Source organism: Polyodon spathula, chromosome 16 (assembly GCF_017654505.1).
Source record: "Polyodon spathula isolate WHYD16114869_AA chromosome 16, ASM1765450v1, whole genome shotgun sequence".
Classification (NCBI taxonomy): Eukaryota; Metazoa; Chordata; class Actinopteri; order Acipenseriformes; family Polyodontidae; genus Polyodon; species Polyodon spathula.
In genome coordinates, this window is record NC_054549.1 from 15,640,654 (window position 1) to 15,784,832 (window position 144,179).

The 144,179-nt window shown below is 38.2% G+C and overlaps 1 protein-coding gene across 4 annotated transcripts; it reads right to left on the reverse strand.

The window, feature by feature from the left end:
* Positions 1–4,237: 4,237 nt before the first annotated feature.
* LOC121329232 (ephrin type-B receptor 2-like) lies at positions 4,238–116,752 on the reverse strand. 4 transcript variants are annotated; one of them, XM_041274712.1, is made up of 17 exons: positions 116,578–116,752; positions 65,245–65,309; positions 57,055–57,739; positions 29,376–29,531; positions 26,579–26,914; positions 16,737–16,775; positions 13,663–13,787; positions 13,320–13,482; positions 12,318–12,426; positions 11,740–11,804; positions 10,273–10,395; positions 9,686–9,933; positions 7,964–8,179; positions 7,485–7,634; positions 5,896–6,089; positions 4,924–5,079; positions 4,238–4,569 (listed from the first exon to the last, which is right to left on the reverse strand). In XM_041274712.1, exons 1-17 carry the CDS (start codon positions 116,675–116,677, stop codon positions 4,461–4,463), a joined length of 3,039 nt encoding a protein of 1,012 aa, XP_041130646.1. In that variant the 5' UTR covers positions 116,678–116,752; the 3' UTR covers positions 4,238–4,460. The 4 variants fall into 4 exon arrangements, with proteins under 4 accessions (XP_041130646.1, XP_041130645.1, XP_041130648.1 ...); XM_041274711.1 differs by having other exon boundaries at positions 11,740–11,807; XM_041274714.1 differs by lacking the exon at positions 16,737–16,775 and having other exon boundaries at positions 4,249–4,569.
* Between the last annotated feature and the right edge of the window lie 27,427 nt (positions 116,753–144,179).

A 144,179-nucleotide genomic window follows, 5' to 3' on the forward strand; every position in this document is an offset into this window, starting at 1 on the left:
CTCTGTTACTCCTAAAAATAAGGTAAAACTATAAGAGACTAATACCGCCTTCATCAGTTTAATTTAAAACCTTTAATGGTTTCTTTACACTAACAAATATGTACATCATAAACCCTGTTACAGTTATTTGAAGGAAATACTCAACAAAACTCACAACACATATGAAGGCATTCACTGAAATGTTTATCCACTTGAATTATTGTTTAACCTTGATTCTTCATAGACAGTGGCTGCAAAATTTGGATTTTTGCATATTTTCTTAACTATGGAAAAATCTACATTTTTATAATACCAAAATCACAAACACAGTTACAATTTGATGTATTTACAGAAATTCAAATAATAAAAATCTGTTTATTCTTACCATGTATATAACCAGCTTGGCTGGGTACAAAATTAAATAACAAAGCAACTGAAGTATAAAATGACACCCCTTCTTGGGGTTGAGAATTGGAACACAGGTTTTCTAGATTCTTACCAGATACCCAGTTGGTAAGTAAAACTTTTGCACAGGTTTGCAGTAATTGTATTCATTTAAGAGTGTAAAAAACACTTTTTAAAGGTAATTTAAAGTGTTCTATTCTTAACCAACTTGTGAACCAAGATTACAATCTGTTGAACCAGCATGACTGGTTGAAAACCAGCAAACTAACCAAATTACCAGCAATCCTGATCAGGATAAACCAGTAGCAGTCATGGTCAACAAGGAAGCAAACCCCATTCCCAACTGCACCATGAAACCAGCCTGTCAAACTCAATCTTAACTAATTCCAGTATCACACTGGGGCTGCCTGCTGCCAGTTCCCTCTGCATTATATAACCGAACATACACAAAGGTCAAAAATTGCTTTTATGTTTGTGTTTAATTCCTTTTGTTTTTGTTTTTTTTTAAGATTTCCATTCAATTGGAGGATTAAAAGCATCCTTAGTAGTGAACACTAATTAGGTTGCTGGGTTTACCTGAAGGTCAAGTTGTAGACACGAACTGGGACTGACAGAGTCCCATTTCAAACAGGTCCATTGCTGATGGAAATTAATGGGTCAGATTTCAAATCACTTTCAACTCCCAGTGGCAGAGGGAAAGGTGGCATAATAGGTTTCATGAGTTTAATATTTATTTCATGAGTAGAAAAATGACCGTTTTTTCTCTGGGTCTTTTTAGGCTGCGGTCTTGAGGCCAGCTCAGGTAGGTGTGATGGTGCTCAGTTTGATGAACAGCATTATACCTTATAGAGGCATTCTGTTGGAGTTGAATCATGAGGTTAGAACTGAGTAAGGGGTGGACTTTTTGGGGTTACAAGATCCTTTGATTTTCACTAAAAAGATTTAAGAATTTAATGATTTTGTTTTTACAGCACAAAAAATAACTAGGCTGCAAAACCCTAAGTGCAAACTAGCCCCATTCTCCCTTAGACCTAGAGAGCTGGACGGACAGGCGGACAGACAGGAATGGGGAAGTGCCGTTCATGGCTGTTTGATGACTTTTAAGCTGCCTATAAATAAACTGACAAGAGACCTTGATTTTAGAACAGGAAGCATAAGGGATAGATTTCCCAAAATCTAGGCTGGGCCTTGGAAGTGCAGACAGATCCCTACCACTGGAAGCACAAGTAGATCCCTTAAGACTTGATTTTGCTTCTGAATCCCTATGATCCAGCCCATTCACTCTTGCTTGCAACTACTGATGACCATGGGTCATGCTTTGTGATCTCCTTTAAACTGGTTATCATCCTTCTTCTTACATACAGATGATAGCTGCCCAACTCTAGGAAGTGCAAGGAAATAGGACTTCCAGATATGCCATACAAGTTTAGGTAAAACCATAAACTGGCTTGAGGCTGCAGCTGCTCCAGTCCCATCACTGCCAGCAGGGGGGCGCTATTGAGCAATTGGGTTTGAGAAAACCTTTGTGCAGAAGATCAAACTATTTAAACTAGTTATAATAACAGACCGCCCCCAGTTAAAGTCAAAACTACCATATTGGACCACATTGTCACATAATTTATAATATAAAACAAAAATCTTTCCATGTCATGCATGTGTACTTATTTTGTGTGTAATATTTCCATCTATTTAGTTACAGTAACATTTGCAACAATGTTGTCGTTCCCAGTCGGTCTGTGCAACCATGAAGCCAAGTGTCAGAATATGTGTCTCCATTTCACAAATTACCAGTACTGTGTTCCTATTACCTACGCCCACTGGAAAGCGTCTGCTTACGAACAGCCCATAGGAAAAATACACATGAACATACATAAGAGTTTATAAGAACATATGCATGTATCCTTCCATCTGTTTAATAAATTATATTCAACATTAATGATTGAATTTCTTTTTTAACTGCATCTCATTTTGGAATCTTGAATTCCTTCAAATCCAACAACAGAATGACACCACTGAGCAGATTCAGAGCTTGATCTAGGAATGTAAATGTCAGAATTACTTACAAAACTTACTTTCTTTTCACACTTGTCATATAAACATAATTATCATAAAAAATGATCATACATAAGTATTCCTAGGGTTTTTCTTTATTTTCCACATGAAAGAAATTGTATTATTTCCTCAATAAACCTATTTGAACATAACATGCATGGATAGTATGACTCCTATGAAATTATAAGAATTCACTTCAGCCCAGCACTGAGGGTCTGAGTTTATGAATTGACAGACACTATGATTATATATGTTCCTACATAATACCTTAAAGTTCTCATGTTTTTTTTTTCTATGGGACTGCATTCCGGTGCTAGAGATGACAAAAATCTCAAACCTCCCCCTGCATAGCTCTCTACATTGAAGCACCCCGACTATCTTAAATTAATACACCCCTCTACCCTCCTGTAAGGAAAGGTGCGTAAAACATCTGTGCTCCCTAGAACTTATTCTTATAATAATAATAATAATTACAGCATATAAAATGATTCTACCATCAATTCTGCAAAGTTTGCCCAACCTGAAAAAAAAATTATCTAGTCCAGTCAAAATTACATTACTGTCATTATAGGTGGTATTAAAAATCTTAAGTACTTCAATATAAAAACATCTATTTTTCAAAAAAACCCAAAAAACAGGTAAAGTTACCTCAAAAACAAATAATAATCAGAAAAAAACACATGAACACAGTGTTCTGTAAAGTGTCTTGAAGCTCCCAGTGAAATCACTCCTAACTCATGCTCACAACCTCTGGCTCCTTGGCTGAAGGGGCGGCCATTTTGTGTAGGTCAAGTTAGGCCAAGCACCAGAACAGCAAGGTACAAAATAAGGGAATCATTTCGATATAGATTGAAGACCAAAAATGTGCACTCGGGGTCCTTCTATGTAAACAATATAGCAAAAGCACACCCAAAACATTTTTTTATATAAGTTTTTGTGGAGAAAAAAAGGTCTGATGGAAGAAGTATTACTGAATCTGTATAATGTAAACTAACATTTGAAAAAAAAAATATCAACAATAATGAAGAGCAATCTACCCCTGCTTGCCCCCCTCCCTCAAAGAATAAGCAAACAAAACACTTTTATCTCTTTCAAATTAGTTCATCCATTTTAGAATCTGACAAAACTGGGGTCTGGCAATGTTGCCGGGACGCAAGCGATGGCACCACAGCATGCTGAGTGCATTTGATATGTACAGAAGGATGACATCATCGGAGGTGCATAGGGAAGTTCCATTTGGCAGGCTGGGATGTACTTAAGAAAAAAAAAAAAAAAACACAGTTCCAATTGAAAAAGATTAATGATGCAAACAGAAACAAAAAAAAAAGAAACATCACAGTATCCACACAGGCAGAGAGACTATTTTAATACGAGGAAAATAAAAAAAGTCCTCGTTTCTTTTTTTTTCTTTTTTTAAAAGTATTTCAACATTTTTTTGTGTTTCAGCTGGCAATTTCTTCCAACAAGAAATGCGAGAGATCCATTGGATTGAAGCCTCCACAGACCGTTTTCCATTGATACCAGGAATGCTCAAACACTTTAAAAAAAACAATTCCAAACTGGACAGCAGCGGGCTCAGTCTCCCTCAGTTGCCATTTGCAGAAGTAGGAAACGCTGTCTTCATCCTTTCAGAGCGTTGCTTTTAAGACTAAACAATGTTTGGGAAAAGAGGATGTGGGGGCACCTTAACTTTCCCGTTTTCATCTTCAAAGCCCTTTTAAAGGGAAGCATTTTCTTGTGTATATATATATATATATATATATATATATATTCTCATTATTATTTTTAATTGCTATTTTTTTTATTTAAAAATCCAAAACAACAACAACAACAAAAAAACTGCAGAAGTTCATAGTAAAAGACTCAGCTTTTGTCTTCCTGGAGCTCTGTGCTGGTATTCAAGGAAAATTGGGCTCTGGTGTGTCTCAGATGAGAGAGATGGGGGGGGGGTAGGGGAAGGAGAGAGAAAGAGAGACAGATCTCCTAGGAAGTCCGAGCTCGGGGTTCGGTTCTCCTTTCCAGCGTCAAACCTCAACCGACTGGATTTGGTTCATCTGGGCTCGCATCATCTGCACGCTGTTTAAAATCTTTTTCTGATGGCCCGCGAGCGTCACTCCCACTCGCATAATATCGCTGTGGAAAAACACAGATGAGTGACCTCTGAAGTTCGGTGTACTCCAAAAAGTCCTTTAAAACTAACTTAGGTATTTATAGAGGATATACCTTGAACGTACATAGAGCATTGGCCACAGGCTAACGACTACATTTCAGAAAGTCTAGTCATAGTGATGGATTTTAAGTTGCCAATTTGAATCGGCCATATTTTTTATTTGAAAAAGTAATTATGAAATGGAAACTACAAAGTCGTAAAATGTTTTTGTTTTGTTTAAATACCTTCAAACATTCAAACATTAAATTAATTTAAGTAGACAAATGGTTCAGCTAATGCCTACACTAGATACAGGTATTAAAAAGACTGGCTCTTACTCCATGGTCATCTGTGACACCACGTCGAAGCTGGTGAACTCAGCGCTGGCGAAGTTCTGTTTGTACTGGCCCATCTTGATGGCGTCCAGCCACTCATCCACGGTGTTGAAGCTGGAGAAGTCTGGGACGCTGCGGTCCAGCAGAGGGAGATGGACCCTGCACAGCAAACAACACAGATGTCAGCCCAGCGAGGCTCAGAACAATAACCATGCACATCCCTATGTGCCAAAGTGAACCAACCTCAGGGTTGCCAGCTGGCTCCAGAATTTACAGGCACTTTAAACCAGGTCAGGTTTTTTAACTCGCCACTAAACCACAAATGAATTGATGTTAAATGAAAATTAAGTGGATGGAAATTGCATACAAACTTTAAATTTGATGTACCATTAAAATAAACTAAAAAGACTCATACAGGCTGTTCTAGACCTTGGTTTTTATAAAGTCCACTTTTAGAAATGTCAGTGATGGTGGTACTGTACTAAGATCAGCATTCGTAAACCCCATCATCTGCTAATGAGGCAAGATTTTGGGAGGATTTTTTCTTGTTTCATATTCACCCTATTTCTAACATTTACTTGCAGAGCATAATGGTAAAATATACCTTCTTTTGGTGCTGTATAGCAAAGTACTTCCAACCTAATCAGTTTCTATATTGAATTAGTATTCTACTGTATTCTCTATAATTCTCTGTACTGAATTTTCTCAGGTCAGTTTCGAGTTCTCCGTACTGCACTGTACTGAATGTGCTGGCTCTCGATACACTACGTAATTGGCTGGCTCTCAGACCCCAGTAAAATACATAGTTATCTATACAGTCGTGTATAGAATAAGCTGGCTATCAGGTCCCCAGTACTAAGTTCACTGTACTGTACTCAATTTTCTGGCTTGCAGTTCTCCAATGTAGCACTTGGTTTCCTTTACAGTAGCGTATTAAATGTTCCGTCTCTGATCCGCAGTGTCCCACGCTCTTACCCTGAGGAGAGAGGGGTCATGACCTTCAGGCTGTTGGGGTTGCGGATCATCTTGTCCAGTGTGTTGACGATCTGGCCGAACTTGGGCCGGTTGTTTCGATCCTTCTGCCAGCAGTCCAGCATGAGCTGGTGCAGGGCGCTGGGACAGTCCATGGGCGGGGGCAGCCTGTAGTCCTGCTCTATTGCATTGATCACCTGCAGGGCAGACAGGGAGGCAGCGTTACTGCAACGCACGCTCTACACGCATGGTTACGAAATAACTGGTCATGACTTTTCAATATTGATACACTGAACTGAATTTAATATTGAGACTATTCCAAACAAAGACTGGTAATTCACCCATAACTCTTTCAGCACTAAGTACTACAGCAGAACATCAAAGGTCCACTTAGGAACTGTGTAACAACACACCACTATAAACCAGAAACAGGGCTTCTGGCTGCTGTAAAAGTCAGGCTGTGGATTTTACCAGTTAAAGCTTTAAAGGTATAGAGCTTTTACCAAGAGAGGACATATACTGTAAAAACCTTTGTGTAAGTCTATTTTCTAGGTATTTTTAAGGGGTCCTAAAAAGGGGGGAGCGACGTATACATCGGAGTGACCTATAGGCTTTTTCCTGAAATTTTCTCAAAAAAAAAAAAGGGGGGGGGGGGGGCGACTTAAACACCGGTGCGACTTATACACTGGTTTTTACAGTACATTAAATCATTGAAAAAAATACACATTTCAGAGTTCCAAGCATTATGAATATCCTCAATTTCCCATGTTTTTGTAACCCTGTGGTTCTGCTGTATAATGTATTAAATGGATACAGTGTATGGAAATAAGTAGACAACAAAATCTGCTGTGGTTTTTTTTTTTTTTGCACTAGCACTCTGCCATTCTGAGAGATTTTTCTTAGAACTGTTTAGAGGTCTTTAGTATTGAAACAGTTAAACACTCAATCAGAATACACACTTCTAAAAAAAAAAAAACACCTTGATAATAAGATACAATTAAGATCTGCTGTGGTGTCGAGAATAGCTCTCTGATCCTAAATAAAGAAAAATCTTATACTGACAGGTTATTCAATATTTATAGTGCCCCTTGCCTGATTTAAATGTTTCTTTTAATTGGATGGGAGGTACATGTTCGACAGGGTAATGCAAAGGTTAACTTTTAATTGAGAGTCCAGAGACTTTGAATACTTGGAGATGAGGCGTTTGAGAGCAGACCCCTTCTTCCAAACCCCCATGGAGATTGAGTCATAGTTAGCATGGCAAGACCCCTGGCTGCATATTCTTAACCTTTTCACTGTGCAGGTACCTTTATGAATAAAAAAAGGGGGTTTAAGACTCATTATAAGTGGATTCCAATGGTAAGGAAACTCAAATAAATTGGTTCTGATTTTTAAAATTCCAGTGCTTATATGTTCTTTGGACCTTAAAGGAGACTTAGTCAAGGCTTACAGAAAATGTGTTGCTTGTTCATTTAAATTCAATTCCAGATTTTGTATTCACTGATAATTCACTGATAATTCACACAAGTATACACACAGCGACGCACACAAACAAGCACACAGAGCCTATGCCTCCAGGCAGAAATACATACATCCTGATTGGTCATGTCCCAGTACGGCCTCTCTCCATAGGACATCACTTCCCACATGACAATGCCGTAGCTCCAGACGTCACTGGCTGAGGTGAACTTCCTGTACTGTATGGCTTCAGGGGCGGTCCATCGGATGGGGATCTTACCGCCCTACACGCAAGAGAGAAAGAGTGTTTCAAACATTCAGTCAAACTGCCTTCTGCTTTATAGTACAGAGCAGATGGGGCAAAGAGGGTTGAAAGGTCACAATGTCACATGATTTGTTTGGGTTGGGAAATCAAGGTGATTACGATAGGCTTAATCAGCAGGTGAGGATTGATCTAAAAGCAACAGAAAAATTATTTACAAGTCATATTCCACATCATATAGGACTCGTATTAAAGATATGCTTAGGATATTATTGATCAATCAACTGATTGTTGATTGTAAATATTTTTTTATATATATTTCAATGGAAGGTTTAGGGGTTAGGCTCTTACCAAAGCGCTAGTGTAGGTGGGGTCGGAGGTATCATCTTCCAGGAAACGTGACAGTCCGAAGTCGGACACCTTGCACACCAGGTTGCTGTTGACCAGGATGTTGCGGGCGGCCAGGTCACGGTGCACGTAGTTCATGTCCGAGAGGTACTTCATCCCAGCCGCGATGCCGCGCAGCATTCCCACCAGCTGAATCACTGTGAATTGACCGTCATTTTGCTGCAACACATCAAGAACAATCCTGGTGAGACTTAAGTCTGGATTGCACTGGAGCAAGCATTGATGCTGCAGTGTTGAACAATCTTTTTTAATTGTACAGTACAATAAAACCTCTTGGTGACAACTTATTAGGCAGTAATGCCTTCATCTGTGTTACAGAACACTTAATCAGTACATTACACAGGGGAAGCTGAAACACTGGTATTATCAACACTAATCAGCTATATGGTATATTTGGTGTTAATCAGCTAATTTCTGTTCATTAAGCTCCAAAGAAAAATTGTTGAGCTGTCCAAATATTTTCTTGACCAACTGTTCCTTTGAGAGTGTGGATATGCTGCGTGTTCACATCAGGCTCAGCTGGCAGTCTCAATGCAGCTGTGAGAGCGGCTGTATAAAACCAGGCCCTGCGTGCATTCGACAGAGCGGGCTATAAATAAAAAATACCTGGAGAAGAGGGGAGATTCATTTAACTTCAGCAGTCCAGAGGCAGAGTCACCTCTCTGAGTAACTCTTTCTTGGTGCGACCACAAAGGTGCCAAGTGTTTTGCATCCATGTTTACAACGTTTCTTTCACGTCATTCTTTGATCTGTTTGATTAATTTTCAAACTGAAATTTGTGGCTTAGTCAAGAAAATGGCAAAAGAAACCATAACAAAACTAATCCATAGCAGTCCATTTTCCAATCTTTAAGACAATTATTGCACAATAACAGGCATGTGAAATGTCACGGTACCAGGCACCCATGCTTTCTTACTCTTCTCTCCATTGTCCCCTCCCTGTTTTCTTGCTCACTCTTGTCTTTTTGTTCAGGTTTATACCAATCAATCTCCCTTTCACTGCATGTCTTCTTTCCTCAGCTTATGAGCACAGCAGGTTCTTGAATGGTTTTTGTTTTTGAAAATGAAACAACTTGCATGGAAAATTGCAATTGCTGGGAGCTGAGCTGCCTCCTGTCGTTTCTGTGGAAGACGGATCTCCTAAGGATTTTAGCCAATCTATATAGTGGCACAGTAGTTAAAAGGCAGGGGTTTGTGACAAACAGAGAGGTATAAACTGCCATAACAATCTGAAGACCAGTGTGTATTTGTGTGATGTGCACTGCATCCCATTCATAATAGAAACAGCATATCTAACTTCATGAGTTGTTGTTCATTAAGTCTCCAGCAAGTGGCACGGGTGTATATACCTTTTATGAGCATACTTTCATATGTACTTTAATTTGGTTTAGAAAAACAAGTTTGAGATTACAGCCCAATGTGAGTCCAAAATAAAATTAAAACAAGGTTACAGTAGGCCACTACAATCACTTTGTAGATATTTTTAAAAGGATTAGATGTAATCAACAAGACTTTAATGCAAATCTGAAATATAAGACAATAAGATGACATACTAAGGTAATATTAAGTCGTCCAAAATTAGTGCTAATCAGGGTCTGTGAAACCAGCTCTGTGTGTGTGGGAGGGGGGGGGGGGGGGGGTGATTGAGCAAGTGTCTCTCTCTTACCCTCAGAAATGAGTCCAGGGAGCCATTCTCCATGAACTCTGTGATAATCATGACTGGACTGCTCTTGGTGACCACCCCCTCCAGGTGGATGACGTTGGGATGATCAAACTGGCCCATGATGCTGGCCTCGCTCAGGAAGTCCCGCCTCTGTTTCTCTGTGTAGCCCGACTTGAGGGTCTTGATGGCTGCGAAGATCTCTCGCTTCCCTGGCAGCTTGAGGTGGCCACTGCATACCTCTCCAAACTCACCTGGAGGGGGATACGGACAGGTAAGTGCCTTAAAGGAGCTGCAAAATCCCTTTCCTTTTCTCTTATTAGCACCAGACCTTGAACAACTTTTGGTTCTTTCTTGTTTTTATAATAATTCGGTATATGCAGATGTTTCTATGCTGTGGGGTATTTGTTTATTTGGTAGGTGCCTTTATCCAAGGTGACAAAGTAGTAATCTTCATTAATCCTATTTATTTATTTAATGTTTTCATTTATCTGGTTTAGCACTATGCAAAAATAAATGCATAAAATACATGACTTGGAAAAAGGCATCAAGTATGTTAGTAGACATGGAAACAGCGTAGCGGCCGAAGTTACCTGCTCCGATGACCTGCTCGATCTTCACGCTGGAGATGTCGATTTCCTTGGCAAACTCCCTCACCGCTTCGTTGGGATCCTCATATGTAAATGGATCGATATAGATCTTCATTCCTGGAGTCACTTGGAAAGAAAGGAAAACATAAAGGGGTGTATTCAATTATTCTAAAACAGCACTGGGTCTAAATCCCGCCATTGTTTAATTTATTAAAATGCGAACTTCCCATACAACCTTCTGGTGCAATGTGGCCCAGTGGTTAGAGCTGATGGACTAGGAAGTGGGCTGGCATAGTGGATAGAGCTGAGGGACTAGGAAGAGGGCTGGCATAGTGGATAGTGCTGAGGGAAAAGGAAGAGGGCTGGCATTGTGGATAGAGCTGAGGGATTAGGAAGTGGGCTGGCATAGTGGATAGAGCTGAGGGACTAGGAAGAGGGCTGGCATAGTGGATAGTGCTGAGGGAAAAGGAAGAGGGCTGGCATAGTGGATAGAGCTGAGGGATTAGGAAGTGGGCTGGCATAGTGGTTACAGCTAAGGGACTAGGAAGAGGGCTGGCATAGTGGATATTGCTGAGGGACTAGGAAGTGGGCTGGCATAGTGGTTAGAGCTGAGAGATTGAAATACATTGTGACCCAGTGGGGTTTAAGAGTATCATAGTAATTGAAGTAAGACAGATTGAACTGACACTCAGCTAGCCAGGCATCTCTAAAGCTTACTCCTCAGTTCCAGAGCACTAACTCGTTTGCCTACAGGCTCACTCAGAATGTCTACCAGATAAGAGTGTGGGAGGCAACTGAGATTATATCAGTAGCTGTTAATGGCCACCGTCCAGCTGGGTTCACCTTCACTGCCCTCCCGCAGTTTCATAAACACAGCATTTGCAGCAACCTGATACTATTGATTAAGCCATGTCAAAACTGTCTAAATTGATAAGCCGAGGGAACAAAAATAAGTCTCTGTAGAAATGTGTCAAAGCATTCAATTTCTCCAGGCGAGAAGGAAGAAACGTGCTGTCTTCATGCTGAGTGAATTTAGGGTAAGGTTTAGCTTTAGATAGATTGCCAGACAGACAGACAGCCAGAGAAAGATGGAGACAGACAGGCAGACGTACAGACAGACAGATCTCTGCCCCTCTGCCAGAGACAGGCAGAGAGGCAGGTAGGCAAACAAAGGCAGATAGACAGTCACGTAGGCAGGCAGAATGAGATAGACAGGCAGACAGGGAAGCGGGCAGGCAGATAGAGTTAGACAGGTAAGTAGACAGGCAGACAGAGATAGACAGGCATACAGGCAAATGGACAGAAAGGCACACAGGCAAACAGAGACAGACATACAGGCACAGAGGCAAACAGAGACAGACAGACAGGCAGGCAAACAGACAGAATGACAAGCAGGCAGACAGATGCAAAGGCAAGCAGGCAGACTGGCAAATATGGAAACAGGCAGACAGAGAAATTTACGGTACTCACTGTGGCCGCTGGTATAGTGCTGCAGCTTGTCAGTGTACTCCGAGTCTGTTCTCTCAAAGCCCCTCCTCCTGGGCACAAACACAAAGAGCTATAAAACTCCTCCAGATTGCTAAACAAGCAAACCCTGACAGAGGAACACATTCCCACACACACTATCACAGTATATTACTAGCAACGTGCTACCATCTTAACAGGGGCTGGCACATGGAGACTGATTGCTACTCAGAAATGTGGCTTAACTGGTTGTGGAGGCCTAGCATACTAACACCAGGCCTGGGACCACAGTGCTCTTTCCCATCAATTATACTGAGCTAAAAACCAGGCAGGCTGGTCAAAAAACCTAAGGTAAAGGCTGTACTATGGCCAAAAAACTTCCTTTATTAGAAGATTTTTCTAAATATTTTCAATCAAATTGAATGTGATTTGTGTTTGCCTGAGCAAACCAATTATGGCTGACCCTCACGTTATTTGTCTAACCTATCGTCACTAAACGGTATGTATTAACAAGAACAGCCAGAGTTTTCACAGCTGGCTTGACACAGAGGGCTTGCTGTGGAGGGTGTTACAGAATGACTCACCGGTTGCAGACAATGACGATGACCACCACTGCGATGAGAAAGACGACGCCGGCAGCCGCAGAGCCGATGATGAGAGGAAGCTTCTCTTGCAGGCTGGTTTTATACTCCTCTGAAAATAAGCAGATAGCGCCACGTTATACCCAGGTCCATTGCAGCACCTCTCAACTCAATCAAAGTATGATTTCTGTAATTATTATTTATGTTTACCGGAGCATTTATACTTAAAATTGCAGAAAGATTGTGCTTCACTGATTAGTATTAAATTACACGAGTTGAAAACTTCAAGTTCAGGAGCAGTACAGAGCGCTCTGGGCAGAACTCTCCATAGGCAGAATGGCCAGATTTTCCCACCCCAGCGTAGGTCTGTTCATGTAAGTGCTAAGGAGGGCAGTGGTAGCAGCCTGTGATTATCAGGTCATTGATAATCAGGAGCAGGCAGGGATCTCTCAGGGCTGATGGAAGGTTCTGCCTGCCTTTTCAAGCCCGAAGACGCAGAGCATATGGGCCGCGCGTGAGCTTGCTCATTTTTGGCAGGCAGAAGGAAAAGATTTTTCTCCTTGCCTGGGCAGCAGGCAGTGGAACAGCGATACAGAGCAAGAAGCTATTGCCCTGGAGGACAAGGTTAGTGCTCACCATTTGAAGGATATATTTAATGCCTTTGAAGGCCACAGCTCCGGAGAGTACAGGCCAGATTTGTGAATGAGCCTTGGCCGACTTGGGTGTTTGATAGCTGAGCAACACAATACGAACAGATGCTGGATTTATGTAAGAAACTCAGTTACAGAGTGGGAGTATCCTCTGATCAGAGACCAAGTGGTATATTTAGAACATTTTAAATCAGTTCATCCTTGATATAAATTTTTCTACTTATCTCTTAGCTTGTTATAATCACTGAACAATCAATGATCAGGCAAGTTATGAACCTGAGCTGTATAGTGATCAGTTGTTTAGATCGTATTCTACTAATTGAATCCATCTCCAGCTGCCCCGGTCTCTCCTCACCTTCAGTCATGGTCTGAAAGTACATCTTCCCGCTGTAGCGCCCGAAACCTGCCACTGTGCGCGCTCGGACCTGGAACACATAGATAGTGCCGGGCTTGAGCCCTCGGATGACCACAGTGTTGGTCTGACTCTTGATCGCCGACGAGTTGTACTCACTCTGCTCCTGTAGGACACAGAGAGGACCGTTACTATAGGTGAAGAGACAGCCCAGAAAGAGAAGAACAAACTAAATATAAGCATACATAAATTCACCAGCAATTGAAGGTGCACAGTAACCATTATATTTCCTCATCGTAGCAATTCCCCACTACAGCTGAGCAGCACTGCAGGGCAATGGGCTTACCTTCTCATAGTACTGAAGCTCGTAATCCAGGATGACTCCATTTGGCTGGTCGGGCTGAGACCACGAGAGCGTGATGCTGTCCACTGAGCGACTGACCTGGTGCATGATGGACACTGCTGAGGGGGCTGGGGAGGGAAGGGGGTATAGAGACAGAAAGAGTTAAGGAAGGGGAAGGGGGAGATGATAGCATATACATGAAAGGGGGTGAAGAAAAATACAGTCATAGGAAATACAAGGAGTAGGGAGGAGGGTAGACGAAGAGGGGGAAGGATGGAAGACAGGTAGGAGGAGAGAGAGAAAGAGGAAAGTACACAAGCTAATTTGTAATTTATGTTCAAAACAGCAATGTTGTGGTAATTGGTTAATGAATCTTTCTGTACACATTGCAAACATCAAAAATGTTGGTTGCGCTTAAACCACCTTATTTTCAGCATCAACAGCAGTGTGACGACTATGAGAAGGCAACAGTTCTGGGCTATGGAGCAATGGTAGCACCTGGGTAGCTACTGTAGGATAGAATGCTGTTTCATATTTTGACATACCAACACTATCCATAAAGCCTGCTGGAAATCTGTTGATACCATGGTCCATCGGAGTACCAGACAGAAAGTGTGCTGCCATATCAGGAACACTAGAATAAGTGTTCCAGATCCATTGTGCTGTCATTGCTGGGCCAAGGTATAATTCCTGCTAGTTAGAGGAATATAATACAATGACCAGGCAAACGTGACTGGTTTGAAAACAAGAAACTGATTGGCAGTCAGTGTGACACCTCACGATTCCTGGTTATTTTTTAAGGCATTAAAGGCATACTGCATAAGTCTATTTTTAATGACTACAACAATTTAAAGAATTTAATTTAAATTCTGTTTTTATGAATAAAACACAGATTTATATTCATTAAACTGTTCTAGACTGGCGTTGGCATCTTCAACAAATGAACAGTGTCATGAATATTTTATTCACAAAACAGACTTTAAATCATCACAATAGTAAGTTTGCATAGATCCCTTCAGATTCCATTTGGTGCCTTTGCTTTCCAGAGAAACCGACAAGACTGCAGTAATAAACAGCCCTGAAGAAGCTGTTTTGCTTGTTATTAAGAAGTTTCAAGGGAGAGGACCATTCACAAACAGACTGCATTTGCCACTGACACTATACAGTATTGAGGAGAACAAAAACACAGGGAAAGTGACATGGAAGATAGCTAACACTGAATTGAGAGGCAGTGACGGTTCTGTGCTCATTTATTCTTCAGCATGCACAATGTGTGTGGGATTAAACTATAAGGAATGCTTTTTTACACATAATTTATTTTTATTAAACCCTTATTAACCATAGTACAGTTAAACCTGTTTGCTCTGCCACTGGAACCACATGGTCAATTGCTACTATCAGCCAGAAAACCCCATAACAGCGTCTTTCATCAATACCAGTGAGGTGCACTTTGAATATGCAGTCTTAAAGAACAATGTGTCTGGAATAGCTAATGTATTCTTGTGAAGATTCACTTTGTATAATTTTAATTTATCACACCCTTGTGACTTTTTTCAAGTATCCCCCCCATGTCTTCTCTCTCAGTTCAGGAGGTACATCAGATTGTAACCATTCATCTCCACCTCTCTTAGAAGACTTCTGAATTTTAAAGTAATTGTTGCTAACAAAACAGTCCCGTAACATTTCTCAACAAATCGATTTATTTTATACGTCTCAAATCTGCAGTTTTGAAAGAAGCCAACGCTGTAGCAAACATGTATTTTCAGACTGTCTTGTACTTCCTGGGACGCTCCTGGGTCAAGCTGACATGCTTTCAGCCAGGAACATGCTTTTACCCAAAAGAGGTGAAGTGACCTAGGAAACACAAGTACAGTACAAACAGATAATCCAAGAATAAGGCAAAGCATAGAAACAGTGAGCTTCCTTTAACCTAAAGTGGCACCAGAAATCAGATTTGAAAATTCAAATTTAAATACATGTGTAGTATAAATTTATTTTAAACTGCACATTTGAGACATCTGTAGCAGTGCAAAGGGACTAAGATTTACAGAATTATCTACAATTACTTTAACCACGCAGTGATGACTGCAAAAAAATGGATAAGCAAAGCGATTAAGGAGAAGAACATCTTAGTTAACTGAATTATTTCAGAGCTTACAAGCTTGCTCTTCAAACCGCCACCTGTTCAGTTTTTTGGTGTCTGTTTAGTTCAGGATTCACTGCACTATCCTTTTGGTGTAAAACTCACGCGATAATTTGTTAAGATTCCCCTCAGAGTATTTTTCCATGACTCTAACGCCAGTTGTCATGCCTGTAGAAATTCCAGAAATACTATTAATGACGTCACGACTTACAAACAGTTAGACCGGGAAGCAGGGGTGTGCTACATTCTAATTCCTATATTATAACATACGTGATATGTGCTTCAACAAGTTCCAATTCATTTCAGAGCTGCAAGTCAAGGGTTTAATAAAAATAGATCTGTCCGCTATACAGTATAATTATACACCACCCTCCAGATTCTTTAGAAAAGAGATTTCCTCTCTTCTAAAGACTTCCCACTAGTGCCAGGGCACCCAAAATTTATCTGTCTACCAATTGTTCTTCAAAAACATTTTTTTCTGCAATGGTGACTGCTGTACGACACCATTAACAAAAAAGAAAAGTATAACAAAGAGAAGGAAAGAGAGCAAGGAAAATAATCCTGATTGTTTTGATATTTGTGAAAAAAAGAATAATACACTGATATGTACAGCATAAGAGACAGGAACAGTATGCAATGCAACACTTACCCTTAACAAAAACAAATGGTTTTCAAACCAACAGACCGCCATAGAAAAAAATGAGTTAATTATAAAAATTGTGTTCTCCCATAACTTCACTCAATCATAAATTCTGAGGGTAATCTATATGTCAAGTAGACAAATGTTGCAGCTAATATGTTGTTCTGCATAACACCAATGAAGACATTACTCAAAACTTGAAAGGGAAGATGTAGGGATTAAGGCATATCAGCTCAGGATAAAATATCTACATCTATAGTTAGCCCCTAACCCCTATGCATGATTTTAACTGACCTCTTTCAGTCCGCATTTCATTGGAGTGTTCCTTGCGCTCTGATTGGATGATGGAGGCGAGAGGGGGAGGGATGGGTCACAGGAAGGACAAGCGGAGGAATTTGGTTGGTGACGACGAGAAAACAAGGCAACAAAACAAAAACAAAGAAAGAGAATGAACAGCAGCCACTAGGAATCAACATGAAAAAGCACAGGGGCACAAACATGACATGCCACAGGTCTGTGAACCAACATACAGAGAGACTCACTTTAACCATCAACAGTTTGGCGCCATTTTTGTTGAAGTAAAATAAAACTAGAAAATGTTACAAAACTAGTTCGTTCATTTACAGCTTTACTGTTAACCGTTTGACCTGAAGATTCAGAATTTGAATTTAGTGCTCACAAGGGGAAATGACATTGCTGTCAGGCCAGATCTCAATCAGGCCCGAACAGTCCCAGACTGCTGAGTCCTGAGCCGCCCTCCAGCAAAGACGAAAGCCAAATTGTGGTGGTATTGTGATGTGGAATAAACCCTAGACACCTGTTAAGGTGCTCCTTATTTTGTTAATAGTTCTGTAACATTACTGGTGTATTTCCATTAGCCAATAAATTGGTTATACATGTCAAAGAAGTGCTAAGTTGTCAATAAGCTATGGTTCCTGCTTCAACAGTAATCGGAAACTATGGCATTCATTATTGGAACTAGTTTCTTACGATAGAGGAAGAATACTGTGGGAAGCTGTGCTAAGTGGTTACGCGGCACAAGGAGGGAATATGTTTCTATGACAACACAAAGTAAAAAGGATTCATGTAGAGAATGTGCTGCGCAGCAGGGTGGCAGGTAAGGGGTTTGAGTAGCTCAGTGGTTAGTACTGGGCTGCAGCGTGGAAGGAAGTGGGTTTGAGCAGCTGAAGGAAAGCAGATACTTCAACCTTAAACACAGCAAATATGCAGACAATCTGCTGTATATAGGTTTCCAGCATGCAAAATGCTGGCAGGAGAAATATTATGAATAAAGGTTGAGGGTATGGGGCGTCAGGAACATTTCAAGAGCAACAAAACACAGAAACAAAACCAGTCTGAAAACAGATCGAACAATCTGAGCTAGCAGATTTATATCTCCATCCAAGCTCCTCTAGCCTGCTGTCGAGCTCAGCCCAGGAGTCTATTGATTTTTCCGGAGGATCTCTTGGGCACAATAGGCAACTTCATTAAACGAGCTTATCAAGTGAGACACAGCAGGTCTAAGCGCTGTAAGTGAAGAGACCTCTGAGTGCTAGGCACAAGCCTTGATCTGTGGGCTCAGCTTACCCACAGAGCCCAGGGAGAAGAAGGACGAGAGGGGGAAAGGACATGGTAAGGAAGGAAAGGATGAGAGGGAAAAATGGAAAGGGGGTGAAAGAAAGGGGGAGGGTAAAGGAAAATGGGTGAAAGGAAGAGATGGTGAAGGGTGAGAGGGAAAGGGGGTAAGGCATAGTGGTGGAAGGAGGGAGAGGAGGGGGGGAGAAGGCAGTGAGTGGAAAGAGAAGGGGTGTTAGGGTTATCAGGTTGATATCACATTATCCATGGTGGTATGTACGGTTAATGAGTAAAATTCACTATTGAAAGCAACAATTATTTTAGAAGTAATACAAAGTGAGAGGGAAATGTCCTTTCTGTTTAGACTGTTAACTGTGCAAAGCAGAATAATTAGCTGCTCTTTGCTGTTTACAGTCAAAGAATAAAAAACAACAGTTCTAGTCACTTCATAATCATAGATAATGTACAGACCAGAGTCTTCAATATTGTTATTCAATCATTTTGAAGCGGAAAGCTAGAAATACTCAAACAAACTTTTCAAAATTCAACTTTTTCAATGTGAAAGACTTCTAATCAAAATATTTGCTATTGAAATGTAAAAAGTTTATTTTTGGTATTTCTAAGTGTACCACTAGTGGGTGTTTTTATAGTTATGAGTGTTAACTGAAAGCACTGTTGAGCTGAGCAGTTACAGCATTACACAAACTGACGTCAGTTCCAGATTCACTGCTATTCTCAATATGCCCTGCAGTACATAGTTCCCCAGTTATGTTGCAGAATTCCTCCACATTGCGATTGGATATTGAAACTTGCCATGCTTTTCTTGTTTGGGAAGCTGCTGACCACTTTGTACAGCTGATGAGTCATATAAAAGTGTTTGGGACAATCCCCCTAAGCACCAAGCGACAAAATCTTCCATAACTCCTTTAAATCGGAACTGAAATGGAACGAAAACCAATGGGAGATTGTTTGCTTGGGTAAGATAACAGGAAAGAAGCTTGTCCTATCAGTAAGGCAGACTTTCATAAGGACAGATACTGAGTCTTTATTTGGCTTTACTCTCTGTAATTATTAGAGCTCTATAATCTGCTTTTCAGTTCAGCAGAATCAACAATTTTCAGCAAGTGGGGAGATAAAGATGTTGGGGGGGGGGGTTTTCAAACATTGGATTTTAATTTTTAGGCTGGAATCATAAAAACTATATGTGACAGAAAATGCATAGCTGTGCAATACCTTCATTGATGTGCTTTAAGAATACAAAACAACCAATGCAATAAGAATCAATTTCTTACAGATCAGCTCAATTAAGACCCTTACTGGTGTGCTGTCGTGCTTTTCTAGGATTTATTTTCACTATCAGGTGAAGCCCATTTGTCTTCCCACAAGACTATGGGCACTGAGACAAGTGCAATTATGCATAGAGTGGAATACAATTATGTTAAGGTAGAAAACAGAAAGAACAATCTGCATTGATTTTTCACACCGCTGTTATATGCTTCAGTAGTTTTATGCTGGTAAACAGTTGTACTCCTGTCTGAAAATTGTCCTTCCAAATAAAACCCTATATGTTCGATGGAGTTTGATTTCCTCAACCTATTCACTTCCTGTGTTACAGTTAACAGAGTCCCAGCTTTCATATGTGCAGCACAGAATGCTAACTTTGTGGGCCCTATTTTGAAGCACATTTTCTAACAGTAGAAAACTACAGTTCAAAATACACAAAAGCTCAGTTGTAGGAAGGGGCAGTTTAATGGTTTGGTACTAGTTATTGTTTTATCTTGTCTTCGGAGTGAAGTGATACCAGGTTAATGTGGTACCCTATCTTTTAATATGGCTCCACATGCTTCACTTGCTGTCTAATGGCAGCAGTACCATGTGTGTGTCACCGCAGACAGAAAACTCAAGAACCCTCCATTATTTATAAGAACTATTTCCGAAGGGTGTGACGAGGAGAAAGAGAGAAGCAGCTACCAAATTTACAGCAGTACCAAAAATTATTCAGACAATCACAGTAGATTTTTGGATCCCGATTTCCCACAAAGGTTTATGACATAGATTGCTGACTCTTCCCAAACAAGAAAAGCAATGCACTGGGCTTCTAATGGCCCTAGACATGGCACTGGTGGGCACTTCTATCAAAAACCTCTGTGCAGACTGCGTTACACTTACTGTGGAGAACAGGGTTCGGGGGCAACAAAACGTTATGTGGTGGCCTTACTACTGAAGGTACTGAGGGTCCCATTCTGAAGTGACTCCGTATTTAATGCCTCGCCAGAGATGGTACTTAATTATATATAAATCACCTTCCCACCAGCTCTGTCATAAAGCTGACCTGTTCTTAGCACCGCTAATAGTTTGAAACATATTTGTTCTCTCCCACCATCTGGAATGGCGCACTGTACATAGTCGAAACATTTGACTCATTTTACCAAGATATGATTTATTTTAGATCTCTGTAAACTGTTGTAATTTGCTGCTTTAGTCACAAATATTTTTTAAAGTCAAACGTGCTAATGAGTTGTATCACGTGTGTTTTATTTACAGAGGTTTCATAACTTTGTGACTGCTCATGGTAGTGGTAAAATAAATAAAATTGCTAACATTAATGAAAATGAATATAGGAATATTTTAATACAGTTTACTCATGGCTTAGAGAAACTTCAAATCATTTTGAATGAAAATTATGCTGCCATACCTAAGCAGTGTTCATTTGAATAACCTGTCTCTGTAACAATTTGCATACAGTTCTGATTTAAGGGATATTCTGAATTAAGGGATATTCCGAGATGCATGAGGTTCTAGTGTGCATAGGCAGTGACAGACTTGTATTAGTGTCTGTGGTGTCTGCACAGAGGATGGGATACAGGCGAAGCACTGTATAGAGGATGGACAATTAGAATCCAGCACAAACTGTGCAGTTGGATATTTGCATGTTATCATTCACCTGACACCTGCTTTGAATTAAAACGGCAAGTGAGGGGTGCTAGATTTAATTTCAATACAGATTTACAAATACTATATTAAAACAGCTTAGCTATCCGGCTTTGTTAGAATAGGTTCCTGACAAATGTTTAGTCAGTGCTCCAAAAGAGCTAGGTGTTTGTTTTGTTTTATTTATTTTGTATAATTTAAAGTGCGTGTCAACGGTTAAAATTCAAATTTTGTGTGTTGGGTCATGATTTGGAAGGGAAAAGAACCCGAGCGAGCCTGTGTGGCGAGTCTCGGGGTCACACTAGAATGATAAGTGTTTCCATAAAAAGTATAGGATTACAAATATACATTACACACTGACAGAGGAAATGTCTGAGTACAAGTAAACTATGAATACACCTCCCTGCCCTCCAACGCTCACTGAGACACTGCTGTAACATTGTGCTGTAGCAACTTATTAGAAAATTAAACCATAAATCACCCTCCAGCACCTGAAATGGAAGCATATGAGATAAAGCCATTCCTAAGAATTGGAATTCACTAGCAATGAGTAATTAATAACACTCACACACACAATCATGCAGAAACACTCCTGCAGTAACATCTCACTAGCACTCACTGTGATCTACACACTAGATCTCACTGTGATCTACACACAGATATTACCTATTAACTATTCTAAGATCCCTAAAACCTATCCAATACATTTCTTCTTGTCTGTTTAATACATTTTTACAGATTACGGACTGCAGGTGATATTTCAGCCAATCTGAGCGTCAGCGTCTACAGTAAATCACATCACAAAGAAACCATATAAAAAAAGCGTATTAAAAGTATTTTTATTACAAATCAAGGAAATAAGAAAACATCTGATTAAACAAAGACAATTCCCCTTTACCAAAGCATGTTTAAACACATGCGCTTTCCCTAATCAACTGGGAGCATGCATGCTTTGACTCACCTCTCCACCTTCCTGCAGGCGCGCAGTGTAATTAATCATCAAATCTAGCTCTCACACAAGCAGAGTAAATTAGGCTTTAGAGGATGCCTGGAAGCCTTATTAATAGAGCCTAAACGACTGTTTAGTTGGAATATCTAGGGACCAGAAAGGCTTTTGTTTAAAGGGGCACTATTACCCCTTTATAAGGTTAATATGGGCTACCCTCAGTCTACATGCAGCTTTTAAAAAATGTATTCAAGGGTTTATTCATAACTCAGGACACTTTATAAAAAAATTACAGTGCTGACAAACATTTTATTGCACTGGTGCATCCCCTAGTACAAGACTCAACTACAATAATTAATTTAAAAAATAATTCTATTTACAATGATTCCAAGGGATTCCTATTGCAATTATATATATATATATATATATATATATATATATATATATATATATATATATATATATATATATATATATATATATAACATCCAAAGTAGCACTTTAGCATTGAAAATGTTCAATACAAAAACATGCTTGAGTTATAAGCTAATTCTCGGCAGTACTTCTTGCCATATTTTCCCTCAGGCATTATCTGCTCATGAATATTAAAAAATGGAAATTGATTGTGAAAATTTTACTTTCACCTAAAAATTGTGAATCCGGTATATCTATCTATCTATCTATCTAACTATCTATAATTATTTTTGATAATTCGCGTCCAGTTCTACTTGTCTGTCATTTACATAGTAATTGCAATAAGGAACAATCAGAATGGTTCAAACACCCTGTCCTAATGCAGAAAAGATAGCAGTAATTTCCAGCCATTTATAAAACAACTGCCTGGTTATTTTACTCGCCATTAATGGGTTTAGATGTGATTTACTGCCACGGATTGTTACCAAGAGATTGTATCTAACCAACTGTTGGAGGTATGCAAATGAGTTGTGTTCTCTACTTAAGATACAATGGCATACACTGTCTGTTTACACTGTCACGTTGAAGGCAGATGTCCAAAATATCGAGATGTCAGGTTTTCAAAAAAAAAAAAAAAAAAGAATACATTGCACACACAGGTGCTTGACGCGAATGAGAGGTTAGGGGCAGTGTACACTTTGATTTAAAAAAATTCTGATATTTTTATATACCTTATATATGCGCATGCCTTCCTGAAAAAGAACTGTGACCACCAGAAAGGTAATTCTTTCAAGTTCATGATATTTTATTTTTGGTTGACAAAAAGAAAAGGATCCTCCAATGTTAGCATACGCTTCCTTTCCAGCGCGCAAGAACGTAGAAGGCACTGGAGAGTCATCAAGTAAACCCACATACGTGTTGCGGGACTTATAAAATATAATTTACTAAAAAATATGTAGAGTGCAGTACTAGCTTTCTGTGCACAGACAGTGATCCATATAGGCACAAAAAATAGTGTGTGTGGTTTTGTTTTTAATTCTTGTTCTCCCTAAAGGTGAGTAAATGTGCTCCTGCTAAATTGATTCCTGCTCACATCGTAGGAGTAATTCAGAGGGTCAAGTCGCAGCTCAAATCTACGGTGTCATTCTGGGAGGATTATCTTCCAATATATTTGATGTACAGCCCACACAAGCACACAGAAGCCTGACTTTTTCCCCACTTAGACAATGAATAGCCTACAAACCTGATTTGTGTTTTCCAACCGGTAATTAGCCTATTCTGTTCAGACGTGTTAACAATGCAATTTAATGTATGCGTTACAAATAACAAAATACTTAAATTACATAAATATTGGATTATTAAACAAAAGTTTTTTTTTTTTTTTTTTTTTTTTTCATTATTGCTATAAGCTTAAAGAAATTATGCTAAGAAATTATACCGTTAAGACGTATCTCATTCTCCGTCTGGTCTAAGGCACATTTAATTATGATGCCGGTAAGGGTCAATTAACAACGCAATACAGATTTATGAATCAGATTAATAATATGTTAATGAGAAAATTGGTCTCTAAGGGCATGTTATTTTGACGTGGCGATGAATGATGCTTTTTTATGGTAAATGGCGTTTATGCATAACCTGATGAAATGCTGGCATGTTAAACGCTATTACTGGCACGATAAAGAAGACGGTAAGTTTTATACATATGGGCCCATGAGTGATCAGCAGACCACTAAATTTGAATGTACTTGCTCTCTAATAAATATATCTTATTCATCACCAGAAGTGAATACAATCACATACAAAAGATTTTCACTGATCTAACCCACAGTAGTCTGAACTGACATATCATTTGAACCATGCTATCATAATGTGATTATATGTGCGATCATGCTATCATGCTATCATAATGTGATTATGTGTGCGATCATGCTATTGTCGCAGCTGTAGATACATAACTGTTTGTAAAATATACTTTATTACAATTTTATCAGCCAAATACGAAATTCTTTATGGGTTGTTTCACCTTTAGTTCAACTACCATTGGGTGTAATCAACTATTGCCAAATTCTTATTTCTTCCATGTGTATCATATCCTTTACACGCCCACATTTTAAGAACGTGGCAGTTAATTTCTGGTAATATACCCTATGGTAGTTCCATTACAGCTGAAACAACTTCTGTAAGCAAAATTCCATCTTATAGACCCTTGTCCATTTACCAATTTGAACTGTAAAAGTCCACTCTGGGATCTGTTTAATTCCATTGTAGCATATCTTAAAACAGGCATGGTTTTATTGCCAAAAATGGGAATAAATAGTGGGATATGCCAGTACAAATAAATATGCAAAAGGACTGCTCACTTGAGAACCTCTAGTGTGAGAGTCTTTTTTGCAGGAACAGAAGGAAAACAGCTGGCTGATAAATAAAGACACAATAAAAACAACAACAATGCAACAGTTTGGATTTGTTTTGTGGTATTTTTTCCGTTCTAATAGCACATTCCAATAAAGAATACAATGCAAATACATTTCTGAAAAAGAGTACCAACTAATTCAGTGTAACAGTGTGTTTATATAACCTTCCGCTTTCACACAAAACACAATGGGGCCTCCACCCCCTTTCCTTCTCCGCAGACCTTATTTACAGCCCTGTGTTTGGGGTCAAGCCCAGAGATGAAGGCAGGTGTGAGGGGAATACTGCCCTTTGAGTCCCCACTCTGGCAGTCTTGCACCAAGGGCTGTGATTCTGTAATCCAAACTGACAGGCAAATAGCTGAGGCAAAGCAGGGCCTTACATTTTCCCAAATCCCAGTCTTAGGCTGTTTGGTTCATTGTTTTGCTGCTGTTCCGGGGCTGACTGAGGGAACTGGGGCCTCAGTCTGGCTTAATAGGCCCAAATAAACAAAGTGGGAGCTATTTTAGGAACGGGGGATTGGGGGTAAGAGGGAGCAAGAAAGCAGGAAACTGTCAACGACCTGCTTGTGAGACAGCGCCCTTCAGCCCTGACCTGTACCCCCTGCCTGCCATTCAGTCCTGTGCATCTTACAAGAAGAGGCTGCCAATTCTACGAAACACATTTCACTTGTGACCCGAGCCGAAATGCGTAACCATCCCCCTGTGCAATACATCTTAAACACAGAGGTTTGTTATACGGTGTGGTACACTATGTACTGTATCTAGTATTTGAACTTCGTTAATCTGGATACTATATAAATACATTTAGAAAAACAGAAGCAGTTCTAAATCCTCAATTACTTGTCAAGTATTTTTTGTTTTTTTACTCTCCCCCTCCCCCTCCCCGGTATTCCCAGAGAATCCGATTTTCACAGCTGCCAGGGATAATGAGGAGAGGCAGGGACTACCGGGGAAGAGGGGGAGAGTGGAAGAAAAGAATGAAAGACTGTCCACACTGTAATCGGGCACCAATTAAGCAACCCCACCCCCCCTCCTGCGGTTCTTGTGAATGGACTCATCAGAAAGGGCTTTATGAGCCTTCAGTGCGTGCAGGGGCTGTTCAAAACTCGGGTGCACAAATGCAGAGGAAACATACACGTGAAAGAAAGACCATGCTGAAAGGACAAGGAGGTCTGCTGGTGCTGCCTCCCACAATAGAGGACAACATGCTCCTGATCCCCCTGCACACTGGCAGAGTGTTTGGATGGAGGGGACAAGCTCTCCCGTGCTTTATTCATCTAGTTCATCACCAACACGGGTACAAATGAAGTGAATCAAAATGCTTATCAAAATGAGCTGCACATCTCTTCTTTTGCATGACCCCTACTCTGGAACCTTGCTCTCCGTTTGTATTGTAAACCACAGCTATAAATTACACTTTAGAGTAGAAAGCTTGGATCCGTTTTGTATGTTGTGTTATAATTATGTCATGGTAAAGTTCAAATTTACATTTTAAAATTCTACAACATTGTCCCTTTTTTCTAACATTTCTGTTAGTACTAAATATTACAATGGACTTTAACATAACTGATTTTCTGACTGAAAACTTCAACCTAGAGTCAGAAAAGAAGTACTGGATCTAGTGAAAAAGCTACACAACTGTATTGGAAGGGCCTGTGTTAGTGCCAAGGCCCACATTAGGCTTTTACCATAGACTAAATATCTATATTTTGAAAATTCACACAAAAAGGTTGCAACCGAAAACACAGTTAATAGAAAAATTAAAAAGACCCTAATATATTTATTTACGGACACTCTGAAGACTGAGCACTCTTGTCCTTTGCTCCTGCCTAAGACCTGCCCTTTTGGTGACTCACCGGCCTGGTTGGTGGTGATGTTGACTGCGGAGAACTGCGGTGAGTAGGGGCTCTGGTCAGACACCCCGTTGACTGCCTGGATCTCAAAGGTGTACTGGGTATGGGACAGCAGGTCGCTGATGTAGACCCGAGGCTCTGTGAGGCCCAGTTGCCGAGGTACGAACTGCACGTTGTCCCCACAGCGAGTGCAGGATCCCCGGCCCGCCCCGCAGCTCTTACAGATGATGTTGAAGACCACGTCCTCGCGGCCTCCCGTCTCCCGAGGGGGGTTCCACTCCAGCATCAGGGAGGTCTCGTTCACGCTGGAGATGACATTCTGTGGAGCTGAAGGGATTGCTGTGAAATGTGAGGAGGAAACACACACACAGGGGCAAATTAGAACTGGACTGGCTCACTACATTGTTAACCTGTACAAAATGTAATGCAAAACACTTTGTATTGTGAAATATATTAGAATATGTTTCAAAATATATCTCCATATGTTTTTTTTTTAAATAGATTTGGAATATTTTAGAATAAGTGTCTGAATTATATTGAATATTCTTTGAATTATTTCAGTATATTTCTCTCAAGACATTTCTAAATATATTTTCCTAATATATATTCAGTATATATTTTTGATCTGTTTATTTTCCAAGTGGGTAACAGGGAGCCACAGTTGTGGTGCTGAAAGAGTATCAATTTATCAAACCAGCTGGATGTTGGACTGATTTCAAAAATCTTTTAATTCAGTGGCGGATGGAAGAAAAGCATTAGGCAGCAGTTTGCAACCTTAGAAAAAGTGAGTGTGTTATGCAATGTGGATTGTCTCTTTTCAACATCGCCTCACTCTGCTTGATGACAGGGTGCTTCAAAGATGCATTGCTCACAAGTTTAGCGTTCCCAATCCCTCTTTTTCTTCATGGATTTAGCTGATGGCAAATGAAGCACCAATTACTCTTCAAGTAAGCCGGAAATTTGTGTACATGCACCAGCGTTTACAGACGTGACGATTCCCTATAACCAGCTTGCCTGTTACCATGCTTCACATTACCAAAAAAATCTAACTTGTATGGTCTCCTATTATTATTATTTTAAATACAGTAGAACCCCAGAGTTACGAACACCAAACTTACGAACTGACCGGTCTACAGAACCCCCACTTTCAACCGGAAGTATGCAATCACTCACTGAATGCAACGAGATAGGTGCTCCTACATGAACGCCGAGCTGGTCATGGAGAAGGCAAAATTATTGTACCAACACATGTATTCAAAAAGGTGAGGCAGATTTTGAAGCAGGTATGGGCAGTTTTACTGGGAACACTGCAGTTTTAAACAAAGTGCAGGTTTTTGTTTTTTTTTTTTCACGCTAAAGCTGGCTGAATAACTGAGCATCACAACGTTAACCCAGGTTTTCCTGGACGTTTAAATCTGTGTTTTTGCTAGTTATGATTTCAATGGTAACTTCAATTAAGCCTTTTTCCATTTTATTATACTGTTTTAAAGACTTCTGAACCATGCCAATATGTGTATTGCATTACTGTGCTGTATCCTTCTACTGTTCTTCAGCTTGAAGGTGTAGATAGCAGGTGTCCACATTTATTAAAACCATTGAAAACTAATTTTCAGAGTTACGGGCATTTCAGACTTACAAACAACCTCCATTCCCAAGGTGTTTGTAGCTCTGAGGTTGTACTGTAAATGTATAATTTGTAATTGTAATCATTGACTATAACCCAAATATAATTAGATAACAAATGGTAACATACATTCTCTAGCTAAAATTACAGGGAAATTATATTTTGTCAAAATATTTTTCTAATTACAGTAGAACCTGTCATGTCTGATTTAATTGTTTCCAGGGGTTCATCAGATATGTAAAAATATCGTATCTCGTAGCTGATTTATTGACGTCGGGGCATCATAAATTAATAATGTCAGGTACATCTTTGTGTCTAAAACACCAAAACACGGTACTTCATGAATACCACAGAAAGAAAATGATAGCAATAATAGTATTTGGGAATTTACAAAATAGCTTTTCTCAGTCTATGCCAAAGTAATCTGCCAGACATAGGCTGAGACAGAAATAACAACAAGCAAACACGCACACAAATACAAACTGGCTTTGAAGAAAAAAATCCCTTTCTTTCTTGTTTTCTTTTTTTTTTTTTTTTATCATGGTTAAACTGGGCAGCTGCGCGAAGTGAAAAGTGAAATTTAATTCTCAAAACGCATGTTTTTATCTGCAACTGAATCCATTCTGCCCTGCTAAGAGCTGAATTTAAATGACACGTGCCAAAGGTCCACTGGTTGACGGCTTTGTATCTTTGCTCATTTTTCATCACACCCTCTAGGGACAGGTTCATTATTACACGCTGGTGTACATCTGGAGATTAGACATGATTCTGAGGGCTCTGCTGTGATCACAAGGGTGCTTTACATGGACGAAAGAGGCAAGATGACGTGTTGACTGAAAACGATACAAAGCAAATCTACACAACAAGAAAAATGCTTTGGTTAAGACGGCAGTGATATGTCACACCCACAAGGAGTTACTCTAAGTTATGATACATTCCACACGTATTTACATTAGGGGAAACAGAGCCATGCGTTCAAGTACATTACATCTTAAGTTAGTCTTGCAAGAATGTACTTAACGGCCAGCACAGAACAAACACAGCCATAAATTACATAAACATTCGCTAAGCTTCTACATTTCAAAACACCTCACTGTAGAGCTTTGTTAGCTGCAGTGGGACAGATAATAACTCGGGTGGTTGGTTGACTGTCCAGTTGGAACAAGGGATACGTACTGGTGCAGGGCATGTCCACGGGGTCCGAGTCTGTGCGGTAGTATCCGTTGCGGCAGACGCAGGTGGTCGCCCCCTCGGAGGTGGTGCGGCTGTTGATGGGGCAGTGCAGGCAGGAGTCATCCCCCTGGGTGGGCTTGAAGGACCCAGACGGACAGGCTAAATAAGAACACAAGCAGAGGAATTACGAATGACCAAAGAACGTCTGACTTAATGGCTTCTACAGTTGTTTTATTTACACGTTTTCTTTTATCAAGTTGTGCCAACAGTGTCAGTTGAAATGTTTGTGTGAAATGAAACTCAAATTGTTACTGGTACACCAGGAAAACAATGTATGCAATGATATGGTTAAATACAATTTTATGCAACTGAAGTATTTATGGATTATAAAGTTTTTCCACTAAAGCTTGCCTCATTGGATATCGTTTAAGTGTATTAAATTCCAAATTCCAAAACCATTACCAATGCTGCATCATTAAATTTACCCCTCTTTGAGTGTAATATTGTAAGTGTATATTCTGTTTTACTGTACAGTGGATACTTTTGGATACAGTGGATACGTACAGTTAGCTGAACATGTGCATTGTAAACTGATGCAAACAGGCACAGGCCCCGATGTCAGAAATGTGAACGCTTTCAATACATTCCTGCTTTAAAGAGGCTGTAAAAAAGGAAAGACTTTTCATTAAGAGACTGTGAAGGACTATGATGTGTTAAAATGAGCACAGTGTTTGTTAAAGGTATGTCTATAATGATTTCTGTTGAGTTTTCAGGTTGGGTAAAATGACATGCAGATGTGTGAAGAGATTGACTGAATACACTTAAGCAGGTTAGACTTAAATTCTCCAAAAAATAAAAACGTTTTTGATGGTAATACAGGGATATCAATTTTTTTCCAGGACACACCGTAATGTTATACAACTAACAAGAAGCAACTGATTTTAGGCTGAGTTCGGTGGTCTCAGTTTAACACCTAGTGGATATCAGTCCACATCACAAAACCAACTGTTGGTAGTTTCTACTTGAGTGAGCCGGAGCATTATTACTGTATTACTTCTTACCCCGTGGCTGGTCCTGTATTTTTCCACCTGAATCCCCTTCACTCTCCCCCCTCACTACCACACCTGAAAACTGACTTTCACAAACTGCATTCCTGAACTGCTCTACCCACAGCCTCGCCCCAGCTACACAAACAGAACCTGCCCCTTTCACATCCATACAACTACAATTGCACGCTTGCTGACAGCGCAGTTACAGATGAGTATGCAGCTTAGCCCACTGATTGGACACTAATGCTGGATCGGAGCTGGTGGGGGAATCTGTGGGACAAAAATGCGGCCAGCTTGCCAAGACCCTATATATATATATATATATATATATATATATATATATATATATATATATATTATGTGTGTGTATTCTGCAACCACTACCCACCCATATAAACACACACATTGTATGCCACTGCTGGAAAGGTATGCCAGTGTCCTAATATATAACAGAGACCTATGTGTCCAGGTTCGAGACCAACTGCTATAGACTCCCTTTGCGGAGCAGACAGATGCTTCTGGACTACAGTACTGAGACACTGCCTTGAAAGGGAATTAAAACTACTTCAGTCAAATCTGCATTAAAGACAGCCAGCGTGAAAGGGGCACTTGTATTTGAATCCCAGTTCAGGAGCCCTGCCAAGCGTAAGGCATTATGGGCAACCTTGAAAAGGTGTATGTTACACATTTCCCAGGTGAAACTTAGAGAGTGACAAACATTTCAAAACATGCCGTCATTGGTATACTGTATCTTCAGGATTTAAAAACCACCACAGACCACTTTAAGAAGCTTCCTTGAGTGACTGATTGTACAGCAACAAGCAACTCAGAGAAGGTTGATTTCAAGGACGCAAGAGTTGTTTACTACTAATTTTGCAACAGAAATTTACTTTCACAAAAATGTTACAAAAGTGATATGTTATCACACTCTGGGGTGTGGAGGAAGGGCTGTGAGACTAATTTTGTTTTAATTAAGTTTTCACTTCAAAGAGACAAGCCTAATGTAACTGAAAGGGCTAAAGAATCGCTAAGTGCGTTTACCAGACAAACACGCAACGCATTCCTCATTCAAGCCCAGTCTTAAACACAAAGGAAAAATGTTTGGAGTCAGGTAAGGATGGGCAAGCAAGTGTGTGTGTCTGTATCAGAGGCCAGGATCAAAGTTCATGTCAGAGAAGGTGGATTACTTAGTTGTCTAGTATTAACGGTTGCTTATGACCTTGTCTGTCTGGCAGGCCTCCTTATCTGAAACTTCCTGATCCTTTCCAGAAGGAAAATATACTGGTTAACCATTCCTGCATTCCTGAATTTAAATACATTATCTTTGTAAACGATTTTAATCACATTAATGTCACTTATACAAAATTAATTTAAAAACAAATACAAGATTGAAGTGATTAAAACACACACCACCTTAAACAGCATATAAAAATCCATCTTTTTCACATTTGCAAATCGAAATAAAATGAATTCCTTTCGAAATAGTCTTTTAGGACTTCAGTTCGTCTGGTCGTTTATTATAGCCACGTGATATTACTCTTGGTTTCAAAAAATAAAAATACTTTTAATTATAATTGCTTGTGCCTGCTTTTAGACAAATTTTTGTTCACACTTTTATGTGGTAGCAATGCAGAACACACAGCATTCCCACCCCCTCAGTTTTTTGAGACGCTACTGTATCTTCTGCTAGCCTGTTGCTAACTGGAGGCACAGGATATTTGCTTCATATCTGGATAATCCCCTTAACCCAAAGTGGGCAGCAGACACACCGCAGCAAAGCTCTTTCACTCACACCCTCGCACTCTTACACAGACCCCTCCGGGTTACACCAGCGCTGTCTTGTAAAGGATTGGGAACATCTCAAGCTGGCTTACAACACAATACAACAGAGGAAGAGCAGAACAGAAGCCCGGAGGAGGCAGCCTGAGCAGCATCGTGCAGGAGCCAGGCTGCGAAAAACAAGGAGATCTAGTCAACAGAGCCAAGGGAGAAGGATTTAGGAGGCAGCGGAGGTCACTGTCAGCGAAGGGTGAAGAATCACTGAAACAGACCTTTGCCTTCTGTACACCTTTACCAAAGAGAGACATTGCTGCCTACTTTAAAGTTCACCAAACTAATGAAATAATCCCATCAATCTAACCTGAAGAGCACTGCCATTTCCCATGTGGGAACTGTTGTTGTGCATGAGCGATATGTCCAGCTATGACCAAAAGTGTTGCATCACCCTATAGAATGAACTCATATTTCTTCATAAAGACAAATGCAACCTGCAGAATAATGTTGCATGAACATATTGAATTACATACTGTTTTGTAGTTTTCCATATACTTAGTGGAAAATTTGGCATCTAACATGAAATACTGTACTACTATTAAGGCTTCTACTAGATTCTGCAATATCAATTTTAGTTTATTTGATTACATGACGTTAAATAAAAAAATAATGTTAATATCATTTTTTTTTTTAAATGAATGTCTCTAAAAAACTTTTTTTAAAACGAATGGTCTCGAAATTCTAGGTGACCGGGAAAAACTTGTTGAAAGTCGCTGTAGTCTTCACAGCGGTTTACTGTTTCGTAACAATCTTTCAGCACAAAAACGGTCGCCAAAATGAAAAGCCAGGAAATGTAGTGTATTTATTTTAGGGCTTCGTGTATCCTCGAAATAGCGTTGGCGGCTCAAGCACATAGGTGGCGGAACCGCCAGGGCTGGGGGGGGGGGGGGAGCTAGCCCCCCTCAATGAAAACTTGGGGTGGGAGGGGGGAGTCAGGCAGGTGGGAATACCCCCCCCCCCCCCCTTAATTGACTCTCTTTAAAGAATTTCTTTGTATTTGTCAGATATTTTAAAACTGTTATGTCTTCTAATAAGAAACTTCTTTCAGATATTTAGAAATACAAGAAATTTAAAAATTTAAAATAAATTCAATGACAAGCATTTCGTCTGGAAGTCTTTCAGAAAAGGACTTCATGTTTAAATGTTTGCCATTGCAAGTTTTTTTTTTTCTAAAAAACATTTCTGTTCAAAACTTTTGTCATTGGATTTATGCATTTAAGTATTTAAAAATGTATCACCATACTTGAAAATTTTATAGTTATGGAAATCAAGTTTGGATGCAATATATATATATATATATATATATATATATATATATATATATATATATATATATATATATATATATATATATATATATATATATATATATATATATATATATATATATATATATATATATATATATATATATATATATATATATATATATATATATATATATATATATATATAGATATATATATATAAATATAAATAATATATAATATTTAAAAAAAGGTTTCAAGAGATTCTGTTATACATGTTTTTTCAAAGTGAGAGATATAGAAATATACACATTGTTTAATATCATTTTTATAGATATTATAATGTAGAATTACATACATATTCAGACATCAGTTGTTCACTCACATATATGTAATAAATGATATAGACTACATTAGATAGTTTCCAACTGAGAATGCTACCCTTTATTTAAATACCGGTATGTATTTAATATTTATTTATAATTTCATCTAAATACTAAAAAAAAAGTTCACCAGCATTTAAATCAATTGATAAGAAGTAAAAAATATGTTCCCTCCTTTTAATAGTATTTCTGACAGAAATTCTGCAAAAAAAAAAAAGGTACAACATTTTAACATTTTAATCAAACTAGCTGCACCAAATCTACTCGCCCCTGTAAATCACAAGGTTCCAGAATTCAATTCCCGTCCTCCTAAAAAAAAAAGTAATCCAACTAAAGCCAGGTCTATTGAATGAAATCCCTGACCTGTTTCCCACCCCCCCCCTCTTCCAACATCCCAATGCAACAAAAACGTTCTTTTGTCCACTAGCTCGAGCGACAACAACAGCAAAAGGGGGCCACCCCTAGCAGTTTGCCCATTCAGCACGACTAAATCCGGTCTGATTCTGCTGAATTTAATGAAAGCCAAATTTAAAAGAGTGAGAGAGAATAAGAGGAAGGGTAAGAGAGAAGAGCTGGAAAAAAAAAGATACAGAGATGCAAGTTATTGTGAGGGTTGCAAAAAAAGCTCTGAAAGCTGGAAAATGAGAACAATCGCAGGCATTCCTGTTTGTGTGTGTGTGTGTGTGTGTGTGTGTGTGTGTGTGTGTGTGCATGTGTGAGGTTCTTTGTAAAAGTAGTGTCGAATGAATGGTTTGTGGCCAAGGACAGCTTGTTTGTTATTGGCAGTACCAAGAAATACAAAGGATTTCTCCTCTGGTGTATTGTTTTACAAGTAAGGTTACCACAGTAATTCCTTATTATTTACTATAGTACTCATTTTGCAGTTGACCATACTTTACCTTGCTTTATATTATAAATGAGTTGTATTGGTAATATCAGAGTATTATCCTGAAGAAACTATGAACAGACCACATTACCAGAAATGCCAAACAGGGGTGTCATTTCCTATAGGGCAGGGTGGGCAATTGCCCCCCTCAGACCTTTTTTTATTTTTTTTCTAATTTAGTAGTCGCCAGTTTGTTTTTGTATTTTCTCCAAATTTCAAATATCCAACTCAGGAGTGGTGAACATGAACACACATTGTCCTCTGAAGCGTGTGTTCGTCAGTCGACCTCTTCTTTTCACACTGCAGACTCACCATGCAGCCACCTCAGAGTTACAGTGTCGGAGGACAACGCAGCTTTGGGCAGCTTACAGGCAAGCCTGCAGGCACCCGGTCAGACTACAGGGGTTGCTGGTGCCCAGCGAGCTGAGGACACCTTGGCCGACCTAAGCCCCCCTGAGTGGTGCTCAGCCAATTGTGTAGAATAAGAGTCAGTAGTAGAGAGATCATAGAGAGATCATTCATGTTCTTGCCCTGCCACACTACCTCCCAGTCCCTCAGCTCTTTACACTTGGTCACACTGCTTCCCAGTCCTTCAGCTCTAGCCACTTGGCCACACTGCAGCCTAGTCCCTCAATTCTAACCACTAGGCCATACTGCACACTACTAAGACCCTTCTACTTATGCAGAGAGAGTGGGCCTTTACCTTCAGGGTGTCAGTGTCATGCCTGTCTTCTCCTTAATCCCAGCATCCCCAAGAGGAATCCGTTCATTTTGGCAAAGCGGAACTAAAACTGGGAAGCATTCTGAAATTAAATTAGAGCCCCGACATTGGCAGCTAATTCAATAAAGGCAGTGTGAAAGCAATTAGAGACAACTGGCATTCCCATTACCCTGGACGCAGGCAGAAATTAGATATTCATTCCAACTCAATGTCTTTCCTCCAATGTAATTAGTTACCCACGATATTTAATAGCTTCTGTTAGTGAAAAAAATGGTCCTGTCTTTTAAAAGGGAGTAAATGTCTTGGGGTCAACAGTTTATTGTTTGCACTTGCACACCATGTCACAAACACTGGGGTCAATGAAATAGGGTCTATCTATTTTGTTCCATTTGATTAAAGAGGCCATTGTAGAACAACTGCATGGGGCACGGGTTAAATATTATACTGTAAATAAGTGTTACTGCAATGTTGACTGTCAAATCAACATTGAACGTTGTAGAAAATATGTATAAAATGAATTAAGTGATCCTCACTTTTTCAGTTACAGAACATCCTGAAACCAGGTCCTTTGTTTACCATATTCATATCTAAATGGAGAATGCTGCTGATGAGCTGACAGTACCCCCTCTAAAGCCACGTCCTGGGCTGCTAGATGAAAGATTGTGTCAGGTGAATGCATGACCAGGAGATTAATCTGAGATGCATGTGGCATCTGAAAAAAAATAACAAACAACAAAAAAAAAAAAACAGCTGGAGTTTGAAGATTCAATCTGACAATGAGCTGGGACAGGCACAGGATATTGAAACCTTGTGGAGATAAAGACGATGGGCTTCATCCAGCACCGCACTGCTTTTCTGGCAAAAGGCTCAAGGTAATTTATTTTCATTAGGGGCGATAGTAGAGCTTGTGCCAGCCAAGTTTGACTTGCTGCTACAACTGTGGCCAAAAGTTTTGCATCACCTAGAATTTTAGTATTGAGTCATAATTAAAAAAAAAAAAAAAAAATGATTTAGATCTTTTATTTAACATCACGTAATCAACTACAAAATATTGTGAAAGTCTGCCGGAAGCCATAACAGTAGTACAGTATGTCATGTTAGATTTCGAAATGTCACTTTTTAAAATTTGTGTCAGTTTTTCGTTAAGTATGTGGAAAACTAAAATATGGTATGTAATTCAACATGTTAACGTAATATTATTCAGCAGGTTTCATTTGACTTTATGAAACAAAATGAGTTAATTTTATAGGGCGATGAAAAACAGCTGCAGATATACAGGACTTTTAAAAGACTGCCAGTCCTTTAACCTTTACTGAGACTTAATTCAACTCTGTACTGACCCTAGTAGTAGACAGCAGGTAGTTTTGACTGCGGTTATTTTTGCTGTTTTGCCCACACACACGTATTCTATATAAACACGTGTGTGTGTGTGTGTGTGTGTGTGTGTGTGTGTGTGTGTGTGTGTGTGTGTGTGTGTGTGTATATATATATATATATATATATATATATATATATATATATATACATACATACACACACGTAACTATTTTCATATTGGCAGGTTTGGATTTTTCATTTTCTTTAAAATGTAATTGATCTACGTTTATATTTTGAAACATCATTCTAATAAAAAGGTTCTTTATTTATTTTATTGCAAACATGTAAGTAGTTTCACAGAGAAGCAACCAGAGCCCCAACCTCCAATATAGTTTTCTTTATTAAGTGTTTTGATGTATTTTAATCTCATGATATTTTCCAATATACAGTACTGTGCACATTTATTAGAACCCCTGTTGCTTCTGTAAAATTGTCAAAATAGGCAAATTAGTGATTGTCTGATTTAATTGATGACTTTAATAGGCCACACATGCAATTCATGTAAAATAGTAAGAGAAAAGGAACACATAGCCACACATAGTAAAATCCATGAGACTTTTTAGAATGTGTTTAATAGGCCTAATTAAAGCACAAAGTGGTTTAACATTTTCACACACGAGTGGCTATTGTTTTTATATCACAAACCAAACATTGAAATTCTCACACCCAGAGATTTTCATGCAGGTAGTATATAAAGGACATAAATGACAAACCTTGAGGTGTTCTAATAAATTTGCACAAAATGTAATTCCTCACCAAAATGACCCTTTATATGTTATATTACAAAGGCATTATATCTGTCATTGCTTCTGCCCTTGATGCACATGCAGCAGGAATAAACAGAGGGTTTCAGTCTCCAGTCTTGTCATTGCCTCACCTTTTCACAGGCACTACAGTCACCTCCACACTGTGTGTTAAAATATACTCGGCCCTGAAATCACAGGGTCCCTTTATATGAGTGAAATACCCATCACAGATCAGACTTCTCTTATTTTTATTACAACTATGCCATCTGTGCAAAAAGACCTTAACAATTCATAAAATTTAGCAGGCGCTTCTTTGGACAGCCTGCTGGAAAGTTCAAGGGCCAATCAGGTTGGAAGCTGATCTGTACTTGAGGACCCCCAGGAGAATCCTGCAGCAGATGGCTGGGGGTGACTCCATTCACCGTGGCAACGCAAAAACAAACATTAATCTCTATTAAAACAAGCCTGTCAACCTGCAATTGCTGCCGCATATTGATGAGTGCGGTAATGAGGTTAAAACTGGGATCAGTGACTAAATGGCAGTGAATTTAAAAACAAAATAGGTTTCAAGAGCCACACTTAGCCAGTGATGACAGTCGTTTTGATTGTTCATAAGCAAATACTAGGTCGATGAGCTGGGGGAGCTAACACATTCATCCACTGTAACCTTAGCATTGCCCCCTCCCCTTTTACTTAGATCATTTTTTTTAAAAGAAAGTAACAGTGAGTGATATTTTTCCAACTCTACAGATAAAATAATATAGCTATGGCCAAAAGTTTTTCCTCACCCTACAGAATCAATTAATCTTTCATAAAGTCGAAATGAAACCTGTTCAATAATGTCACATTAACATATTGAATTACATACCGCTTTGTAGTACTGACAAAAAATGAAAAAAATATGACATTTCCACATCAAATACAGAACTATAGACTTTTGCAATATCATTTTGTAGTTTATTTTATTATATGATATTAAATACAATATCTAAACTGTGTTCAATCCTAAAATTCTAGGTGATGCAAAACCTTTGGGCCACAGCTGTACAGTTGGTTTCTGGTATATCATCACTTCCTGTGTTGTGCATCACATGATCTGACTGTAGCGCAACAATTGGAGTGAAACTGAAATATTACACAGTTATTCGATACCAGGAAGCAATGTGCAGTGTGAAAGTCTTCAAATCCCATATTCAAAGTTTAAAAAACAAGTAAAAGATCTCCACCATGTTGCTAATGCTAAGATGAGAAATTGATTTTAAAATCATGGGCGTAACCTTTAAGTTATTGTCATATAATACAAAGGTCTTGCATGGATTGCAACCACAATGGTAAATGTCGTAATACGAACAGTATTGACAAAAACCTCTACTCGAAACTTTGGTCATAATGGGTTTTTTTTGTTTTTTTATGGGCTGCAATGTGAATCAGGCAGCTCAGTTTGTGCAGTTAAAATGAGATGCATTATTATCTGTAGCATATGTATGGAATCACAATGAGAACATTTTAATATTCTGACATATCAATGGTATCTAAATGGCACGAACACACTATACACCCAGCTAATCCATTTCAGGACGGCCGTCTCACGACCACTGTACAATATTCTCACTGAGGGCTCATACAGGATTTTCAGTGTTTATCTAGGAGTTGGGCAGATGGCCAGTTATTCATTACACTGCACTCAAACAAAGCGGGCCAGTTGCAATAATGCAATAACATACATGTAATTGCATATTATAGAGCTCATTTCATTCTGTATGCGTAAGGGCGCCCCTTTCCCTCCCTACAGACAGAACACACCTGTCAATCACTCTTCCCCAAGAGACGTGTTGACAGGAGATCACCAGTGGATCTTGTCAATCAACTACAGCGGAGTTGGACATTTTATAAGGGGTATTTTTGTTTTCTTCACATACCACCAACAGTTCACAATAACATTTTAGTGAGTCAAAATCTCTTCGGTGGTTTTTCATTTTGCTGTCGTAATTTTTTGCTATGAGAACTGTCACAACACTATAAGCCACTGTTCCATGTCTCGGTTCACTTCCTGTGCGGCAGGTATTAGAACGCCACCTCCACATTAGCGGTAAGGGAACAGGAAGTGTTGGTTATAGCATTGTTATAGTAATGATAATCTTTATTTTTATATAGCGCCTTTCATAGTGGACCACCATCACAAAGTGCTTTACAAGATATGAGACTAGGGTGTGTGAACTATGCATTAGCTTCAGAGTCACTTACAACAACGTCTCATCCGAAAGACAGAGCACAAGGAGGTTAAGTGACTTGCTCAGGGTCACACAATGAGTCAGTGGGTGAGCTGGGATTTGAACTGGGTACCTCCTGGTTACAAGGCTGTATCTTTAACCACTGGACCACACAGCCTCCGTGTAAAGCTTTGCCCAATTTGAAAATTAAGTTTGGAAAATTAAAACAAGCCTTATTCAGGATAGAGTGGAGAGATTTACATTTATTTTGATCCAAACAAGAATCCAGACAAGAGCGATGGTGAGCTCAAAACTATTACCTTTTGGGTCAAGCCCCCAAGCTCCCCAGGGTTTAAGGGACAGGTCGACTGGCAGTCGCATCCACAGCAGCTGCTTAGAGTGGCGTTTGATTGATGGATCGATAATTTCAAAAGAAATTAAACTCAAAGGGCTGGGGAAGGATGGGGGTTGCCGGTAGCAAACGACAACATTTTAAAAACAGCTGGTGAGCAAGTTAGCGTCCCAATCCCGTACTATCCCCCTCCCTCTCCAACGCCCCCCAGGGAAATGCCGAATGAGAGTTGGGATATCACATTCACAAGCTCTGCCACAGATCCGTGCCCTTCTTTGGCATAAACTTATTAAACATTAAATCAATTCTAGCCAAAGGGATTTAATGGGACCACTGGGAATGAAAGCTTAACCCCCGCCTTTCCCCACTTTGTAACTCCTGCATGAAAAGTAAAAATCTGTTGCCACCGCATAACAAAAACAGCTACGTTTAAACTGCGGTGAAAACTCAAAATTGATGGTGTTTACAGATTGCTGTTTAGCACAGCAGCAAGGCCATTTTAGTTAAACAAGAACTTTAAGGTACTTTTCTATATAAACACCGTTTTGATCAAAGACGCTTCTGAATTCACAACATGGGCAGCTGGAATCCAACCTGTTCAATCAGAAACATTTAATTGGTTCCCGATTCTTCTCCCAATGTTCAGCATTTTGATTGGTTCAGCTGTCCTACCTGCTCGCTCCGGCAGTTTCAGAAGGATGGGACAGGTTTATGAATATGCATGATAAGGCCCGTATAATTACAACATCCGCTTTACAGACCCCCCCACCCCCACCCAGAGCAAAGACGTAATGGGCTGTGTTAAACCCTACAGCCTGTTCAGTTACATTTTAAGGCTTTAATAAAAGAAAATGGTTGGCTATTCATTAAACATGTGGTCATGGGGATAGCAATAGTAGGAAGATGATAGATAAATTAATACAGTATTTTTTACTTTGATTTCGCTTGGAATGGTGTATGGTAGGGCTGTCTAATGGATTGAGCTCCACAATGTGGTTCTTTTGAAGTATCCCATTTAAGGTTTTAATGGGTTTGGAAAGCCTGCAAGGACCATCTGTATTCCTAGGTAATGACTAAGCAGCTGCAGTCAAAATACACAGTGTTTAAACATGCAAGGGTTAATGAGCACAAAACTACTGAAGCAGAGCTGAGTGTAATTGCAGCAGTTTAGTCATCTTTTTAATAAACTTACTCCTTGGTAAATCGACATGGCTTTTTTTAATTAATTTTTTTAGCTCAGCATTAAAAATATCTATATCAACTCCCACCTTACTCCATGCTCCTAGCCCAGCTAAAATCATGTAATACTGCTTGTGTTGGGCTTAATTTGCCCTAATCGATGCAAATTGAATTGTGCAGCCTCTTAAAAACAGGCCCTAGGGTCAGCGAAATGAAGCACTCTGCTTGTATTAGCAAGGTTTAGGCGAAAAAAAAAGGGCATGGGGGATGACGAGCTAGGCTGTGTTGTCATGGCAACCTAGTGGGGGAGCTGCAGACTTCCCCCTCTCATGGTCTGGGTTTATTAAGGATGTCAATAACATACATACACAGAATACTGACACAAATCACAGTATGGAAACAACAATGATTTACAGAAACCGGGGGTGGCAATTGTATTGTGGACGAGTATCTATTCTGAGGTATTTGGTAAGTAAAGGGTCTGGGGAAAAATGATACAATGCTGACCCCTAGTTTTGCTGTAAAGTAGATGTTGTTTCCATAATTTGCGTAGTAATTGTATATCCATATCTCCCACCACAGCCTACTGTAAATAAACAGATCAGTATCATAAAAGGTACAGAGGATAGGCATGTAAATACAGTAGTGTGCACATGTATTAGAACACCCCACTGCTTATGTAGTTTTGATTTGTTGTGCACATTTGTTGTGGAATTGAAAATCTTGGACAATTGTCCAAGGTAAATTGGTGATTGTCTAATTTAATTGATTACTTTTATCACCGATTACTGACCGAAAATTTTAATTCACACATAATGAGGTTTTCATGCAGGTAGTCATATATAAAGGGTATACATGACAAATCTTGAGGTTTTCTAATCCACTGCACAAGACTGTATCTATAAATGTAAATGTGGTAACTTCCATGCCTCTGCATATTCCTAGAGTCTAACACTCTCATTGATGTGTGCATTTTTCTGTAGGTTTCATCACAGTTGGATTTCTCCAGATATAGGTAATGTAAGCGTGCATAGGAAGAGTCAAAACTGTTGATAAAGGCTGCTTTATAGAAAACATTCTTAAGCCCTTAAGTACAGTGTAGTTAACTATGGTAAAAGCATATCTCAGTGAGAAGTATCATGAAAGAGCTGTAAAACGCAGTTAAGCATAGCAATCATGCATAGTATAAGCGGAAAGCACTCTCAAAATACTGCAAAATCTACCTTGTTAAACTTCTGTGCAATTGCAGTATTTCATAAAGTATGCCTGCAGTAGTTACGTCCAGATTTTAACATTAGAAGGATAGACTTTCTGTAATTGGACACAGATGAATAAGACAAGATGCATTCTTAGTGAGTGATGCTAGCGTATGATTACAGGATTTTATGATTTCCATTACATAAAGTAGGCCTATCTTTGTTATTCTGAAAGATTGGCAAAAAAGATTGTAGGGATGCAGTCATCTGCCATAACACTGTCAACAGGCGTACACTAAACAATACCAGGTCATCTTTCAGTTTCATTCATGAAACTGAATTTATATATGGAAGATCTTGCCAAATACCCACTTTCAGGCATCCAAGAGAAACTGACTTGCAACAGGGACATGCTATTTTATATATAACAGTGTATATATATCAGGGATGCCATTTACAGAACACATGAATCAATTACTTTGATGGACAAGACAACCCATTCACGCAAAGAGAAAATGTGGTCTGTTTTAAAGGTCTAAACATTGTCTGATCTTAATTCTGCCACCCTTCAAATTTCTAAACCTAATTGCACAATATTAAATATCAAGTTATCGAGTGCCTTTATTTAGATCTGCCACTGGCCAGATCATTAAAATAGACTAGGATGGGAAAAACATTGCAGGGGTGCAAAGAAGATGGGAGCCAGTTAGATTGAATCATAGAAAAAAAAATTGAATCACTCTGTATGACCACAATCAAAAATAATTAATAGCTATAGTTTGAATAACAGGTAAGACTGTCCCATGAAAACTAGACCACCACGTTTCTAAAAAAAAAAAGTGTCACACAGGGGTCCCCGAGTGGCTCACCTGGTAGAAGCACAGCTGTGTGCTGCGCAAGGTGAGTCATACAGTGCAGGTTCGCGTCCTAGCTGAGCAAAGTAAGCTGCTCTTCACTGGAGACTTTGAAGGGAGCTTCGCATTGGCCCTGGCGCTCCCGTTTTTAGGGAGGCAAAACTGACAGGGATTGTTTCTCCTTATCGTGCTACAGCAAACCCTGCTAGCCAGGCGCCCGTGAGCTCAAAGGCAGAGATCTTCAGCGTTGGCTTTTGTGCTCCAGAGGTCGGTAGCTCACTGACATCCACTCTTGAGTTCCTGGGTGAAAGCTGTCTTGGTTGTGGGATCGGAGGACATTCGAAGAAACTTCGAATTAATGCGGTGAGGGGAAAAGTGATTTGGCATTCCAAACTGGGAGAAAATCGAGGGGATAATTGGACATACTAAATACACCTTTTTTGTAATTTAAGACAACTGCTAGGTACAATCTGCAACTCTGATTTACTGCATCAGCTTACCCAATTCACCAAACCGGAGACCCACGTGGTCTTGTTTTAGATGTAATTAATCTGATCCGTAATGTATCACTCCCCGTTACAGCTCAGGTAAGTGAAGGTGACAAGCTATCAGCAGAAGTTAAACCACAGCGCTTTTTATTTGTTTTACCTGTAATATGAGAGATAGATACTTGAAATTATAGACAAAATACAGCACCTAAAAAAAATAACACTTGGTTGCTTGACAAGCAAGACCAGATTAAACCTGAACAGCACAGTACTGAGTTAGAATATCCCAGTATATTTAGAAATATAGTGCTCAAACTTTTAAGGGCTGTTTTTATAAGAGTTATTTTATTAAACATTGTTTAGGTCAAACACACAAGTACACATTTGTTTGCCTTGAGTGGTGTAATGTGATGAACTGTTTTGTTTTTATAGAGTTTGAGGTAAGTTTTGTTTTGTTTTTTTCAACAGGGCAAATGCTAATACCAGGTTTTGGCAATTCTGAGAATGCATTGGCATGTTTTAAGCCCACACTCCTATACCTGGAAATACGAATTCAGACACAGAAAAGGGATATGATGTGAGTCTGAGTGTCAGAAGATTGAGTCAGAGCATTGTTGTGTGTTTGAATGGATTCTACCTCTTAGTTTCAGCTGTTACTTCAAAATGTATGCGCTATCTTACATACATAGTCAAGTTGACTGTCTGGTTTTCCAAAGGTCTCAAACTTGACGCACAAGGCCTAGTTCAAAGCCTGGCATGCTTTTTCTTTCGCTCTCTCGCGAGCAGCTGGCGAGCCTTGCCAAAGAGATCTGGACCACTGCCCAGTCAAGCTGTTGCCACGGTGACAGGCTGAAGAGGTCCCGGTGAGATGATCTTGAGTCACTTGCTAGAAATGAGAGTGTCAGTCAACAAGTGGATGAGAGCTCATGAGGAAAACAAACAAACAGACTGGGAGTCCATTCATTACTGCGGGTCGGGAAGCTGCCATTGCACAGCAGTGGGGAATAACACTGGGAGGAAAGTGTGAGAAACCCAGACAGAGCAAAGAGTTTGCCAGACTAGCCCCACCAATGACATGAAATAAAGTAGAAAAGACTAAATCTATCATAAAAAATTCACACATTAGTCGAATGGTCTTCAACCTTCTAAAAAAAAATAATAAAAAAACAGATTTGAATACAATTCTAATACTACTGTATTACCCTGATGAAAGTTTGAAATACTATTTTGTCCAGACTTTATTTTCCCTTTTTTATGAGTTTAATGAGTTGTGGCATTATAAATGGGCATCAACTTAATCAAACATGTGGATATACAGCTTCAAACTATATTTTACAACTTCTTTAAATGTCCCCTTAACTTTTGATGTTCACTGTCATTCCAATCATTTCAGCAGCAGCTGTTCTAGTTGGTTAACAGCTGGGTTGATATAACTTTGAACATGCCATTATATTGTATACATACTCGATGGAACCATATCATTATGACAGATCATTTTCTCTGCTTGGTATTTGTTTTAATTGTTGTGTATTTGGAATATTAAGAAACATAAGGGAAACCCAAATTAAGAAGATGGTGCATGACATTAGGGCTGAGAATATTTTAAAATAAATGTTCCCAGATGGAATTGGAATTGCAATGTTATTGTGGTGCTGTTGTCTTACAGACATGCTAAAGTGTTGTAGGGAAAGAAACCTAAGAATTGTGTGCTGCCAACTGTTAGCAATGTTCTAATTAGGATAATTAACTATAAATTAAACTGTGAATTCAACACCCAACACACCAGTGAAGGTGAGGGAATTTCTCATTTAGGTGTCTTTGATAGGTGTTTAATTATCCTTCACAGTCAGTGTGTGTGTGTGTGTGTGTGTGTGTGTTACTATTAAAATGTTCTTTACAATGAAATATATGGTAAAGAACCCTATTCACAACTGTTTAAGGACTGTTTTCTTAAAACCCATTTTTGATTAATTTTTTTTATTAATCAATCACTCTTCCCCAAGAGACGTGTTGACAGGAGATCACGTCTTAGTGTTTATGAAAGCTTTACTAGTGTTTTACAGTGGGGTTATTAGTTTATTCTCATTTTTCAAAGCACTGTTTAACCTAAGAGAACATTTTTAACACTATTCAAGAAACAGTCCTGAAAATAGTTTTAACATTTTGGAATTAGCACGTACAGCTATAACATAAATATTCATGTGGGTTCACTGTCTTCTACATAAGACTAAAAACCCAGTATGATGCCAATCAGAAACCAAGTATAGTTTCACTAAAATATTTTAGAAAGGGAAAATGACCTTATATAATTAATAACATTCAGAAATGGTCTGATTAAAGTCTATAATGTGTTTGCCTGTGCCACCTCTTTTGTAAGCAATACAGAATGGACTCAAATAAACGTAAAGGGAATTATTACCTTTAGATGAGTTTAGTGAAGTCAATTAACATGTTTCAGCTAATGTCGTGATCTGTGTCATATGACAATACAAAGTCTATTGTTAGCCTGTCTTGTCAGTTTGTAATTATCAATAAACATCCACATGTAATCTATACAGTATAGGGTTACAGTACTGTGAAACAGATAATGCACAAACCATTGAAATGGGGCAGCCTTTTTCAAGATTTAGTACCCAAAAAAATCAAACACAAAAGTTGAACGGTTTCATAATCTGTCAATACGACTAACGATTTCCCAAGAATGAGTCATTCCAACATCAGTTCTAACAGAAATAGATCAAAGGAACAAGCAAATTCAGCACAGTACTACAAAGCGATAGTTGTATTATTTCTGTTGTGCCGGGGGGCCAACGGAGGTAACCACAGTACAAAGTACATGTAATTGATCCCTTAACAAAAAACTGCACAAAAGCTTCTGTGAGATCATACCCAGGGCTATCTGTGCTCTGACTAGACCTGGACATGCTTCTGTATAACTGGTTAGCTCACAAGAGTGCAATCACTCAACAAGATCAAAATGGGATTCCTTGTGACGTTGATTATGGGAATCTTAAGTTATGTTTAAATGATTTATTCTCTCATAATATGTCTTCTCAGTCATCATTTATTACTGTTTCTGCACTCTGAGCAAGTCTGAGGAAGGTGGACTTTCTGTAGCAAGGCCTGTATAAATATGACCACTAGGGGTGCACTCACAGTTTCAGCCTTGCATAATATCAACGGACAACCTCTTTTCCTGCTGTCAAGGAATTGTCTCTTTACACCTGCTGAACCTTTGTTGCCAAGCTACTGAACCTGGGAGGCAAGGTCCAGCCAGAATAGTCTCTGACCTTGTTCCAAAGGAACAGATGTTATGAACTCAGAATTGGGCAGTGGCTGGTATTTCGGTGGCAGGTGGCTGACATTCTTTGTAGTAAACAAATGGTTGGCAAGTAGTACATTAACTTTAGTAACGAAACCGAGATGTTTTTGAACTGTGGGACAGCAATATGTCTAATGCAATTGTCATGCAAGGTCATCTCAATATAACTATCTGTACCCTGGTTGGCTGAAAAGTCCTTGAACATTGCATATGATTATATAAATGGTAGAATGGTGCCACAGTGGTATAATGTTCATATTTTGTTCACCCAATGGTATGACATTAGTATGAAAAAACAGTACAATCTACTGGTTTGTTGTAGTAACATTGTACAATATCAGAAACAGACAGTGTTCTACAGTATCAGGAGCACTGTGCAGTTTCAAATCTATTGCGTTGAAATTGCTGGTAATTCTGAAATGGTTCGGCTAGGGTTTCACTTTTATAATGGCACCCCAAAGTTATTTTAGTTTAATAAAAGAAATATTACAAATTTGGAGAAATGATGGAGTACTGTCTGAGAGCATTTCATTTTCTTTGGGTTTTGAAAGACTTTCTATGACTGAATGGCAGTTCATTTAGAGCAGAGTTGGTGACCCTGGCATGCTAAAATGTTGCCACACAATGTCAGCTGGCATGGAGATGAAATAAAATAGTTCTGCTTCACAGCCAGCCAACCCCCTTCCTTGCTCACAGCTTCCAAAAGCATTTCCTAACGACTTCAATAGAGACGGCTGGCCTGGGTGGACCACTTTGCACTGTACCAGTCACAACACGTCAGCTGCACAAAGACATTAATATGCTTTTCATCCCGTCTTTATTGCAAACAGTGGTAGGTGGTAAATGGCTTTGGTAGTGGTAGTCTGGTGCCTGCAATACCTTATTCATTCCGTCTGAGCAGAACTCTGTAAGCTGTCTTTAAGGCTGCCTCCTTCCCCTCTCCAACGAGTATAATTCAAAAAAGCAGAGCCATGTACTGTAATTCACTGCCACATAGAAGAAGGAGACTAAGATGCTTTAAAATGGAGGCTCTTTTCAATTCAAGCATACAGCCCACGCACAAATGCAAGTGTGAACTGACATGAAATCTGCATTATATTTAGAGAATACCACAAGAGCATACTGAGGCTAAAATGAGACACGAGAACCCCACGTATGGTGTGTTATATTTCTGCCTATTTCTATTTTAACGTTTGATATAACCCTTTGCAACTTATGTTTGTTGATGGGTTGGGTTTGGCCTTCTCTATTCAGGTTCAGATGCCGACCTGAAGTCTGGTGACCCTATAGACTGTGCCAACAAGACAATGCCAGCTTGTTATTCCTGGCAAATGCTACAGCTCCCAACTGCACACACTGGACATGAGTGCAGGGCATCTGCAAGCCTGTCTTCCAGTCTGCGGACTACCAGTGTGTGGGGTCAGCTGTGCCAAGCAATGGCAGCCAATGCCAAAGCAATCTGGCACCATTGCAAGAGGCTGGACGTGGAGGTATGGAAGAGACACCATGCGGCAAGCATCTGCCTCGCACCGAGGTGCCCTGACCTGTGAGTTATGAGTGTGCTGAACTGGTGCTAGTGTTGGCCGAGTCCGCAGAAATGCCCACCATGATTCTGTTCGTCTGGTTTGTGGAATTTGGTTTTAAAATTCCCTGCCTGTTTATTCCTGCTGAAATTTTTGTTGGAATCCATCGATGTCACCCTTTTTCCCTACTTCCACTACACAAGGCCATTGCACAACAGATTATTTTCTTTGTCTGATTTTATCTTGCACACCAAGTCCAGAATTGCCTGACGAGACGAGAGTAATGCATTGATTTTGAAATCAAAATCATTTCTATTCAATCTGATTTTCCTTGTTCTAAAAACGACAGCGACCAACAATATTCATTGTAAGAGACACCTGACATTCATGCAATATAACAATGGAGTTGTTATCCAAGATGCAAAGAGTTTGGAAAAACATTGGATAATGCTGCATATGATACTTTATGACTATATTTGCCAAGCCATTACTGTGGAGTTGGACATTAAATCATGAAGCAATATGAACCTATCCAAATATGTTAATTGTGTGCAGTATAGATGATAGTAAGTATTATATACATAACATGTATTATATACATATTATTTCAATTATAGTAGACACAATATTTGTCATCTTTCTTCTGCATCCTTGTGTATGTTAACCAATCTGGAGTGTAATGAACTTGAAGCACGTCATTCGGGATAATGGATGATAAATGATGTCCAATGGCCTTAACAGTACTGTAGTTAAATGGGAAGTTCCAAAAACACTAAAATAAATAAAATACTCAAATCTTATTGGTGGTCAAAAACTCCGCACTGCTAATCAGGCTGTTGAGCCCTGCTGTTTCACATTGCAGTGGTTTTTCTGTACTGTTCTGTGTTATGACAATGGAACCATTTATCTATATATCCCTGAACCTGGATACCAGGAACCCAATGTAAGAACTATGATAGCTGCTGGAGAGGCTGTGTGCGAGCCGCTTCGAGAGAATGCATCGAGCCTGCTGTGTGGACACTATATGTCGCGTGCCAAGCAGCCAAGTAGAAAGGAAACGTGGGAGGACTTAGACAATAAATAATTTAGGACATCAGTGTAAAATGAATGGGATTGAAGTAGAGCTGGAATAATTCAACAAGGGCCTTAGGCTTGTAGCAGGCTCCATTGTTGGGACAAACGTGCAATACGTGTTCCAAATCCATTTCCACTGCTGGTTATGCTAATGGTTCTGCTAGTGTTTTCTTCAGGCTAGGATTATTATGCTAACCAATGGTAATTCCTGTAATGACTTGCTCAAATCTTTACTTTCTCTCTAGATGCTCACTTGGTTTGGCAATATCCTGTACAGCAGGCCAGCTAGTGTCTTTAGTCTAACCCCTGCCATTTAAGCAGAGAAAGTGTAGTGTAAAATATACACAAAATAAACTTTGTAAAATTCAATGACAAATATTTAGACAGTAAGTCTTTCTCAATGTCTTCAATGAAGGATGTAAAAAAAACAAAAAACACACCACATGTATTGATTTTACCAGTTTCTGAGGAAAGGCTTATTTTTGCATTACCCACGCAGAAGCATCATGAAACAACTCATCACTTCATCTTCTCTGTCTCTCCCCCTGCACACCCCTCTTTCTCTCTCAGTCTCTAGTCTCCCCTCTCTCTCACTGCTTCTGGTACAAACAGTATAATCTGATCTCTCATCTCAGTCTCACACCTCCTCTCTGTCTCCACCCAGCCTCCTGGGGACCATCGCTATCCTATGAATGAGTGAGGTATATACAATCCTACACTCCGGTTCAGGGGGTGGGTTGGAATGCCCTGTGAATAACTTACAGGTTCCCCAGGCCGCCCGGAGATATCAGGCTACTGCAGGCCTTAGAGACCCTTGTTCCTCATTGGCTGTCTGAGTAATGCTCCATCATGCAGGGGAAGTACAGCAGGACAGCGACTCTGTCACAGTACATATGAGAGCATGTTTCTCCATGATAGAAGGATATTAAGTGTCTATAAGTATGAATAGGAAACAGAGAAAGAGTATGGCTTATATTTTCACCTATGGGAAAACCGCCCCCGTCATAGTAAATATGGCTGTGTGGAAAACTGTGTTTTTGACCTAACATTTATTAGTTTGTCTGATAAAGGATTTTTTAGTTTGGCTGATAAAGGAAAATTTGGAAGCATTCTTTTTTCATTCAATGTCTCAAAAAATGTAATAAGCAAACCAATACTAAAATTGGCAATATATAAAAGCAATTATAAAAAAAAAAAAAAAATGAAAATACCTTTTATATTGTTTAATTTCCCATTTGTTAAGTGAGGAAGGGAGAATTGAGACTTCTATCTTCCTGACAACTCAGTTAATGTGTTAGAGAATCAAAATCTGGTCTATTTTTGTCAGGAGTAGACGAGTTCTGGATAGTAACCCAAACAATTTATTCCGCAAAGGAGCAGAATTTAACATACATCCTAGGTTTTTTGTGCCCAGTTAGCCAACACGTTCCATCCCCCAAGAATCACCCAATCAATTATATTAGAACTCAGACATCTCATGCTGGCCGCTGTTTGTAAATTGAATGAGTGAGCGAGACACCTGGCTCCCATCAAGGAGATTTTCCTTCTAGCATATTCCTGGATGTACAGGGATTTATGGACAGGGATTACATTTTAATCCTGGCTTCTCAGGGTTAGAAAAGGACATGTATGATGGAATAATTGGTAAGCCTTGTAAATAATGCTCTAAGTAGAAACAACAATAGAGAAAGATAGATCATTATTTAACAAGCTTACTGTCTGTTCCAATATAAATATCCTTCAGTAATATGATATTAAAGAGGTATGAAATGAAATATTACAAAACTGGTATGTGTTCTCTCTCTTGCAGAGCTGAGAGGGGAAGCTCTCACGATGTCAGCACCATTTTACCATGTAGCCATTTCCCATTTCCCTCACTTTCTAACAGCACTAAATTCCCATGCACCACAGTTAAACAAACCTCTCACAGTTTACTGTAATGAAATGGTTAAATCTCTCTCTCTCTCTCTCTCTCTCTCTCTAATCTTTAACCACCTTGCTTAAAAGAAACATCTAGTGAAAGTCTCCATTGGGGGCTAGGGATCCTATTTTAGATTCCATTACTGAACGAGTTAGCTGCTGCTCATTTGAGACTGACAGACTATTTACATTCCCTTCCTCTACATTTTTCTCTTGACATTTTTTTTTGTTTTTTGTTGAACACACAGGGACATGTCAGAAGTAATTAGAGATCCTGAACATTGTGGGAAATGCATGTTTATCCTGCCTGAAATAGAGTCAACATCACTGGTATCAGTTAATACCTTGAGGAATGTCCTTCTTAAACACTGACACGATCGGGCATCCCTGAAATGAGAGCTGCACTCTTTGCCTGGAATCTGTTGTTAATTCGAGGAGGGCACCCTTCAGGGCTGAAACACTGCTGGGTAAGGGCAAAGGTTTCCAAAGGTTTACATCCATCAAGTACCAGACATGTTGGATCAGATTCATATCCAGCAACTGACTTGGCCAGGGTAACACTGTGATTGCTCCACTCTCTTTCCACTGGGTGACTGGACATGCTCTGGATGATGGTGCACCATCATCCAGAAACATAGTATTCTCCAGATGTCCTGTAGTCAACACCTGGGTGTATCAGGTTTCTAACCACACACCACCACCTATTTAGCAGGTACAACAGATGAAGAAATGCACAAATAATGTACTAGGGGTGGGGCTTTTCTGCCACATTTATGTCCCATTGTCGAGATAATATGTGTTAGGGAAGCCAAATATTATTATATATTTTATACACAAGCCTATGTATATAATATTAGGTATTTAATTCTGTGTTTAATAGAATTATGTCACCAGTGCTGTCTGCTTCCCAGGCATCCACGCCTTACTAACTCAACCTGTTTTGTTTTCAGGCTCTTCCATGACGAGCAGTCTGACTTAAAAGAAAGAAAAAAAACATTACTTTTTTAAACAAAGCCTTTTTAAAAAAAAAAGAGAAACTGAATCCATCTGAAGGCAAACTTGGATAATCAGCCTCCTCGTAGCCCCCCCCCCCCACCACCACCACCAATCTTGCACGCGCTCCGATATCATTTTCAGAGGTTTCTTAATAAAAAGTGAGTGACAAACAAGGCGTACATACATCAACTCAGACATGAAGGGAAAGCCCATGTTCCCTAGCGGATCACAGGCAGACGCAGGTTTAATAAATTGCCCTCTTCCTGATGTGACGAAGCTGGCAAGTCTCATCTGCTTTAGACACTTCAAAGAGATCAGTGCACTAGGCCTTAGTTCTCATTCAGGCCCCTCATTTTCCTAACTACTCCTGCTTTGGGACTGTGGTTGTATCCTAGGTCAAAACTCATAGAACTTAACCGCTTCATAGGTCTATTTCTTCCCTTGTCTCCTGCCATAAAGATACTTTGTGATGTATTCATTATTAACATTAAATTATGAAGTCAGGCTTCGGCTCATGCACTACTAATCAACAAACATTTTAAAGATGTGGATAAACACAATAACTATGTATTGTTCTCTTATTTTAATTAAACATGATTTATAACAAGTTGATCATACAGTTGAGTCTGTCTCTATGGTATACGAGCGTCTTCTCACTCAGCTTCACTTTCACTTACCCACCCAAAGAAAGACATGCTTATACCATAAGTGGCATCGGTACATATGAACTTAAAAATGTGTTTAGAAAAACATCAATACAAATGAGCTTTGTGTTTGTTCACAACTCTTCTCCGAACTAAGATTTACGAGTTTAAATCTTTCCCAACGTGAGGACATTAATTATTCTGAATTTTGTCTGCACTGTCCATGAAATGGAACTTTATTGCAGTAGCTCTCCTTCCAGTTCCATACAGTAGAATCCAAGACCTTCATCTATCTTTACATTTTATAATCCAAAATTACAAGGTCCTATATCATGCAGCAAAAGGTTTATTTGGAAAAATTACATTTTACATTGGCTTTCACCAGCTTTCATGGGGTTAAGCAAGGTGGGGCTTAATCAGTTCTCAGATGGGAGATTTCCAATTGGAATCAGGCGGTGCAGTGCATTAACTGTTGTTGATGTCACAATAGTAGGGGTGTATCGATGAATCCTGATACTTTACATGATATAACGTATCGTAATAGAGGTATGGATCTTTGTTATCGTGATACAAGACCAAAAGCACAACATAGTTTATTGTACAGCTATGACCAAAAGTTTTGCATCACCTAAAATTTTAGGATTAAGACATACCGTATTCCTTCAAATTTAAGACACACTTTTTAAAACAATGTTTTGATTCTCAAAAATAGCCGCCGTCTTAAATTCAAGTACAATATATTGATGCATGTATTAAAATCATCAACAAAAGACGTGACTACCCAAATACACAAGCAGCAACATGACTGACTGCCGAGAAAAGGCCTAAATGTTACTGCCCAATCTTGAATCGTCCATGACATTCAGGCAGCCATTTTCAAAGAAGTGCCATTAGCTTCATGAGGAGCTTTTACAATTTCAGCATTTCTAACAAACAGTACTAGCTTGGACAGATCGGAAATGCTTATCAGACCCCCGTATGCCAAACAATAGCACAGTTCACAAATTGGGAGAAAAACAGGTGTGAGTAATCACGATTGGACATGAGAAGGAGCACATAACTGTAATGTTCTGTGTGACAGTAGACGGCTGCAAACTGCCTCCATATGCGTAATTGAGGTTGCATTTTTGTGAATGCATATTTATTTGAGGTTTTATTTTTTTCCTCAAATTGAGGGTGGGAAATCTAGGCTGCCTCTTAAATTCAAGTCTAGCAGAAGCCATATTTCATGTTTGTGAAATGTCACACTTGTATGTAATTCAACATGTTAACGTGGCATTATTCAGCAGGTTTCGTTCAACTTTTTGAAGCAAAATGTGTTAATTCTATAGGGCAATGCAAAACTTTTGGCCATAGCTGTAGACTGAGACTGGCCCAAGGGAGAGAGTAGAACTGAAGAGCAAAGACCAGTTAGTGAACAGAGCTGCTTTAATGAAAGGAGGTAATGTGCCCACGTATGTGCCTCCCTAAATATGTGTTAGACAATCTACAGCTGGATAAGACAGTGGTGTATTACTGCATGGTGAAATTTTGCAGGGGAGCTACAACATGCTGTGCAATATTTGTTGAAAAGAGACAGGGTCTCCCATCTCCCTCATTAATTAAACACAAGGCAAATATTTAAATTTTAGCTGGCACTTCTTCATCTACCGAATGGTGCGCTGTGTCACAACTGCTTACGGCACAGCACATCCCTACTGTCTTAGCATCCCAGCACTTGAGATGAGACGTACAGGGTGAGTTTGTTTTATGCCACTGCTCAATCTGTCACTGGAGAGCTCTCTGTTTCCAGGGGCTACATATTTCTTCATTTGTTTGACTGTATGAAGCACGGAACCATTTGCAAGAGAATAAGCCGTCACCTTCTGTAGCAATTGAATCACCTGCCATAATGCTGTCAATAGAGGTGCTCAATACTGCAGTATGGGTGCATGTTACGTACACTTCCTTTGTACAAATATTGGGACTGATGTAGAAATGCATATGTTATGAAAGTATGCAAATAGGATCCCGATATGTATCATGTAATATACAGTATAAAAACTGCATCTCTTCTGTTGTCTCCGTTTCTGTTTCAATGGCCAAAATAGCACATTTGGCAGACTTTGATAATGGGCTGGGCAGACACTCTGCAGCAACTTTTAAGATAGCAATCCAATCTATAGACCCAAACAAAGAACAGAACAACAGAAATCTATAAATAATCATTGATTAAGAAATGTGATGACCATTTTACAATACAATCCATTCAGTTATTCAAACCATTAGGTCTACTGGAATTGTTTTATTACACAATCTAGGTTCTAGATCTAGAGCAATGAATGGCAGAAGCAGGATTCCTTGTGACAGATGGAATGCTTAATGCAACCTGCAATACTAGGATCAGCTTTTATACATCAATTCCTTTGTTATCCCTCAAGCATGCCAGTCCATGTATAATAGTGACTCAATAGGCTAGCAAGGGGTTGAATCCAGCATTTTGCTTTGTTGGTTTTTTAGTTACGGTCATTTTACCGAATTATTTCATACAATAATATCTATTCATATTATATATATATATATATATATATATATATATATATATATATATATATATATATATATATAATATATATATAGTGAACAGGTTGGCCATAATTTGGGTTTGTGCCCCTTTAAGAACGTGACCCAGAGAAGAAAACTTTGTTTTTAACACTTACACGCACTTTAATTCAAAACACAAATCAAACAAACAAAAACAAACAAACACCTAGCTCCCTCGGAGAAATCACTAAACGTATGCAGGTCCCTGGCTAACGCGCAGGACAGCTAAGCTGTTTACCTGACATATAACACCAAAGCAAAACACTTTAATACACTTGTTTATAAAACCAAACGTAGGTTTCAAACAGACCTTGATGCCTTTCAGTCAGGCTCTACACTCCACAGCAGCTTTGAGCATACTGGCACTTCCCTTTTATATCATGCTCCTGGCTCTAATTTTTAATAATTGCCAGGTGCAGGTGATAATTAACCATTTAACAATTAAATTAAACAATTAGCTTGACAGGGAGACTTTTTAACACCATCCCTGCCATAAAACAAACATCCTTATGATTTGCAGTTCCCCTGTCCTGCTACATCTCTGTTTACTATATATATATATATATATATATATATATATATATATATATATATATATATATATATATATATATTACAGTAATAACAGCAGTAAAATAAAAAATGCTCTCTCCCAACCATGGCCAAAGTTATGCTCTGGCTTGCAGTTTCTTTGATTACATGATGTTAAATAAAACATATAAATTACGTTCATGTCATTTTTTAAATTATGTCTCAATTCTAAAATTCTAGGTGATGCTAAACTTTTGGCCATAGCTGTACGGTAATATACCTCTAGAGGGCCCGGTTAAGTCCACTCAACCCGTTTATTATCTGGACAGGTTTTGAACTTCCAGAAGTAAAGGACATGTGGCTGACTGCGCCACATATCCCTCCAAGGAAAGCAAGCTTTCTATAAAACATACTGCAGCTGAACCCATTTTGCTTGGGTCACCTGTCACTTGCCTATTTAAAAAAATACTATAACACACAGCTGCAGGCAGAAGAGATAGCTTTCATGATGAATGAAGAAATTAAGCAATGAAGAAGGTCAGCCAGACAGCCAGTCTTTCAACCTTACCTTTGCATATTGTCCCGTTCTCCACCGATTCATGCCCAGCTTTGCACATGCAGCGCCCAATCGGCACCATCCACTCCCCGTCCCCGTTGCAGTAGAGCTTGATGGGCACGTCCACTTCCTCGCCATTGGGCACACAGACTCCCCGCGCCGCCACCAACGAGGTGCTCTCGGCCCCTGAGAGGGTCTCCTGGAAGATGGCACCATTTGTGATGATCCGCGGGCACTTGCGGTAAAAAACCCGGACAGCAATCAAGGACATGCAGCTCCCGTAGTCCTGAAAGGCCAGGTAGAATCCGCTCCGGGAGACCGGGCCAAAGCTGCGGACCTCAGTGTTGATCTTCATGACCCGACCGCCCAGGTCTACCTGAGAGAAGCTCTCGTCAGCTGCTATGGTGTCCACCTTGATCCAAGGGTTCTCCATCCAGGCTGGCGAGAACTTGTTGGCTGAGTCTGAGTCTGACTCGTAGTAGTACAGGTTGAAGGTCTCCTTGCAGGAGCCTGGGACGTTTGGTATGCTGCTGCAGTCCCGCACCGAGAACTTCATCTCCACGTGGATGCGCTGAGCGCCCCGTCTCTTGATGTACTTGGTGCGCACCCAGTTGTTCTGGTTGGACTCAAAGACGTTGCACACTTGGTAGGTGCGGATTGTGTTCATGTTCTCATCGTAGCCGCTCACCTCTTCCCACTGTTGGAGAAAGAAAAAGATAAATTGGGTATTAGCAGGGTGATAGCATTACCAAAAGGATAGCTGCTTGTGGTCAGAACTAAATGGTTCTTGAATACTATTGAAGAACCATACACTCATGCATATTGTAGCAGTATTAGGAAATCACATATTGTACTATGATCTGCATAGTGTATGTAATGATAGGTAATGTGATTTTAGGCTATTTTACAACCCTAGTTCTTAAGCTTTTTCAAACACCTATATTAAAATTACACTAAACTGGCACCGCTTGCCTTTGATGTTCATCCATCACTTCAAACATTCAGACACAGATTCTAATGTAAAACTAAAAGACACTAAGGCAAGTAGACAAACTTTTCATATTAGGCCTTTGCTACAGTACAGTAAAGATGTGTAAGGTAAAGAAAGTTTATCAAAGCCAGAAAAATACACAGCAAACTGAAAAATTGCTGTGGAAATGTATTTACAAAAATAAATAAATAAATAAATAATGGTTAAGCGTTTTATTTTTCCAACCAAAAGTGATCTTGTAACTTTAAAGACTCACGACTGGTTTCACAGACCCTACTTAGCATTAATCCTGGACTTGTAATGTTTCCTGTGAAACCATATTATATTATATTGTATTAGTACTGTTCTAAAAAGAACACTTTGGATGAGTTTGCCATTTAAAATGAATGTTAGTTTGTCAAAACTAACTTTCAACTTTAAAAGACACTGAAAAAGATGTCTCGTTGAGTCATTTGTCATTGAATTTATGAATTTATTTTTTTATTTTTTATTTTATAATACTGTAGTTATGTATTTGTTTATTTTTAAAGTTTGGATTTAACAAAGCTTTAGACCACCCAGTGTTAGCTTAACAGGGACTTGAAGTTCATGCCTTTGTGTCAACTAGTCCCTTTAAACTCTCTTGTGGAGCCCTCTAGAGCTGAACGACAGTGGCTATTGACCACAGGATAAGCCACAACCTTGACCTCTGCGCTCCCCTCTACCCCCTCCTCTCTAAAGAAAGGCTATAGAGCAGACTACATGTGGGTCTCACCTCCACTTCCCTCCTCCTTCTTTGCTTCACTCCTCATTTCACAGCTGACATAATCCTTCAAATTAGTCCTGTCTTAACAAGGGTTTTGACAGGAAAGCGGTGAAGTCAACCCCTATTTAAAAAACATTACATATATTTGTGTAACAACTTTCCTGGATTAATTAGTGCAGCCTTTATTTCCACGGAAAAACAAAGCTCACAAAAGCAATTCGGTCATGCAAAGGCTCATTCATAGAGTTTGGTTTTGTTTTGCACGCCATAACAGCCAATTCTTCTTTTTTTTTTTTTTTAAAGAGCAAAGTTGTGTAAGCAAATTAATGACATTCCTTTATATGGGATTTTTGGATTCCAGGTTAATTATTTATTTTTTCGGTCTGATCAAAGGGTTTGTTGAGTGTGAGTACAGGGGTAGTGGTTTGGTTTGAACTCTCGGTGAAAAACGTACTTTGCTACAAACTAAACAAGTTCAGGAGCTTGCCTTTCCAAAAGCTAGAGCTTTTGACAGATTAAATTAAATGCAAAAAAAAGCAAGAATTAATGAAAGGAAAGAAAAACCCTAAACAGACTTCTCGGGCCCATGGGCCCCCTTTTGTCACGCAAAGGCTTTCCCAACGCGCTTTCATCGGAGGCAGTGGAGGGAACCAAATGAAGGATAATAAGGGGCCAGCGATCAAGCGCTAAGTGTGAAATTAAAAGAAACATCTTCATTTTCACAGTTTCTTTTTTTTTTCTTTTCTTTTCTGCTCGGTCATGTGTTTTAAAGGTACTGGGAGTGGAGGGTTGAGCCTTCCTTGATGAAGTAGCAGTGAATTCCTGGGAAATAAGGCTTCAACACAGAGATGCGCAATGACCTAGAATTTTCTTTTAATTGGGGAATGTGGGTTTAGATTGGGTGGGGCAGATGGACTCAGGGTCTTGTGTTTGCAGGATTCATATTTGTATTCACTGTATTAACGAAATATATAAGGTCCTACTGTATGTGTAACAGACAAATACATACAATGTCTATTACCAATAATATTTTAGTTTGGTACCTCTGGCTGGTTTGTAATTGAAGTAACTTAAAAAATAGATGGTGAGTAAGTAGATTCAAGAAAATGCACAGAGTCCTTTTCTTCAGTCAGTTGCCAGGTTTATTGAAATATGCAGGGAGTCTGGTCCCAGGTACAGGACATACAGAAACTCAAAATTACAATGCTTGCGTGACATTAAATACCCTTCTGTATAGATGGTCCACCTCCCCTTTCTCTGACATTAACCAATGGTCAAGGTAATTTAATTTATTGTGTGAGTGTTAATGTGTGTGTGTCTGTGTGTGTGGTCTAGTGTGACAACCTCTGTCAGTGCTTTCTTCACACTCCTGGAGACAAAAGGTCCATACATCTGCCTTTTGTTATCTCCTTGCGACCCCCTTTGATGCCAGTGGGATTATCTCTTTTGATCTCTCTGAAGTCTAGAGCCTGTTCCCTTCTAGTCCACAGCATTGTTATCTCGTTAGCTTGCAGTCATTGTTGGGCAGTTTGTAGACGCATCGTCTCTATCAGTGGTTAGCAGTACATGCAATTTGAACCAAACAGTCTGCTATCTGCAATATTAGTCTCTTTTCAGAAAAGAACACCAGTATAGCTCTGCTAGTCCACATGCGTAGCTAAAACCCCTAATCAATTGGGGGGGGGGGGGGGGGGGGGGGTTAACCTTTTGGGGGGGGGGGGGGGGGGGTTGTTACCTTTACCCCACTCAGATGTGTCCCTGAATAGAAAAGCTTCCTTTGTTAATGATTTTAATAAGCAGTGGTACCCCCAAAAGTTAACCATTTACTATTAACACAAGATTCTGTGGGATATTTGTTCCCTCATTTTACCCTTAAAAATGGGTTTTTGCATTGGTGACTGCTAAGAACTGGTGTAGGGTACAATGTGATATCTTGGTAGTCACCATTGCAGAAATATAACGTTTTAAATGTTTCTACTAACAAAACTAAGTACTGAATGCAAATTAGACTTTTAATGCCACAATTAACATTTTACATGAAAGTACACAGTACTTAATAAAAATCCATATTATTACAGGTCTTTGTGCTGAGTACTGCCTCGGTGGATTAAAGACTCTTAAACTGTTTTTGACAAACGCACAACACAAATTAAAGCAGCACTCAAGTGAGGTGGCCTGCTATGTGTATGAATAGGGAGTTTCTTTTGGGAAGCTTTCATTGTTTTTGGTGGGGTTTGAAGAAATCTGACTAGGCAAGCCAAGGCATTTTTTAATCCACTCCCAAGCCAAGCTAGATAAGAAGTTTGCCAAAAATTTCAGGGCAAGAACACACACCTGCAATTTCAGGGCAAGAACACCCAACTGCTATTCCAGGTGGGTGTTCTGTAATACAAGCTACAATGTTAGCCATTTCTGCTAATGCTTTCTTCAGTTAAGAACTATATGTGATGACATTCTTTATATCAATTAAGAAGGGCCCCTCCCTGCAAAGGTTAAGAGCGAACAACATCATTCTCAGTAGTCTCTTAACGGTGGATGATTAGGAATAATATTTAAAAAAAAAACTGCACTCAAAATGACCGCAAACATCTGAAAACAGTTAAGAAAACAAAATTTGAAGCTATTTGATCTTTAGGCTGCGGACTGGATAGGAACATACAATAATTATTCAAATCAGGCCATGGAAGCTCAGAGAGCAAGTCAGGATGAGAGCTTGTGAATTACACACAATTCCTTTGAAGTCTTTAAATTAGTGCTGCAATGATTCCACTATTAATTAGCATCAGCCTTTTGTTCATCTGGTGTCTCTATCAGTGATTAGAAAAATAGTGTTTAGATTAGTGCTCTATTCAAAGATTTTTTGTTTAATTAAAAGGGCATGGTTGTATCTAAAATCATTGTATGCTATTGAATGCATGTGACTTACAGAATCTTCCATCTTTGAATCCAGGAGCTGTTTAGACTAGTGGTCATTATTAAAGTGCTGGGTAGTGACAGTGCTGGAGAGCTGAGAATGGAGTGTTTAAACTGGCGCTCCTTATTACTATAGACTGCTCAGCCAATCAGAGTGCAACTATTTCCTTCTACATTCCACGACACATCAAGGACCCCGTTCATACATCAACCCTGCTCCTTTCATTTTTTACCATGTTGTATTATTCTCCATATCAGCATGATTGATGTCACCTGCTTTAAAAAAAATCATACCTGAGGCACCTTTTACAATTCCATTCAACTGCAAAGTCCATTCAAAACTGTGACATTACAATCGACCAAGTACCTCAGCCACTTAACGGTATTCTCTTCAGCAACCTTTTCAATGCAATTGACAATGGACTAAATAGAGGTTGTGATTAGAAAATTTTTAAAATAATAAAGCAATATATACTAGGATGCTGAGCATCTGTGTATGGGTTACATCAACACTTGCAGTTTCAGCCTCGGTCCGTTCATTTCTACTGGTGCCGACATTCCACTACACAGACATTCGTCGTCCTACAGCCCTGTACTCAGGTGCAGAGTAATGATGGTGCAGGAGAGCTGAAAATGGAGTCATCATTATTACGGGGGATGGTGTCTCAGAACAAATAAATAATTTCCTCAGCAAGCCATTGCTAAAAGCACCCTGGAGAGCTTTCCCCAATCTGGAGCACATTGGGACATCCGTCTGAGTTACTAAAGCAAGGGCTCATTCCTAGGGGGTACATGGTGCGATGGACAACAAGTTTCAGCAGCTCACCGCTGTGCAGGCAGCCAAATATTCATTCAGATACAGCCCTGGCAGATAAAGCCGCAGAGTTAATTCCTGCAGCTGACTCACACAAGAGTCTGAACAATTCAATTCATAATTCATTGACAGAGTGTTAATCTGTTTTCTGTATCTATTATGCAGCCATTTTGTTCACAAATAACCTTTCTCTGCACCAAAATATGTTTAATTTATCATTTTGTTGCATTACCCAGCGAAGCCCTGCTACCAGACCATAGGATTACATTTTAATTACAGTTCTGCTATCCTTCCAAGTACCAAATAACAGTAATTATGGTAGCTGTGTACAATTATTTAATGCTAACACTGCAGAAACATAATTTCCCTCCATCACAGTGTTTGTTTGATTTGGTGCTTCTTAAAAGCATAGAGGGACGGTCACTGAGCCTAATACAGTAAACATTTAAACCATTTGTGTAAACAGTCTCCTACCACTATAAAATGTAGTTTTAAATTCACAAATTTAAAAATGCTATATAATAACCAATTATAATCAATGTAGATATACAGAAGGTCTACACTGAAAATAAACATTTCAGAGTATAATTAATTAAAAACGAAATATTTGCAGAATTTAAAGTGTAAATAAACCCACAGTAAAACTGACTTATTTTTTAGTCGAATTGGACTTTACTCAAGAAAAAAAAAAGACAGAACAATGCACAAGCAGAGTTGCAGGAATATATTCGATTTATTGATCTATTTATTGAATATTATTGGCCTGTGTAACGTATATTAATTCCATTTCTACCTGGATTTTGCCCACCTCTGGATAAGGATAACATACCATACTGTATTTACAGTAAATATACTGTAGGATCAAATCCAGTGTCAATCTGAACCCTTTCAGGTGCATCTCAGTGAGAAATGATAAAACACTACACCACTCAAGCAAGTCATGAGCAGTCTGCTACGTCTTCCTTTGGGGATCCCTGCTCTTCACAGCCCTGACAGTGCCTCCTCAGTGCTGTAATACCAGCTGACTCACCTGGAACAGGCTCCACAGGGAGCACAGGAGATAATTAAACTCCTCCAAGATGGTCTAAAGATGGGATCTCCTAAGGGCAGGAAGTAAAGTCTAGCCAGCCTGTGACAATGCACACTAAGGGATTTGCGTTGGGGGTCGGGGGACAGTTTGATTGATCACATCTCCACGCAGTCTGGCACAGAATGCACTTGTAGGCTGCTTGGAGGAGCGATGCAGGTGACTGAAGCTCTCTAATATAATCTGTTGGTTCTTTTCATGCAAGCAGTGTTGGAGGAGATAATTGCAACAGAAGACTAGAGATGCAACAATTAATCTATCAATTCAGTTGTTTATTGCCATGCCTTTTATTTTACATGAATTGATCGCCCTGATGCCCTATTTGGAGCCTCCTGTCGCTGCTGTAGCTACTCAGTACCACATGCTTTGCTTGTGTGTTGCTAGGCAAAAGCTCTGCTGTATGTGTATTGTGATAAGAAAGAATAAAAAATGCTGTTTGCTTGCGTATGCATTTTTAAGAATGTGAATATGGGAGAACACAGGCTGTAACTATTATTGGGCCTTAAAACATGCTGAAATATCATGAACATTCCTTGAGGAATATAAACATGAAGCACAGATAGAACATTTCAAGTGTCTATGTTCAAATCTGATGGATGCGTGGATTCATGTCTGGAAGCTGTTTCACAGTGTTTATTTCATATAACAATGGCAGGCATTGATAAAAAAAAAAAATATCCTGATTTAAAATCCTGCGTTTTGTGCACTGCATGATGTGCTGCTGCACACAAATCCATGCTCATCCTTTATCCCTCACCTGAGTGGATGCGGCTGCATTAGAGCTCTCTATGGGTCAGCGCTCATACCTCCTGGACTCCAGAGCAGGGGTCAGGTCCCAGAGGGAACTGTAGAATTCTCAGGGTTTCTTTTACATTCCATAAAGGAATGTTACAAAATTTGAAATAAAAAAAAAACAACAAAAGGGATAGCTCCAGATGTGCCAACCCAATCCTTTGCCATCAATTTTCTGAAGTTTATTAACATTACCACTTGTCTCTTTTTATTGTGTGGAGAATCTTTTAGCGCTTCATTTGGGTCCTGTTAATTAAGGGAGATTCACGTTGAGTAAAACTTCTATTCTAAAGTTTGGTCTATGATCCTGTTACATTTCTTTTAGTAAATGCTATAAATAAACAGACTGCATCCTGGTGCTATAGGTCATGTGATCTGACTGCAGCTAGACTTACAGTTTGAATTATACAACACATTTAGTCGCTTATGCCATTTCTTATAGTTTGTAAAGATTTCATTTCGAAAGTACTTATTCCTAGTAAAAGCAATTAACAAACGATTATCTGAAATCAATCCCTGCATGACGTCCAATATACTCATGAAAAAGCTGGATCACGATCGTTTCTCAAAATATCGGTTAAAATGTATAGCTTCAGAAGTATGACAAGTTTCATGACATTCAGGTAACTGGTTTCTAAAATAACATGTATTTGCCCAACCAGTCCAAACCCAAATATCATGAATAATTTTTGTTACCATTATGATTATGGAAAGTTTTACTAATAACATGTTCCTTCAAAGTTTGCAGGATGCAGGAGGGTTTTTTTCTTTATAGAAATAGTGCAGCACATGTGCGTACGTATAATTGCAATAAGTCCCTCTCTAGGGTTTATTGCTATTAAACAGGAGTTTTTACTTACCCCCGATGTAGGAGTTACCGTCCAACCCAGCTCTGCTGTTGCTGTGGTGGAATCCATTAACGTCTCTGTAGATAGGAAGAGAGAGTTAAGGGTTAATGAATCAGATAATGTTGAGTCAGCTTAGCATGATCATATTGGTTCCATAGGTTTTGATCACAGTGTGTGTTGCTTTAAAACGCTAATCTACTCTGCATGGTTCAGTACACACTCTGCTGCCAAAGAAGCTAGCAGGCAGATCATTTTACTGTGCTCAACAGAAAAAAACATAAACCGCACTACATTAGCATATTATAAGCTAGAAAACACTTTTTAAATATTCATAACAGACTGCTAGGAACTAAATTTCGTTGCACGGAAGGGTCTACATTTTCAAGCAGTTTTGTCAATCTCCAGTTGTGGTTGATGGTACGCCATGCATTTGAAATGTTTCTTCATTGACTCCTGCTGCTCGCAGTGGAGGTAATCACATTTTGGGGAGAAAGTTTCTGCCCACTAGATTAAGCGGTTTATTAAAACTAAAGTGGCATCCCCTTACAGGCCCTGCATCCTGAATAATTACAGTTGCATTATGTTATGCCTTTTAGTATTTACTATTTTATGCTGATAATAAATTGCATTACTTTTTTAATTGGTCATGTTTTATTCTGTGATAGGATGGCTGGGTTGGACTGATAACACTATGTAACACAATTTTCGTTCCTGGGTAGTAAGTGTTATTTCCTAATTGCTTATGCTTCAAAAGTATAGAAAATGGCTATTATTCCCCACAAACTTTGCTTTTGTGACCAGGACAGTGACATTTCAAAATATCACTATTTCCAGTGGGAAAACAGGCAAATGTGTGCCTTGTCGTTCACATAAAGTCAGAAAAAAACAACATATGAATCCAAATTAACATGTATTTATACTAAAGTAATAAAAAAATGACTACAAAAGATTTAGAAGTGAGTAGTTTCTCGAGATTATACTATACGATTAGACTTTATGTGAACGTTTTCCCATTGGAAATAGTGATATTTTGAAATATCACTGTCCTGGTCACAAAAGCAAAGTTTGTAGGGAATAATAGCCATTTTCTATACTTTTGAGGCATAAGCAATTAGGAAATAACACTTACTACCCAGGAACAAAAAAATAAATAAAAATTGTTACACGGTGTAATGATTCAGCGGGGGTGACGAGATTGTGATGATGGTTGATGAGGAAGGTAGGGGTGTCTGAAATTGGGCCAACTTGATGGTGTCACATATGAATATCTTCTTCTAAAGTAACTATTATTAAAGCCTGTGTATATGGCATGCCAAGTATAAAGGTCACAACCTTCAGATCGTTTGTTCCTTTGCCCAGTGTCAGCACTCAACACTTTGTGTTTAGTGTGTTTCCGATGCCAAAAGGAATTAAAAAGGGAGATTATTTTACCTAAAGGCTAAGCAAACCCTTAAAAACATACAAACGAGAGTCACGAGAGTTTGGCTAAAACAAATCTGACAAAAAGGTGATCTTGCTTTTGGCAACTCATCTGTCAAAACATTACTTAAAGAAGTGACTCCAAGTAAATGAATTCTTCACTGACTAATTGTAGTTATTCAGTATCTTAATGGGATTCTTTGTAGCTAGCATTTGTCCTGAAGGGAAACTTTGAAACAGTTTTTTAAATATATATATATACTGTATGCACTGTTAAAATCCTTTCCTCGTTGTATGAGTCACCCACTTTTAAAAAGACACAGTCAACTGAGTTTCATATTTTTAAAATGAAGAATTCTAGAACATTGTTGTTGGGGAACATGCTAAACTTATTTGAGTAAAAATGAGTCAGAGGTTTAATGTTGTTAAGTTAAAACAGCTTCATACCATTGACACTCACCATGAGCTACAGTACCATTGCATCTCAGTTCAGAATCATTTAAGATCACAGTAAAAAAAAAAAAAAAAAAAAGAAATCCTGCCTTCAAAAACTGAGCTAAACTGAGCTAAAATGCAGATACATTTCTGGAATGCTGATTATTAGGAACAGACCTGAAGTCATTTTGTCTATTTCTGAATCAGACACTGACACACTATTCCCATGATAGTAAGGTTTTTTTAAGACTTAGGCTCCTTTAATTCGCTCACCCCATATGTATCAGCTTAGACCTTCTGGTTGACAAACAAACAACACACTGTGTTTTGGCTGCCTGTTATGCTCCATGACTGTGAAATGCTGCTGGAGACAACACGAATCCAAATCAGGATATCTCAGGAAAGGATTTTCGTTTTGATCAAGCATTTGGCTGAGACGCTAGGTTGGTGAGCTGTATATATAAATTATATTTAAACCCTGGGCTTATAGAACCCTGTTAAAGATAAACATATTTTCAAAACATTTAAAGCTGTTCAGTTTACTAAACTAGGACCAAAACAACTGAGTAATATCAATCTCTTAAAGGGGAACTTGGTTAGCGACACAAACGATCTTAACTAACATATTCTTCCTGTTTTGATTTACACAGATGTACTTGGAAGGTAGATGAGACACAAAGAGCTCTATTGAGGCCACAGGGGTTATTTCAACTTTATAAAAAGTCACAGGATATGATGAAAAAGAAAATGATGCAAAATGAATCTACACAACAGGAAGATTACATTAGTAAATGCTTTGAAAATACAATATGATCCATCGGTTTGTTGTTCCTGTTGAAATTTGTCATATCTTCCAAATTTATTTCACAAGATTCACGTAAGGAAGGGTGTGTGGATTTTGTGAAACACAATATGCCAGCGGACCCCTCAAGTTGACCTTTTTACACTGCAGCTCTTCTGTAATTGATTTCTGAGACAGTGGAGTGGTTTCATGGTGCAGATGAAAGCATGGCACCCCTGCTGAAGCCTGTGTCTGAGTAACTAGATTAATACAAGACTAGCAAGGCAGCTGCTGAAACTCAAGCTTCCCCTCATTCTCACCTTGCACCCTTGTGTTAATAAGAACCAGGTACCTGGTATAGGCAGTGCACTCCTGGAGAGTGAACTTTTCATTCAAAGATAAATCACCCATGTCTGATGCTCTTCTCCCATGGAGAAAACTAATACATTCTTCTCCTATGCAAAAAAGGGTTTTTTTCACTTTTGTTTTTTTGTTTTTTTAACCATCAAAACTGGAGAAAATGAGTGAAAAACTCTGGGAAAGTACATCACTGCTTTCCACAATTTCAATGAACCATGTTGTCTCATAGAAGAAAAGAAAGTACTTTATGGTACCCTACCACGATTTGAGTAGCTCAGTGGTTAGAGGAAGTCCTGAACTGCAGTGTGGAATGCAGGAGGATTGAGGATTGACTGCCTTCTTAAATTGTTACTTCTCATAAACATGCCAAAATATTACTTAAGACTCAACCAAGCATGAAATTGATATGGGATTGTTAACTGTGTGTGTGAGTTTGTGTATTCATAGCAGTGATCATGTGTGTTGACAGAACAGCTCTTCAAAAAGTATTGCACACGTCAGAGTGAAGAGATGCAGGATTCAGTCCCAGGAGCTCCAGCAAAGCAGTCTCCTCCTTACCCCAATGCTCTTTCCATGGATGCCAAATCCTAGCAATGGCAACGCAGTGGATTTGAAACTAACAGCACACAGTGGTCCTGATACAGCAGCTCAAGCTGTCTAACCTATTTGCCTGAAAGAGCCATACTGATGACCTGGAGTTCTTAAAGAGCGAAGCAAACAAAACAAAAAATAACAAATGAAAAAGGGATTGTTTAACCAGACTGCACACATGTTTAAGCACCACACCAACATTTTGACAACCAAAAAACACTTATTGTTCAGGATTCACATCTAAAGAGATATTGTAGACCTCAATGAGCTATATATGAGTCCAGAGACATCGATAGTAGCATGTTGACAGGTGCTGATGGTACTGTAATGGACTACTTTGTAGTGTGCTCAAACCATTGAGATACAACTGGTTTGTCAAAATGTGAAAATTATACCTCTTGCGTACAGCAGAATATAGGTTGAAATGTCATTTTTGCATTGGTTTCCTTTGCATCTTATCTTGGTCATTTTGCCACCATATACATTTCAAGCTTTGTTTCAATATTAAAATATCAGTTCCCGCTCTATGAGAAAGACTACAGGCTTGTGACACCCGAGATGGACTGAAAATGTAACTCTGGCGACCAGACTTTCTTGAGTCGGACGACAAGAGACTAGAAATCGGCTGAAGTGATGGTTGGAAGACTGCAGTATAAATTAGCCTTAACAGAAGGGTTGTGAATCTGATAACTGGATTGCAGTCAAAAGCTTGCTTTTGAGAAACAAAGGGAGATTCTGTCTGAAAACCCCAGAGCACCCTATAGCATAAGGAATTGAGCTACATTGTTCCTGAAAAGAAACGTCTAGCATTTCAGTGAAAGTGCGAGGTAGGTTAAAGCAATAAGTGTCTGTGCTCAGATTTTAAGCCCTGGCAAATGGTTCTGCTCAAATGTCAAGCGTGCCTAGCTCTTTGCGTGAGTCCGCAACAGTGGGAGGGGGAAGGGTTATCTCAGGAGAAAATAGTTCATTAGAACAGATACGGTAGCATGCTTTTAGCTGTTTGCTTCATTATGTATGCATGAATTACTCCCAATACAGTCACACACGCACACAAACACGATTGTGCAGTTTGAATCCCAGTTCAATTCCGAATGTCAGTTTCATTATTTTATTTTTAAACTTTCCTAAATACTTTGAATTCATTTTGAGTATGAAGTAAATAACACTGTACACGTACAATTGTGGAAAAGCTGTATTTGAAATTCAAAACATTTAACACTGGACTTTTCTAAACTATTAATTCTCACTACATTCTCACTACACTGTCGGCCTCTCTCATTCTAAGCATCTGCGCGCCTGATTGATGGAGACACTTCGTGAGCCTGAAAATCTGTACTTGGCACCAACATGCAAGGATTTCCCAAGCTCTCTGATAAAACAAGCTGGCTCTTTCAACAGGGGCGGCAGTAGCAGCTTCCCAGCTTATGTGTGTCAAGTTGGGCTGCTGGCAAACTTAAGACTGCTTCTTTTCGCAACGCTACCTTGTGCAAACTGAGAGTGATGTGAATTGAATAGAGAGAGACCTCCGTACTGGGGTATTAGAGACAGCACATTCAATACAGACGGGAACTCAGGCAAATTTAACAGCATAAGGATGAGTAAGGCAACAAATTCAATCTCGAAAACACAGTTCCAAGATCAGTGTAGTCATTCCAACACAGATGACACCAATAGGCTACTACTGTATAAACACAGGCATTCTCCCAGGCAATTTAATACAGGAGACTGGCATGGCAATATATTACTCAGTATTAGAACAAGCTATCCACAGATCAGTATACATTATACAGTATGCAGATCAATCCCACAGATTCTGTGTTCAGCCTATTCATGGTAACTCATGGTATTGCAATGGCTGGTTGTGATGTACGGTAAGACCATATTCTGAAATACCATGGTCTTATAATAAAATATGATAAGAACTGAACATGGTTTGGCAGGGGCGGTATATTCCAAGCATGGTCTGGGTAATGAATTTGAAAATTGAATTTTAGTGAGATGGCCCACAGACAAAACTATAATAAAATAAAGTAGAATATGCAGAGGGATGGATTTAGTGCATTGAGATCCTAACAGCACTGGAGACTGAAACTCTCTGTCTGTTTGTCTCTACAGGGCAGCCAAAGACTAGCTATATTGCAAGAACAGAAATCGTGAATGTTATAAGCTAGTTAAAATATCCATGAAAATATATTTAAATAAATAGTATAACTACATGTTGTACAACCAACTGGTTTAACCCATGTAACTGATATATATCTATATATATATAGGCGAGATAGATATTATATAGAGAAAAGTAGCGTTACAATTATATATATATATATATATATATATATATATATATAGAATATATATATATATATATATATATAATTGCTACTTTCAAAAACGAGAGCCTGAATAAACCTGTTGTATTTTTATTAGTTGTGATTATTCGTTTCATTCCATTTGTCAGAGCTCTCCAAACCTTTAATTTAAACTCACTCCATTCTCCTTGATGGAGTCTCTATTCCTCCTCTCCACCTCTTTCTTTTCTTGGCTGCTTATGGGCTTATATATCCTGACTGAAAAGTGTAATTATTTATTCAAACAAGCCCCACAGGGCACCTCGGGGAGGTAATTACAACCTTTCCCCACCCATGGTTTTTCTCCCAACACTTGCCCCCCCGACAGCCCATTCTTAAGAAAAATGCAGATGTCTAACTGCATAGCTCCCTGCATTGCCATTGCTGTCCTGCCCATAACCGGTTACACAACCATTTATCATGGAAATGTAAGCAGGCGTTATGCTCCTGTGCTAAATCTACATTTTCCCTGAAAAGCAAACAGCTGTTTATGCTACAGATCTAAAACGTTACATGTTAATTTATGGACTTTTGGAAAATATTACTGGTAGATGTCAGCTGCCCTAAATAAACTCTTAGCGGGTCTTTGCATTACCAGCAAAGGCAACACAATGGATTTGGAGTAAATGTTGTGCTGTTACACTGGATTACCGGTGTTTTTCAATCGGTATATGTCAAACTGCTGTACCATTCTAACACCAGTTCAGGCCACTGTACCATTACACATCTGATATCTCGTATTACAGTGGCACTAAAAACAATTCAGACGAGACAAATATTTATATTATTATTGCACAAAATAAATTAATAAAAAATTACAGATTTCGGTATCATAAAAAAGTAGATCAGCATGACCTACACCGACGGTAATGGAAAAACATAACGTGTGCATTGCTTGATTGTTTCAACGCACCCCACTTGTATACATGCTTATCTACTGTCGATATGTGTAAAACTCTAGTGTTACATACAGACTTTATTCTATACGTGTGGGTTTTCCGAAGCATATTTATTTTTCAGGTGCCACAATAACGGCTCTGAAAAGCTTTGATATCAGAGCTCCCCACAGCAACAGGAACGTTTAATCTGTTAAACAAAAAAATGGTTAATTACGCATGGGATAAACAGAAAACACAATGGGTCTCGAGGGGAACTCAACACATAATCCATTTGGGAGTAAAGACATCAAAAACCTGGGCTTCGGCCTTCAGTGTTCATGCTTTCCTTCACTCGTTGGTTATTTTAGCTTTGCTCATTTAGACTCACTCAGTTTATGCTGTATATTGCCATCACCCAGGAATATTCATCCCCAGCGTGGGATAATCAGCATTCGCAACTTCAAAAAGTCTTTCTATATGATGAATTTCATTATTACAAATTCGCCTAATGGACCATCGAAGCGTTCCTTCAGTGGAAATCAAGTTGTTTGCACTGTAAATAACCCTGCTGTAAGTTGTAACACACACCAAACTGGCGTGCCAGTCCCTTCTTTGTGAAGGAAACTTTATGAACACCCAAACAAGCCTCCCAGTTTATTGCTTTCTAGTCTCTGATTTCCATTCACTGGTGGACTTTTTAATATCCTGCACTTTTAAAACACACATCAGCGCCTCCTCTCATTAACCTGCCAAAACCGAAAAGTCTACTCACTATATATCCTTTAGAGCTATTAAAACAAAGTATAACTCCTGCTCTGAAATGTTTATTTATTTATTTATTTTTTTAATCCTAGCTCTTATTTTGTACTTGTCTTGGATTTCCGATCTCCAAGTGTGCCATCTTTCTTCAATTACTTCTCCCCCCACAATCGCTGTGAGAAACCATATTGGAGAATCCTCGCTTAATCCATCTGATAAGATTGCAGAATATTTCAAATTTGGTTAGAAACAACTGAATGTTAACCATAAGAAAGTGTAGCGGAGGGAGGCTGTTATGAGAGTGTAAGAGCCTCTCTTTCTCTGCTCCAGCAACACAGTGCAGAGGGAGATTGTGAAGAGAGTGTAACAGCCTCTCTTTCTTTGCTCCGCCAACACAGTGCAGAGGGAGATTGTGAAGAGAGTGTAAACACATAAGTGCTCATTACAATTAGGGTAACAGTTCACAGCCTTAGCAAGAACTGCCTGTCAGAATTCACACCCTTTCATCTACACCGCTGTAACACTGCCATTGATTTCACACTAATTTGCACAGGTAGTTATGTAATAAACTATGTAAATACACATATAATTGTATAATTAATGCTACTTAAAAAAATTAAGTGTTTCTATAAATTTGCTACCGGCTACAAGAAAGCTTGGTTGTGTGTAATTCCCTATAATTTACTTTCAACAGTTTGTTGTAAAATGTTCACAGCACCATTATGCCCATTACTGACACTTATAATAATACAGGACCCCTTATAGGCAATGCTGTGATCTGCTCAAAGTTAGAAAAATATCATTGCCATTTAAAATATCTGGGCAGTAGCCCTATCTTTTTTTTAGTTTGCTTGGAACACATGCCATGTTGTTTATTCATGTGGCTGTACTTATTGATTCCAGGTATACCATATCCTGTCCTTAGGATGAGACGTAAAACTGAGGTCCTATCGGAAGTGACTCTGCAGCAGTTGTTGATAGTTCAACCCCTAGTCTTTGTAAGTTGCTTTAGATAAAAGTGTCTGCTAAATGACTAATTATTATTATTAATAATAATAATAATAATAATAATAATAATAATAATAATAATAATAATAATAATAATAATAATATAAAGGCAGCACTTACACACATAGTTTGACAAACCGCAATTAGTACTAATCTTGCACGACCTAATTCAGGCAAGGAAGTCGATGACTTGTGTAAATCAAGGTCTATGAAATCAGTCGATAGACATAGTGAAGAAGACAAAAGGGGTTTGCTAGTGCTTTCATCTGTGATTATTACAATATCCAAAGCTTTTCTTACTTGATGAAGTTTCCTATAAATGTTACCTATGATGATGAGGCCCACAGCCTGGTACGCTGTTTTCTGTGAACATGCAGTTCTTTTTTTGGTTTTTAGTTACTGGATGAGTACAACTCCAAGTAAGCCGACATTGTAAAATTGTTAAAATACAATTTGGAGCTTTAACATGTTTTAAAAAAAAAAAAAAAAAAAAAATCAATGATTTATAATGGAACTGGAACGTCTGTTTTGGATGCCAGATCAGCACAGATGGCTTTTGGGACCAGCTGCCTTCTCCCTTCCTACCTCGGCAATCTTCCCTTCGCCCCGCAGGGGTACAAAAATAGGATACACAATATTTTAGAATTTCTTCAGACCTCCTGCCGTAATTGAATCCTTGTGACTTCTTTCTGTAGCCCCTCAGCTACTCCATGCTCCCAAAAAAATTAAATTATAAATTAATTTTTCAGCAGCATCGAGGGACTTTAGATGAGTTAAGCGACTCCATCACTCGTCCGTCACACCGGGGATGAAAATCAAATTAGCAAGTTAGAATTTCAGGGCTAATTCTGAGCAAAGTCGTGTATCCTTGGACTGCCAACTTATCTGAACAAAAGATCTCTCTTATTGGGGGGGTGGGGGGGGGGGGGGGGGGAGTTTGACACAACAGGACCCTTTTATTCTGGTTACACCTGGGCTGCATTTTGATTTTGTCAATGCAACAGTTACGTTACTACAATGGCAATGTTTTTTGTATGAAGGGGAATTCCCCGAATTGGTCGAGCAAGGTGTACAATTAAAGCTTAGGCCGAATGGTACCACAGTGGTAAGATTTTCATATTCTGATACATTGGTATGAACACCTAACATACACAGGTAGTGCCATTGCACCACATCTGTGCCAGACAGTGTGCTCCATCTCGTTTCCATTGCTTACAATGCTGCATTCTGCTAATGCTTCTGCCAGGGTTTCTTCTGGCTAACTGGCATCTGCCAATCGTGTTTTCCAAGAGTCCATAAATTACTGTCCAATGTTTTAGACTTGTAACATAAACGAGGGGGTGGGGTGGGGGGGGCTGGAGCATCACACTAAAATTAGTCAGAATGTTACAAACCATGAAAAATGATTGTGCAACCCAGCTTTGGGCACAGCTATATACACAGTGTGCAATTTCTTCTGGTATGTTCAGTTTGCAGTCTGCTCATAGTTCTGCTAAAGGATACCATTATAATGATTGTTATTAACCCTGGAGAGTAGTTTAAAGCATGCTTAACACAAGCTTGATTATTGAGACCTTTTCAGGAGGTACAGCAATAAAAAACAGGACAAGTGGATTCTTCTCACCGATAGATAAGGTGAGGCAGCGGCTAACTGACTTGCCCTTCAGGCATGAGTCTCATTCTGGCTCCGGTGGACAATAGTCCACATATCCGAACCACCACACAATTGCCAGCCTCTGCTTGAGAGAGGCCCAGGACTGAGGGGTGCGCTCTCACAAACTTTCTTCAGTTCCTTCTGGGTGAAGGTAAAGCATGTGTTCATGCATTATACGAGGTGTCGCTGCTAGAGAAAGGCCTGCCTTCAAACACACTAAGCAGACTCTCCTATCAGAGACCCTGTAAACACAAGCATTTCAGTCAAGAAACAAGCTCTTGCATACATTTCCTGAACAGGTGGGGTATGGAGGGGATGGGAGAAATGGATTCCTTTATTCTTACTTAGGTTTACTTAAGCCTGCCAAGGAAGCTATGTTACACTCCCTGTGGATTCACTTAAATGAGCACAGACATGGCCTGGTTTTTATCCTATGGTCTTTTCTCCCCCTTCACCAGAAATAACTTGATGCATATCCACAACTTTCATGTGTAGAAATGTGTGGTAAAACTATTGGAAACTCGAAATGACAAGCTTTTCAGTACCCTACGCATTACTGTAGCACTGAGCATGAAACTTAGCATTTGGTCATTTAAACTTCCATAAGAACAACAGCTTATCTTTCTGCTGATATTTGAAGAACCACCATATGTTGGAATGTACAGATATGACCAAAAAGTTTTGCATCGCCTAGAATTTTAGGATTGAGATCTAATTTAAAATTAAAAACGATATGAACATAATTTAGATATTTTATTTAACATCATGTAATAGAAAAAGAACAAACTACATATTGCAAAAGTCTACTGGAAGCCATAATATTAGTGCAGTATTTTACGTTAGATTTCGAAATGTCACATTTTTCAGTTTGTCAGTTTTTCATTAAGTATATGGAAAACTACAAAGCGGTATGTAATTCAATATGTTAACGTACCATTATTCAGCAGGTATCATTCGATCTTATGAAGCAAAATTAGTTAACTCTATAAGGTGATGCAAAACATTTGGCCATAGCGGTATAGTTCACTACACAAGTCTTGGTTCTCCCTTGAGGACATCTCCCCGTCTTAGACAATTTTCTATAACCCAAAATTTTGACATCAATTATTTAGCAATTTTCCAAACCACTGTAAAAGAACCTGAACCCCTCTTTTACCACTTTACTCTGTTTGCTAGATTGCTGCAGACAATAAATAAGGAACATGGTCTTTATGCAATCCATCTGGGGCTGACAGAGCTGGAGCATATCACTGAAGTGTATACAAGGCCTTTGACTCTATCAGTGATTGAGCACAGCAAATTGGAGACAGGTGTCGCCACTAACAATGAAAGCAACCCACCTTGGGTACACAGCACGATGAGGGGAGTGGTTTACTAATTCCAGAGCACACAATACACACTGCCGTGTTCAGGTAGGAAGGAGTGAATGCTCCCAGGCATTCAGAGACATCAGAGGCTGCTGACAGCTGAGTTTAGGAGCTGTCGCCCACAGGAGCTTGTTAGCTGAAGTGCAAGAGTCATAAAAACAGACCCATTTTCACTTATATGTCACCAAGATGAAATATTAGTTACAAGAAAAATGCATACCTTCTCAGACTCAAACCAAGTATCAGGGCCACTCTAGCGTCCATTTTCTTTGACAAACAAGCTTGTTTTAAGAAATAAGTTGTCAATAAGAAGGCTGTCTGTCCTTGTGCTTTTCAGACGGACAGACAGGCTGACAGTGTCCAGTCTCTTACCCTTCACAGCCACTAAATTCATCCCTCAGCCTGCTTACTTTCCCTGAATATTTCACAGCCTCTTAAATCAGACTATTCCACTGCTGCAGCAGCCCAATGGTCAGTTAATTGGAATTAATTTTGTAAAAAAAAACAAAAAAAAAAACACTGACATCCAACAACACTAAAATAGAGCCTGCAGTGACCTTTAACTGTGCTGTACCGTTACTGAGTACTCAAAACACACCTTTCAAATTCTGAACATAATCTGAACGTAAAAGATGAAAAAGCTCTGTGCCCTGTTTTGAAGTGAATGCAAAAGCACATTTTCTGAAAGGAATAACACAATTGCAATATGAAACAGTCAGTAGCGCAATATGCTGAAAAATACTTTTATTCAAAATGTCTGTCATTAAATTGATCTTTTAGTATTTCCAAATATATAACACGCAAGCAACTTTGTTGCAGGAAGGAGCAATTCAATCATGGTTAGGAGTTTTGTCTTTGTAGTTTTATACGGTTCAAATTACTTAATTTCGCAGAGAAAATTTGCCCTAAGGCCCTTACATGTTTTACATCTTAGAGCAAAAATAGAACAATTCCTCTGATCTTGCAGAATAGACTGTGGTCCTTGCTTTCATAGACCATTAAACAGCAGACAGTTAGCAAAGCCATGGCTCACAGGGAACATTGATATGGGTAGATGTCATGACACCATTCCCTGGGAGAGTCCCAATGTAATTAGATCTAATATTTATAATAGTAGTAATGAAAGATGGAATATTGGGGAATGCGTGTAAACAGCATGATTCATATTAAGGGGGGAAATATAAAACCAGCCTGGCCTGAAGGCATGTCTGTGGTATCTTTCTATCTAAAAAAGAAAAAATGTTCACTGTCGTTTTGTATACTAAAGAATTTATGTGTCCCTATAAAAGTTGACCACAGTATTTTAGCATTTTATTTTTGCAGTTATTACCAGTTTACCTTGCTTTGCCATGTTTATTAATATGCTTAACATACCTTGGAATTCTTTACAGTGCTCACCTATGCTTTACCATGATTTCAGTGTGCTTTATTACACTTTGCTATTACTCTGGTAAACTTTTAAAAGGAAAGACCTGCAGCTCAACACAAACAGGATTCGAACCCTGTTTACTAGACTCCCTCTAGAGTCCAAGCAGCAGCGCATTTATTAGAGACTCTTGGGACCCACTTGACTCTCAGAAATGTGACCCTTCTAAAAGCATTTTTAAAAACTCCCCTGTTGCTTTCAGATCCCGTCTGATATTTTAAGAGTATTTCAAATAATCTAATCATGTGGTTGGAAATGCTATTTATTTTGAAAAGTGGTAGCATACCATTTAATGTCAGTAAATGCCTGTAGATTACATTGCAAAAAAAAAAAAAAAAAAAAAATCTAATCACGCAAAGCGTTTTGTGGAACTCCATTTTCCAGTAAGTGTGTCACCTGCTACAGTGTGCCCTATCATCACTCTATTCCCCTTACTCAGTGAATCTGATAACGGTCGCACTTTTACTAATCTCTACTGCGAGGCTGAAGCTAGGCAGACAATTACTATGTATTTTATTGCAAAATGAACTCTGTGGTATTAAATTACAGTATAATTTCATTTTCAATGCAGCTGGCCTCAACTTGAGTGTTCAAGTCCAAGCGTAAAAATAAATAAATACATCGCCTGTTCTATACCTGTGGACAGATAGAAAGCACGATTGAGTCAGCAGTGCTGTCAGCAGTCCCTCTAATTTCACAGGCTTAAACCTTTTCCTGTGCCTGGCCCAGCAGACAAACAGGCAGGCAGGCAAGACTGGAGCTTAGCTGTCCCAGTGCTATAATTCTTTCCTTTGCAAGCCTGGATTTCCTAATGGATTTTTCAATTTGTTAGAATGACTCTGTGTGTGTGTGTGTGTGTGTGTGTGTGTGTGTGTGTGTGTGTGTGTGTGTGTGTGTGTGTGTGTGTGTGTGTGTTGTGTCCGTCCATCCGTCCTCTGGTTATAGTAATGTCCTCTTGAGAATTCAGTATTGGGAAATACCTGTACTGGTAGCATAACAGTCACTGGGAGTTGAAAGCAAACAGAAATAAGTCTCATTCACTTCTGTTGACAGCAGATCAAATTTAACCTGGTTTCAATTGGGTAAGGATTGAGGCTTTCTGGCATACAAACTCTCAAATTCTCTCCTCCTGGTGGAGGTTAATGAGTGCCCAATGCAAAGGACGTGCTTGACCAGGCACCAGCTGAACGTGGTGTCTACTTGACTCCTGTTTCAAAGATTGCATTTTTGAACATCTGCATCTAATGGTCATACATATTTAAGATGGCAGTTACAGTTGCTTTAAAAATGTTGTCACTATAACAGACATCAACAAATTGTATTTCAGTATAAAACTTAACGTATAACACACCGCGAGACTCGTGAGAAATATGTTCCTGTATTATTATTCAAGCTCAGGATTTATATGTTAATATCACTTCCACGGTCGTCTGAATCTACAGTAATAAGACCTTTTTGTAATAAATGATATTTAGCAGTAATCTTGTCATTTTTTATAGCATTTTATCCTAGAGGAGAAGGGCTTCTTTTATTAAACTTGATGTTCATATTAGACTGATAGTGTTTCATATTAGACTACCATCCTGTGCCAAGGGGAGGTACACTAAAACAAATGAACATTAACCCCCGTAATGCAAGATGCAAAATCCATTGCTTGCAGATCTTTTATACTATGGTTTGTTATGTTGTTTTCCTCATAGTCAAACTAACTAGCTGGATACATGGCCATACACTGTTTAGAATTAAATTATAAATCCCATACGAAAAATTCGTTAATCACGGCTAAAGGGCTGACAGAATTCCAGTATGTCTTACAGCTGTCAGCCCATGCACTGAACATACAGCACAAAAACAAACAAACAAAAAACCTTTTATTTTTAATAACAGTTCCTGTGTTTTTATTTAAAATGTACATTATTCTTCTGCTACTGGCGCTGTACAGTGATGTTGTACCCGTTGCCTGGTTACCTTGTTAAATGTTTGGAGCACTGTTTAAATTAGATCTTAAATCTGTTTTAACTACGCATTGGCATATTCTGTCAGTACATTCATCACGCATGACATTAAACTAGAACACAGTAGCCAAGCCATTGTAAACTACAGTTTCTTACAGTAAAAAAAAAAAAAAGTTTTTTTATTACAATATTAAATGGAAATGAAAAGATGAAAAGATATTTTCTAGTGTTTTATTTCTTAAAACTAAATTATGACAAAATACAAGCCTACCCAATTATATCTGTGGAAAATTGATTCAATAAAAAAAAAAAAAAAACTGATTAAACATGGTTTTATTGTTTTTTAATAACCTGAAAATCTAATACCGATCTCACTGACTGAAAGAGGGTGAAAGAAGCCACTGTCTCTTTAAGGCCTCTAATTTGCCAGCATTCAGATCCTATTAATATCAGGGTCGATTAATGAGGGACTCGGGGGGAGCTGGTCCCAGGTGTCAAAGCGGCCGCTGTATAGGAATAAAGAGGCCGAGGCAGTGACCTATACCAAACACCAGTAGGGAGGGGGAGATTTGGGCTTCAGATCCACAAGTGGCTTCAGAGACTCCACGCATGAAGCCAAGTGCTGCAACAGCTTGCTTTATTCCAATTTAAGAACGGTCTCTCTCAAAATACAGTGGATCCTTGTTGGTTTATTCACTGTTAGGCCATGTTGACAGTAAACTGTACATGTACAAAGCTTGGACAGTGGAATAATGAGGTAGCACTGTACAAGTTAATCCAGAACTTCAAACTCTGCAGTGAGAACTGAATGCTGTGTGAAAGGTTAAGTAGACATGTATTTTTGACTCACACCTCAGTGTTATGGGTTCAGCAGTTCTGTGGTGTTTTACTTCTTCCATTGGGAAGGCTCTTCCCTTACTATTAACCCAATATTTTAATATTTTTCTACGTTTTCTCTTTCTGTACTACTAGTTTCCATCATTCCCTCTAGTATTCTCTAGTATGGCAATGCTGGTTTGCTTTTACCCTGCTCAGGTTTCTAAAGATGGGAAGGTCGGCTTTTTTCATTTGCATGTTGTCCATCCCCACTTACATCCTTCAACACATTGACACAAGATACAGAATATCCAGGTTTTTCCAAATGAATGGTCCCTCTACATCCCAACCCTTTGGGGAAACAGGCATCGTGCATTTTTACAGCGAGATGCCTGTTGCAATGAAGGCGATGTTAATAGGACTTAATGGGAAACTTTAGCTGCAGAAATTTGCCTTACAGTACATCAACAGTATACAGGGCAGCCATACAATACAAATGTGGAGGGAATAGCAGGTTTATAGCAGTTTTGTTGGAGCAGAGTGAGGAAGAGTGGATTCTGGCAACCTTATAAATACTGAAGAGACTGCAGTCTGAGAGTGGAGGACTGCTCCAGCCTTTAGATATAGTGTTTGAGCACACCTCAGTGGGGGTGCCTTGGACAGAGACTTAATATCAGAAACAGTGGTCTCTCAAAGGAACTAAGAATAATGGCAACTGTTGAGAAGCTGTACAAAGACAGCATTGGAACAGAGGCTGCAGAAAGCTTCAAGCAATGGGAGAAACAGGTCTGTTTAGTGCACACTTTGGAGGTAATCTTCCAGGCAGATCACTGTCTGGATTCTTGGGAAGTCACTCCATGGTCTTTTACCATTGGTCTTCGTGACTACGATCTCTAGTCACATTAGCGTAACCTAGGAGAACATGACACCAGCAACCACCTTTCATCCCAATTGGGTAAGCGGTTCTATAACATCATAAATATATATCCCCAGATAATTAGAAAACCAGCAAATTAAAAATGACCAAGAACATTAATAAAGACTATTCTTTAAACTATGCTTCATTTTAGAATTACTGAATATTACTGAGTGTTAAATGCTATAACTATTACAAGATATTGCAAAGAAATGCGTCGTTTTCTGTAAACTACTGTAAAGATGCCATTAAGGCATGAAGTCTCCCATTCATTGAATGCTATTAAAATCACTCTGCAGACTGTCTTAACCAGGAAGGACTATCCTATCAGACTATGAGGTTGTGATTATTTCTGATACAGTATATGTCTTGCCTGGGGGGCACTGATTGCAGTTAAGGTGACTAGTTGGCCATTTGAAATTAAAGGAACGATGTGGATGTGGATGATGAATGTAGAGGACTATTTAAAGATGGCAGTAATTTGGACAGTTGTTTTGGGAGTTGTGCTTGTGCCAAGAGAGGATGTAAGGTATTAGCAGAGGTATGTTCTAATTTTGGGGTAATTCAAAACACACTTTGGTTTTTGACAAGTGGAAGCAAACATGTTGAGACATTTCATCTCACCTCTTAGCAGCTGTTGCTAAGAGCCTTCCCCTCTCCCTCTCGTCTCTTCTGCCTCTTAATTGCTTTGGGCTTCCAGACCGCAAGGATACCATTTCCCTTACAGTATATGATATTATCACCATTTTGAAAAGTGTCTTTCTTCTTGAGTGTATTTTTAATGACAAAACCACAATCACAAAATGAGGTTTTAATTCATTACTCCACTACGTACAAATTGCTTGCTTACATAACACTGTGTAACAAAAAAATTTTTTTTTTTTTGTTCCTGGGTAGTAAGTGTTATTTTCTAATTGCTTATGCCTCAAAAGTATAGAACATGGCTATTATTCCCCACAAACTTTGCTTTTCTGACCAGGACAGTGATATTTCAAAATATCACTATTTCCAATGGGAGAATGGGCAAATGTGTGTCTTTTCGTTCACATAAAGTCAGAAAAAAACAACATATGAATCCAAGTTAACATGTATTTATACTAAAGTAATACAAAGATGACCACAAAAGATTTAGAAGTGAGTAGTTTTTTGAGATTTACAATTATACTGTATTTACATGGAATTAGCGATATTTTGAAATATCACTGTCCTCGTCACAAAAGCAAAGTTTGTGGGGAATAACAGCCATTTTCTATACTTTTGAGGCATAAGCAATTAGGAAATAACACTTACTACCCAGGAACAAAAATTGTGTTACATAGTGATCAGTTGAAGGAGTGATAATCAAGGCTTTAAAATGCATCAAAAACCTTTCGGATCCTTTATTTATTTATTTTGGTTTTATTACTATAATTCAGTTTATACAAAGATAAAAATATATAGATAATTTAAAACAAGGTAGCTTCAATAAAGGAGGAAGATTGAGGGCCCCCTTATTAAAGTTCTTCATGGTTATTTTGCACTTTTCCCAAGCTTTTTCCATAGTTATACTTTGCATTTACTATAATTTTGCCACATTTGTTAATAGGCTTCACCATACCTCTCAGGGCTGTACAATGCTTACCTATGCGTTATTACACTTTGATATGCATGTACTATGGTGAACTTGTATAACGGACCTGCAGCTGAAACTAGAAACAAACTGGACAGCCAGCTGGATCTGTTTAATGGCAACCTTCTTATGCTCAACACCTGGCTTGTGATTGCCTAAGCTAATGAAGGCTACATCTTGGTAATCGTTGGCCTGAATTTGATCAAGATTGGCACAGGCATTGGTTAGAATACATTCTTAATGCAGATCACATCATATGAGAAAGTTCATGGTTAGTTACATTTATAATAGGCTACGTATACCCTCTGAGTTAGTCGTACGTATATTCTCTAGTTTCTATAACAAAAGGATTGGGCTTTTTTTATAGAAGCATGAATCCTGCTTTCAGATAAAAAGCTTTATTCAACGATGACAGAAAAAAAAATGCAAAAATGTATGAAAATTAGTTTAATGTGTTTATGTCATTTGACATTACCATGAGACTGAATTTACTTCAAGGGAGAGCAGGCATCTCTACTAACCTTTTGTACTGGGCTTACAGACAGAGCTCTGTTGACTTGATTCACAGACCATGATTAGCACCTATCTTGGAGTACCTAATGTTACCGTAGATAAGGTAGTCTAAGATTAGTGCTAATCTATGTTACAAAACTAGTAATCCAGGTGTTAGCATTAGTGTGTATAGTAAGTGCACAACATAGTCCAATGTATTTCGTACTGAATAATTACTTCCAGTCTTATCCATATACAATAGGGCCAAATTTACAAAGTGCTTCCTCCATTCTTTAATTAACTCCTATTTTTTTGAAAGAAGAAAAATCAATGTTATAAAATCAGAAACAAACACCTTGAGGGTGCTTCAGAGAACTTGGATTACTTAGTTGTTTGGTTCTGATTTTGTAAATTTAGGCTATCGGGTGTCAAAAACTAGGAGAACATTAAAATGTGTTGAAGGGCTTCTCATGGTGGCTTTTCTGTTTGGTTGCACAGATCTTCAATGTGTATAAGTTTAAACATTTAAAAGCGTTTATTACTGAAGTCTGAACGTTGATAATATGAAATGACAATTGCCCCTAGGAAAAAGAGATTCAATCACCAGTGAAATTAGATTGGCGGTCTGAACTGACTCAGACAGGCTTGGTCATGACAGCCAGGGAGTACACAGGTCAGTATTGAGGTGCCAACACTTCCCATGCTGCGTCTACTGGGATGAAGCAGAGTGCGCAGAGGGCTAATTGAAGGAAGATAAACGGACACCAAAGATGAAGTCAATATATCATGGCTGTGTGAGACACCGTCTGTAAGCCTGAAATATGATACAAATAGAATAACTAAAACAATGCATTATTTTCACACTAAGAAAGAAGAATTAAAAAATACACGATATAGCACCCTCAGCTTGTGATATGTTTTTTCTGGAGCGTCATTCACGATTCTCTTCCAGCTTGAATAAATGTTTGCAGCCCTCCTTTCCCCCAAATACTACTCTTTTTCTGGAACAAAAGAGTTTAAATCTGAAATGTTTAGAGATTCTAAAGGCATTTCTTTTTGAAACCCCCTTCTATTTAAACTCTCAGCTGTCCCTTTGTCCGTTTAATACCTCCATTGCTTTCAGAGTCCGGCCCATGAGCTTTCACACTCCCCTACCCCCCCCACCCTCACACCTCATTATGAAGCCAGTTTCCACTCCAGTTCCCAGGATTAGGCAAATTAGTTCCAAAGCAGAGGCCTACCCTTTCAAACAGAGTTTCACCAAGACACAAATAGGCTATGAGATGCATAATGACCATACTGTTGTTGTCCAAAGAGAATTATGGACAGATGTAAAACTTTTGTTTAAAATAACTGAGAAATAGCTGCTAATACCTGTCAGAATGGGTCGCGTCAACCAGATGTCCCTCATATTTTCAAGGGCTCTGTACACGGTTAAAAGCAGCTGTAATATAGACTTCAGTAATGCTACTGTCATAACAATTTACTTAAGGTTTTTTTTTTTTTCTTTGCTGCCGACATTCCGATGTATGAAGGATTTGGGGCAGAGAAACGCTGCACCCTGTCCTGTTTGTTTTAAAAGAAAAAGAACTAGCCATGATTTTCTGCACATCTTTTGGTCCTTTGCTTCTATTTATAATAAGAAAACGCTATGGCTATAAAAGTTGCCGTGTGCTTTCTGGTACAATGCATACCAATTACCAATACCTGACAGTGTGCTAGTGTAGCGTGACCACTGTGCAATATTTTGTTCCAAATCCATTGTGTTGCTGTTGCTGGCAATGCTGTGGTCTGCTAACGGTTCTGCTTAGTAAAACACTGGAATTCTTTTTTATAAGACTAGATATTGTACATGCTTTCAATATAGCCCCCCTGTATAGTATCTATAGGGTTGTGTTCTGGCAGTCCTATTAAGAACAGGTCAGTTCCTTGCTTCTTGGAATCTGAGCTTCCTTTCCATGGATCCAGGGTAAAAAAGGGGAGCGGAGAGTTCTCGGATGACCGGATTTTGGAGAAGAGACAACCTTGTTTTTTAATTGCTTCTGCCTCGATAGGTAAATTTAAAACCTATTTTGGGTCACACCAGCAGTGCTAATGGCTTCAAAATTGTGTAGCTTTTTAGCGCTTAAGAGCTGCGTTCACAGAGCGAGGAAGAGTGAAATCAAGCAGTAATAAAAATGATAGAGAGGAGGGGGTGGACATGGTATGGGTTATGGACAAATGGTGTCTAAGATATAACCTTAAATAACCAATCCTAAAATGGTACAGCGCTAACTGAAAAGCAAATTGGGAGATTTGTGATCGAAGAAAAAAAAAAATATCTGCATGTTATTTTAGAAATGACTGTAAGACATTGAGAAAGACTAGTCAAAACATTTGTCATCGAATTTATTTCTTTTGGTATTTCTAAATTTATAGAAACCAGCCCTAAATCTGCAGGACAGAGATCGCTGCCATATTTTTACGATATTGCATGCTGCATGCTGCATGCAGGCATCCCCAAAGACAGTGTCCACAGCTATGGCCAAAAGTTTTGCATCACCTAGAATTTTAGGATTGAGACATCATTTAAAAAACAAAACGATATGAACATAATTTTGATATTTTGCTTAGCGTCATGTAATCACAGAATCTACAAAACGATAATGCAAAAATCTACCGGAAACCATAGTAGTAGTACAGTATTTCATATTAGATTTTTAAATTTTCAATTTTTGCCAGTTTTCCGTTAAGTATATGGAAAAGTACAAGTGGTATGTAAGTCAATATGTTAATGTAACATTATTCAGAAGGTTTCAATGGACTTTATGAAGCAAAATGAGTTAATTCTATAGGGTGATGAAAAACTTTTGGCCATAGCTGTAGGCTGGTAGGCAATACCAAGTGAAGTATGGCACTGTGTTAGCAATGGAATCCATTGCATGGCACTTAACAGTTTAAATAATGTGCATATTTTTAGCCTTGCGCTGCCTAGGGATATGGAGAACAGCACCTGAGATTGATGAGGCTACAAAGGCATTCTAAAGACTAACGGCATTTAAAATAAACTGAGGTATAGTAAAGAGAAAATTCAAATTAAAAAAGGTTAATTCTCAATAAAAAGGGATCTTTTAAATGTGAATAAAGCGAATATACATACCTTGGTTAGATCTGAAAGGTTTCTATTGTCTTTCTACCTGCTTTCTCTTGCTGGTTATGGAAATGGTTATGCTGCCCTGCTTCCTGAGCTCTGTACATGACAAGTGATAATAACCAAGAAATGAGTCGGAAAACCACATCACGCTCCCTGCTTCAAACACACTGTATACACTCACCTGTCTGTAGAGGCAAAGGTCCTGTCACAGACCATAGACACCACTCCCTTTCATCAAGGCATCTCTGAATAATGAACTAGAATCACGTAGTGTGGTGCAAAATACACAGACACCATCATAGCATCTGCGCTGTGCCTTGCAAATGGTGGCAGGCACGATCTGCTTTGGTTTATCAGGTTTCCTTGGAAATAGATATGATCCAGACTTTACAAAATTGAATCCAAATTGTATCTTTGGTTCTACTTTGCAGAAAGTGAAAACAGAGGATGTACGTAGTTCACGGCCTCCTACTGTTGCAATAGGGATCAAGTTTGTACTGTCTCTGTAACGATACAAACTGTATCTACATTGGAGCATTGGTTCTGCTCCTTACTCCGCCACTGAGCAACACAGGCACAGCCCTGCCAACAATGTGCAACAACGGTTTGTTAAAACTGATCAGATTGCAATGCTCAGGGCATAACAAATGAGACTGCATTAAAGTGCTGATACAACAAATAGGACACTGTAATACAAATATAAGAAAGCTGTATGCATACACACTTTGTCTGGTGCTACCGCACTTTACATTCAGATCATTTCTATACTGCACAACAACTTACTTATATGTCCAAAGTCACATTAAGGGGGACAGATTAAATGAGTTTAATCTGTGTGCAGTGTGATAATAGCCAGTGTGATATTATCAGAAGCTTGCCCCATTGACTTGCATTATGTTCCATCCAGGACATTTCTATAAGCAGAGGGTGACTAACAGAAGTGATAAATAGCCTTTAAAAGGAAAAAAAAAAGTTAATTACCCTTAGTAGTAAAAAGCAGGAAACAGGAGAAAAGCAGGAGACAGGAGACAATTACAGGAGGGAATCGGAGGTATAAAATCATATTTTTATCCATGGCTCAAGACAGAGGGGCCAATTAATCAACGTCTTCACACAAAACCATGAGAAACCTGATCCATAGTTTTAAATATGGTGGGCCAGATGCTTACTTTAAAGGAGAACCAAAATAACTGGACTAAACTACTAAAAGGCCATCCACAGGACAATTCAGGAGACAAAAAAAAGGTGTTTTAGAACATTAGCAGTTTGATTTTTAATTCAGGAAAAATTGCAACATCAAAACATTATATATATACATATAACATTAACAATTTCAGTGCAATATTGCCATTTAAAATAGCACTTTGTAATATTAAATAGAAACAATGTGATAGAATGAAACCCTCTAGGTGACTTATTTTTAAACGATGTTGTTTTCGCAGAATTTTATTAATAATTAATCATTGTTTATGAATATCTTTAATTAAACATGTATGCATACAAATAACAGAAGCATTCAACACAAATGTGCTGTACAAACATTTAACTTTTGTACTGGAATTTTACCAAATGTTTAACAGTGATTTCTTATACAGTACACGATTTCAAATTCATACTACACAAATAATCTGTAAAAAGTAGCGACAATCTAAAACATACAGGATGATGCATTATTTTTTATACTATGAGAAACTGCAACAGGATAAAAAACCTGTGTTTGTGCCGGGAGGGAGGATGGGCAGAGGCCAACTCATTCCACATCTGTGCTGCTCACAGACTACACGTTTTCTGTTGCTTTTCACAAGCTGACCAATCATTTCAGAAAGGTATCTTCACTTCTGCCCTTATCATAAAGCCTATGAAGATGAATATCTTTAAAAAAAACAGCGTGTTAATAGATGTACAAATAAAACGTGTCTCTCCTAATGTCGGTTTAATGTAAATCCTTAAGACAGACCCTGCCCCCCCCCCCCCCCCCCCATCTGTCTCTAATGAAGAATGAGAGCATTCTTTTTCTGAGCAAAAGTAGGACAATGAAATAACACGGCTGGAACTGATAATCCTCACAGGCAGAGCTGCTCTCACAATGCCACCAGAGAAATTATTCATACCTCTGCATTTTATTTTTTCATTAAGGAAAACTTTTTTTCCTTGTCATTAATACAGTATCAATATGTAGAGATAGAAAGAGTCTAGCCATAGACGTACATAGCCATAGGACAAATACAGATGCTGTATGGACCAACAGTACGGTCTGCAGTAACAATGGCGCACACATGCAGTACACACACTATATTACATGGATACAAATGGATACTATACACTCCAGCCAGGTGTTGCAACTGTAGCACTTTAGAGCATGAGAAGCAAGCAAAGCAATATTTAACCTAAAACAAATTCAATTTTAATTATGGCACCAATATCCGTACAGCAGATTAAGGAAGTACCAAATTGCAAAACAAACTAACTGTGAAAAGATTATTGGTTCTTTAGACAAAACAAGTCGCTTTAAGAGCACAGCATAAAGCAATTTATCTCGGTTTTGTTATTTGGTATTTAGATGAGCTATAGAGGACAGTGCACATCATTTTTTTTCAGTCTGCAGTTTGAAAATGTGTTTTTTAGTGTATCAATAGAACCAGGAGCAGGCTGCAGCTCAGCGAGGGTTAAACTGACGTGAAGGTGACAGTGGCCCGTCGCTATAGCGACCTCCCGCAAAGCTGATCTGGCTGTAATTAAGCGGAAAACTTGTATGACATTCAGTGGAAAGATGGGAGTGACAAGGCCTGGGCTTGAACAGTCTGTCTGTGTGAGCCAGCGGAGCGGTGCGGAGAGAGGGAGAGAGCCCCTGGGTCTATGGTTGACAGGAGCCACCAGGGGGAGCTCAATTAAACCGTGGCCCTTTCAGCCTTAAAACCAATATGGTCTTGTGTGCCAACTATGTATTCTTGAATCCACAGCACTACCTACAGAAAACAACACTGCAGAAGTCATTTCCCCAACGCTATGAGACAAGTTCAGTTTTGCTTGTCCTTCTGAAATCCAAGCAAAACATGTCCTTGTGCATATTTCACTGTAACAGCTTACATCAAAGCATTTGCAACACATCGCCTCATGCTGAATAATACATGATCAGTTGATGAATTCAAGGGATACTTTCGTGACACCAAACATGTTCCCACTCGAATTCACTAGGGAATCATAAACCCAGCGATTAAACCAAGAGGCAAAAGTTTTATTCATACAGCAATGACTTTTTTGGCAGTTTTGTAATTTTGCTTTTGTTTATCGTACCCAACACAAAGGCAGTGTTCTTTTTAACAGGGCTCCTAGTGAATGAGATATTACTATTAATGTATTATTCCCAAACTCAGTTTTAAGAGCCTTACTCATCCTTCACTCTACAAACGTCTACATTTAAACTTTTCACTGGCAGAGAAGTTTACTCAGCTTGACAATTTCCCCTCTCCCTAGCTACAAACTATTTAGGTGTTGTTTTTTAAACAAATGCCATCTGTTTGTAAGATAAATCTGACCAATCACTGTTTTTTTTTTTAATTTGTTTACAGGATTACAAGGTGGGATTAACCCTTAAAAAGCATGCTGCTTTTCAGTAACTTGACTCCCAATCCCAAATTTAGGCACAGGGCTTGATACTTAGGGCTTGAAACTTACACTAAACTGGCACCCAAGCCTGGGTTTCAAAACTAACCTACCGTTTAGGTTTATTATTGAAATTGCCAGGCGCTAGGACTTTGAAGAATCAGGCCCCTGCTGACTCTGCTCTGAAATGATCCTCACAGCATGATTTAAACAGTGTCTGTAGTGTAATAGCAGTTGATCATGCATCTATAAGGGAGGAACAATTTATTTTCCCTGATATTCTAGGTTCATTCAAATAGTAGACTTAACTGAGAATCAAGGCATCGTGTTCACCATGTAGAGTGTGGTAGACAGACAGACAGACAGACAGACACAATCAGTGCATAAGGATCACACTTTTTTAAAATCAGGACCCTACGGTAAGAAGGGTATTTTTGTACTTTTAAATGGACTGCAGTATTTAGATCCGCCATTGTACAAATAAAATTGCATGGCGATATCTGGGTAGCAGTTATGTATGAACACTGTAAATATAATGACTTTAAGTATTAAAAAAACAACAACCAGAAGATCTTCAGCACAACCGTTAATACTAACAAGAAGTTTGCCATGTATAGAAAAATGGCTCAAACTGCTATCTGCTATTGGATAGCTCAATTATTCCTGATGGTGCTATCTGTTGCTGTAGAAGGAAGGAGGCACATTTATTGTGTTGCATAGACTACAGTGTGTACTACTCAGGTGCTACTACTCATATCTTTTATATTACAGTGCATGCAATATTTATTTTACTCCACTGAAGTGCTTGATAAATAAGTGCTGTGCTTACAGAACAGCACTAACTTTGGCATACTATACTGGGTTATTCCAAGACAAATTACCCCTAAAAAGTTGGATTTTAAACCCTACCGTCTCCGCTTTACTTGGTTCTTAAGGTTGTTTCAGGCAAACAAGTTCACATTTACATTTTTAGACTGATCAGGTCAAGGGGTCAAACATTATACATAGGTCAAAAAGTTAACAAAAAAAGACATTTAAAAGAAAACACAAGGAAGTTACAGCTTTACAAAGTTTTTGACCTTTGACCTTGGGGTGAACCCCCCCCCCCCAAAAAAAAAAATCTCAAGAAAAGAAAAGGTCAAGGTCTCGGTTTTGTCCATGAAAATTTGAGGAAGGTAATATTTTTGGTTCCCCCCCCCGCCCCCCCCAATTTCAAAGAAACCTTAATAATCTTCAGAACAAACATTTAATTTGAATCAGACGACACGATTAAATGAATAACACATCACCAGTGGGGGAAAAAAGTCTGCACCTTTTATGCCAGGCAAACAATTACTTTTATGTGACATAGAGATGTTACTAGCACTGCTATCATAGTAATGAAGTAATATGAGAACTTCCCATTGATGTACAGTATAATACATGCCGGGAATTCATTCAATCCAAACTCCTCCCCCAAGTGAAGGAAAACGTCCCCACCTGAGGACAATTCATTATTTCAGTGATAGTTGTGCTGCCAAATACAAAAACCAGTTCAGTTTCATAAACCTCTACCACCATAAACTGGACTTCAACTTGGATGCAGAATGCAACTTCACATGGCAAAGGCCCTTGTGATGGTATTGGGGGAACAGTCAAGCGAAAGACTGCAAAAACAAGCTTGCAGCGTCCCACTGATGGCCAGATTGTAACTCCTGAAGGCATGTATTCATTCTGCAAGACTGCCTTCGACAGCTTAACCTCCATCTTTGTATCTGGAGAAGACATCATAGCTAATGCTAAATACTTCAAACATAAAGGGCACTAAACGCCTTTTTCAGCCTGAAAAAAGAAACAAGGACCAGGGGTCACAAATGGAGTTTAGAAAAAGGGGCATTCAGAACAGAAAATAGGAGACACTTTTTTACACAGAGAATTGTGAGGGTCTGGAATCAACTCCCCAGTAATGTTGTTGAAGCTGACACCCTGGGATCCTTCAAGAAGCTGCTTGATGAGATTTTGGGATCAATAAGCTACTAACAACCAAACGAGCAAGATGGGCCGAATGGCCTCCTCTCGTTTGTAAACTTTCTTATGTTCTTATGTTCTTATGTTCTTATAGCTTCATCCCCATTTCCTAGACTCAGCTTCAAGTCTCCTCCCTCTCCATAAGTGAATCAGAAACTGTAAGCATGTCCTGGGTGGCTCTGATGAATCCCAAGCTGAGGAAGAAGATGCAGCTTTATATCAGAGGCAAATGTTTGTTTCTGTCATCTCTGCAGATACATATTGGATGGGTATGATTGAAAATGTCTCTGAGGAATTTGGGGGACTTGTATATCCAATTTATGCAACCTGGTGGGAAATCACAGCAGTACTGCTGGCCAGAGAAGGGTGACAAATGCTGGGTATCACATGGCAACATTCATCGCAGTGTTTTATGCCCTAGTTTCACTTCATCTTCCTCAAGGGGCTATACGTTTCAGAATCAAGATCTCAAAAAAACTGAGAAAGTGTGAAGACAGAGAAGGGGTCATTGACCGGTGCTGATGAAGCCGAAACCTTGACCTTTTCTTAGTCATTTTTTGAGATTTCTATTTTTGGGGTTTCACCCCAAGGTCAAAGGTCAAAGGTCCTTTTGTTTTAAATGTGTTTTTGTTAGATTTGCCGTCTGGTTGTCAATAAAATGGCACCTCCCACAAGTCTGTAGCACAAACATTAAGGTGGGGGGTACCCATCAACCACATTATGACCTCTCTATAACTTTTGACCCCTTTAACTGTAAACCAGAGATGTTAGGGCGTAACCTGTTGGGTGATTTGTCATTAAATGATCCCACTGCTGGCCCCTGGCTTGAGCTGAATGCTTGAGAGAGAGAGAGAGAGAGAGACTGGAGAATGGAGCAGGTAGCCAGGCAGACACCAGGCAGTGCTGCAGGGCTCACAACAAGCTTAGAACGTGCAGCCTAGTTAAACCACTAATGAATTGATCAGTTGATCATACTTCTCTGTGCAGTAACTCCCTTTTGACATCCATGCCTGTGATACAGACACACATTACATACATTTTACAAGTAACAGAAGTATATATACTTCGTATATATACAGTATATATTGAAGTATACATACTATACAGTGATACTACCCACGGGCAGTATTCAATAGGCTTTTCAGATTTGTAAAGGTGTACATTTACTGCACAAAACAAAACTTTTCAACTAAAAATCATATTAAGTGTGCCACAGTCACAAAGTATTACAGTTTAGGGACAGAATCAATGAAAGTATAATGAAATGTTTAAACTGTGCAACAATTAAAGGAATTTCATATCTGTTGAAAGGCTATGTGTACCTAAACATTCCTGTATTATAGAGACTACATTCTTTGATACTAAATACATATGCAAACAACACTGTATGTACATGCATACATGCACAGTACACACACACACACACACACAATAACTGCATCCAAGCAAGTATTTAAACATTTGCACACGGAAACACACTAAATGATCATACACCCTTAAGTTCTGTACAATAACCAAATAAATCAGCATCTGTCTTTTGAGGATCCAGAAGATTGCAACTCCACTAACCGCAAACCACAGCGCTCAACTGAGCAAGCCAATTACCATCTAAAAACGCCCGTCTCGAGGGAGCGCTTCGTTAAAGCAGAGGGGGTTACTGTTAATGGACTCGAGTCAACAATATTTAGAGACAAAGATAACATTTAGGAGGCCCCGGAGCCAGTGTAATTTCTAAGTCTTTGGAGTGTTTTCTTTTCATCCTTTGTGTGTTGTTTATTTTAGATTAAGGGCCATCTTAATGGCAGATTTAATAGTTCATATTTACCTTTACTGTTTAACCACAGTAGTAGATTGATTTAATTATTAAAAAAGGCTCAAACACGCCCCTCAAGGAATCATAGCCAAGGCTATAAAAACATATTTCTTTCTTGTCGTTCGCAATAGCTGCTTTAAACACTGGGCATTTTTCTTGTGCTAAAGGATCACTTGGTTCATAAGGAGGAGTTGATCCTTGTGTCAACAGCTAAGTTCAATTAATATTGTGTTTGTGGAAAGCCCTTGAAAAAACCTTTCAAAATAATACTAATATTATTTATCTATGCCACAGAAAGAACAGAATAGAAACATTCAGATCATCTTGATAATTTCACAGTACCTGAAATAATTTACAACAGCTTTTGTAATATAAAAGTGAATACAAGTGCAATGTTGTTTGAGGTGCCGAACAGCAGAATGTATGCATGGAAGAGTAAAGGTAAGATCGTGGAAAAGTGAATGCAAAGGTTAAAAATATATATTTTTATATATCTATAAATATATGTTTTTAATTGGTCCACTTGAGCTGGGATGACCCAATCAGATAGCCAACAAGCACAGGACATACTAGAAATCCTGAAGAGAGAATCATGCCTCGCCTTCTTTGAACAGTAAATCCGATTAAAAAAAGAAAAAAGCCAATAAAAAATAGTGAACAGACTTTCGAGTGTCTTGGGCTCCTCCCAAAAGACTGCTCTGAGCAGGTTGGATTTCTCCAGAAGGTAAGGTCAGATCTGAAACCGCAAGGTGTCTCATTCTTTCTTCCATACTGCTCTTTGAACACGGCTGTCTCTTTGAAGAACTGGATCAATGACTACGAAAAACACCCCCGCAGGACTACTCTGTGATAAAGGTATTATCCGGAGCATTTGTCTGCTAAGTTTATTAAGAATTGAATTAAACTTCTGGATAATAGCAAAGCTTAAATGTACAGTAATATAAATCTATATAAGTGTATCTTCTTACAATACAATATATAGAGAGGAATATATGTCAGGCAGTGTATCATGATGTTGTAATTCCATTGAGAGGACATGAGAGAGAAATCTAAAAGAGCGATTTGCATATTACTGTTATTATTTAAAATGTGACGATCATCTTTAAACAACTTCAGTCTTTGGTATGTTGTTTAATATTATGAGCTGTGATAAATATTAAAAGACGATATTGTTTAAAGATGAGGCTCACATTAAAAAATGGACACAAAGTAGGAAAACAAATCCTGTGGGCTTACATAGGATCCAATACATACAGAAAAAAAAAACAAGGTGATAATAGACAAGTTAATTAATACAAAAGCATCATATGGTAGTTCTATTAAAGGTGAAACGACTTGTATAGTAAATATTGCAATAGTAAATATTTCATTTTTGGCCCTAACATGTAGGCAAAATTCCTATCTTATAGACATTTTGATGGCAGCCATGGTAACCTATTTATAGTGGGTCTATCAGTTAACATGCAGCTTCTGTTATTTGGCATGGAACATGGACAGATATGAAAAGCTGCTGCATGTACATGCATATACTTAAACAAGATGTGCACCACTGTTCAATACTTTTTATTAAAATACATTCTACTGGGATCTAACCCACTAAAACCAAAAGGTCTCATCTGCACTGGGGAGTCTAGGACTTCCAGTCAATAACACAGGATTTGCCTGGAAATAATGAATACAGATGAACGTTTCTCGGTAATGAGGAGACACACAGCAGCCTCTGAAATACCAGACCATGAGGACTACCCTGTCTGATTGCACATTAGAATATGATTCAGGTTTGGACAGCTGCAGCGTGTGTATATATTTTAACAAATGATATATATGCTGGAGTGCGTCACCAATTGCGTGGAAGAGTCTCAGCAGAGTCGAAGCACTAAGCCAGGCTTCTTCTTCGGAAGCCAAGGTACGTCTTCAATTGATCTAAACAGTACAGGAGACAAATACAGCTCCAGTTTAAAAGGGAGAACTTGCAGTTATGCATTTTGCACCCCCTATGCGTAGAATATTGATACAAATAAAGAAATAAGAAATGATTGTGATTGACATTGTTCTAGTTTTTTATATGTTTCCACTGTGGGCATTGTAAGCGTCCTTTTTACAATGTTTTTTGTTGTATTGTATTGTATGTTGCTTAAAGACTAATTTGGTGTAACCATTAAAATGCCCCGTTTGATTTCCTACTGATTTACTTACTTACATCAATAATGGTGTTGCAAGGGGGCAGGCTAATGGGAACACTTGGGTGTACCAGTTGTACTTAGGGAGAAGAGCTATATTGAGGGCACATGAGTGCTTTAAAGTTTTTACAAAGGGACCAGGATGTTGTGACTGAAACCGAAAACGATATAAGCAACAAGAAGAGATTGGTTAAAACAACTGTGATGTTTCACATCTGCACAAAGCTGTTTTTTTTTTGTTTGTTTCTAATCTAGTTTGGCAAGCGCCTGAGTAAAAACACTTGCTCAAGTTGATCCATAAGGCTTTTCAGGTTACATCTGTTGGCAAAAGATCACTTACAAAAAAGTCTGGCAAGGCTGGCACATAATTGGGAGTTCACACTTCTGGAGCCAGTATCAAATTCTTTCACATAGTATTTTGGGTTGCTATTAGTTTAGAGATTAGGCTCTATTCCATTGTGATATGCTTATACAGTGATATATGACAAACACAGAAAACAGAAAGCTCTGTCTATAAATGCACAGACTTCAAATGGGAGTCAATAGGGTCAAGCTCCTTGTTATATGATTTTTGACACCAATTTTCACCCGACTCAATATCAGCATAATATTAGTCTACATGTAAGTAAGATGCTGTAAACTATTAAAATGTTCTGGAATAAAGAAACACACACTAGTGTACATGCACATTAGTAGAACACTGAAGAGTTATGAATGAACACTATTTGGATTCAATGCACTACCAAGCTAGCACTATATTTCGTGTTCCACAGGTCTATTTTTTTCAATACTTCTGTGTTTGGTTATTTTAGCCAGGTTATTGGTGAAGTCCTGATTTTATTATCGTCCAATCAATATTAAAATGTATCGACTCTTACTGCAATTCATTAGAATACATTCCTTGGAATTTCAGTACGGTCAAATTGCTTAAGCCCAGCAAGGCTACTGGGAAGACGACAGTGAAGAAGGGTTTGCATGTTAAAACAGAAATCCCACAGCTGCGAGGCAATAGTTGCTATTTTATTCTCTCCTCAGCAGTGTTATAGGAGCTGGATAAGGTATCCAAACTCCACTCTGCACACAAAACACAGTGTGTGTAATAAAGCGTTGTTCACCATTACTCATCTTAACCATAAAAAAAACTAAAACCTCATGTGACAAAGTGCCCGCCCCTGTGTATCTTATCTGTTATGTTGCGTGTGGTTTGTTAAATGTTGGTGTATAGTCATTGGTACACGGGATATAAACGGGTCTGTAACACGAGTGTGTAAAATGTATATTTGTATTTAGGCACGGGATTGTACATCACTTCACGTACATTTAAAGTAGTTAATATGTGAGCACGAGGTTGCACATAATTAATTCACGTGCTGGGATTCAAGTGAATTATTAATTAGTAATTGAATCCCAGCACAACTGTATATATAGATGCACGTTTTCACATACTCGCGGTTGGGTGTTCGGTGAATGGAGAACGGGAGCGAGGAGGAGAAACCAAATACTTGTTTATTTAACTCACCGTGTTTGTTAGTCTGTCGATCTGCTCACCGTTTTTGTTAAGTGTTAGTCCGTTTATGTTTGTCTTTTTATTTTGGCGAATGTGTCATGTTTTTCGTTTCGTTTAAACCCTTTTATTTTACAATAAACCAGCGCAAGCATGCGCCACCATCATTTCATTTCATCCGTCCTGTTTTGTGTATTTCATTCCTTTTCCTGGTTCTGACACCACCCACTTTGGCCGTCTCTGTGACACCTCAAAAATACCTTTACCTCATAATTGTGCAATAAGCGCACAGTAAATCAAAGGTTACAAATCAGAGTTTATCTGAGGATAGCCAAATACAGTGAGTCTATAGGAGGTTAGGAGTGTATGATAAAAGCTTGGTAAGACTAATGCAGAATCAAAGCAGTTATCATGTTCACCATGAAGAGTATGACAGCACATAACTGCCCCCAGTTTTTGAACAAGGAACCTAAACAGTATCATAAAGGAAATCCCCATTCATCTTTAACCATTCATCTAGTCTGGATACTGTCCAGAAATGTGTAAATTCAAATAAAAATGACATAACGTCCTGGTTTCAAATCTCAACTGATCCCCAAGATTTCCAAGAGAACAGGGAGTTTGGTTTCTTGGTTATCTACATGTATGTACGGTAGGTATGTTTAATGTGGGTATTTGTGTGTATTAGTGTGAGGGCTTGTAAATACAACTGAGCAGTTTGAAAAGATTAAGATCAGTGGTTTTCAACATGGTCTTGAAGCATATCCAACAGGTTTTTGTTTCTACCAGGAATTGAATATTTGTTTTAAACATCCATTGTGTTCCAGTGCTCATAGTACAGCACACCAACAGTATGTACAGGGATTGCCTTAGTGTCTATGCTCATCAGCAGACTGGAATACAAATTAACAAATACATTTGGTTGAAGCAAAAACATTAGCAGGGAAGTACACTCCACTCACTTAGACCACTGCAGTAGATCTAATAGTGTGTCACTAAGTTCTTCAATGGACTGGGAAAAATGTAAAAAGCCATTTCCTACAACTGGCAGCTCTCTGTGGTCTCTGACGAAAGCAGCAGCTGCCCTGGAACTGCCAAGACTCCCTGCATGGTGTGTCAGCTTGCTGCCGGTGGGCAGTGGGGGTAGCTGCTGACCTGTAGGCTGACTAGCACTGCTGATTTCCCTCACAGCCTCCCAGGAAAAACGGATGGAAAGAAGGAGTTAATTGCCGGCTCCACAAGCGCTCACACCTCTCTTAATCCCCAGTCCCTCGATCTGCTTGCTTTTCATTTCCATGGTAATTTTCGCATCGGCAAAGAGAGATAAGGCGGCGCTCAGGGATAGTAAAGCGAGAAGCTTTCTCATCTGATTCTGCAGGCGGTGGGTTAGTCAGCTACATCTCTTTATACGCCCGGATACCCTGTGGCAATGTCAGTTCCTGGGCATCTTGTTCTGGAGCAATGACGGCCAACAGTAATGCACAGGGAGATTACGTTAAATGGAGAAAGATAGTGTAAGCATAATTAAGAAAAGTATTAGCGATGCAGTCTTTAACTGTTTTTTTTTCTTCTCTCATTGGGGGGGTTGCGGTGGTGTAGAACATCCATATTGCCAGCTGCTGTGGAATCTGGCTTGAGGATTTTGCTTTCTAGAAAGAAAACTGTTGGATTTAGTACTGCAATGTGTTGAGCTGACTTCAGTGGGGAAAAATGCTGAAGCGTTAACATATTTGAAATGTGCAGAACAAATAATAAAATCCATCATGACAAGCCCTCCAAAACATTGCTATTTATTTATTTATTCAATACAAGAACATTTCTGGGTAAAAGGCAAAGGGTTCATGAGAATTGATTTAAAATAGAGTAACTTAATACCATCATTCAAATCAATAAAGCACCTTCACCCTGAAGGTGTATGTGTCATCACTGAAGGAAATTATTGAGAAGCTCACTTGCACTATTAGGAATCGCTATGGTAGTTGTCACAAAGAAGTAATTTTGGAAGGATTTCAGTGATTCTGGTATTAAGATCTGACAGTTTGTAGATCAACTGAAATACTACTGCATGTGTTTAACATGTGTGGGTACAGTGCATCTTTTCTGACAATTGAGAAATACTGAAAATGTGAATAAAGGGCCTTATACAGTAGTGCATATTTACTGTCAACATGATCTATCCATGAATTAATCCAGTCTTTGAGGTGAATCGCAAAATAACATGGCAGCATCGTGTAAGAGTAAATATGTACAACATTCATAATGGAAAAGATTGAATAAACGTTTAATATGAAATATTAGGGTTACACAGATTACACACTACTGCGTAAACACAAAGAATAACATGAATATTCAACATGCATATCATTGACAAGGGTTAAACATTTAGCCTCTTCTTAGTCCTTTGCACAATAACAGCATCACACGCTGCCTTCCTGCCAATGGGCCAGCAGCTTGTTAACTAAGGGGGCAAGGAAAAAAGTTCTGCCTCTATCAAAGGAACATTTCCATTGGGATGCTATTACAATACCAGGGTATTATGCTAATGAGCTCTAGCAGAACCATATGCAGGCTGACGAAGTACCAGCAATAGAAAAACATTTGAAAAGGTACAGTGGAGCTGATACGGCAGCACTCTTGTGTGGTTGCATGGTACTGCAGATCCTTAACTCTGAACAAAGCACTGCAGTGTGTGAGGGGCACCATGCCAGGGGCATTTAATAACTTCATAGAACCAATAAGTGTCACAGTCTTCCTTCCACACTTACAATATACAAACCAGCCTCAAAGTAACTTGAGAGACACTGCAGTTTTATTACCTTTGAGAATAGTCAAACTGTCCAAAAGCCAGTTTATACAAGCCTATAAAACAGCTGTGGACAGAACCAGCTTTTATTGTCAATCTTTTAACTTTTGCATTTAAAATTAGACTGATAGGAGGCCTACACTTAATTTTGCTGCTGTGTTATCTCTACGGAGCTAGGTTTGTGGTGAAATCTTCAACTAGGAAGTAATTTAAGGTGGTATTGTTAGGTTATGGTTAGCGGAAGCAAAAGTTCCTTAAAACATCAACTCAAACTCAAATGGACCTTTATGATGACATGGCAACGCAGCCATGTAAAGCTGTATTAGAGATGTCACATGTCATATTCAATATCCTGAGAGACTGACAGAGCTGGATGATTGTCACTCATACAGCACACAAAGTCACAGGCTGTGTTAAAGATTCACCAGGTATATTAGATTGTAGAACACGTACATATTATGTACAGTATTTGTTTAATATGATAGCATAAGTGGTATGCATGATTCTCTATTATTGTTTCTGCTTAGATTACTGTTTGCCATGTTCACTAGCACAGCTGATTGAGTGAAAGTGAGGTTGGGGAAACATTTTATCATTGCACAGGATTGAGTTGCATGCAATGTTACATATGATTGTCAATGTGTAGTGCAACACTCATATAGTTCCCCACCTCCCCACATTCAAGCTTGAGGAGTCTTTTCAGAAGTAATAGGTTTGTAAGAATAGATAGTATGCATGGAAAATGATTATCTAAGCAGAAAAGGGAAATGAAAAGCATAGAGAACACACGTTATAAATCAAACAGGTAGGAAATTAAATATTAGAAAATGAAGACGATATAAACTGTTGAGTTTTAAGCACTGCAGGTCACATGACTGCATTTCTTTGTCTCTCTCTGCAGAAGCATCTTGTAAGAATCTCGAATACTGAGCCATTAAAAGCAAGATGGCTGCACGGCTCTGTCAGTCGCATGCATGATTATGATTATTATTAGAATTATTAAAACCCCAAACATTCTTTACAAAGAAATATAAAACACACAATAGGGTTTCTAGTCCGAATGTTAGACTCAAGCCCTTGTTCACCCTTCAAGTGCTAAGCAGCTGAGTCGGTTTAATCAACATTAATAAATCTCAATCATGGACATCTGTATCTCTCACCCACTCATTTTCACCCATGGTCACTGGGGCCCCATGTGAAAATAAACTCTGGTGATCCTTATCAGTTATTTCATTAGTGGCCAGCTGTTTACCTTGCACTGCCTTTATTACTTCTGGCACTGATGGTGCCCACCTTGATGCCACTGTACAGATGTCAAGTTTGCACTGGCACCAAACAAGAAATCAGATTTGCAATCTAAATCCCCCTAAACAAAGACATATATTCTGTTTGTGTGCCCAGCCACCAATCCTAAATCTGAGAAATCCTCACCCTTAAGAAGTCGAATTCAGCAAGGTCAATTAGCCTATTTACATCGCACACTGGTCCTGATATGGCAGCTGTCTGGTATTGCACTGGGATCCCATCAGTGTGTATTGCTTCAGACCACTGACTATATGAAATAAAAAACTCTTACCATCAGGTACCTTTCTTCTCATTGTAGAAGCCTCTTAGAAGCACGTTCCTGCCACTAGTGTTTTCCATAGAGGATCTTTTCATAAGGGCATGCTTATCTAGTACTTGGTCCCTTCAAGGGTGATGCCAATAAGCTGAATAGGGTCATTCATTTGGGTAACAGTGTGTATTGTGTGTTCATACCATTGCAATACAAGCTTCATAAAGTTGCTTCTGACCCTTCTGGGGATGGTATAGCATTGTCATTGTTGTGTCACTACTAGTGCTGCAATGACAATTAAAATAATTTGATTAATCAAAAATGTTGCAGTCATTTATGAATATTTTAACAATATATTATTTGCTTCTCCAACTTAAAAGCACCATCATTAACCTAACAGGGCTTTAAATTGGCCAAAAAAAAGGCCTTCAGTTCAAAAAATTTGTAGAGGGCACCAAGGCCACTAGACTTAAGTCAAGGCCAAAGTATAGGATTGCTTAGGATTTGTATACAAAGCTAATTATTAGCTAATTATTAGCCACAGAAAGAAAAAGCACATGTTTAACTTAATAATAACAATTTATTTGTTAAAAAATGCAGTTTGTTATTTTTATTTTTTTTCGCAAACTGCCTTACAAGTTTTATTGTATGAACTGTCCTGTGTGGCTTCTGTGTGGAAGCTTATTATACAGCTCCCCTGACAATTATGTTTCGATTCAAAGATAAGTCAAATTAATTCTAACAGCAGCAACTCTGAAGTCAGACTGACAAAGAGCATGATTCCGTAACATAATAAACATGTTTTGCATTTGTTTCCATACTGATAAAATCACAAGGATCATGACTTGACACACTTTGTAAAAAAGGGCTATGTAAATTTGCTTACTTTATTTATTGTACACTGAAAGTGCTGAAAGACATCCTACTTGATAAATGTATTATAATAACCAGCTCTTTTTAGAGCGCAATGACAATTGCACTCTTCAGAGGAACACAACTGTCATCCTTGAGAACGCACAGAGAGCAATTCAGAGCTTGGCAGACAGGGGGTGGCTGTGCACTGAGAGGCAGTGAGATCCCTGACCAGGAAATTAAACTCTACCGGCAATGTGGCCAATTACATTACATTGCTGCTAGGCTGCCCGTCGGCACGACAACCAGCAGCTTAGATTGGAGCCTGCGAGGACGTAGCTCCCTGCGTTGATGGCATTGGCTTATACTGCTACGCCATGGGACCATTTTGTTCAATTTTTAATAGCATATATACACAATTTAACATAAGCTAAACTCAGAAATATCCTTTCCATGTGTAACATAATCGTTTCATGCAGTTCTAGCCTCTACTGTGTTGCCACTGAAGATCTTGGTAAAGGCAATTTCCCCTCAGCCCCTCTAGTTTTTAATTTCTTGCCCTCCCACCTTTGCCTTTTTCCAGCCTTCTTTTTACCTCTTAACTTCAGGTGATCAAAGGGACTGCCTGTGGCTCAGGTATTTCTGTGCCCAAATCCCAGGTGTAGCTCAAGTCTTTTGTACTGAAGATCTCAGTCATTGGTTATATAGCCTGCAGCACATCTCAGTTCTCCAGTCTCCAGGTCTGTCAAACACTTGTAATAAAATAGCTTAACTCCTAAATCCCTTAGCATTTCTTGACATACATGTGTCATAGCAACAATTACATGTCTATCTGCAAAGCCTTCAGCATCAACCTTCCAAGCTAAGGTTTGTTCATATTAATAACAGCTTGCTCTAATAACAGAGATTTTAAAGGGAACTGTGACCATTATCACATAGACAAATCCTGAGACAAGGGCATCTGATCGTAACAAGAAAGTGTGCAGATTACTTGATTAAAGATCCAGTACAACAATCTTCATAGTGCTCTTAAAAAGTAAGAGACAGTGGGCCTGCTATGTCTAATCCAGACGTTACAATCAAACTTGCTGTAGTTACAACATTACTTTTCCTATAATAGTTCTGAATATTACCCAAGTATAACGACAGCTATGGACAAAAGTTTTGCATCACCCTTAGAATTAACAAATTTTGCTTCATAAAGTCGAATGAAATCTGTTGAATAATGTTATGTTAACATATTGAATTACATACGGCTATGTAGTTTTCCATAGACTTAACAAAACTGCCAACATTTTTTAAATGTAACCTCTCAGAATCTAACATGAAATACTGTACTGCTATTATGGCTTCCAGTAGACTTTTGCAATATCATTTTGTAGTTTATTTGACGACATGATGTCAAATAAAAGACCAACAATTATATATATATATATATATATATATATATATATATATATATATATAATATATATATAGCAAAATGTGAAAGGAGTACATAAACTAACTGGAGGGTAAACAAATAAATTAAATAATGTAATGTGTTTGAGATTAAAACTAAAGATGGGATTAACTGATAAACTGCTAAGTGATATATGAAGTGAAGTTATATGAGGGACACTAAAAAGTAATTAAATCTGGTTTAAAATAAATATGTCTTGTTTAGTAGAGACCACACCTAGGGGGGCATTAGGACCCAGTAGTGGTTACTGGAGTCAGGACCAACTCCAGGTTAAATCAATTGACTAATTAGGGGATTAATTAGTTATGTTTAAAAGGGTGCGTGTGCGTGTGATGGTAGGAGTTTGGTTGGAGAGTTGGAGAGCAAGAGATTGGATTGGATTGGATTGGATTGGATTGGATTGGATTGGATTGGATTGGATTGGATTGGATTGGATTGTTGCGAGAACTGGGAAACAAACTGTTGGAAAATGAATTGGATTACCACTTGGATTGCGGTTTGGTTTTGGTGATGAGGTAACAGGCTTAGCCTGCCTTGTTATTAGTTAGGGGAAAATTTGTTTAGATAGAACCCGAGATTGGGTTAGGTTTTGTTTTGTTTATTTTCTTTTTGTAAATAATAAACACACGCTATGGAGTTTCATGTGACCGGAGGGCAATCTGTCACATATATATATAAAATTATGTCTCGCCCTAAAATCATAGGTGATGCAAAACTTTTGGTCATACCTGTCAGTGGGGCATTTGTGCTGGGTAACGGAATTTGAAGGAAAAAAAAATAACATTGTTTGAGTGAGCTTTCCCTTGGTTCACCTAGGACTATAAAACAGGTTGCCCTTCATCTATAATGGGCTGAAATACAACACAGGTATTAAAAAACTGAAAGCGGCATTCTCCGGCAAAGCTTTAGCTTGCTCCCAGAGGATCTCCAGCAGTCACAACAAGCCGTCCAGCAGCAGAAGAAAAGTGACTGAAAAAACACACCATCTGCACTGTTAATACGAGTGGCTGCTGTACTGTTGCTGTTTTCTCATACATGTGCATGTGTGTGTGTCTTGTAGCAAAGTTTCTGTCTGATTTTATGATCCGTGAAGCATGATTTTATGATTTCCTAAGCGGCTGAAATACTGTTGTGTTTTTGATATTTCAACTTAGATAATTAAGCAATTTATCATGCTTATACTGGGCTTATATATTGCTTATACATCATGCCTGACTGTGCTAACTAACAATGCTTTACGTTACTTTGTTATTCTTTTTACCATGGTGCGTAAACCTTTATAAGGGTTGAAATGACCAAAGCAGCATTTTTTTTTTTTTTTTTTGGAAACATATTTGAAAAATCTGAACAAAAGCAAACAAAAAAACAAATGATTGCTGTAACATTGATTTTAAAGCTAAAGTTATAACCCCTTATTAAGTAATGGCTATCACTAAGAAATTATCCTAGAAGGACAGTAACCATACTCCGATTCTCTCTCTCTTGTGTGCTCACTCTCTCTCTCTCTCTCTCGGGTGTGTGCTGGTTTTATATTTGGACTAAAAATACACTGCACATTTCATAGTAATGAAGCACTACATTAAACCAAAGTCTAGATTGTCTGTTTGTGTGTCTCTTGGTAAGGACAGGCTACATTTATTAAATGAGTACTGACAGGACTGGAAAATCGGTCAGGCCTGACAGTTACATAAAAGCTCAGTAACAAACCAACAGTCTAAACGTCACTTTTCAGGCATTGGGAGCCTTGCACCACGTGTGTGGTACGGATCTCCAATCTGTACCCGTCTATACCTCACTGTAAGTAACTCTCCCACAGTTTGCACCCAACCACCAAAGTGTTTAGCAAATCTGTGTTAAGAAATGCTAACAGTATTTTAAAAATAACGTAAAATTGGATGGCCTGCAAGCACTCCAACATCAGAAAAGACCAACATTTATACTGGTAAAATAAAAACAGAAGGAAATGACTGTATGTTTGCATTTGCTTATGTTTGTATAAGCAGAATCCCGCTGGACTGAAATATACTTTGGTTCGATGTCTGTTTACTGCAGTTTTCCACAGCTAAGCCATCTGTTCTCCTTGCTGTCTACTTTATTGGTTTGCATTTCCAGAGGTAGTTAAAGCTGTTAAGAATCAAGCTTCCTCCATCCTTGAAACCTGTTTGTTACACATCAGGTCAGTCTTTAAGCTAACAGACATCTGCCACCACTTTTCCAGAGTACACACTTGTACAGTTTTCTGGTTTTCTTGGCTTTGGTTTAAAACATGTATTTAAACATGTTCAGCACGTTGCATTATAAGTGCTGCCCTTAGAAAAGGTTACCACAGCAGAGTCTGAGCATCAACTCATAGAAAATTCACCTGCTTCCAAAGGTTTCTTTAAAATAAACCTTTAAAATACAATGAAACCTGAACAGTCACAGAGGACTGGGTGGCTGCTTACTATAAGGTGCCTGAAAGAAAATTACTAAAACTAAAATACTTTCTGAGATTATACTACAGCCTTCCGGTAGCCTCCACTATACCCCATCATTGTTTTAGATGTGTGCCCCCTTGCGGGATGCTTAGAAGAATAATTGGAAATAAAAAAAAAGGTTTAATCCAATACAAATAGCAAATGGAGGAACAAGGATACTGCATTGTACTTGGTGAGATTAAAAAATAAATAAAAAAATCAGTGTATTTGTTTGGCTATCTAAATTTAAACCAAACAAACACTGAAGTGTGTGTCAGCGTGAAGTAGCAAGGAAATAAAAAAAGCATCTGCCCAAAGGGAAAATAAACCATGCAGCCAGCATCTGTCTTATCCTGCAACACTGCCTTTAGAAATGCCTTTAGAAATCTAAAAGGTGATAATTTCGCTGGCACTTTTATCCACGGCTCAATATAAACCTCTATTGACACCCTGAGCTTTGGAATTTGAGGCACATGTCCAGCACCTCTGACCCAATCACAACGCAAGGAGATTCCAGTCACGCAGACAAACGGCTCTAGAGAATGCACCTGTCGAAGCTTTCGTACAGTTTCACCTTTCTCTATATGACAGAGCATATGGCTCTGAATAAGGGAACTGTAACACCAGCAGTGGGGGGTGTCCAGGTTGTCTCCAAGCAACATTTATCAAAACAAACAGTTTTTATTTTATTATTATTTTTTTTAATTGCTTTTAGTCTGTAAAACTTTTAGCCGGGTAATATTTTCCCACTGACAGTTCTCAATTATAACAGATTCGCAGGAATTCACAGAGGTTTAATAATTCACCTAATGCGTCAAATAAAAGCAATGCACTAGAAAAACTGTTTTTGTTAACAAGAAAGATGATTGAGAATATCTCTGTCGACTTGATGTGTTGATGATGAATTTAGTCATGATCTTTACCCTGAGGCTACCGCACCCACCCCCCACCCCCAAATCGATAGTTGTCGAGGAAACATGCAAACGTGTGACAACAAAAGTGTTAGATGGATTTTGTTTTTTATTAAAATTGAAAACATGAATTCATTTCAAAATAAAACATAGGTGAGCAAATTACATCTATAGCTAGATTTCAAACCAGACATGCCCTTTGTTTATCTATAATCACATTTGTACCACAGCCCCCATAAGACAGCTTGCGTTTTATTTTTAAATTAAATTGGTTAGCAATTTTAACAGCTTGCTGTTGTGTCTGTAGCAGTTTTCTGATCTAATATCAATTGTGGTTCGGTAAAAAATTTAATTTAGAAAATCACAACCTTTTATACATGTTTATTTTAAATGGTACAGCAATGTGGCAAGTAGTGTTCATTCATGTTTTTCTTTTTTACCCAGCAAAGGGTAAAAAGAACAAAAATGAAAAGCACAGCATGTGACCAATATCCCTTACAAAATGAATAAAGTTGATAAAAAGTAGCAAATTGCAAATAGCAAAAAAAAAAAAAAACACTTTAATTGATCTCCACATTGCCAATAGGCCTCATGTCTGTTGGGAAATACTTTTAAACAGGGATCAAATGGCAACACAGACTTCCAATTACATTTTGACCTCTGGCCTCTTTCAAGCAACAGGAGCAGCATTTGCAATTACATGGTCATTTTGTGATTTAGACCAATAATATTTATATGCTATCAAAAGCAACTGGTTTGCTAGCTTCAAATTCCAAAGCAATGAAATAGTGCCACGCCAGGATAGTGGAGCGTTACTGCTTTGGATGGCTCCCAGCTACTCCTTTGGCAGTGCCCGATCCCCCTGCCTCCCTGGCTGAACAGTTCCATCACACCAAGATAAATACAAGGTTTAAACTGTAACGCTACACCATGCAAAACAGAAAGGAGATTGAAATTTCAGATGTAACAGGTCATGACATAGAACCGGAGTTCTAAACGTAACCTTTTTTAAAAAAAACTAAAATCAGAACTCCTAAAATATACACTGAATTGGGTATTTTGTTGTCAATGTGGTACCAGGCCCTCGCAGCTATCATCCAATCAAAGCAGCCCAGTCAGGGTCATCAGCGCTGGTCATTTCAATATGAAGTGAGAGGATTATTACTTTGCTGGTGGATTGAAAATAGACAGAGTTCCACTTTCAAATCGGCAGCCACTGAGAGGGATAGCAAGCTCAATAAATGCACTGTTTCACACGTGGAAACTGATCCTAGGCAAAACATGAAGTTACAGCCACAAACAAAAGACTTAAAGGGAGTTTTCTTTTTTTTTTTTCTGGCATGAAATGCCTAGAAATACTAAAGAAATGTAATAAACTGAAGACATAAAAAAAAATGTTTGTCATTGATTTTTCTTATTTTTTATTTTTTAATTTTTAAGTTTTTATCTTTCTATTATTGACTCTTTTATTGCTGTGTCTAAGAAATAAAATGCTGCAAACCATGTTTGTTACCACGTCAATATGAAACTGTTATTGAGAAATATTTGAGGTATTCCAATAAGTTTATTACAAACTACCAAAAATATATGTCCTTTGTTTTTATTTATAACCGCCTGTAATTTAAACAAACACAATTCAGGAGCACTGAATATGTCTGGGCCCATTCCTTTTTATTTTTGCTAGTTTAGTTTCAGAGACATGTTTTATTCGTACTCCTTGCAGAGACGATGTCCCAACGTAAATCAAAGTAAATGAAGTATTTACTATTAAAAATGCGCTACGATCTTTTTTCTGTTACTTGAAAACCACTTTCACTTGAAAAGGATTAAAAAAAGAGATTACAGATGTGTATGGTATACATTATAGTGACTCATATTTATAAAATCCGCCCCATAAGAGTTGCATCTGATTGAAAACAGCTTGACCTACATACATTTACAATGACAGTGTACTACAATACATAACACTGCCATCATAAGAAAAATAGACCTTCCTCTAACGTAAGCTTTGAGAGTCTAAATGGATCTTTATTACATTATTTACAGCCTTCCTGCAATTTTTATCACGTGCATGTTCACACTGTATACACATTTATATAGAGAGAGAGCCTGTACTAAATATCACATTCAGGATTTTTTTTATTTTTTATTGTGCCACACTGTCATTGACAATGTCATTGCTGTTTAGTTTTTACAGATTTTTTAAAATAATATCCAGTTTGTTACAAAGCTATAGCCTGTTATTTTAAGCGATATCTCTTTAAAAAAATATGATGCACACCAAATAAATCCATAATATTCCATGCATTAGATCCATGCATCAATAATACATTTGTTTTAATGCATACACTGGTGTCTGTTTAACGTGCTGTAGTATTGATACAGTTTAACATTTTCAGCTTCACCTGCAGTCATTCATACAGTTGACAGCATTCATAGCTGTATTTCCAGACGCCATCAATATTACCCAAAAAAAGGGAAACTAATTATTTAATGATAGATTTCCAGGAAATGTCATATAAAGTAAGAATAATGGCCTTGGCATACAGCCACATGCTTTGCAGTGACATTTATAAGTTGTCTTTTTTCTACAAATGAATGGCTGAACAGTTTGTGGTTTTAGTAAGTTAATATATCCAAACGGACCATCTTCACTGGACTGAAACTGTTTACTAAGCCATCTCTTGATCGAACAGCAGTATCTTGTGTGGATGTTTGTAGTTTTTTGTTTGAAAATCTTAAGCCTTTTGATTTGCAGAGGGCAGACGGCCCTGTTTGAATACCTCCATTCATCTCATATTGTGTTAACAACTTTCTTTGTGGCACTCAAACTAATTTGACCACAGCTAAACCGACACTGCAGATAGTTTATTGAAGGAAACAAAAACGTTTTTTACATTTTATAAATGAAAACCGCACATAACTTAATCAGCTTTACCCGCACAGTCACTCATACAGTTGATAGCATTCACAGTGGTAATGTATTTGAAGGAAAAACATGTTATCGATTCTCATACTCTGGATCCAGACACACCAAGTATTATACATGTTGTAGAACATGTTGGTCTGAATTGTAGCAGTCTTACCTGTAAAAGAAAGGAAATCCCACTGCATTTCCATAGAATCCCTTCCCCTAATTATAAATCTCACTCATCACAATAATCTGAGGCATATTCTTCATAAAGTCTGCCTAGCAAAAAAATAAAAATAATTCCTAATACTGCAGGAAATGTCTGCTTGCAAAAAGTATACATATTTGTGTTGCTTACAATTTAAAACATTAATATGTATTAGTGTACATATATTCTTTCCAATTATAAAGTTATAAAACTAGAAAGAGGCTAAATTGAACAATCATTTAACTACTCCTTCTAGCAACTATAAGCTCCTTCCTGTTGCAATTTTTGAATTCCTCTAAAAATATTCCTTTGCACTTTCTTCATAATAGGAACTCCAAAAAATAGACACCATTTGTCCATTTGAAAAATCATAAATAAATAGATTGCAACCCTCTATACAAAATGTTCTGGAATTTGGAAATTCTGTCTTAGAAAAAGCTGTAATGCTTTGTAATGCTTTTTTTAATAACATTTCCGTAAAACGACAGCAAAGCGCGGACAGCAACATATTTATTCAGGATATGCCATTTTCTGAACACACTCGTTACCCGAGTCCCTGGTCTGAATGAGAAGTGCAGGATTCGGGCCCAGCCACCCTTGCTCTTCTCTGACAAAAGGCTGTGATCTTTTGAATGTTTGCAGAGCAGATGGGACCTCCATTTTCTCATCTCCTCCATTGTGCCGTTTCATAAGCCGCATACCAGAAAAAGCATTTTGTTGGTGGATTATGTCCAAAACGGTCCAAGCCTGGATATGTGCTTCCGACCTTGTGTCCCAGAGGTCAGTGCCTACCTATGAAACTCATAGTGGAGAATCTAGGAACTGACTATATATATATACACACACACACACATACATAGTAGTATTTTTATATATACAAAAATTAAAATAAATGGCGTAATCAATAATTAAAGTGGATAGCTCTGGAAATGTACGAGATGACGTCAGTTCTGTCAGTCGCCCCCCTCCCCCCTTGTTAAGTTGTTTTTTTAGGTTACAGCGCCACTGGCCTTTTTTTCAACTCTTTTCTCGCACAGTGCGCTGCTTTCAGTTTATTGGTTGAACCGCTAGGGTGGTTACCAGCACAAGAAATAAAACCTGCAATCCGTTATGTTCTATGAGCAGTCTGCCCAATCAAAAAAGAGGATATTAAAATATGCAGTTCACTGCCTCAGACCTAAATTAATCTGTTTTATCTATATTTGTGATTTTGACATACAGTATCGGTACTTTTTCTGCCAGTAAATGTTAATAATAATAATAATAATAATAATAATAATAATAATAATAATAATACAAGTGCTGCAGTGATGGAGATTTGACTATAGGCCATACAAAAAGCTGGTATTTTGTTTTATTACCAAATCAGGTTAAAGACATAGGATCTCAACAAAGCAAAAAGCAAGACAGCATTGAGAATCAGATAAACCCTACAAGATGCAAGCTGCTGCCCAAAGCTGTGAGGCTTTACCAAACCAAACTGCATGGTTAAAAGCATTGGTTATTGTTTTAATTCATGCCCTTTTTTGAGTTTGCAAAGATGGGCTGGATCATGACTGGACGCGGGCAGAAGACAAAATTAAATCAATTGTTTTTAAAAACAGACCCCCGCAAAAAATACTTAAAGAAATAGAAATTCAAAAAATAATTCAAACAAGCAAACAAACAAAAAGAACAGTGGGTGTCCTCCTCCGGGCTGATCTAATCTACGGAAAAATGTAAAGCTGTCCTAGATCTACACCCACGATTCTCTAGCTATCCAGCAATTAGGGGATAGGAGCTTGAAAGGGTCAACTGGAAAGTGGGAGAGATATACATGCTGCCCTTTTCAGGCAATGTGGTACAAATTATACAAACAGCACACAATTAAAAATAGACCTGAGGATTAATGGCTAAGATTTCTCCAATAGCACAAGTTGGACTCTTCTCTAACCCCCCTAATATACGTTTTTTTAGCTGGATGTAACTCAAAAAGCAGAGACCATGGCAGTCCCTTATGATCATTATGAAGACAAAAAAAAAAGATTTCTTGTTTGATCACAGCACTCTTCTGCAAGGACATGAATTCCAAATACAGAAAGCACACACAGAGACTGCATTCGCCAGACAATTTCCCCTCGCCCTGAATCTCCAGCAGACAGATGGACGGCACCAGTGAGAAACCAATCTGCACAGAAGCAGAAACCATAAAAAAAAGGAAAAGTGTGACGCCTCAACGAAGAACAGAAGCAATGCCCGTAATCACTCTCCTTTTTTTCTTTTTTGTAAACCTGGTGGTGTGCCACCGACTTTCAGATGAGCGATGTATTCCTCCAACCTAGACGTCATTAAAATCTGTGGGTTGAATGGGGCAAGCAGCAGGTGAGCTATGCAGCAGAGAAAAGAACCCCACTCACAAGGGGGGTCTTCGGTGTGACCTGCTCACCTTTTCAGGGGACGCTGGCCTAAATGTTTCAAGAAGTGATTTTCTAAAAGCAGGTGGACTTCTATTCCCCTGTATGCTGACACAAAATGAACAAACCAATAACAGATTGTGCTGCGGTGTTCTTCATAACAGATCGGTTAGCATTCTTTATGAATGATTGAATCTAGTTTGCAAAGTGAGATTGACATCAGTAACGGCTATCATTATATATACTTTGAACCAAATGACTTTGTTAAAGAACACTGCCCTTGATCTATCTCGAGTAGCCAACTTAACATTCCCATTTTATCTGGAAATCATGAAATATGGCTCATGTTGTGCTATATAATACTTTCATGTGTCATGGCTAAGTGAAACAGGCAGAGATGCATAAATAAAGTGGAACACTGCAGTCCTTGTGTAAGTCTGTTTTTTAGTTTAACAGATATATTACAGATATATTATATTGCAGTCAGCAAAATATTTCAAATCGGCCAACGCCAACATTTTACTGTAGACATTAAATCATTGATTGTGTGGGCGGACGCCAAAAAGATGTATTGTTTAAAATTGTATTACTTTTATTATGACTGGCTATAAAATGGGATTACATCGATCCATGTATGTATCTTTAACCACACATTATATGTATATTTATGTATGTGTGTAGAGTTGAAACAAACAAACTTTTCATGTTTAAAAATTCTTCTAAATTCAGACCATTAGTGGAATATTTTTTTAATTGTCTAAAAATACATAATATGTAAACTGAATACAACGTACCAGGAGTAAACCCTGTAAACTTGTATCCCACCCAATTATCTTGAAATACAAAAGGAGATAACCGTTTTCTGCATGGTAAAAGGTGTTTAATGACTAAATCGCAGATAACACATTACAAATAAAGCTGTTGCTTTTATCTACAATTTATTTCTGGTGAATACGAACAAGGTCATGCTTGCCTCTCATCTTTGTAAAACAACATTTTAAAAAAAAGAATCAAAGGCCATGTTGAATTTACATTTTAGAAAAACTATGATGATGTATTTGTATTCCAACTAAAATATAATAGACCACAGAGACCAAACTCTTTCACAGATACTGGCTCCACTTTCCCCTCACCCAGGGTCAACACTGAATGACCAGGTCTGAAAATCAGGCGCCTCTAGGGTCTAACCTGAGGCTGGTTGGTAGGCCCGGCACTGAAATACAATAGCCAGGCCTGGTATGTTTTTACTTTTTAGGGCCACAGGTCAGTAGTCAGAGAGCGAAATAAAAACAGCAAGGAGCGAGCAATTCCGTTATTTATCAGGGACTCCTGTGTGTTTAATAAAGTATTAAACCATATTTTTAAGTTATCAGAATTGTGTTTAAACAGCATTAGCCTATCTATCTAATTATTTAAATGTTCTTTTAGTTGCATCCACACACATGGTATCCACCTAGTGCATGTTTTATATGCATTTTTTAACATACACATGCATGTGTTTATTTATCTTTGCATACAAATGCATGTATTTTAAAGGTCTGTACAGGCAAACTATCATAGGCATTACAACATAATAATAATTGTGAGTGCAAACTTATCTATATATATATATATATATATAGATAATATATATATATATATATATATATAACAAATGAATGTAAATGTCAATAAAATGTAATTTGACATTTCTCTGTCAACTCATTTAGTCGGCCCAAATGTCAAAATCATAATACTGAATTCCTAGGTTTTTAATACGGTGGAGCATTCTGTATGTAAACTGCCGTAGATAAAGTACAATGATGGATGTGTACCTTTATTGTCGAGAAGTAGTAGATACAGTGATACTAGCTTCAATAACACGGTGCTACAAAAGATGGGCCGTGGCGTACACTACACAGACAGCTGACCAAAAATAAATCAATAATCAAAATGCAACATTAAAAATTAAACAATCTGAAAATAATTCTCCTAGATTTGAAAGCGTGAGAGTTCACGACCAAATCATAAAAGGTGTATTTTTTGTTATATATGAGTAAATGGTTAAACACACATCGCCATCCGCCGTGTTTAGAGCATGCATAATTGCAGAGCATGTCTGATGAGTTTAAATATTGGCAAGAAAATGCCCGAACACAACGGCCAATTTAACCCCATTACTCAATTTTAACACAAAGATGTGTAGTGACAGATTTTTTTTCAATTCATTTTTACAAATAATTGTTCAATTCTTTCGTTTTTTTATTATTGTTAATATTATAATGTCTGTGTTACTTTCATTCATTGGACCGATGCTTTGATCCCTATCAAATATGTGAAACCCTATGGTATTGAAAATGAAATATATAGAGAATGGTTTGTGACAAATTGTTAAATGAAAAAGAAAAATGCGCAGAAATATAAATGATATAGGGTACTTTCTTTTTATGCAAGTTGCAGGTGATGCACGTTGCAGGTATGAAAACTAGTGCTAGGGTGCGCATCACACGCAAACTGGCCATACCTTACGTTTTGCAATTTAAAAAAGCAACGCACAATTTTTGCACAATAAAACACGATACACACAATGCCGCCCCCAAAACGCTCATAGAAATCGTTACTGTGTATCCTTCGAAACACATTGAAATGTCTGAAGACCGCAACATGTTTTGTCCGTGTGCAGTAATTACAGACAGGCGTATATTCCGCACCATATATATTACATAAAATCGATTGCAACGGCTGGTGTAGCCAGTCTTACCTTCTACAGCCCAAACCGTGGGTACGATCCATAAAATCCACAAGATATCCATTATTGCGTGGGGTGTTCTCAGTGGGGAAAAAAATAAAAGCCCAGGCATTCAATGCAAATATGTCCAGAAAGCCATTGAAAGCATAGACGAGGAGGCAAACAAGCAATCCTTGACTACAGCAGAATGAGCCTGATTCCATGAAAAGAGAACAAAAATCTAAAGCAAGTTTAGGAGATACCAACAGGGGTCAGACTCGGGGGACAACGCATTTCAGAGCAAACCTTTTTTTTTTTACACTCAGAGACGAAATACTTGTTATGTTTATAATGTTACATAATTGACTTCTGAGACTATTTTATATGCAACATGATACCATATTTGTTTTATTTTTGTGCTATTTTTAAAGACCCCTGAATTTGCGCACCCCTCGAAAACATTATCCACGCCTCCGAGTTGTCAATCACGCAGATAAAGCAGTGATTTTTTTTTTTTTTTTTTTTTTTTTTTTTCTTCTTTTAAGACTCATCTTTCGGAGTTTCTTTTTTAATAAGTAATGATACAGCTTCTGAATATTGTGCAAAGTAACTTTGACGTCCTATAAAACACACTTTTGTTGTTTCCTTCATTAGTTTGAATCATTGTATATGTTTTGTTTTACTTTATAATAGTTTATATACTTTTTTGCATTGCATTGCAATTTATTGCAATAAGTCATTTGTATGTTTTTTTTTTTTCTTACACTGAGGACTTTTATTTTTAAAAGGTGAGTAACAACAATAAACAATTCAACAGTAATCTTTCTTATTTTAGTAATAGTTAAGGCTGCTACTAAGTATCAGAAGTTTTTAACTTAATGGTTAAAAACCAACTAATAATTCTTCTTCTTCTTCTTCTTCTTCTTCTTCTTCTTCTTCTTCTTCCTGTATTTTTACGAATGTAATCATTTTTCATGTTACAGCTGTTTTGAATATACGTATCTAAAATGCACTTTAAAAATGAAGAAACTTGATAAAGCAAGGTGAATTAAAATGCATGTTACCGTTTCCTTTGTCAACGGGTCCACTCTGTACATACATAATGACAAGAAGCAATGTTACAAAATGCAAAGCTAAATACTTTTTCTTAAATAGCTGCAAAACAGAAAAAGAGTCTACGTTATTGTTATTTCATAAATTGGGCTGTGATGTATTTTTTTTTTCATACATGTATTCCTTTTGTAGATACACACTTTAAAAGTGTTTATCTTAAGAAATGCCTGTCTAGCTGCTCATTTCCAGAATCGCATGGCAGACGGTTAAATTTAGCGCTGCAAAAAGCCTGTGGCTATGGCCGAAAGTTTTGTATCACCCTATAGAATTATCGAATTTTACCTGGTAAAGTCGAATGAAACCTGCTGATTACTTTGTAGTTTTCCATATACTTAAGAAAAACTGACCAAAATAGAAAAATGTTACATTTCGAAATCTAATATGAAATACCGTAGTCTTCCGGCAGACTTTTGCAATGTCATTTTGTAGTTTCTTTGATTACATGATGTTAAATAAAATATCTAAATTATGTTCACAGAGTTGTGTTTACCCATGTCTCAATCCTTAACATTTTAGGTGATGCAAAACATTTGGCCATAACTGTATAGGTTTGTACCTCTTTTAACTGGCGGGGATATAGCCTATAATTGCCATATATTTTCTTTACCTTGAGGCAATTGTGTGTAATCGACAAGCATGTACTATAAAAATGTGTTCATGTTTTATGGTGTGGTTTCTGGTTATTTAATGTGGCATGCACACATTTTACAGTGTTCTTGGTCTGCTATAGAAATCACTGAAACACCAGAGAGAAATACAATGGAAATACCCGGCATTTTAACTTAAATGGATTGCACATATTCCGAATAAAACATTTGGACAAATTGCATAGTCTCAATTTAAACTGAATATGGAAAGCACATGTGTACATATGGCATGCATATATTATAACATTCTTACATTAGCTGCTGGTATCTTTTTTTTTTTTTTTATTTTAAGTTAGTCTTTTTCATTCAGTGTGTGCTGTGTGTACTTATAAGGACTACACATATCAATCTATCTACCAGAAAATGGCTTAAATGTGTATACAGTATATATATTACTTATTAAAATCTTATCTACAGGCTACCGCTGACTTTTAATGGTCTTTGTTCTCGTCCGTACATGTTGCCAACCTGTAAACCTATACACTGCTGCACTTTACTCAACCTTTGCTGTAAAACTTGACATACCTGAACACGCCAGATGGCGATTAGAAAACGTTACTACTCATGCATTGCGTTTTGTTGTTGAAGTCGTTTAGAATTTTCTGGAGATACTTACCGTAAATCGCATGATATGCTGTGTTGACATGTAATTATATATGCAGTGCTCAGTTTTGTTATAACTTGTTGCAGGAATATTAAAGGTTTTATTACCAGTCGGGTCATCAGGTCATCCGGGAAACAATCAACACCAGAGATTTCTCATTAAAATGTAAAAACAAAAGTTAAAAAGTTACCTTGCCTTACTGGGGTTATGTGCAAATCATTATTCAAGAACTGCTTTTCGTCAGTCATACATTACAGTCTCTCATAATTACCCCAGTGGGACTTCTTCATTTCTCAGGGTTGAAGACTGATAATGTTAAATGGTTTAGGAATTAAATCGTCTTTAAGAGAGTATTATTAAAGTCTCAATGCCACTGCAAGACCATTCTTTGAAAATGTTATGTTTGTTTTATTGGAAGAAATAATACATTTCAAACTACTGGAAACCCCAAGACATGTTGATGATCCAGCTTTTGAGTTTTAGTATAAATTCAGATGGCTGAACTCAATGTAACAAACGTGTCATTTTTTGGAATGGTCCTGCAGTGTTTATATTGGTTACCATTAAGAATCCAACCAGCAACTGTATACAACTACAACAAAAACTACTACAGAAAGGAAACTTTACATTAGTACAGTTTTGCACCATTTAAATTATTATATTAGTTTCTGAATGCATCTTTGCTTTAATAAGACCCAAAATGTGTGCCCAAATTTACAGACAGCATACAGTTGTATAGATTATACATGGACTTTTATTCTGTGGTTCTATATTAAACTGTGTTAAAAGCAATAACAATAGCATAACTCATTTTTATCACCAAAAGGCCAATGCTGAAGATGATCAATAAAATAAATCAGTGAAATTTACACCTTGCAGAGTAAAGCTAAAATTAATATGACATATGTATTAAAAGACTATTGCTAAAGGAATCTGTACATTTATCAGAAGCATATTATCAGGCAAGCTTTAGGGGATGTATTACAGGTAGCAAAATATATGCATTGATTAAAACCTGTATTAATGAAAAGCAATCATGTACATGAAAACATGCATGTGCTTGTAATAACAAAATACAGGCAAGAGGATTCATCTGTGAATTGAGGCTTTCAAAAGGCACCAGTGATTTTTATTATTTTCTCCTAATTTAGAATATCCAATTATATTTAGGCTCAGCTCACCGCTACCATCCCTAAACTGACTCGGGCAAGCAAAGACGAACAATGCTGTCTTCCGAAATGTCTTTTTCTTTTCACACTGCAGACTCACCATGCAGCCACCTCAGAGCTACAGCATTGGAGGACAATGCAGCTCTGGGCAGCTTACAGGCAAGCCTGCAGGTGCCTGACCAGACTACAGGGGTCGTTGGTGCCCAGGTGGTGCTCGGCCAATTGTGCACTGCCTCCTAGGAGCTCCCATCCATGGTCAGCAGTGGAATAGCCTGGACTTGAACTGGTGGCATCCAGGCTATAGGGTGCATCCTGCACTCCACGCGGAGCGCCTTTACCAGATGTTTATTTGCTGATCAGAGTTTAATAGGAATAGGTGTTTTAATGCAGATACAGCTTGAGAGAGAAGGCTTGCTTTATCACATAATTAATACAAGACAGTACAGGGATATCGATACAAAAAAACCCCAGCTCCTTCAATTGTCCAGTATGGACACAAGGAATTCTACGATTGTCTATGCCATGGCAAAACATCGCATTCCTGTTTTTCAAAGACAGTTTTGTTTATTCTTAAGAAAAGGAGGCCATTGCACCAGTACCACGAAGACCAGGCTAGTAATCCCAGCTCAGCCTGTGCCTGGCTTTGTGACCCGGGGGAGAGCCACTTGATCTCTCTGTGCCTATGCCCAACCTCCTGAACTATAAATCTGTCTAAAAGCAGGATTATTTCCACTTAATAATATATCAAACCCAGGTAATAAGTGGAATTGCAAATCATAAGCAGCTTTATCCTGGTACACACAGTAAAATAAATGTGTTTGAAGTTAAGCATTTGGACGGCTAAATACTTTTTTGTTTGCTTTAAAAAAATTAATTTGCAATAATATTTTCACTAATATTTGTTCTGCTTGCTTATATTCACAGATAGGTGCAACTATATCTGCACAGAATTGTACAAATACAGACTCGTGGGCTTTTATTCACAAGCAGTTGCTTTCGATCAGACATTTTAGATGAAAATTTGAATTTTAAAATATTTAAGCATGAAACAGACATTGATGCATTGGACCCAATGCCTATATTCCCTTATAAAAATGTATCACAGTAAAAGCATAGCAAAATATAATAAAGTATAGTGAAAGCATAGGTAAGCATTGTAAAGCCCAGAGAGGTACAATATGGTAAAACATAATAAAAAAAAAAACATGGCAAACCGTGCTAAATAAAAATCCAGTGAAAATTCACCAAGAGTTGCCACTTCTTTTAAAACAGTATTTAGGTTACAATGATTAATCACTAGTGGATCTACATCGCTCTTTGAAGTTAAAACCTCCACACAAACCTAGTTTAGTAAGAAATGCCCTTTACAACTAACATAGCTTCGGGTGGAACAGACTTCTAGTAAGGGCAGCAAAGAGATCCAGACAGAGAGAAAAAAAATCCCTTTCAGCTTTCAGTTTGAGCTTCTCTGCTAACGAAAGTGAAAATCACAAACCGCTATGCTGCTACCCAGGACCACTGGTCAATTATTCGTCCATCTTTCAACACAGATTAAAATATAATCCATGAAGCTAGTACTTCTGACGGTGAACATCCCCTCATAGAATCATCTTCAATGATAAGGAAGTGCCACTACAATGCTTTATATAACTGTTGTGTATTAACAGGCAATGGTAGTGCGGCTGCAATGGTATGAACCATAGGCTTTGGTACCACAGTGGTGGTGTTTTCTATGTTATGTACATTAGTACTGTAGTCCATTGCTGAACCATATATCATTACCAGACAGTGTAACTGGAGGCAATTCTGTGTTTAGGTTTTCTTTGGGGCAGTACACTAGTATTGGAATGGGGTTTACTTTTCTCTATGTGCTTTTGTGCTAGAATTTGTATTAATTTGTTACATTAATAAAAATGATTTAATTAAGAAATACCTAAATTGGCCTAGGATCTATTACATTAACGTACTGATAAATGAATAATTTACTATAGGACCTCTCCAGCTGAAGCAGACCAGCAGAGGCTACTCAGTGTTTATATATGAATTGTGAAAATGGTGCCAGATCATGCAAAAGAAAAGCTGTGGAACTCTCTCCACCCACATGAAGAGAAAGTGTCTGAAGGTAGTAAAAAAAAGAAATACCAATATTGATAATCTTTGGTCTAATTTGCCCCATGTGGGGGATGACCTAAACAAATAAAGTTGGTATAATTAATTTCTGATATATATATATATATATATATATATATATATATATATATATATATATATATATATATATATTATATATATATATATATATCTGTGTGTGTATATTATATATATCACAGTGATATATATTATATATATATATATAGACACACACACACACACACATATATATATCACTTATATGGAGAGCACAGCTTCCCAGAATGTAGTCCGCACTTGAGCTGGAAAGACCCTATTCCGACCTCAAAACCTGGAGCTCTTAGATGTTATTTTTCCCTTCACAACTTTTGTAATTTGTTGGAAATCGTGTAACTACTACAGTACCGCTAGGAACAGTCAGTGTCACGCGATGGTCTTCTGGCTGAACATTCTTTGTATAAATTAGTCCTGCATGAGTAGGACTTGTTAGTGATTAGCTAACCCTACACGTAATTTTAGGATTATCCATTCTTTATAGGGTGGAAACTGACTGAAGGTAGATAATAAATAATTGCACGTTATAAGACCCTGTAGTATATTAGCAACCAGATCATTGGTTCCATCCTAACATATAATTCGGTAAAAGCCGCCTTCAAATTATGTCGATTCTTTAGTATTATGTTATAGAAAACAACCTCCTAATTAAGCATTCAAAGTAATTATACAAGCCGTGATAGTTCTAGCAGTTGGTCTGCTGTTGAAGCCTTTATGTTGAACCCTGTTAAGTAGAAGAACATACTGTCTAGAGAATTAAAACAAAGAGCTTCAAGGCACAATAGGGTTATACAAATGACAGAACAAATTCCAATAAAGGTCTGTGATTTAAAGTCTTTTGTTAAAGTTAACCCCAAATATGCATACACTGTCAATTATAATATTTTGTGAAGAGTGGTGAGCAGCGCTGACTTGAAGTAGGTGCAATTTCTAAATAGGAACCTCACTTCTAAGGAATATTTCGCTATAGGCAGCTAAGAAATTGCTGGGCAACATAAGCACCCTAAATGAACAATTTAATTAAGTTTTCATTACGCACAACTACCGTGATAATAGTCTATTAGGTACAATAGTTCTTCTTTGTTTTCACAGCAATAACACTTGAATCTGTAGGGCAGGGAGTGATTTTTAACTAACCATTGATTTACTACAATTTATACATGGGCATTGACCGGCTGATAATAAATATTTAATAGCTTGGGAGTTAAGCAGGTCTGGCGGTACTCCATTTGTAATGCAGCAGGTTAACGATGAACGATGAACACAAACACCATTTTCATTGTTCACCTGGGACCACTGGGGCACTGCGTAACGCTGGCATACAACCACGCTATTATTATTGAGTGCAAAATCCGTATACTGTATTTGAAAACTCCCTAGCACCTGGTTTTGCAATTTATTGAAGACATTATATTAAATAAAATAAAACAAACTATGTGGCCAATTTCAGGGCTTATTTCTACTTGTTATTTTATAAGTAGCCTAATCAAATATTTAGAGTGATACCCCGTAAATAATGAGAACCGTAGAAAAGATGATTATCGGCCGTTTTATATATAAATACGATGAAGTGATTTCTCAGGAACATTTTGTTTAGGTTCTAAAGAGAAACCAACATCGATTCTGTAGGTTAGGAATCTATGTTGCTATAGAAGGCTGCGTTTTATATGTTCAGTATTAGAAGATTGCTCTGCAAAGGTTTTGGCGAGCAGTGAATCAGAAAGAAGATATGTCCGTTGACTCAGAAAATCATAGCACAATGTAAGAAGTTAAATATATGCTATATTTACAAAGATAACAAGGAGGAGGTTCGTACTAGCCTGTGCTCAGTTTCATAAACAGTAGTCTAGTCAACACTGTTACAAACTGTCTTTGCGTGTATATGTTTTAGTGGTATAGCATAACCCTTATATACTTGAGATTTATTTCAGAAAGATATTTGAAATATAATTGACAGTATCTGATCTGAGCTATATTTAAATTCCATAATGTAGTTGCATCTCTTAAAGAATGTTTGATTTTCCCAATGAACTGCACTGTTTCTTTTTAAAGGAATTTCATTTTTAAATCGCAAATACCATGTGATATAAATGCAAAATATTTTTAACACACCTTTAACAAGATGAGTACGCTGAAGTCTTTCATTCCGTATTCCTGCTTTAACTTTCTGTCCTTACCAGTTACACAGTTTTTCCTGAAAAGAATACACGAATATATGTTTTTCAATTAACACAGATGTTTCCATTTTTACAACCACCAACGTAATTTCTAAGTAAATAAATGAGCACAGTTTAATCATCACAATCTAAAATAATAAAGAACTGATCAATATGCTTCTGGCTATAAATATTTTACGACGAGGTGTGTGAACAGCGTTAATGTCTGGACAGGAGTTCAATTCAAGTTATTACATTGTGAGGGCATGTTTTCTTTCTTGGAATTGCTAACAAAGCAACAACTCGCTTTGTGAAAATTACTTAATTCTTAATTCCGACTGGTCTGTGGAGTGAAATTTCCTGTCAAGCAAGGTTCTTGCAAGTCCGAAGTATACATTGCCAACTGCACAAATGCCAAGCCAGCACCCCTTGTTCCAGCGCCCTTGAGTTCTCGCAATACACAATTTACTTGCTATTGTAGTGTTTTAAAGGCATTATTTGCTTTTTTTTTTTTTTTTTTTTTTTTTTTGTTATCAACAGGTTTACAATATAGTTAGAATACTAGTTTAAACGATATTTTTTATTATCCAATCAGATATACTTATTCGCCTGGATACATACATACATGAATGTTTTATTTTAATTGATTTTATTTAGTTTCAGTTGAAGCTTCCGAATAATTAAGCAGGCTTTCAAGCTATAATGCCCGCGACTGGTGTTTGTACTGTAGAATTTTTTTTTTTTTTTTTTTTAAAACCTAAAATATTCTGTTGTTAAACTAATAAGAACGTTATATGGAATGGATCAAAACCCGTACCATATTGGGTTTTATTGTAATCTAATTAGAAAACAAAGTTTTTTATATGATTATCTGTCTAAAACATAATAATATATTAAAATAAATGTACCGTTTCAAGATAAAAATTATTTACTTTGTATAAATCCTTTCGTGAATAACAGATCCAACCCAACCGACTATAACCAGCTATAAATAAATAACAAATCTAGGCTACTTAATAGAACAGAACATTTCACTTTTTTCTATAAAATGTAAATCAGATGATAACGAGTTCAAATAAAATATTAACCAGTATATTATATATTTATATTATTTACATTATGGGTTATATATGTATATTTATGTGACCACCGTTTATTTATGGGTGTAATGTAAACAGCGTCTGGGCTTGCCACTAATCATAATTTAATGCACGAATGTTAATTATTATTTTTGGTTAGAAAGTACTACACAGTTAGTGTCGGAGTTTTGAATTAATTATAATGCTGCATTAAAACCAATCTGAAACATTCCGGTTTGCCTGTCAACGATATTTAAATTGTGTTTGAATATTTAGTACCCATACAGCAATGCCCAAAGGTTTTGCATCACCTAGAATTTTAGGATTGACACAATTAAACATAATTTAGATCTTTTAACATCGTGCAATCAAATAAACTACAAAATTATATCTCGAAAGTCTTCCGGAAGCCGTAATAGCAGGTTAATATTTCGGGTTAGATTTTAAAATGTCGCATTTTAAAATGTCAGTTTTTCATTAAGGACCTGGAAAACTACAAAGCGGTATAATTCAATATGTTAACGTGATATTATTCAGCAGGTTTCATTCGACTATGAAGCAAAATGTTTTATTACTGTATATGCAGCCTCCGATGTAATTGTTGTGCCACCTTAATCTTATACCATAATTCAAGGTAACAGATCAAGGACAGGCCTTTAGTCAAACGTATTTTATTTAGCACTCATCAGCCCAGAACATACTAGGGAAAAATATTAGTGTAAAATGCGCATGAAAGCCTGTTAACTGCAAATTGAATGTGTGTATATTTGTTTGTATTTTAAACTCACACACAGGGGTATATGTGCAATATTTTTAAACTGTTTATTTATTTAGCAGTATGGACCTCGGATAGATTTCTGCACACGACGATTGTGCGTATACTAAAATAAATGGTAAGATATCTTAGCTGTGAGTAATTGAAGTGGTTTTAAAGGAACCCGGCAGTTTCGTGTGTAATGCAATTGAAAAATCGGCTTAAGTGGTAAATTCTAATGCATTATTGAGTAACTCTGCTTTTGGCAGGTTGATTCCATCGGGAAAAAAAAAAAAAAAGTCATATAATTTCATCAAACTCATGTAATACACTAAAACTTGACATGACGTAATAAAAATTGTAATTACTTTCTTTTTCTGGAACAAGAAAAAACTCGCTTCCCAATTTGTCTTCCATCCAACTTGCAGCAATATTGCCATCTAGGGGTGGAAACGGGGGATTTAGCACCAAAGCTGTGTGAGGTCAGCCAGGGAGGCAGGGTTATTGCATGAAGCGATCTGGCCTGCAACTTTGCCAAGTATAAAAACACACCTGGTGCCTAAACCCAGCAAAAACAAGGTTCAGACTAGATTGTGATTCATCTGTGATCTGCATCAGTGGTTTACACCCAACCCTTTGCTAGCCAGTACCAGGAGAATGTGTTGTGAGGGAGGTTTATACTACATTTAATAGTGGGTGGAAGGAGTTAGTCCATTAAAAACACCAACACGAGCAAACGAAAGAAACAGTATTGAATAGCTGAAAACAAAACAACGCAAAGGGCACTCTGTCAAAGTAAAACAAACACTAACAATTCTAAACAAGTATATTTAAGATATAGCAATTGTTTCTCTATTAATTTAGGCTCACGCCTCGCCTCTGACACACTTTTCTGGAGTGCAGAAAGCTGCAGGTTTTTAATACCGGCACCTATCTCCCGATTAGCAACAATTAATCAATGAATTAACTTGGGAGATCACCTTCTGCACAAGGTTTTTAAATAAATAAACAAAACACAAATGCCAAGCTTTTGTATTAAACACGTCGGACGACTTTCATCCATCCGCACATAAACACAATATATTTCTATAATAATAATAATTAATAATAAAGAATTTTAGGATTAAAGTTATAATTTATATATCTATATATCTATATATATTATATATATATATATATATATATATATATATATATATATATATATATATATATATATATATAGATATATATATAAACATATTTGGGTATTTTATTTATCGGGCCATCAAAGAAACTACACATCCCGTTAGTTGCAAAAGTCTAACGTGAAAGTACCATACCAGTACAGTATTCATGTAATTTTACAGTTAACAATTGTCAGTAATAATTTCCGTAAAGTATATGGAGTTACATATTTTTCCATTTTTGTCAGTTTTTCGTTAAGTATATGGAAAACTAAAAAAGCGGTATGTAATTCAATATGTTAACATAACATTATTTAGCAGGTTTCATGCAACTTTATGAAGCAAAATTAGTTAATTTCGAAATCTAACAAAAGAGGGATAAGTGATAAGGCTCATCTTACACGAGCAAATAGTAAGAAAACTGCTTTTAGAGCTTTGAATAGCACTCAGCATGAGATATTACAGCAAAGCACTGCAGAGATGGAGAAAGTGCCCCCCATCTCCCCATCCCCAAGCTGCTTATCAAGTATAGATCTGAACCATCAACCGAGGCTGAGGTTCCACAAATAGCTGGAAAAGCCACCAGGCCATGCCTCTGGTCAGAAGAAGAATGAACAGCAGCGGAAAACACCTGGGCAACCAGAGATCTGAGGAGGATTAGCTCACAAGATTCCTCAAGGGGTGCTTTTACATGGGATGCTCTGTGGAAAGGGGGAGGCCTTGGAGAAGCAGCAGTCACTTAAAAAGATCCCTCTGTGGTTTACACAAGGGCAATGTGTTAACGCAATGCTAAGGAATAGTGCTTATACATGACTAACCAAGATACTGTAAAACCTGTGATTACAGCCATTGCAGCAATCCCCAGAAATAGATCTTCTAAAGCAAACACACATGCTCACTGACTATTTCTTTGAGGTTTCTTGTCAGTTGTGTAGATGTAGCAGTCACTCTTCTTTATATTCTTGTTAGCTTATTTTGAGTTTCTATCATCTTTGCTCACTGCACACTGTATGTATTTTGTGCTTTGCTGTCTGAGAAAATGCCCTTGCATTATAGCTCCTATCAATCTTGGTGAAGTGACTCTATCTTATACTAAATATAAATATAATACATAATATCCCACCAACCTAATAGGTGTCCTGGACTATTGATATTCTTGAATACTCCTTTAAAAAGTTCCCCATAGTAAAAGCATGGCAAAGTGTAATAAAGCATAGCGATTGCACGGTAAACCATACAGTAGGTAAGCACTGTAGACTCCTGAGAGGTATGGGAAAGAATATTAAATAACATTGCAAGGCTTGGTAAACTATGATAAATATATGGAAAAAGCATAGGAAAATGACTGTGGTAAACTTGTATAAGGGTTATCTTGCTTTGTAATGTAACAGGGCCAGAGTTCTGTCACTGGCTTCTCGGCTGTACATGCTTTAAAAAGTACTTGAGAAGTGTTTCTGGGGGATTTCTATCACCTATACTCATTAAAATGTTCCTGGATTTATTAAGATCTGACTTTTGAAATTTGACAACAGTGTTATGAATACTTGCATACAGTTTCCAAAGTGATAATGAAATGAATATACACATAGTTAATGTGATGTAGCCTTCACGAAGGTGTTATGAATGAGTCCAATTCATTTAACACATTACCATTTGAAGAGAAGATAATTACCTAAAGCTTTATACCAGGAAGACGGTGTAAGACTTTGAGACTCCATGTGAGTTTAAACACCCAAGACCATTCCAGCATCGTCTTGGAAACGGTGACCTGCATCAGGGTTCAGCATTAAATTTGCTGCATAACTGACCCTGCAAAACGTGAGTTCAGACAATACAAGACACTGGTTTCTTGCTGAGGGTGAAGCTGAGTTTCTCCAAAACATTTCCTCCGGGAAACACTGACTCACCACTTTTCTGTGCTGATTCCTTTCAGTTTAATTCAAATGTTCCAAGTAAGTCGCATATGAAAGAAGACATTTAGCTTTATTTATTATTTAACTTTTCAAAAATTTCCCTTTGGGTTACTCAGTTATTCTATAAATATTATACTTTCTAATTATTTAGCTTTATTTTTTGTTCTGCTATTAAAATAGTGTTTTTGTTGCAATTAAAATGGTGGTTGCATTAATTGACTGACCTAGACACAGGGTGGGTACACCAAATACCCCCCCACCCCCCCCCCCCCCCCCCCCCCCCCCCCCCCCCCCCATTTGTTGTGTTTCCACTGTCCCTGTGCTAGCTGGAGATGAGTGGCGATGACTGGGGTCAATGAAACTAGCCTGTACATTCACTGAGATTTTTCAGCAGAATTAATATTACATGGATTTGTTATTTCTTTTTTATTTCTGTTGAGCCATTATGATTGCAGTTCCCAGTGAAGGGATGGAGTTGACAGTTCAATTATTGCTTCGCAAGTGTAACGTTCTTTGAACATACACACACACAGACACACACACACACACACACACATATATATATATATGAAGACATAGTTTCTGTTTAGTCAGCAATTCTTTATTGTTTAAAAGCACGAAACAACGTGTTTCGACAATACATGTCTTCACCAGGTGTTGAGAATTAAGGTTAACATTAGGTGAATCGAATATGTAAGTCAGTAAATTAAGATATTTACATTGAATAGGTAATTGAATCATTAGTGAAAAGGACACAATTTAAGTTAATTGGTTCTGACATATACTTCAATGAATATGCTGGATGTAAATATCAAGATTTATTCAATAGGAGTGCACCCCTTATATAGAGAATTACAAGCGCACAGAGGTGGAAAATGGCATGCATTACATTTCTGCATGCTTGGTAACGGGTGAGGAGGTACCTTAGCTACACAAGGTGGTATAACCAAGATGGTTATTCTTTTCCTACCTTTTCACTTATATGTATAATAGATTAACTGATACTTAGATGAGTAGTTTAATTAAACAATTCAGAAAATGGTTGGGTCAAAGACCTGGACTGGCAGGCCCAACATACATGCCCTGAGCTACTGGATGGACAAGACACTGGGAACATATTTTTCACACCCCTCCAATTTCGCCTTGAGAGATATTTGCACAAGGGATTACAGCTTTTGTCCAGAGCAACAGATGGGGAGTGATAACAAACAGGATTTATAAGGCTAAGAGGATTGTTCCTGCCTAGTCTATAGGCTTTCTTGGTTCATGTGCTCAACCTTGGAATGCTCCATTCCATACATGACCCTGCCCCGCCAACCACCTCATTCAAGCCCACCCCCCAGGCACAGATTATGGTAAACTCCAATGCGTCTGCTTGTTTTAGATGGATTTAGAGACCCTAAAGGCCCTATATGACATGCACGGACTGCATAAATCCAGGTTAACATCCAGTTTGCATGCTGAGATCAGTGGTTTAACAGGACAGAGTTGCCTGCCTGTCTGCCTACGGTTTCCCTCCCTCTCTTTCATCCTCCAGTTTGTTGTGTTACCACTTTCCTCAAGACCATCTCCAGCCTCTAATCTCCCTTCCTGCTTAACTAGATTAGATAGCTCCCTCATCTGTACCCAGGTTTTTGTTGCTCTCAATCTCCCATCTTCCATGGCCTTCACAATAATTAGATGATTGATCTCTCACATCATGAAGGGATCATTTACCATAAGTCTCTCGCCTTCTGTCTTGCGTACAAGGAGCATCGCTTTCCTGCTTGACTAAAGAGGTAAAATTAACATGCATATTCATGGAAAGTAATGACCCCATCCTGAACCCCCCCATGACGTGTGACATTGAATGACCAATCGTTCACCCAAACATTGGTTCTGGTTTGACGTTCAATGTCACACGAATGGAGGACAGTATTAAGATAGACTCTTCAGAGATCTAAATTTCTGTGCTAGTAAAAACGTATTTGTTACTCGATTATGAAAATGTTATTGAAAAAAAAAGTCAAGCCACACTGTACGAAAATAAAACATGAAAGGCACTATCTCTGATGACGTTTTCTTTAACCAACACGTGGCTTGGTTGAAAGAAGGTTTAATATTTAAATCCGCCCTACATTATTTCTAATCAACTCATTTTACAAATTACTATTAATCTTCTTCACTTCTGAGGTGCAACATTGGCTCTGGTGGGACCCTGGCTTCAGTTCCACTGAGGGTGTACACTCCACGTCTGAGCAGCCCACAGCATAGGAGCAAGACATGCTTTAGACCTACAGATAATCAAGCTACATGTCACAAGATATCCTCAATTGAGTAAATGGCAAAACCTGTAAAACTGCACTCCATCACAAACATCTCCCTTGCTGCTGTGTCTTCTCCCACAGTGCCTATTAAACATCCCTGTGGACATGTTCAGTTGGGAGCTCAAACTTAGCTATGCGAAGCTGCGTGCAAAAGTAGACTTAAAAAACACATTTTTGCTCTTAATATAACTGTGTCAAGGTTCACATTTCTCCACATGAAGAGTATTTTTTTATCATTACATTTATTGATATTCCTTAGACTCTCAAAATGTATACAGACATAAACTACTTTAGTTCTCCCTGCAGCAGTCTTCCTTTGTGATTAGCTTTGGCTTTACACACAGCTTGAAGTGAAAATGAGTCTTAGGAGAAGGCAGCTCTGAACCCTTCTGTGTGGCTGCTGGCTGCCCACTTGGAGAGTCTCTGCTTTTAGCCAAATGAACAAACAGGGTATCAGACTCACACGGTCTGCCAACTCAGAGTGAGAGGAGCGTGTTATTGACAACTTGCAGCATGAGTCAGCAGGACCAAAGTGACAAAGTCAAGGCGAGAAATGCAAACTCTGGTGACACTTTAGATTAAAGAATGTGCCGCTAATAAATGTCAAATCTGTTAAGAAAGAAAGAAAGAAAGAAAGAAAGAAAGATGATCATACTGGGGGAATATGTGTCATGTAATTCTCTAAAAGGAGACGCTAATGATACCTGGATATGAATTGTATGAGTAGAACGTATCACACTCAATATAACAACATAGAGTACTGTTCTTGTTTAGATTCGCTTTATATATTATTTTATTTTTCATTCTTCACATACTGGGGACTTTTTATAGCTCTGTTTAGCTGATACACAAGATTTTAACCGTTAAACTGCCCCCTTCAATGCTGTGAATGTATTTTTTACTGATGTCTTTCTTACATCCACTAAGAGCAGTGTTGCAGGGGGACATGTTAATGGTTACACACTGGTGTACCAGCTGAACAGATAGAAAACATGTTTTAGAGCCCCTCTGAAGCCATAGGGATATTTAAACTTAGTTACCAGGATGTCCTAACTGTAACACAAAGTGATTATGAACTACAGCTGTTATGAGACCTGTGCCAAGTTCTTTATGAAGCAAGACTTCTTGTGGAAACGTGTACCGATTTTATATTAATATATTTCTATATTTAAAAAAAAAAGCCTTCACTTTCTTAACCTTAAATTGGCGATATCCTAAAACAAACTAAGGGCCTCTTTCATAAAGCATGCTCTTATGCTTTACTTTTTTGTTAGCAGCTCTTAAAACCTGTGGTGGTTCTTAGATCTAAGCTTGTCTTTAAATGGAGACCTACTCCAGATTAACATCTTGTTCGCATGTTTGTATTTTGCGACTAACCAAAGTATAATTGTTAAACAAGGGTAGAGCTTGTTTAAATCTGGATCTTCAAAAAACTGCATGCTTTATTGTATTTGTCTATTGTCTATTTTCTGCCTTAAAGAGTGCTTGAGGAGTTGTATAAATACCAGTTAAAATAGCCACACATGCTAATTTGAGTGTGTAACTCTTAGCTGCGTTCTAGTTAAACACCCATTAAACATGCTTATCCAGCTTTACAATCTTAATATCAGCAGTATTGTGTATACATATTACATCTTGGAGTTAATAGGGATTATTCCATGTGGTCCAATATTTAGAGTTTTGTTTCTTTAAATTCTACATTCTTTGGCATTGAAAGCCCCATGGAGTCATAGTTTACAGCATGCTATACTGTTATATGTTTTTATCATACACCATAGAGTTCACATACACGTTTATTTTATTTTAAAAATGTAATTTACAAAATGGGACGAAAGGAAAGGAATAGAAGAAAGAGAACAAATATGACAGCATATAAAGAAACTAGTGAGTGTAAAGCTAGAAGAGAACAAAGTCGGGACAGAAAAAAGAAAACAATAAGAAATGAGCTGTAGAAGGAAAAGAGCAAGAGTGAGAGAGTAAGAAAAAAAATGAGTGAAGGAGGCGAGCACAGGTTTGAAGAAACAGAGCGGAATGCGATGGGGCTGACACAAAGGAATCCAAAATGAGTCAGCCTCAACCTGAGCGAGGCTGCAGAACAGCACAAGAGAGAATTCAGAGGTCGTTCCCATGGCAACCTTTGCCCGGGGAGATCAGTGACCCTCCTGCCTGCCAGTCTAAGCAGAGCGCAGATTGTAGGTCACATATGGCACCAACAATCCAATCAAGTCTAATCTGTCATGACTTGTAGGTCAGAAATTAAACTGCAAAGCTGGCGCGCCCTGCCGTTTACTGTGTCTCTTCATAAAGGCTCTTTATTAATACATTTATGACAACATAATAAAAGGATGGGATCAAATTGAATGGGGTACCTGTGTACTATGGGTGCGTCTTGCTTATTAATATCTTATTTTTGGTTTGTTTTGTTTTTTTGCTTTAGGTGTTTCCAATTATTAACCCATATGTGTTGCCAATTTTATAATGTTCAATTAGGACTCCCCACAACAGGAGAACTGATGGTCAGTTGGTTTCTAATCCCATGACCAAGCCATTTGCCTCTTTACACCCAGGAGCTCATCAGTGGATGTCGACAAGTTTCTAATCAGGACAAAGGCCTGGCCAGTATGGTCTGCTGAAACAATCCCTGAGGATTCTTGCTTCAGAGAGGAGCACCAGAGACAGCGCAATGCTCCCTGTGGAATCCCCAGAGAAGACTGGCAACTTAGCACAGTCAGGACACGAATCTGCATTCACCCTGCACATCACACAGTCCTTTCTCAGCTGTGCCACTCAGAGAATGAAAATCTTTTTTCCTATTTTTGTACAGGGCACTAGCTTTAATTAAAAATAGAGTTATTGAAGAAGAAAATGGCATGCAGTGTATAAACCAGTGTGAAATCTGTCAAGTGTCAGTGTGGCAGGATTGAGGCTGCCCTGTAAATAAGAGTGTATTGATGCTGGGTTAAAAAAAATAAAAAAGGTTTTTCTTTATTTAAGTTTGGCAGGGATGGGATTAAAACCCATCCCTGCCAACTCCATGTGGGCATGGCGCTGGGATCAATCAACACATGCTATGTGAAGCCCAGATTCTCCTCGTCAGTCAGTTTTCTTATTTGTCTTTAGGAGTGGCACAAGAGGCAACTACAAAAGATTTGTACTCTATTGTGTAATTCCCCTTTCAAGTTCAAATTATTAAACTACGAACCCATATACAAACTAAAGAGAGTAACATGGTTAGATGTTTAATGGGTCCTTAATTATTTAAACAGCTTTGAGTATTGCTCCAATATTGTTAAATTGCTTTTCTTTTGTGACTTTAGCACTCATAAAAAATGACTGACAGGCACCTATAGATCTGCTCTGCAAGCGAGCAACCCTCAATGCTGACCTTACAGTCGAAGGTCTGAGCATCCTCCGATCGCACTGGCAAGCCTTATCAAGATCAGTAGCCGGATGAGATGAAACAGACGCAGACAATTTAGCTTCCCCAACCCTGACTAGATGATTAACCCTACAGTCCTTATTTAAGTTTACCAAAGTAAAAGCATAGCAAAGTTGATTGAAGCATAGTGAAAGCATGGTAAGGCATAGGTAAGCGTTATAAAGAATAGCGAGGTGTGGTAAAGCATATTAATAAACATGACAAACCAGTGTAATCTATGGTAAATGCATAGTGTTACCATGGGAAAAGCATGGAAAAACTGCTTAATTTAACTAATAATTAGACTTTTTTAGTTGTTCTCAGCTCCTAAAAAGATGCAGATTACAAGTTACTTATAAAATGTAGTAGCTAATTTGAAATCTGCAACTACTCAAGAGCTGAAAACAAGTAAAAAGGAGTAATTAAGCAAATTATTAGTTGAATTAAGCATTTAGTTGAGTTATTGAGAGCTCAGTTGGAATGAAAACCAGAAGACACATGGGGTCTCCAGGACCAGGGTCGAGAAGCCCTGCCCTATACAACACCCTGAACCCTGAGGTCTCCTCCTGCACTCCTCATAGTGTCTGACCAATAGGGGGCACTGAAGTGAAATGAGGGGAACGATCCCTAGCAGATCCAATGTTGTGCTCCTAGTGGCAACCCTGCCAGGATTCGAGCAATGCTTGCATGATTCACCATGCACTCCAGTGCTTGAACCAGATGAGTCACTGGGAACCCAAATGTGATAATTCATTGTAATAGTTTTTAATATATTTATTGTAGCTAGTTTCTACTTGTAACTCAAGGGTTTTAAATTGGGAGCCATAAGTTAAATGAAGTAGCAATAAGGAACTGTAATTATTATACAATTAATAGGAATCTACAATAATAAAGCACTTCACAGCCTGTCATCTGAAAGTATTTGAACCTTATTCAAGCACTTATGAGATAAGCACGTAATTGCTGTGATATACTTAAGGATGAAGAAAGATATATAAAGGCCAGCCAATACACTACAGTGTCACCTCCGACCTCGTCTAACTGGTTGCACTGGGAGACTTTGTGATACCTCGGAGGAAATCTGGGAGGGAAGGATAGAAGCTCAAATGCTTTCTTTGTGTCCTTACTTCTCATCTGTTACACTTTGAAAAATACCATTGGGATATCATTATACCACCGTATACCAATTATAATACAGAGAAACCCTAGTAGTAGTTAATTAATTATATATTGGTGTCTGTAATTAGGGGATCTGATTTTAAGGTTAAACTTGGAAACACAATTTCTACCCCTCTATTGTAAATATTTGTTTTTCTTTTGGCGATTAATGTGAAAAGGCTGGGATGAGAATATCCTCCCCACTAAAACATGTGTGGAATATGGCAGGGTCCTAATTGATTCATTGATGATCAATTACACCTGTCCACATCCTACAAAATAGGAGCTGGGAGACGGCTCCCGACAGTTGCTTCAGGAGCAGCTGATTGGGCTCCCTGTAGCTGTACTGAGATAGCCTTTTTTTGGGTGCAACTTTATTGAGATTTGTTTGTGTAAATCTTTTGTTTCTTTTTATGTAAAATAAAAGTGCACAAACACATGCCTGTCTCCTGCCTCTGCTACTCTGTCAAAGCTACCCTTGACTGCAAAGCTACCCTAACCACAACCCATCAAGGGATTAAGCTTGAAATGTACATCAAATGTAAATTAACATGATTAGCTCTCATAAATCCAGGATGCTTTCTTAATCATTTTAAGTTAAAATAGTACCTGATTCTGCCAGATTCCCTCGGTGTAAGTGTAGAATTAAAGCCAGATTAAAACAAAACTGAACCTTTATTTTTTTAACCCTAACAATTAGAATCCCTACCTATAATGGTTCAGGAATTCTTCAGGTTAAAACACTGGTATTTTAATTCTCAGTTTGTAATCACTAGGTATCCCAGGCGTACATCTCTAACCACTAGGCCGCACAGCCTCCTAGTCCCTCAGTTCTAACCTCTTGCCCACACAGCCTCCCAGTCCCTCATCTCAAACCACTGCGCCACACATTCTCCATATTCACTGTTCAAATGTATTCAGTCTTTTCTCTAAATGTAAGAACCTCACAGATGACTGGAATTTCACCATTTGGAGATCATCTGCAATATCACTTGAATAAAATCATGAATACACTTTTAAAATATTTATTACACTTTAAAAATGTCAGATATAAATATTTCAGCACAGCGCTGCGAGGTTGGTCACCAAGGCTAATAGGTCTGAGCTGGAAACAGTAAACTGTTAGGGTGAGACTGCTGCAGCAAAACAAAAATTACATTTTCTACAAAAAGGCTTGCAGTGGCAGGAGTAATAAAGACTGGGATTCAATTTTAATGATATGAATGAAAAGGTCTAAACCTAGCAACGGCTTTGGATAAAGAAAATGGTCTGAAGCTTTCTCCATGGTAGACTAAACATTATCTTGATCAAATGATTCATCATTAAATTGTAAAGATAGATGCATGCAGAAAAGAGAATTTTATATATATATATATATATATATATATATATATATATATATATATATATATATATATATATATATATATATACCCTGTTCCCCCTCATATTTATAATAACACAAGAACAGTTGAGACTGGTTCCAGTGCAGAGTGTTTGTTTATGTGGTGTCTGAGGCTGTGGCAGGCAGCAACATACTAAGCCAGGACAGACAGTCTTTTATTATAAACTATATTATATTATGTCATTATAAACTTCAAACTTCAAAAGAGCCAGATTGTGATGCTCAGAGCTATAATTTTCAACACCGATTTTCTTTACATTGAAATAAAAGCAAATAAATTTGTAGACATACTTTGCAACTACAACATCTAAATTGCATCATTGGTCCCTATTCCCACAGCTTTAACATTTTTGGTATGTTAAAGCAAAGATGAATTTTCTGTGTAAAACTGGTACTACTTTCGGTTAAAGTTACTTTCTCAGCTTCCGTGCCATGCACTCAGAAACACTTCCTGGGTCATTTTACCTCAGCAGTGCCTTCTTGGTCAAAGTATGTCAGTCAATAGGGGCAGCCGCTTAGTTTATGAGAGGAAAGCAGCCATTGAAGAGATGAGGACAGTATAAATGACTGGGCAGCACTATCTGAAAGCAAGATCTGCCAAGAGATTTATTTCACCAAGTGCAGCTCCACAATGCATGTTTTAAAATGAAAATATGCATTTACTAAAACAGATTTCCTTCAAATCTGCACATTTGACACCTACAGTGTATAATGAATGGATGTACATTGTATGGAGAACTATGGAATTATTTTGCTAGCTACAATAAATGAATATATCTATTAATAAAATGAAGTTGTGAATTCATGTTGCAAAAGAAGACAGAAACAGTGTCCTGAACACCTAATTGTTTTATTCATACAATTGGTTATACAAAGGTATATGTCCTGTGCATAAAACATACACTTTGTTAAATAGCTGTTACTGACCTGTTACTAACCTTGCCATTTTTTTCATGTACTTACATTTCTTTAAATTATATTTACTTATAGTCATACATAGACACATTTGCAGACTGGATCATTTGCTTCATTAGTCTGAAGCTGGTGTTGTTTTTAATAGCAGTCTTGTTAGTCAGAATTCGATCCAGAATGTCTGCAGACAGTTGATTTCTAATATTTGTTTTTACAGGGTTCATCTGTGAAAAAACCTGTTCTAATTCTGCAGTACTGTGGGCAAAGCCAACTTATTCATGGCGAACTTGGCAAGTGTAAGAAAGTGTGGCTCTCCGTTAGGTGTAGAAAGCAATTCTGTACCAGGTTTCATCAGCTGACAGATCCCGTCTAAGATCGGTCAAGTCAGTCATTTGGTACTGCATACGTTCCAGTTCTAGGGTATCCAGCATATTTCCAAGAACAATCTGTAGGAAAAGCATTGCAAGCTGGATGATGTCTCCCGAGCTCGCTGGCCTTTAGCTTCTTGGTAGAAGAATGCATATTATTTTCAGCACAGTACTGCTAATTGGCTTTCTTCTTTTGATACTTTCCACTGCTATCACATAAGATGCAGATATATGTTATTAGAGCCAATTGGGAAAATCACAACTCAGTAACAATTATACCATCCTTTATTTAGATCAAATCACTGACAGATTTACAGACAGTGACAGACCCTGCCGAGAAAGGACTTGTGATTTATAATCACTTAATATATCATGTGCAGGATGTGACTCTTATCTAGAAATTTTGATCACAGTTTGAACAGACAGATCGTCTCGCAATAGATGACATCTATTCTACAACTGGAGACACCCAACACAGCATGACCCTATAATACAGGTGGAGCAGTGCTGTAGTACACTAGGACATCTCTATGGTGCCTAAACACTGAGCACTAAGTAGCGTGTGCTACTGTAGTGCATTGACTGTGGATCAAGAGTCCTGCAGAATTCTAACATTACTGCCACCCGCATTCAAGCTGACCTTTAGGTCACCCCAGCCTCCAGCTCCACTGAGAAATTATAAAACAACACCCTGTCATCCAAAAGACAGGAAAGTGCAGACGTCTTGCTCTGTTAATACATGAATAGAAATATATACACAATTTTCTTCTGCCCCGCCACTCTGCTAAGTCCTGGAGGCTTCATTCCCCCTGCCCGACCCACCCCAAACAGCTCCAAAAACAGCAAAACACAACAGTGAATGTATAGTGCATGCCCTTTGATGCTAATGTGTGTTGAAATGTTACTTGCCTTCTAATGTCGCTGCTCTAAATTGAAAAAATTGACCTTGCTACAAGAGGTGACGCAGGCTTTCTCTCTGAGACATTGCCGGGGCTAAATGGAGTGTTCTAAAAAAAAGGCTGGAAAAGTGCCTGGAGGCCAAGCAAATATTTCATGAGTAATTTAATATCTAGAACATGGAAATTTCCCCTTCAGAAAACTAGCCAGTGTACAGACGTCCACACTGCTTCCAGAACCTTGCATGACTCTCGAAGCAGAGAATAAAAGTCTGATCCCAGCCAAGCTTTTCTGCTCCAATGCTCTGGGTGAATATGCTCTGGTTTTAAGTACAGCAGCACTTAACGAAGCTTCAGTTTGTCTAAGTTGTGGAACACTTACAGAAGTGTAGTCTGAAGGTTTGAATCTATTTTATTAACTTCCCTGCCTTCCCCAAACCGCCTTCTCTTACAGCAGCTGAACTTTTAATTTAGAATACATGTCTTCACTTTGACAAGTCACTGCGTACCAGTACAGAAGAGCTTTCTCCCTCAAGTTGGACCACACCTACTGAAATCGAAAATTCAGAAAGTTGTAATGGGTGAGATTATAAGAATACTAATATCTTAGATATACATAGGCTTGCTCCTTTCCTTTGTTTATTTTTCAAGGGTTCACAAAATAACTTGCCTTTTTAAAGTTTGTGTTTATGAGTTGTTTTTGACTGGCAGCCGATGAATGTCAGCAATAGGGAAGTGGTAGGTATGATGGACACCTGTTTAATTTGCTATGGTTTTTCTTTCTTCAAGCCAGCAAGCCTTGTGAGAGCATTTCCTTACAGCTATTTTAATTAGTTATCCCCCTTTTTATATATCCAATTATGTTCTCTCAATTTCTTTACACCTGGGCTACCCCTGCAGTTGCCTGCTTGTGCTCACCAGGTGCCCGGCCAGTAGGGGTCGCTGTAGCCCGGTGAGGTGGCTCAGTTCCTGAAGATTTTGCCTCCCTAACCCATGGGATTTATGCGAGCATATGATCTTTCTCCCCCACATCCTTAAAGAATCACCGTAAAGAAAGTAAGACAGAAGAAAAAAAAAAGTTGTGTTTCATTTAATTGAACATCACCTTAAGTCTGAGAAATAACAGTGGAAAACAATAACGTCTGTAAAAGCTCTGTTGGCCATTGCTGCTCTCCAGCTCACTCCCCTGAAGTCCAATGTGATTCATCTCAAGCTGGCAAATGCAATCAAAACCCTACAGCTACGAAACTGCTTGAACGCATCCCCCTGTTGACCTCTGCCCAGATTAGCTCAAGAAAACCAACACCAACCTGCAGACTTCCTTGGCACCTGTTAACCCCTTCAAGTCACAGTGGCTTCATCTGTGAATAAACAAGATGCTATCGTAGATCATTAGTCATTATCTTTTGAAAACAAAAGAGATTTGTAGCACTTCGTATTTCGTTTCACCATGGATGTTCATAGAGTACCACAGTTATTCCATGAATGAGGACAGGTGTATAACCCACAAGCCCCCAAAGGGGTTGAGAGGTTTATGGATGGCTATTGTCATGTCTGGTAATTCTGTTGTTGGATTTGAATGAATACAAGATAGATTCCAAAATTAGAACCACTGCATATGAAAAAGTTATTTGATGCTTGATATCGCAATGCTTGTTGTATAAAACCTTCTCTAAACATACATAGGCAGAGAGAGAGTAAGTTGAAAGGTTGCATTGTCTTATGATTTGAAAAGAATGTGGAAGGCTATTAGTCTCAGCACTCAAGATTCTCCATGCAATCACAAAGCCAGTCAGAGGCAGATTTAGTGAACATTTTAATAACTCAATACTGGGACAACAGAACCCAAAACCACTAAGAATGGTTTCAAAAACACCACAAACTGGTAAGGGGGATATACAACAGCAATTCCTGGCATTTGAAGCTACCTTGTCTTTGAAGGCATGGTATATAAATTAATGTATATCAGACAGCTTTTTTCTGGGCACAGTTCGACCAATATGAACTAAACTTGTGAAGTGAAATAAGACCTCTGGTTCTGCGATAAATCTCCTCAAAGCGCTTTACAGATTAAAAAAACAACAAAAGTCAGGAACATACAAAACAATTTGGCAAAATAGTCAAAGAGAAGATGATAAAATAACCATTTAAATTACACAATAAAGTAATTAAAACATCATTACTTTGAAAAGCAGTGATAAAAATAATTACTATAAAAATAAATAAATACAAAATAAGTAGTATAAAATAGGATAATAAAACTCAACATAATTGTGATTTTAAAATATTTTTTCTGTTCACCATGTTAGTAAATGTTTACGTTGAGATAAAAATATTTTGCAAACAGAGCAATTTAACCGTCATTTTCGGTATTACTTGAGTTTTTTCTTCTGGGACTCTTATCTTATATATATATATATATATATTATATAATGAATATATAATATATATATATATATATATATATATATATATATATATATATATATATATATATATATATCATACTCTGTGTTTATGTATTTTTAAGCGTATTCAACTAGAATGCCTAATGAATAACTTAGAACTGGCAGATGAGGACTAAGAGGCTGTGCAGCCTAGTGGTTAGAACAGAGAGACTGGGAGGTAGCATGTGCTGAGAGCCAAGGGACTGGAAGGCAGTGTGGTTTAGTGGTTACCATTGAAAAGACTGAGGCAGAGTGGCCTGGTGGTTAGAGCTTGCATATGATTTTAAAAGAAAATATTCATACTTGAAGAAATAGGATACATTTTTTTCTAGCATAAGGTGTAGGCTGCATAAAATTATAGACGACCATTTTTTTAAATAAAGTTTACTTGCATTTCTAGCTAATAATCTCCACAATAATGGCCTTAGTTACACAATAGACATGGAACAATTACTATATCAAGGTGCTATTTAAAAATAAAACTTGAAACAAATAATTATAATACAATACAATAGTGATATATCAATACTTGTAGTTCTTGTCAAACTGGAATCGTTCTTGCAGAGCTCCGCACATCACCCTGGTCTAGACAGACAGCGCTCACTCTTTAAAAACAGTTTTGTCAGTCTTCTGTAAAGATTGATATGCATAATAAAGAAAACTGGGGTGTTTGGATGCAAAATATATAATGTTCAAACAGCAAGTAAGAGGCTAAACATTGCATCTGAGAAAAGGTGAAAAGAAAGGTACATTTTCATGCCTATCAAATAGTGAATGTATGAAATCTGAATGTATGAAATATCACACAAAAACACTAAGATCAATTTGAATAATCTAAACCATGACAGATCTAAATACCGCCACCCTTTAACTTTAGATAATGCGATATGAACTATGAAAAGGAGGCTACCAGTGTATGTTAAAAACTTTGGTGACGATGCAAAATACATGCAGTTATTGTGGTTACCAAATGGAGTGAGACAGACAGACTGACATGATCAGCGCATACGGGTGCCCGTTTTTTGGGTGTTTGCCCATCATAATATACGTTTATTTCTTTAAATAGGAGCTGAAACACAGTGCGAAATTCAAATGTACAATATACAGTCAAAGCTTTAACATCTAGAGTGACTGATGTTTTAACACAGTTTTTCACAGATGAAAAGCCTGATGCTGCATGGAGTGTGGAAAAGCCCTCCCTTTCCTCGTAAGGATCTGCTGAATTTGATGACAGCAAATCAATGGCTGTCAACACTGTGTCACTGCAGTGAGCTGTGAAGATTGATCAGCATTGCCTGGTGAAACTGATGACCCAGGAACATATTTTAGAGTGCGGCAAATGTGTGCGTTTCATCCAGACATGGGAATTTGTGATTTTTGTTTGCGTACATTTTCATTTTCTTGGATAGGTTTACTGTCCCCTTACCTTTTTATGGTGTTTGCAATACTCTGTTTTTTTTTTTTTGCTCCTCTGGTCCTCCTGCCTGCCATAGATATATGTAGGAGGCTAGATCAGCCAGTGTCTTCATAGAAGTAAGAGCCAGCATCATTTTTTTTTTTTTGATTTACCACTTTGCATCAAGTTTCCTTTTGTTTTGCTGGCAATAGAAGGCTGCACACTAGATAGTGATGGTGCTACCTTAAATATTAAAAACACTTTGGCTGATCTAGCCTACATTACATGTGTCCATGGCAGGTGACTATAATTACCTTTAAATATAAAACTATGACATCAGATTATGACCATATGTGCATTTTTTCCACACTATCGAACATATAATAGTTTTCCATGTTACAGTATTATGAATGGGCAGGGCTGTTTATTGATTGCTTGGATAAAACTAGAACGTGATCTGTCTGTTTTTTTTGGTTTTTTTGTTAGCAGCCTGTAGTCAAGGCAATGGAAACAGATCTGTGTCCTTCGATGGTGTGAATGAGTA

Coding starts and splice junctions, on each gene's coding strand:
- LOC121329232 (XM_041274711.1), bottom strand. CDS start 116,677: ATGCCTGGGCTTTTATTTTTTTCCCCACTGAGAACACCCCACGCAATA. Junction 10,396..11,739: donor GCACTATACCAGCGGCCACA/GTGAGTACCGTA, acceptor TTTCTTTCCAAG/TGACTCCAGGAATGAAGATC. Junction 9,934..10,272: donor CGAGCAGGTCATCGGAGCAG/GTAACTTCGGCC, acceptor ATCCCCCTCCAG/GTGAGTTTGGAGAGGTATGC.